Source organism: Melospiza georgiana, chromosome 2 (genome assembly GCF_028018845.1).
Source record: "Melospiza georgiana isolate bMelGeo1 chromosome 2, bMelGeo1.pri, whole genome shotgun sequence".
Lineage (NCBI taxonomy): Eukaryota > Metazoa > Chordata > Aves > Passeriformes > Passerellidae > Melospiza > Melospiza georgiana.
This window is the reverse complement of record NC_080431.1, coordinates 55852619-55996797: the sequence shown is the minus strand read 5'-3', so window position 1 is coordinate 55996797 and position 144179 is coordinate 55852619. Positions and strand designations below refer to the sequence as shown.

Genomic DNA, 144179 nt, shown 5'->3' with positions numbered 1-144179 from the left:
TTCATTCCAGATGTTAAGATGGCAAGCTGAAGCTTGTTTCAATGACCAGGAATTACATTTTTCCAGCAGAGTGAAATCTGTGACAAGGGTGACCACTCAGGAGCTTCAGCAATTCAAACAACCTTCAGGAACATCCAGAAAGGGCAAGCTTAGGCACTTTACTCACACTGACTTCTGCTGGGATTCAATCCTCTCTCCTCACTTGATCCATCTAAAAGCTTAGTACATCTGCTGAGCTCTTTCAACTGCTCATAGGGAGAGACAGATTTCTTCAGGGAACAAAGAGAGCAGATGCCTCTTCCTACCCCCACTAACTACAAAGAGTTGGCTTTTTCCAGATGCCTGGTTGTTAGGCAGCTAAAGAGAGGAACAATAAATCTCCTGCTTGGAGTCAGTGGGCAGTAGGCACTCCATAGGAGTCAATGATCTCAGTACTCTTTCGGGCCTCAGCAGGAGATTTTGATTTGATGATCCATGCAAAGACATGGTGGAGAATGTGAAGAGGAAGTCCAAAGTGCTCTGCACAGCCTGTGCTGCTGCAGAGGCTCTGCTCTGTAGAGGGCTAGAGGCCTCTATTCCCAGACCATCTGAATCGTCACAGTCCATCCAAGGCATTGTGAAATCGTGGATAACTGAATTAAGTTTATTATTAAGGGTAGGATCTGGACTCTGGATCCACCCAAAGCCCATGGGGACTGTTTTTCATGGAATCCTGGAACAGTTTGAGTTGCAAGCAATTTTTAAAGGCCATCTAGACCTTTACTGCCCCTGCAATGAGCAGAGACATCTTCAACCAGATTAGATTGCTTAGACGCCTGACCTGGAATGTTTCCATGGATGAAGCATCTACCGCCTCTTTGGGCAACCTGTTCCAGTGTTCCTGCAGTTATCCACTGATACTGCTTTGAGTAGGCAGGAATTCAAGAGTATTTTTTTAGCTACAGTCCCCCTGCTCACCAATCTTCCTGCTCAAGCTCATTTTCAGCCATTTTGTGGATGAGCCCTTCCAAGACACAAGAGTACCAGGGTGACAGGAAAGGCACTGGTGTAAATCTCTTGTTGCTAGAACCTGGATTAAAATTAATGTAGCCACTCACATTCTGAATATTAAAAAAAGTTAAGGAAAGGAATAGTTCTTGTGGGAATCCACCAACAAAGGGCCTGGTGATAGGGATATAATTTCCCATCATTGCAGCATTCCCTTTACCCAAGGATACCCAACTATTCTGACTGCTTCAAACTTGTGAGCTAAACCAATTATTTCAAATTATATTTTCAAGATAATTTGTTGAACATATGTGGGACATTTTTAAATATTGGCTAGGTTCAAGAATTGCAGAATAAATGGAAAGGTAATTCGGAGACCAAAAAAAGAATTTTTTCAAATTTTTGGAATGTGTCAGTCACACTTAACTGCTTTCTCAGCATGCAGGGGTCACTTTGGCACACCTGGACTGAAATCAGTGACATCCATGGCTTGAGTCAATATTGTTTGAAAAGAGCAGAGGCTACCAACTCAGGCTCTTTGATGTTACTGCTTGGTCATTATCTTGTTGAAATGTCATTCCCTTTGACATTTGAGGCAGATACGCAAATAAATCAAAGGAAGGGCTTATTTATGCTGAGTGCATGAAAATGGCACTTGTGCATTGAAATGGATGTGGAAACTGCATTTACACGAGCATTTTATCTGCAACAGACATCTCCATAACTAGATGCCTGCCATGACACAGGAACAAGCTGCTAAGGCAAAAGGTGTATTTATCTATTCTAATGTGTAATTCCAAAATATAACCTTTCCCTTCAGTTATTATTTGTCTAATTGCACAGCCAGATTCAGTCGGTGCATTTGAAAGCATAATTAATTGCAATGCACTTGGTAATGTTCCATTCTGCACCACCTGTAAGTCAAACTGCTGTAATACAGAATTGACTTTTGGAAGGGTTTTCATCACACTGTGTTCACTGAAAATAATTAGTGATCCAGGAGGGCAGTTCCTTTTATCCTCCTAATTGGATATGCTGGCAGTTCTTATGCCCTTGTGGTCAGATGTTAGCCTCATTTGCACAGTTCCAACCAGTAGGATTACTGCACTTGGGTGGTCATGTGCGTATTAAAGAATATAATTCACACTTTTCAGTTCTGCAGCTGTTGAACTGGTGCAAGCCATGAGTTTGCTCTGAAAAGATCAGAATCTGTGTTGTCTTAATACAGCACTGAAAGACTACCTATGGCTGAGGCTTAGGGGTGGTTCTCACAAGCCCTTGCAGCTACCATCAAGCCTTCAAAAGCATTCTGGTCTGGAGCTGCCTTCTCCACTGATGTTCCCCACTTGCTAATGTTTGGAAGAAAGTGTTTACAGAGTGTGACAGTGTGACAGTTTCACAATACTTTGGTTCTGGCAGCAGAATCAGCTTAAGAAATTCTCTCCTTTCTCCTGCCTTTGCCATGCAGGTCACTGACCTCTCAGTTGTAGTAACACAACTATTTGTAAAACAGTGTGATGCCCAGGATAAATGACATAATTCAGGTTAAACTGCCTTCTTTTCTTTTTCCTTGCTTCTGGCTTTTAGGGACGAAAATGGCAAAAGAAGAGGAAAGCTTTGGTGAAAGAAAGAGTGGCTGTGGAGAGAACTGTCTCCAGAGATTACCACCAAAAACCTCAATATTGTGAAGATACCCTTCTGAACCTCTCTTTTTTGTGTTTGGAGTTTTGTAATGGTTTGGGGTTTTTTTCTAAAGCATACTAAGTAGTAAGAGGAAGCTGGCAAAAACTAAAAACATGAGACTCATGTCTTTTTATCTGCCTCAAGTGCCGATTAGTTGTTCAAGACTAAAATGCCCTCTGTGAAAAATTCTCAGACATATTTGGGGCTTTTCTTGATTCACGGAATATGCTCAGCCAGTAGCTTTCCCATCCCATGTTTAGAGAGCTGCTGCTACGGCAGTTTGAGCACTGAGCTCAGATCTGGATCCACAGAGCACACCTTCAGTGCGCACTGCGTGGATGAAACCCCTGAGAGAAGAAGCAGGACTGAAAAAGAGGAGGAGGACACCACAGGGATTGGGATAGAGAGGATGAACACCAAAAAATCTTCATCTCAAAATAAAAGAGCCACTGGGCTGCTGGGACCTGTTAGGGCATGAGCCTCCTCACAACTGGAGGTCCTGGGAAGGAGTGCAACCATGGGAGGGCCAGGATGGTTGGCAGGTGACTCTGAAGATGAGGAGATCCAGGAGCTTCATGTACTATAAGGCTTCCTACTGGAAGACTGATAAACCTGAGATTTTCCACTGCTTTTGAGAACTTATTTCTTTTGAATGAGCAGGATTACGCTGGTTGTCTGAAATAGCCAAGAGGCAAGATAACGAGGAGGGAAAAAGAAGAGGAATAAGAAGAATACAGAAGAAATATGTGGCTGAGGAAGTTAACACAGTTTCAATTTGCTAGAAAATAGCATTCAGTGTGCACAGCTTAAGAAAAATGGGAAGCAAGATGAGCACCTCTTATAAAATGGTAATACTTATTTTCAAGTACCCACACTAAGAGTCTCTTTTACATTATTTTTCACTGGAATAAAACTTGGCAAGTCCAAGAAAACATATCTGAGAAGATTTTCCTCAAAACCTATCAGATCTTACATGGAAAGTGTACATAATTCCCAAAAAGAAAGTAATGTTGATTGCAAGAAGAATGAGAAAGAGGTTTCAACAGCTCAGAATAAGAATATGCTGGTATTTGGTTTTTGGGGTTTCAATAGCAGTTAAATTTTTTTCAGAAGTCAAGAGACTACACTTTTTTCATGGTTTGGCTTGTTGGTTTGGGGTTTGTTTGGTCACAAGGGAAATGAAATCTCTTTTCTAAACTGATTCAATAGTGATGATTTTAATGTCATTTACAAGCTGAGCTCTCTGTGCATGAACTATTTCCATAATTGTAATAAGAATATAATGAAAACCCAGGTAGATAGTCATTTGAGCTAGTTACAGCAAAGTTCATAAGCAGTGGTGGTGGTTGTAGTAGTGGAAACAGTCATGTTTCCTAGGTGTTCACAGCACTAACATGCATTCAGAAATAATAAAAATTTTATTAATTAATCCTAAATATGGAAGATTTTTTAAATTCCAGCTTGTTTGGGTGATAGAGACAAAAATTTTTTTTAAATGCAATAATCAATTTTTGAGAACAATCTCTGACACAGATTTTGACTCGCTTTGAAATGCAATAAAACAGAATAAACTAAAATAGATTAAAATAAAATGTGCTAATAAAAATACTAGTTGGAGGATTAAGGACAGATGGCTTAGAAGTCAAGGAAATGGTCATCTTTTTCCAGGGACTACTTCAGACAGAATTGAGGTTATCAAGAACAAGAGTGAGGTGAGCCATTTGCATGCTAGCTAACCAAGCTATCCTCTTCTTCTGCCTGAACTGCAATCACTAAAAGAAAATAGATTTTTGGAAAATAGCATGTTATCTGTAACACCCCAGCAAATATTTTCCACAAACAAATGCCAGCCTGCTCTCTGTGGGTAAGGATGTAAGAATTCAGTATGAGCAAATTGCAGAGAGTGACTGGTCTTCAGAGACATACTGAAGAGATGGTCTTCCCACTCCCTGACCTGGATGATAACAATTCCAGAGTTCTTCAGAGTGTAGGACTGAAACCAATTTCTTAGAGACAGCATCGGAGTTTGCAGGCTTCACCACCTGCCAAGCTTTCACCTGCAGTTTGGCAGGGATCACACAAGTACGTGCACCACAATAACACGTTTGCTTGTAAAATATTCTCATATAAAATATTACTTGAAATACTGTTTCAGGAAACCAGATAAAAGGTGTTCTGAAAGCCAAAGCAAGTTTGCAAGTCTTTGTCTTCTTGCAGACGATGGAGAGAAATACTGTAAGAGGGTAGTTCAATCTGTCTCTATTAGACTCCATTTAGGGGATGACGAACCACCCCCTGGAGATACACATATCTCTGGATTGCATAGGGAATACAGATGATTAGTTTGGAGAGCACACTGCTGAGTCAGATTACTGCTGTTAATGAATTACCTTTTTGCCAACTGACACACCTTGGACAGGACTTTCTGGGAGAAATCAATGGCTGTGATCCATGTTGTTGGTGCCAGCCATCATTCTCTTCCATTTGCAGTCACACTCATGGGGTAGCTGAGTGCAGTTCAATTAACACACAAGGCATGACTTGAGAGGGGTTCAGCTGTGGCAACCACCTGCTGACAGGAATGATTATTACACAGCTGAGAGTGCCCCCACGACCGCCTTCCACACTCACCTACAGCAGCCATTTTCAAGGCAGGGCTAAGAGATAATCCAATATCCAGCTGCTAGAAGGACAGCTGCCAAGGTGATGGAGCAAAACTGCTTTTGGTAGTGGCAGATTGTAGCAAGAGAAGTCACAAACAAGAAGCATAGATTGGGAGGTTCGAGTAGGAAGGCTTAATCAACAAGGCAGGGCATGCAGTGCTGGAACAGGTTATTGAGACGAGTTTTGGGGTCTCCATCTTGGACAGACTTCAAGGCTTGACTGAAGAAAGCCAACCAAGCTAACAAAGCACCAGCGACAGTCCTGCTCTAAGCAGGCAGCTGGACTGGATGAGATGAAGAGGTCCCTTCAAACCAGCCTTTCTGTGGGAGGCTGGAAGTGTCTCAGAAAAATTCCCCACTTGAGAGTGCTGTGTGTGCTCCCTTCCTGTTCTTCCCTTCTTCTGCGCTCCACATACGTCAAGCAGCAGCTCCCAGAGGTCATACAGGAAGGATTATTTCCTCAGTATGCCTTCCTCTTCCTCATACTCCTTCTTCTGACCTCTACAGAGCTGCACACATTTGCCTATAGAAAGAATGTGACCTTTTGACAGTAGAGTCATCCAGCAATTTGTTCTAGTTTTAAGCTATTTCCCCCCCATTACCTCTTGGGTTTTTCCTCAGCCTCTTTGCCACCAATTGAAAGATTTGCTATGCCTGGAATGTGAAATTTTGGTTACCACTCACTGCACTGTAGTGCCCAGTTCAACAACATGTACCAGAAACTTGTTTTCACCCAGGAGTTTTTCTCTTCAATCGAACTTCGCAAACATTTTTGAGGAGTTTTAAAGCAGAAATGGTAGAGAAAGGTAAGTATGTTAAAAAATATGCACTGCATCATGGAAAAGCAAGTAAGCAAGGCTGAAGCAATAGTGATGGGATATTACCAATTATGAAGTTCATAATTCAATTCATATTATAGATATGAGTTGTGTGCATTTATAAATAAGTACATATTCATCTCCAATTATAGAGAGATACATGTTTACATGTGTGTGTATATATATGTATGGCAAAACTAAATACAAATATTTGTGTGATTAATTGGTTTCTAAGCATATGTTTTGTGGTTACAGAGGAAAAAAGGCAGATACTGCATAATAATGCAACATGTAGGGAGCCACTTGATTTTGACTGCCTCACCTGCTCTTTCTACAATAGTTGACTTGCATAGCATTAGTACTTAAATTTCATGTCGACAGCCATACAAACACAGAGCAAAATAACTACCTGACAAGATTTTATTTTTCCCATTTCAGTGTCTCACCATGCCATAGAAGTCAGGTGATACAGAATATCCAGTAATCCACCATGCACAAGCTGAAAATTGGCACGCACTTAGAACTTACTCAGAGCTGAGATCAGACATCAGCGAAAGATGCAAATTCTTTACTTTACTGCCCATTTTCCTTCTAGAAATTCCCAAAATACAATGAACATTCTTTAAATTAATTACAAGTCTATTTTGATCAGAAGCAACCTCTCTCTCTCTCACAAACAAGTAATGTGTTTAAGAAAGGAAGACACTTTTCCAGGTAACAGATATAGTGACTTTAAAACCATAATCTTATTATATACATGTAAAGTTTTGATGGATATTTTCAGCTAACATTTTTACTGGCCATAAACTATTATTCCCTGCCAGACTGAGACAGCTAGCCTGAGGGGAAAAACATTTCAGTCTTAGAAAGTAAGGCAAATTAAAAAAAAAAAAAAAGAAGTGGGGAAAGGCTATTTTAAAACAGACTATGAGCATTTCTTTAATAGGTTTTGTGTAAAATATAAAATACATTGTGGTCACTGAGTACATGATGTGTCAGAAAGCTTGGACTGGTGTTCTTTTGGGTTTCTTGCACAATTTGCTCTTGTTTTTTTTTTTCCAATACAGATCACCAAAGTTTCCCAGAAAAGCAAATTACCTCTGTTAAAAAAATGAGAGGGGGTTTTACTGCTATGTTTTCCTTTTTTGCTACAGCAAACATCAAAGGTATAAGTGGTTATAATGGATGGTCAATTCCATCGAGTTTCACTCACCAGAAAACCCAGAACACACAGAATCTCAGAAAAAGCTGAGTTAGAAGGGGCCCTCAACCAGGTGTTGTTGCTAAAACACCTTTTCTGGTTTTCAGCTGTAGGCTTTCCTTGCACCTGACGTGGCACCAAGGAGCTGTGCACTGTCAGAAATTGGCCTGTCCAGCCACATCCAGCACAAAGTGCAGGTATCAGACATCCAACACTACATAGGTTGGGATCCTTTCCTCTATATACTCCTCTGGGTATTGCTGCAGAGCTGCACCATTCTCTTTGTTCAGCTTGTAGAGTCCCTCCCTGAGAGGTGACAGAGAGAAGATGACCCACCAGCTCCAGTGCAGCCCTGTGCCAGTAGTCACTGTCCTTCTGTAGCAGCCCTAAGTCTGTGGAAACCTCTGGTGCTCTTTCAGCATAGGCTAATACACTCATACTGACTGAGCAGAAGCACCAAAATCCATATTCTGGTCTCCAGCACTTTGTCTTCATGCTATACTTCACCATTCTAGGGCATTTTTATGAGAACGAAACAGCACATGTCTTCATCAGTCTTTGAAGACAGTAGAAGGATGTAACAGGTACACACATAACACACATCTTCTAGGACCTAGACACTAAGGTTGCTCCCCCTCTGTGCTACCTGCAGAGTTAAGGGGTAGGTGCCTGTGAGAGACCATGCCAGGTCCTCATCAGGAACAGCTGTGTGCTGTTTTCAACACTGTCGCTGCTTTGCCTGGTGAAGACATACCCTGGAGTGGGCTTGCTGTGACACAAAAATTACTCCAGGCAGAAGCAGACACAAAAGCCACCCACCTTCAAAGTCAGAGCCCTAACCAATTAAGAAAACAACTCCAGAGTCCAGTCGTCATCAGCTGCTTATAATTAGGCTGCATTTCTAAAACATTGCCTTTCCCACCCACAAGCTTGAGACACACAAGCTGTCACAAGGACAGCATAAAGGAAGAGTGGGATATTGATGACCTGTTCTCCCTTGAGAAACCCATAGTACAGCAAATGGGAATAAAACCTCCATAAATATCAGCTAGGGCTGGATTATCATTCACAGACACCCCAAAATCAAATAATTTGTTGACTACTGTTAATTGTTGAAGGGATTTTCCTACAGAGAAGCATGACGTCAAAGGGAAACCCTCCCAGGGGAGAGGACCTTCCCTTATTTGAGAGCTTGTGAGTTTCTGCAGGCCAGTGATCTCAATCATGTTCATTGGTGAAAGCAGTCGGAAGCCAGCAGTGGTTTAGGAACCTTTCAGGAGACAGTTTGATCCCCTGGAGTGTCTGTAAGTAATTTTGACGCTTTAGCTGAAGGTCAGTGCTCTGTGCACACAGCGACACGGACAACCCAGGGCTTGGCTTGACTAGAGGCACCAACAAGAGACCGGAGGAATATGAATCAGCTGTCTGGTTACTGATGTAGCCTCTTTATGCATAATCTCCACCTACTTCTTTACTTCATCAGCATGAGACAAAGGCTATTGTACTAGTTCAAAAGAGCCAATTCCTCCAAGACAGACATCTCTCTCTTGAAGCACAGGGATTCCCAGTTCTGTGCACAACCACAGGCAATTTGTCAAGTTCCCATCTTATCCCATTCCAGTTTTCCTCAGTCCATTTGGCAACAGGTCAGCAAGTAAATCCAAACAGTGGTATTTAAAGCTGAGAACCTCTCGTTTCCTAATCCTCTAGATAATTCAATTCTGTGCACATTTTATGCATTAACATTGAAACAGATATTTCCCTTATTGTGCATTTTTAAACATGTGTTCCAATATCCTGGAGAAAGCTGAACTACAAGCCTCAAGTATGTGTATATTACAATATACCCAAAACAGATTAGAAAGAAAATGTTTTCCATCTATCAGCTTCTTCCTTGGGACAGAGGCAAAGGCAGTTCCATGAAAATCTTTTTACAGCACCCACCATCATTTGCCACCTAATGCCACAGTACCCCAAGGGAAGTCATGTATTTTACTGCTTGCAGTGAACTACTGGGGCCTCTGTCCTTCCAGAGCCTCTGCCAGCCAGCTGGAACATCAGGACCTGCAGACAAAAGGTGCCTATTGGAGGGTCACATTCTGTTGCCATGGGCTGCTGAGGGTCTTCTGCACTCCAACACACAGAGTGCCAGGCATGCCATGGCAGCATCAAAGCTCAGGCCACAGGCTGCTGGCTTTGCTCACCCACTTTCAGGGGTCATTTCACTGTTGTGCAGCAGTTCAGTCATTGTCCCAAATGACTTTAGCCTGGGTTTAGCTTCTAATGAATATCTATTGTCTAGGAAGTGAATTCACTGGGTCAGAGTATGGCAAAAGTGTTGCTCCTGTCTGCTCCAGAGGACAACCCTGGGAGATCTCCCAAGCCCTTCAGACACCAACAACTTTGCTGCCCTTCCTTCCTTGGATTATTATAATCCAAGCCAGATGTTGCTTGAAGATCCTGCCAGAGTTATGAACTGTGGGAATACCTTACTCTTTGGGCTTAATGAGTAAAACAAGACGAGAGATTACTGCAGAGTATAAAATACTGAGTTTAGCCTTGGGTAATGTGACAGTGTGTCCTGGGTTTCCAACAAAGTACTTAGATAACCTAATGACCCAATCTTACGCAGTAAGTATTGCAGATTTGTTAGAGGTAAGACCACACAACCAGGAGGAAAACATCACTTTGCACCTTACATCACAGCCAGAAGAATGTGTGCACAAATTGCACCAATATTCTTATACCTTCTTGTGCAGATGACTCAGAAACATACCTTACAAAATAAGAATAACTTTTCTGTCTTTCAACAGGTCATTAGGGAGAGGCTATACTTGACTTTCATAGGTGGATTACCTTGGTTAGGGACTAACAAGGCTGGGGGTATTTTGAGGCAGCAGCACAAATCTGAAGCCAGAGCAGCTGCCTTCACTCTGGCGATCCTTGTGTGAGTACCACAATTTTGTACCTGGCCTCTGCTTTCTTTACAAATACTCAACGTGTCTTGAAACAAGTTGATTTGTATTAGTTCTGTCAGATTTCAGGCTTTCCTTTTTTTGAGGTTAATTTCTCCCTTTCTCTTCCCACTGAATTACAGAATCATAGAATATCCTGAATTATAAGTGACCCACAGGATCACCGAGTCCAACTCCTGGCCCTGCACAGGACACCCCAAGAGTCACACCAGGTGCCTGAGAGCACTGTCCTAATGCTTCTTGAACTCTGTTGGGTTTGGTGCTGTGATCACTTCCCTGGGGAGCTGCTCCAGTGCCCAAACACTCTCTGGGTGAAGAACCTATAATAAATATCCAACCTAAACCTCCCCTGAGACAACCTCAGGTCTCTCTCTGTTCCTGGCACTGGGCACCACAGAGAAGAGATCAGTGCCTGTCCTTCCTCTTCCCCTAACAAGGAGTTCACAGACTTCAGCGAGCTTTTCCCTCAGACTCTGTTTCTTCAGGCTGAACAGACCAAATGACCTTGGTCGGTCACTTGTGTGACTTCTCCTCAAGGTCCTTCCCCATTTTGGTAGCCTGCAAGTGAGACAGGTGGCAGGTAGAGCAGTGCTCTGGGCAGGAGCTGCTCTGCAGCAGCCTGCCAGCTGCCTGGCAGATACACAGCAAACTGCTGATAACCAGGTGCTGCTGGGGAAGGCACAGGGCGCCTGGCAATCACCCATCAGGTGTTTATTAGACAGGTGCTGTTCTGGCCAGGCAGAGGAAGATTACAGTCAAGCTCAAGACATGCTTATTGAAGCATAAGACAAGCAGCATACAGTTCAATGCAAAAATTTCAATCACAGAACAGTTTCCAAGCAAAAATTGCTTCTTTTGTTATTTTCGTAACTTTTCCTCTCACAGGCATTTGACTGCTGGCCTCCCCTAAAACTAACCACTGAGCTTCAGGCTGGATAATGAAGCAAGTCACTTAAATGCACTTGTAATTAGGAAAATAGCCAGAATCCTCTCTAGCAGAAAATCTCTAGGCTTGCCCAAGAGCTGTGTTCTGTCCAGAACTGTGATTTACCTGTACCCGTAATTTCACAGGGAAGACTTCCAAAGAGCATGTCAGAAGAAGCTACTCTTTGGCCTAAAATGCACTGTCCAAACTTTCTTCACATACTTTCTGGTAAGCCTTTTTATGACATGCCTCAATATACAGGCTGGCTTTTCTTCCTTTCCAGGTGCCAAGGCTCCCAGTGAATTCCTACATAAGCAAAGAAGACACTGCCACATTCAAGGGGGACAAAGAGACTTCACCAGCCCTTCACTTAAGCAACATTTCCAGAGAAAGGGGCAAGACCAATTTACAGCATTCCAGGTGCTGGTGAGGAGACCACAGCCTGACTACAATCCATGGGAAGCCAGATAAGTGTCTGCTCCCCTTCTGAAAAGAAGCCAGAATATAAGAACGTGAAAATTTCTGGGCCTGGTCATGCCCATCATGCTCCATGTACTGAAGCAAGGTACCACCAGTGACCATTTTGGTCATTTGGGGAGGTTTAGGTTAGATAAAAGGAAAAATGTATTCCCTGAAAGGGTGGCCAGGCATTGGAATAGGCTGCCCAAGGAAGTGGCACAATCACCATCCTGGAAGTGTTCAAAAGATGTGTGGATGTGGCATTTAGTGCTATGGTTTACTGGTGAACACAGCCATGCTGTGCTAAAGGTTGGACCTGATGGTCTCAGAGGCCTAGTCCACTGTTAATAATTCTATGATTAGCAAAGCCAAGTCCAGCCTTGATCACAACCATGAACATTGTCCATCTTGCCCCTGTTGTTAGAGTAGCTGGTCTGCTCCAGATAGCTAAAGCAAATGGAAGAGGCATTAGCAGATAGAGAGAGTGCCTCTTGTTGAGCTTCAAACTGTGCTGTAGGTGAGATACAAACCAACATTTTTTGTGTTGCTCTCTTCCTAGTGACCAGCAAGACCAGCATTTTCTGGGTCTAGTTTCAAAGCAGCAATCTAGTATCCTCACTGGGAGCTATCCTGAACTAAATCCTTCCACATGGTTGATCCTCCTCGAAGTCTTGATAAAATCTAAAATTAAATAACATGACCATGCTCCTGCTCTCATCCAAAGTAGGTATGGAGTTTGCTGGAATGTCTTGCCCCATCTGGCCCTACAAACACAGCACCAGCACTGGCCATCTTCATCTGCATGGTCACAACCACTAGAAGGAAGGAGTTGTATTGTGATATAAAGGTAGCAGCTTCTACCCTGGCCCAGAGAAGTATCTGGTGATTCCCCAAGCCCTCCAGGAAAAGGGTGGGGAACTGGGCTTGTACAAGTTCAAGACTTTCAGGTGTATCACAGTGTGGGAATCCTTTTTTCATGGCACTTAATGAGTCAGCTCCCTTTTGCAAGCTTATCAGGTTAAATCACTATTTTTCTGCATCTCAGCAGGCTTTGCTCAATATGAAAACAGACTACACAGGGCATTAACCTGTCTGTCCTGGACCTGCTCCAGCAAAATACAGAATTCACAGCATGTGAGAAAAATTCCCACCAGGAGCATTGCTCTTTGTGAAATTACTATATTGAGTGTTGGTCTCTTGGGGATTTTTGCAGTGAATGTATTTGAGTTCAATACCAAGTTGTTGGCAGTGCATTTTTGCAAAGATCAGACCCTTTGGGAAAACATTTCAGGATACATTGAATTTTACAACTCATTCTGCAACTTCCATGAAGGAACAGTTCTTGGTCCATCCCTACTAACTCAAAACTCGGAAGCAAGTTTTCCCTTGGGCAAGTTTGCGCAAAAATAAAAGAAGCACTGAATTTTCCACATAATATTAGAAAGTGAAAGCTGAGCTGAGGCCCAAATTCAAGTCACCTCCAGTGTGTTATCAGTTAAATTGGCCCCATTGGCCAATGGCACATGCAAAGTCATCTGACTGAATTCTATTTCATAGTGAGCTAAGGTTAGATAATAAAAATACATCGCATTTGTCAAATGCTGACAGTCCACTCATGGACCTTCAATGGCTTGCAGTAACTTGTTATGGCACTGTTGAGTGGGTTTGCATCTGAGCCTTGAGATTTCTTTGTGATTTTCAAATCTTTCAGCTGCTTGTAATGAAACAATTCATATACCATAAAAAGAGAAAAACAATTAGACACTTAACTAATAAAGAGGCCCATATGGGCCCATGTACTCATCAGTGCATTTGAAGCCATGCTGTTTTACAGAATAACAACAATTACTTAACATTCCAGCACCTTGTATTTGAAGTTTCAATGCATTATTGTTGATTGCATTAACCAAGGAAAACTCTTTTGGTTAATAATTGCATATTCTGGTTGTAGATCCACTGGGAGCCCTCCCCATTCTCGATCAGGAAGAGACACCCTGTTGTACCAGAGCTGCTCCAAGCAACACGCAACATGCTGCGTGGCTGCAGAAAAGCAGCCTTTATTTTGGAACTGTTTCCCTCTTCAGCCTGCTTTGCAGTGATGTGTGGTCACCCCACAAGCACTGATCTGCTCCTGGTTGTGTGACCACACTGCCATTAAAGTTTTCTCCTCTCAGGCCGCAGCACTGGGCCAGCCAAAGCAGGGATGCTGGCAGTCTGAATAGCACAGAGACCATCTGGGGAGGGAAAGAAGTACTCTGGCAGCATTGGCAGCTACTGTGGGGTGAGCTAGCCCTGCCCAGCTCTACCCTCACAGCCAGATAGGGACAATGTGCCTTGGCCCATGGGTCTCAATGAACATCAGATCCCATGCTCATCTGGGCATCTTTCATGTCTCACACACTTTTTTTGACTCTTCACCTTTCAACACAAATGAGGACAAATGTGCCCTGGGCAGCAAGTTTCTGGGAGCTTTCTTCCCTACTTAGATGGTGGAAAGCACGCAAGTTTTGGCACCTTGCCCCATTTTCCCCAAGACAGCCAGACCTCTTGTCTCTTATTGTCTTTCTTTTTCCCCACAAGGCATTTCAAAACAAATAAAGACAGGTGCCAAAGTCTATTTGCTCTTGCTTCCTAATCTTTTTGCATTTATCATAACACGGACCAGTGCTTTATTACATGAGTTGCCTATTTCCTCACATAGGCACCCCATATCTGAACCTCAAACTGTCTGCCTAGAAAAACAAATCCAGGGCAAAAGCAGAAAAGGTCTCCCTTTGCTATTTTAAATCCATTGAACAAATACCAACAGCTTCACTTGTCCCAAAGGGACCAAATGAATTCAGTATTTCCTAGGATAAAAGGCCTTTGTTAAGCAGTTCTCCCTCCTTCAAGCCCTGAGCCAGTAAAACCTAGCCTGGCCCAAGTACTCTCTAAAGCAGCCTAAGAGAAAGATCTTTGGGCAACTAGGAAAAGACAGAGCTCAGAAAAAGCCATTGTCTGCCATGCAGGGGGAAGACCAAGGCTGAAGATCCTCCTTTCAAAAAGACAGGAGTCTCCCAAAGATCAAAGTTTACTTCCCAAATATATACAGCTGCTCTTCATGCTGGCTCTGCACAGCAGCTGCTGTGCCTTATTCTGGGCTGTTATTGTAAGTGTTGCTATTGCACTGGTCAGAAGAGCATCTCCCAGACTGTGCCATTCATTGTGTGACCACCCAACAAGGCCACCTGAACCTGCTGGTGTCTGCTGGTGGTGGCACTCCTTTGCAGGTGCCCCAGCCCTGTGCAAGCAGTGCAGTCCCATCTGTAGCCACTGCCACTGCCTTGGCAAATCAGGAATCCCATGAACCCCATAAGGATGTCCTAGCCCTGGAATTCCCCTGCCCTTTTCTCAGGCTATTTCCACTTCATTGTCTGTAAGTAGTCTCTCTGGTTAATTCCTTGCTGGAGGAGAAAGAGATTACCCACATTTCAATCTGCTTGATCCAAGACCATCCCTAGGGGCATCTACTACGACATGTGATGAAAGTATTTCCAAGAAAGAAGGTATTTCCTGGCAGAGAGAGTAGCTCTTCTGTGCTGTGACTACAAGCACCAGAATTTCATGTATCATATAGAAAAACTCACACTGTCATGTAAGGGACCAATCCTGCCTCTTCCATGGCCTCTTATATCTTCTTCTTATGGTTTGGGGTTGGAAAGGACCTCAGAGATAATTAATTCCAACATCCTGCCATGGGCGGGGACACACTTTCTATCTAAACAGGTTGCTCAAAACCTTCTTTGCACTGAAGGTCTTCAGTATAAAACATTTGTGGACACTCACTTCACTGGACCATTTGTCTGGTGAGTGTCAGCCTCTCCACCAGCACAACCTGCTGTTTCAAGGCTGAGAGCTAGATTGGTTTGCCCAAGTACAGGTGAACAAGGCACTGCCAGCTGCCAACAGTATCTGAGGCATTGGCACAGTGACAACTATCACCCTACTAAGTGACAGCCAGAGGCCATACCAAGCACCCAAGAATGCCTCAAATGGCACTACATGTTTGGGTTTAGGCAACTGAATCAGGTCCACAGCAAGTACAAAGCACACTTCTCGCCTTGGGCAAAAGTGCCAGCCTTGTACTCAACCACCTGCAACCTCAGTTCAGTAAACCAAACCAGGGATGTCCACATGCTTGAGAAGGAGCATTTTGGGGCATCCAAGCCATGCCAGTGTGGCAAAAAGAGCTGCATGCTCCAAAGCCTTCATTTGAGAGGACACAGTCTGAAATTTTGTCATGCGTGGAGCACCAAAAGCTACAGGGGCAAATTGCTGAGCTTGGAACTGCAGGCTGATGCAGCAGCCTCCACTTTGGTTTCTCTCAGTAGTAAGTTTGCTTCAATGGCTGATGCCATTTTAGAATGCTGCCTTATATTTATTTCTCTTTTTTATCTGTGCAATAAGTTAAAAAATGCCATATGCCTGTTTTTATATTCCTCGGGCTTCATCCCCACACACACGCCATGCACACACAGTTTCCAGTTGAGTAAGGAATGCGACGCATTTATCTGTGGCTCAGCACAGACACTGGTATACCAATGCATACATCCAGTGTGGGTGTAGGAGAGATATAGGTGCCATATGGAAATCACATCTGACACATACAGCTTGGGACAAATGGGAGAAAAATCTGTGCCGCTCACGTGCACCATGCAAAGAACTTTTTCTGAAAATTGTTGTTAGCTTTGGCTTTATAACTCTCTGATACACCAAAGCACAGATGCCAGCTTGTTATCAGAAAGGAGTTGGAGGGAGAGATGGGACTTGACTGTGGCACAGAAGGAGAATTGGTCACCCTCAGCTTCCTCCCCTCACCCAGATTTGCAAACAGGCTGGACCCAGCCTAAGGAGGCAGCTGTGCTACACCCACCCACCGACTGGCAGCTCCACATCGGCATTCCCATGACTGCCAGGAAAGAGCTGGCTGCCATCCTGCCTCCCAGAGCTCCCTCCCTTCAGGGGACAATAAACACTTCACCTCCTAAAAACTGGATTGCCAGATACTTTATACAGCCAAATGATAACTGATAGGCAAAGAAGAGAAATCAAGCACGGCAAGGAGTTTAAGGTGGGTTGAGAAAAAGATAAGTTAGAAATAGGATTTAATTATACAGATGTTATGGTGATTAGGGTCATCCAAGTAGGTAGATGGATTTGCAAATCCAGGAAGTTTTGCTCTGGTGACAACAATTCCTTCCCCCTCCATCTTGCCTCCCAGACAGCACAGCCCTCAGAGTGCCTAGAGGGAGGCGACCTTGGTAGTATCCCTGCTCCTAATGACAAGAGGGGTTGTACCAGCACTGATGCAACTTGTTTGGATGCTCAGGGCAGGCTCAGCCCCCAGCAGCACTCAGGCAGTCTGAAGGGAGGCTGCTTTTCCAGGGGTGGGGAGTGGGGAGGAGGAAGACGTGATTTATGGAGGAGGCTGGCACGGATCCACCAATCCAGAGGTTTGCAAGTAGAAGGTTCTATCACCCACTCTCTATGCAAAGAGACTCATACCACCATGAGTGAAAGTCTGAACAAAGACCCAAGGGCTGGGCTGGTGGAGGGAACATGTTGTTCTCTAGTATGAAATGAATGTGGAGTTGAAAAAGTTGGGTGTTGGGTGGAGCTGGGGTGGTCATGCTTCCCCGGGGGCTGTGGGTGATGCACGCAGAGGCCTTCCCTCAAGCCCCACAAAGCCAGAACTGCAACACCGGGAGCTGAACTGGGCAAAGTCATTTGTTTAACCCTTAGAATGCAGCTTCTAACTGGCAGCAGTTGCTCATAATTGTCTCAGCTGATGTGAATAATGACAAAATGCCCCAGTTTTTATCTCCCCAGCACCAAACCTGTTTTTATTACTTACAAAGTGCTTTGGGGGGGTGTTGGTATCAGCTGTTGGCATTTTCCATACTAACATTTCCCTCAGCAACCATTATTCTCAGTCAACCCAATCAACCCAAATCCTAGCACTAACACAGTCCTAGAGAGGGCACCAATTCTCATCAGTCCAACAGCAATGGAGGAGGAAAAGGAGGAGGAGGAGGAAAAGGTCAGAAGACAGATGCAGGCCAGGTTACTAAAACAGAAGGGAACCAAAAGAGTTTCACAAAACAAGGGCCAAGGAACGTGCCTGCTCTCCTTCTCCTTCAAGAAACTGCACAGCAAGGTACTGACTGTAAAAACAAACACAGCATTACAATGCAGAGGCAGGAAAAACCAAATCCCAATCACAGAGGCAGAGAAGAAAAAGATTAATCAACTTATGCCAAACCTAATAATAACATAGTCCTAACCATTAGCGTCCCCAAAAGAGAGGAAAGAAAAACAAAGGCACTGAAACATTAAACACAGGAATTAATGGAAAATATCAGGCAAATGTAAGAATAACAAGGAGTGCAAGACTGCACATTGGCCTCCATTTCCCTTTCCCCCATTATGCATACAGAGACAGAAAGAAAAAGAAAGCACCATTCCCAGCCATAGTAATTCTGGAGTTTGTAGTTAGGAAAATTATTTGTAAGCCAATTGAACTAAGATAGCTAAATTTTGTTCTTCCAAATGCTCTTGACTTGGTAGAGTCATTCATACCGAATTAGGTATGAAGTCAATGTGATTGCATTTGAATCCTGCTCTGAGCTCTTGCAGAGACAGAGAGACCTGCATTGCTGGAGCTCAGGAGCTCTCAGGGAAAAGCCTGAAGTGGAGTGTGTTCATCCTTGAATGGCATCGTCCAGCCAGGAATAAGGACAGGCTTCTGCACAGCCAGGCTGTTGGGTCTGCTGTGTTTTATCCCACCCAGCACAGTGCCCAGGCTCAGGGCAACATTTTGCCATGTCTTTGGCAGCTGTCCTGACTGAGGGATGGAATTAATTTCACCCAGCTGTGAATCTCTACAGAGGAGACATTTCCAGATGAAATCGTCACCTGAGGGATGCTCTTGGCAGACAGTGCAGAGAAACAAGCCTTTCTAAGGTGAGATTCACCTCACCTTCAACAAGGTCTAAAGTAAATCAGGTGAGTCAGTCTCAACAAGTGCCAAGTGCCCTCCATTGCATACTAAGGGACTGTGGGTGTCTAGTTCAGGTGAAGGTACATATTTGTATGAGAATAATTCCATGTCTACTTTATTTCCTATGCACATATTCAGGAAATGCATTTATTTATATTGAATTTATTTTCTTGCATAAGAGCAAGAGAATGGAAGTAAGCACATTCTCCTCCAGCAATGAGAACCAAAACTCATATTTGCTTTTCCTTCTAGCTCCTAAGCCTCTTCCTATTATGTTTTTTCCAACCTCAGCCCTTCCCACAGCTCCATCATCCTTTTAGTCATACAGTGATTCCTCCTAAATGGTCCCTTTCCTCTTCAATCTTTCCCACTGGCTATCCAGCCCACCCAGCCCAAGTTTCCCCAACCAGCCCTCTCACTCAGCAAATCCAATCCATTGTCCTTGTTCCTCCTTTGCAAGAGCATTGAGACTGCAAGAGGAGTCCAGTCCAAATGTCCATGTTTAGACATGGATGTGACAGGGGAACCAGCAGTCAGGGTGGAGGAAAATCTCTGTTCATTCACTTGCTCCCCTCAGTTGCTCCTGCCATGCAGGAAGGAGCAGATCTTTTATGGATATAAGTCACAAAGCCAGTCATTTATAAACGGATGAGAGTTTTACAAGCACTGGCAGATTTCCACACAGATACTAAGGTACATCCCTGATGCAAGACCACCATCCTGCCAAATTTTGAATCCATGTCACGGTGTGGGAGATGCAAACATTCTCAGAGAAAAAGCCAACAGAGCTTTTAAATACTGATATTTATTTTCCCCACTGTTCCTCTTGGAACTGGATGAGTCTGGCTGGGTTTTTTTCCTTTCTCCCATTTCTCCACATCAGTGCAAAACACTTGAGACAGGTGAGGAAATTCTGACATGGTTATGAAGACTGTCTCCAGCAACTTAGCAACTTCTGTAACAGTGAGGCTGTTCCCACTGGCTGTTCCCAACTAATAAAACACAGCATAGCATCATTTACTCACAAACTTCATTCAGCTCTGAAGCTCATATGACTGCTTCTAAAACTTTCCATGCCTGCTTTCCAACAGACAAATTCTTCTCTCACAAAGAGATGGACTTTACTGACAACCATGCCAAATCTTACATAAACAAGGTAAAAAATTTGCTCACACCAGATCTTCATCTGGCTTATTCTTGGCCCTGATTCAGTAGATGTAAGTACGCTGAAATACTGAGTCTATATGGAGTCCATACCTTAAGGAAGTTCAGCTCAGTACCCACACATGGTGGTTTGTAACATGCCTTTCTCAAAGAAACCACGGCAATGTTCCCAAAACTTGTTCAGAGTGCAAGGATGACATGTAGAAAAGGGCTTTGAAAAGCTAGGGGGATATCCTAATATACTTTTAAGGAGTTCTTCTTGTATGTGAGCATGCAAATGGGCTCCCTGGGTTCTGGTCCTCCACTCTTGTACAGATTCTGTTCACTTCCTACACCTATAAAAGTATCACATTAGCTATTTTTCTCACATAGAATCATTAAGCTAGTCATTAAGTTTCTCCAAAGCAAAGTCACCCCTGCATACTTGTGAGGGTCCAACGTACCCTAGAAGCTGGGATTCAGCTTCCGCACATAATTTCCAGCAGTATTTCATTCTCCCCACCACTGATCTAACCCTGACTTTCCTTGCTGCTCTTTCAGCTAAACCTGTTTCCCCACCATGGACCTGGAAAGCAGATGGTTTCCTTCCATTTTACAACAATCTTACAGATATCTGAAGGCTGTTACCACACTAATTCCCAGCCCTCTTTTCTTTCCATTAAATCAGACCTGTCATTCAGATTTTCTACACAGCACAGGACTTTCAGATCCTCAAGCACTGGCATGGATCTCTTCTGAATACCTTCCACAGGTTGACTTTTGTCACAAAGCCCAGTCTCCACAACCAGCTATGTCATAGCTGAGGATCCACCAACAGTGGGCAGGATGGACAACTGAGGGAGCATGTCAGGCAAGACTTCTCCATGCACATCATAGACTGGTTTGGGATGGAAGGGATCTTAAAGATCATCTAAAGTTCTAACCCCCCTGCCATGGGCAGGGACACCTTCCGCCAGGTTGCTCAGAACTCCATCTCACCTGGCCTTGAACAGTCTCGGGGATGAAGCACCCACAACTTTTCTGGACAATTTGTTCCAGTGTCTCACCACTTCACAGTAAAGAATTTCCTCCTAATACCTAATCTAAACCAACCCTCTTTCTTGAGCCCATTCCCCCTTGTTGTGTCACTACATACCCTTATAAATCATCTCTCCAAACTTCTTTCTTGTAGGCTCCCCTCAAGTACTGGAAGGCCACACTTGGGTCACAGAGTGTAGTTAATAGCAGGGGCTGTGTGATGAAGCCTGTGCTGTTGCCATGGTCCTTACAGCTCTCTCAAGGTTGTATGGCAGAAATAGAGTTAGAATATCGACTGAGGCTCTTAAATTAGCCTGCCCAGGTGGAAAAAGAGATAAGACATGCCATTCAGGAGGGGGTGAATAAGGATAGGCAGAGTGCACCCTGGAACAATGTGAGAAAGAGCTGACAAAGAGGCCCAAAGGTGTGACTCACGATTGAACAGTTGGAGGACATTCGTTTTTGGTTCATGGCATGTGGAATGAGTGCCCAGCAGACAGGATACCCACCAGACCTCTCCTGGGAGCTGGTAATCCCCACCCAACGGCACCAGTCAGGCTCCTGCATCAGTACCACAAACCGTAGGAGGGCACCTTGCCAAGGGTTTTTTTCAGGGTGTCCATATACTTGGCATGGCTACACTCACCAATTTTCAGCAGGCTTCGAGCCTTTCCTCGCATCATCCTCTCAAACCACAGAGCCTGGAATATCTCTACTTCTGCTTATATAATACTCCCAAATTGGCTTTCACAGTCTCTGTGAACCACACACAAAACCTTTGCCTTAAAGCAAAACACCCTTCTCAAGCAACAAGGAATCATAACAGGCACTGGGATCACAGGACCAGGTTCCCACTTCTCAGTGAAGGGCAGCCCCATTCCACATCATCCCCCATGTGCAGGGCTTGGAGAGGTGTGTGAGAGGAAGCAGCTTTTCCCCAAGCACCTGCTGCTCCCCCAGACTCCCCCGCCTCAACCTCAGCATGCATATAAATTGCTGCAACTGTGTCAGAAGAGCAGGAATGCATCACGGAAACGCTCCCCCTGTAACCATGGCTGGATGTAACGCTTGCAAGTGTGAAAGGCTCATGTTTGTGCAAGAGCATGTCCGTACACCGTGTTCCACCTGGAGCACGGGAAGAGGAGCGCACTGTGACCCTGTCACAGCATCATATTTAGGCACAATCACACTCTGCTGCCATGAAGGAGGTGAGGGAGGGAGCGGGGAGCTGAAAACTCTCGTTTAGTGCCAGCTGAAGCAGTAAGTGACAAAATTCAGGTTTCCACCCACTTCCTTCTAAATTTGACATTTTGCAGCTATCATTTTCCACAAATCTGAGGAAAACGTACTTTTAGGAATAGCAGCACGATTCTAGTCCATAAAACTCTCAGAATTCACGTCACTTTATTGATAAATGTGCCAAACAGCAATGCAGGCAGCTAAGAGAGAACATCAGTAAGAGTACAGAAAAGGTCAGTGCAACAGGACTGCAGGAGGGACAACACAGTGACTGCCATGTCAACAAAAGTACTCAGATGCACCTCGCAGTCTTTGTTAGAGGTTGAATCTGTTATCACTCCAAAAAATATGTGATGAACTCCATTTCAGTGAGGGATAGATGCATCCCTATTTAATCTCCCCTTAAGCAGAGATAAAGAATGCTTTCATTAGCTCAACTGTCTCTTTAGTGTAGCTACTACCTGGCATGTGGCAAAGCAAATGGAGGAGAGACCAGACAGCAAACTAGGCTGGGGATTTACCTGTTGTTTGTCAATTTTGCTATGGATGGTTCTTGAAGAGGTAAAATCCAGTGGCAGAAAGGCAGGTAGCTAATGAAACCAATGAAACTAATGAAAATGCTGCACAGATTGAGTGACCACACACAGGTGGTGTGTGGGGTTTGAGGCTAAGACATGCTCCACTGCCCAAGGGTCCTTGGAGAGCTATGAGGAGCTGTCCCCCAGTCTTCCACTGAACTGTGGAACAGCTCAGTGCTCCCTGGAAGGAAACAGGGTCCAGGGACTGACCATACAGCAGATCATTAAAGCTGGGTCAGAGGGATCCAGACAACATTTCACTGTTACGGTTAATCACTCTGTGCAAAGTGCAACAGCTAATCGGGAGAAATAGGGAAGAAGCCATCTCAAAATGTTCAACCAACTGGCAACTGAAGGACAGAAAGGAGCATTCAGGACCCATAAGAAAGCAAAGAAACACATATCCAAATCTACTAGATGAAGAGTTGCATATTGCTTCCCCATTATTTTGCATATCTTTCTAAGGAAAGTTTTCAATCACATCTGTTCCACTAATTTAAGTTAAATTTAGTTAAATTAAATTGAAGTTAAATTAAATTGAGTCAGCTCAAAACTGTATTTCTCAAAATTATAAAATTATTTTTCACAAAAAAATAATAAAACAGTAAGGTGATGGGAGAGGAAATGTGCAATCCCAAACTGCAGCTCCTGGAAACAGATGGAGCTGAAGATGACTTCAAGGAGAAGAATCAGACTCTTCTGCACCTGGGGAGCTCAGCAAAGCAGAGGCATTGTAGCAGTGTCCTACCACTGCTGCTTCATGTGGCAGCAATTTGTGGTCCCCTGGCTCTGCTGCAGCTCCAGCTGTGAGGGTGGGTGATTCTGTGATGCACATCTGCCAGGGCTCCATCAGTGCTAACACACCTAATGGTTGTATGAAACACTTCCCATCCCTGCCAGAAGCAATTTAACGAGGTGTAGATTGGAGTTTTGTCCTCCACTTGGCATTTATCCTGCCTCAAATGGAGTAAGATGTTTTTTAAAGGAAAATATGTTTCCTCAGTTGAAAAAAACCCACTATAGTCAGAATTTTGTACAAGCTTATAGATGTTGCCAGACAAAGCCTTACCAAGATCACAAGATTTGTGTAGCAGAATTCAAAATTTTCTTTTTGGCTACATACTACTCTTTGTTGCAAGGTCCCAATATATCAGGGACTTCCAGATGCTCTGAAAATAAAATACCATACTTAAAATAGCAATATGCTCCATTAAAGCTACCAGTGTTACTAATTATATTGCTATTCTATCTAACTCTAACTGGGTATTAGTACCATTAATTATGAAAGCAAAGTAATAATAAGCCAAACTGAACTAAAACTGAATTTTTAAAATGGAGATTCCTGAAATCTCTTGCATTTTAAGCAGTTTGCTGAACAAATCAGTGCTAGTCTGTGAAGAAGCAGCTCATTTGCTAACAAGTCATCAGAAAGGCTGACAAAATTCAGTACATGGAGCATTATTGTATTTGTAATAACTCCAAAGGACAGTATCTGGATAAACAGGTTTAAGCCTATCCTTATAGTACCTCTTTCTGAAAAATAGATCAAAACTGTCTCCTTTGGCAGCTAAAAGTAGGAGCTTTCTAGGGTTTGAAAAATGTAGTATTGACCTAGACAGTCCAAATGTAAGTTAAAGTCAACACTGAGAGGGGGCCAAGGCAAAACCTCGGACCTAAATAACTCCAGTTTTAAGAAGTTCTAAGTCTGGTTCACATAAGATGCTTCACATAAGAGGGAGGTGCTCTCTGAGCTTCCTTTGTCCTGAGGACTTCCATAGTCCTGCCAATGGTGACACGCAGGTTGCACCTTTGTATCAGGCAGCCCTCCCCATCACCTGCACCACCAGGAGGGTTTCTGATCTGCTTTTGGCTCTCAGCCACCTCAGGCTGGCCCAAGAGCTGTCTGTGTTGTGGAGGTCCCTGCAAAGGAGAGTGCTGCTCTCAGGTATGACCTTACATGGCAGGCACCTGTGCGTCCCCTGTGTCCCCCAGCTGCCTGTCTCTGCAGAAATGAGCTCCTTGATGTAAAGACCTGCTCAGAGCTTCCCATCACGTGCAGCCCCAGTGGTCACTTCAGCCTCCATCAGCTTCCTGATTTGTTGTTGCTGCTGCTTCTTTGGAGGAGTGTGGGAGAAGTCAGCACTCATGTATGAAAACAGAACTCACTTTATGTTACATCAGTAGCCTATTGACATGGAACAGCACAGTAAGCTTTCTTGCTGATAAATAAAAATGATTAGTTTAACTGATGGTTGTATATTCATCATTCTTGATACCCAGCAAACATTCTGGTTGTCAAGCAGGTAATATCTGACACACCTGCCCTGTTGTTTATCTCTCAGGCTACACTAACTCAAGCACCTCATCCTTGTCTTCATTCTTTGCCCACCCCCTCAAAAGGTCTGATTGATAGTATGGCTATATTTGCATATTTGTTATGTTTGGGTTTTTTAATTCCAACAGTACTAGTCTAATAGTGGACTTCTGAAAACTCCTAAAACCCGCAGCTTACACTTAGTACCATTGTTAATTCCAACCATTTGCTACCTGCTAATATAATAAACACATGCTTAGGGTTATATTCAGACTACCTAAAATAGCCTTAACACTCCAGCTTTGGAGCCAAAGCTCAGGAAGAGAGGAGCAGTTTGGCTTGGCTCCCCGCAGAGCCTTGGGAGACAAATAGTCACAGTGTCCACATTAAGCACTGTGTAAGTACTGGTTAGAGAACACAGCCCCTATATCTCTGTTGGCTGGACGAAAAGCCAGCTCTGTAGCCCTGCAGAACCAGTGGCTTTTTCAGCTCTCTGCTCCCTTGAATTTAGGATTTGTATGTAAGTGCAACTCATGTGAGGCTCTCTAAAAAGCAGACAGGGTACTGCTTGAAGGGTCCCATTCAGAGCGAGTAGAATTTTAGCTAAGTTTGTATCTAGAATCATTAAAGCCTGACAGGCACTTATAAAACCTTTTCAGAGCAATTTAGAGAATTTACTCAAGCTGCTGAGTGCCATCTTGCTACATTATTGGCATAGATTCAGAAGTCAAACAGTTCTTATGTGATCATGACAATTTCTGATTAATTAAACTACGTTCTTTACATCCAAAAGTACATGAAACCTGACTCCAACCTCAGCTTTCACAATCAACAAGTACAAAACTGTGGTTCTTCCCTCTTCCACCAAGATTTAATGAATTTCCTTTTGGGGCTGTTATATACAAGAACAGCAACTGAAATATGAACCTTATAATAAGATTGGTTTATACACTCATTACTTTAGCAAAAACTGGAAGGAACATAGGCAAAAACAGAGAAGATTTTCAGTGCTGGGTCTCACTTGCAATTGGATTTTAGACTCCCAAAACTGATGCAATGCCACATGCTTTGTCCTGGAATCGTTTTTCCCAGCTCTCCCCTCAAAATTGCCACAAGGTATAACATTACCCCAAACTAAACATGGAAAAGAAGAGGCAGAGGAGAACACTGACACTTTTGGGTGATAAGTGGACAACCAGTAGCATCAGTTCAGAAGCAGCAGGGCTGCAGGGCAGAGAGGAATAAAGAAGGATGTAGACCCAAGAGGAGATAGATGGTCCCCACTTCTCCCTGCAGAGGGGAGGCTTTGGATAGCAGTGCAGGAGGAAGAGGATTTTAATTGGCTGAGCTTTTTAATTTAATCAGTAGCAGCTCTTATGCTATGTGATGCTTCACTGACCACGTGGCCCCTGTCTCTGACATGGGTGATTTCTGCAGGTAGAAAATATACAGGTGTGCACACCTTTGGCTGAGCTCACGTCAGGCAGCTGCTCTGCACAAACCTCACACTAGACCAGGACCCTGGGCTCTTGCTTGCAGCTCACCCAGATGGGTTCAGATCCCAAGGAAATCAGGGAGTCTGAGTAGCGTTGGAACCCACGTGTGGTGGGAAGCTTACCCTCTCAAGCAAAGTGGAGGATGGATTTTTTTTAATTCACCTCTTGTTTTCTCCACTATAAACAGTCCTGCTATTTCTTTTCCAAGGTTCTATCAAAAGTTCCCATGTCTTGATAACTGGACAAGATCAACAGACAGTAATTGGAAGGGTGTAGCAAAATAGGAAGGACAACTGGGAATGAGAGAATTACAAAAAAAGCCTGAGTCTGGAGGAAGAGATGGGGAAAGTTCCTCACATCCCATGACTGACTATGAGAGAGATTGCTGAAGGAAAGGCAATGGACAACCTGACAAAGAGCTGTGTTGTGCGTGAGAACTGGGCAGATTCATACTGTGCAAAACTTTGGCATCAGACAAGCTGCCCCAGAAGGAGTTTGGCCCATGGAGCTAATCTGGAGAGATGACCAGGAGCACAACAAAAGATGGGGAATGTCAAAAGGGAAGAAATCCTCAGCAAAGAGAAACAGATGACAAAATAAAAGTGATGCAATGCCAGGTGGGAATCATAAAATCATAGAAAGGTTTGGGTTGGAAGGGACTTCAAAAACAATCTAGTTCCAATCTCTCTGCCGTGAACAGGGATACCTTCCACTAGACCAGGTTAGTTCCAGTCAAAACCAACTGGGGAATTTACATTGGGAGGTCATTAGAGCACCTGCTGAATGAGGAAGTGGGAATTTGACACAGGAGAATTTACAATGAGGAAAGAAAGCTGGCTGGTCATGGAGAGAAAGAATTGGAACAGGCAGCCAAATTTGGCACAGGATGAGGCAGAAGGATGTGTTGATCCTGCACACTGAAGTAAGCAGTGCTTCTGAGCCCTTCATCAGGAAGTTAAAGGCTGTGCCAGGAAATAGACACGAAAATTATTATTAAATTAAAACCCAGAAGGAGCCTTCACACTTGGCCTAATTTGGAAGAGCTGGATTTTGCAGCCTTGGAGTTCCTGTAACATGCTTGGTGCATGTATATGTTTGTACTTTGGGGCACGGGAGGGGTTCTATTCCATGCCAGTAGCCAAGAGTGCGAAACCAGGGCTTTCCTTCTTGGTGATTTACAGCTTCTGAGTCTTCCACTGAAAAGTTCATTGGCCTGTCTTGCTTGTGCTCTACATTACAGTACCTAATCTCACATCTGATCAGTTGTCAGACAAGGTTCATCAGAGCTGTCTCATCTCCATTACCTGCCCCCATCCCAGTTTTTCAAGCTTACTAATCCACCAGTTTCTCATTTCTGTGGGAGGAGACCTTGCATCACCTCTACAGGACTGGCTTATTTTTACCTACATTGAATTTCATTGTGCTGTGTTTTCCACATATTTTGAACACTGATATATCTCTTACTTACTGTTTGTCTTTACTCAGTGAGACTCGGATAATCACTTTAACTTCCTGGGGACATGTCACCATCATTCATGAGTCACCATTCAGCAGAGTCCTTAGCAGGCCACTCCTTGGGGGTGCAGCTCTGGGAGGCCACCAGACAGCCAGGTGCTGCTGAAGTGGCAGGAGAACAGACCTGAGAGCAGTATTGAGAGGAGGGCAACAGCACATACAGCCCCAGCTTTCAGTCCTGCTTCACAAGCAGGACCAAGCTTCTTGTACAGCACCCAGTGGTGTGCAGACACATCCCAGCCTGAGCAGAGCACTTTCCCTAGGGCTCCAAGAAATTCCACACAGATTAGGAGTAGCCAAGAAGACTCATTGTTAACACCAAAAAGCGCATGGTATAACAGCTCTTTCCTCTCTCGTGCCTGTTCTGGTGGAAGCCCTCTTCTTGCCCTTCATCAAAAGGGCAGGAAGCTCCAGCCAGCTTGGCTTGGGCCAGCTCCCCAAGCCAAGACCCATAGCCCATACAGGTAACAGGATTTCTGATTCTCATATTTCCCAAACCCCATACAGCTTCACACACAGCCTCAGTGCCTAAATGTCTGCTTTCCAGCTCTTCCTACAATTACTTCAGAGATGAAGCACTCAGTGCTGACCTCTTTCACACCCCCTTTCCCTTACTTTCTGAGCCCATCCCTCTCCACATCTTCATCTGAAAACATAGACTCCAACATTCTCTAAATTCCTCACTGAAGTGCTCCAGGGATGGCCGCAGAACAGATATCACAGCCAAACTCACCATGTTACACAAGACCAAGTTAGCATCCCTGAGCTGATCCTTGCTCAGCCATAACAGCTCCTTTGCTCACCCACATCATTGCTGCACAGGAATTTCTTCTCTATCACTACCTAAGTGTTCCTTAAGTCCATGCAGTCCTAAGAGACTAGGCAGGAGCAGCTGATATCTTCCAGCCACCTCAGAACTAAGACATATGGAGAGAACTGCTGATGAATTTTGAGACGTACTATGTGACAGGTGCTTTTGGCTCTGGTTATCTCAAATGAGGGGGAAGAGGTGGAAAGGGTCTCAGATGGAGAGTTTTCTAGTGGAGGTTTAAATATGCCTAGCCATGAATCATTCTTGTCTATGCTGACCACAGAGCATCACATCTGTTGTTTTTATGGTCAAGAAAAATAAAAAAGGAAAATGACTAATACATCCTTATATAGACAAGCCACTTGAGTCAAAAGACTCTAAAGCAGAGTCTGCTAATTGGACAAAACCATGGCTCATAATAGCATTTTAACATTTCTCCTACTTACTGTTTGTCTTTCGGTTAGTTACTGAAGGGTGTTAACCTAGAAGTGGTCACCTTGAGGGTTTGAAGTTACAGTAACACCCCATTAAGCAGTACATGGCAAATTTACTTCACACCTGGCTTGTCAGTGGTAGCATTTCACACTCTGAAGGCTGCCAGCCAAGCCAAACAGCAGCACAGGCATCCACGCAGTGACTGGCAGGTTTACAGCCAGGAAAGCAGGAAACATTGTTCCACCCCTAGAAAAAAGCATGGGGGGTTTCAGGCACAGACTGTGAATTGATCACATTTATATCTGAAACTCAGATTTGTCTCCTCTGTCAGCGCTCATTGTACAGAAATATGTACACATGTGCTCCACGGTGGGCAAAACCAGCCAGCGCATGTGACAGGAACAGCATCCGCACTGTCGGGAGCTCAGCACATGGAATCATACCCCAGCAGGGATAAAAGCACATGATAGCAACACACACAACACTGAGCCCTGGAAATAGATCAAGTATTGGCTTGTAGGAGTGAACCTCACCTTCCTTTGCTGTCACTAAGCTGGAGCCTATGAGGTTTCAGCTGTGCTCTGGGTAATACTTCTGTGCACTCCAGAGCAATCCTCATGGCTGGGTCCGTAGCTTTCAGTCCTCTTTGCCCTTATTCCCTACTGAGACACTTAACAGATTACACCACTGTGGCCTCAAATCTCCTCCACCACCATTAGACCAGTAAAATTACAGCAAGGCAAGAAAAATATTTCTGTATTCCTGTAGTTCCCCAGTCTCAGTTCCCAAACATCTTCTGAATTTATGCCAGCTGCTTTACATAGGTGCTATTCATGTTTTTATTTATGTATGAAAATGTATTTAACCTGCAGGGTGGGGTTTGCTTCTTGTCCACCAAACAGTGCTGTCTTCAAACATGCAAATTTGATCTGTTTGCAGCATCCAAAATAGAAACATTGCACTAACAGTAATTAGATCAGAGTTTAAAAGGATCAGATCCTCATTAAGGCTTTTCCTCAAAGACTTTACAAGCTTAGAGCTTGAATCTAATCTTCAGTGTCAGCTGAAAGGGAAGCCAGGGGGGTTGATAGAGGGGAACAACCATATCTGGCATTGGTTGCTGTTGGTGAAAAGAAACAAGGAGTGAGTGCTGCAAATAGTTAAATCCATAACATCTTTGAGGGACAACCACATCCTGGAGGCTCTCCTAAGAATCCCTGCTTTCAACAAGACTTTGGTGTATTGTAAAGAAAAAAGCTGAAGTGTTGAGTGCCCTGGCTTCCTCACCCTTCCTCTCCCTCCAAAGCAGATGTCACTGCAGGCAGCCACATTGAGTATGTGGAACATCTTGGGGGAAAAATTTCAAAATTAAGATGTCAAACCAGCCAGATTTACTCTGGTCTGTCTTAGTTCAGTCTCCCAAAGCTTCATTCTCTCTTGTTTTTTCCTCTCTGTTTCATCTTGGTTGGTTCTTCCCTTCTTCCTTCTTCCACATCCTATTTCTAAATAGCCCAAATGAGTCCCAAAAAACCCTGGTGAATTTGCAATGGTTTTATCATCCATGTTTTACAGATAGAAAAGTGAGGGGCAGAAATATTAGGTGCCTGACCAAATCCATTCTAAGTGTGTGTGTGTCAGGGCTACAAACCACCTTTCCTGCCTCTATCCGTTCATTCACACACAACGCATTTCTTGTTGCAACCAGCTTTCTTGTCTTGCCTCCTGTTGAAATCTTCAGTTCAATTACCCCTCTGCTCCTTAATATTCCTATTCACTTCTTGATCTTTTGTTATTGTCCCCTCTTCCATAGGTCTTTATTGGTACCCCAAAACATCCCCTTATTAGGGTTCAGTAGATTGTGTCAGAGCTCTGCACAAAGGAAAGCTTTGCATTTATTTATAAAGTATGAAAGGCAGCAAGAACTTAATAGACAATGGCAGATTTATTTCAAACTATAGGGGTGGGTTTAAGATACAACTGATTCTTAGAGCCTGGGATTTAATATGGAAGATGAGATGGAAGAAGTAATCCAATTGATCTAAGTCTTAAATATGGCCCAGATCTGCTTGTAAATTAAAAGTAATAATTATGCATTACCTGTAAAAGCATTTGATTTCATTTTAACGGCCTTTGCAAATTGCACTGCTAGATCATTTGTTTACAACAGTAATACACACATTGAATGCAACAAGTTGTACAGGACATAAAACTGAGTAGAAATACATCCACATGTTTGACAATGATGAACTTCAAATTTCCATCACATAAGAATAATTTCCTATTTTAAAACCCAAGATCTTTCTGGTCTAAATCTTACATTTTTAAGAATTGTATTTGTACCAGATGAATGATGTAAAAATGCTGGTACACAAATGAATGGATTATAAAGATTCATGAGGCAAACTGCAATCTCTAGCCAGAGGAAGCTATTCTACTATGAAGTCAGGATCACAACACCATGCTCATGAGCCACTGAGTACATGTGACATTGTCTTACCTCTTAAAACTCCTCAAATAAGAAGGAAGAATCTAAAATATTTTTTCAGCATTGCAACAATGCTTCTTCTGCATTACATTTCACTTCCATTTATTAAGATGGATTATCCACTTCATGCTAAACCCTGACATCCTTTTAGTCACTAATTAGGTAAATTCCCATCAGGCCTGCTGCTACACAGTTCTGAGATTTGTGTAATCAGTTAGGCCTGGCCTAATCAGAGTGGTTTCATTGTACAATCAACCTCAGAGGTATAAAAGTACATGAATGGATAAGAGAGAAAAACCCAGTGTTACCTCATATTGATTTCAGTGACTCAATGGGAGGTCTGAATAAAGACTGAGAAAGAGACAAGGAAATAACCTGATAAAATATTTCTCTTAAGTGTTGGTGGCCCTCTTTTTATTTACTGGAACAGCATTTCTATAAGTTGGCAATGTCATCTGTATTGTGCTAATTTCAGTGCCTCCAACTTGAAGAGAAGCAACAAATAAAAAAATTAAGTATTCTGTACAGAAGGCCAAGGATCTTAGATGTCAAAGCAAAAAACCACAGTGAAGAATTCTCTTGTTCACAGGTCTTCATAATGGAAAAGGAGGAAAAAAGAGCAGACTATCAAGACTTCACCCCTGACCCTTTTTTCTCCTCTTTCTAATAGACCCCTGAGGATCATTCATAGAATCACAGAATGAGCTGGAAGGGGACCCACAAGGATCATTGAAGTCCATCTCTTGGCTCTGCACAGGACCATCCCCAAGAGTCACACTGTGTGCCTGAGCATTGTCCAAATGCTTCTTGAACCCTGTTAGGGCTGGTGCTAACAGGGACCACTTCTATGTGGAGCCTGTTCCAGTCCCTGACAACTCTCTGGGTGAAAAACCTTTTCCTGATACCAAACTTGAGCATCCCCTGACACAGCTTCAGACCAATGCTGAAGGTCCTGTCACTGGTCACCCCAGAGAAGAGATCAGTGCCTGCCCCTCCTCTTCCCCTCACAAGGAAGCTGCAGCCTGGGATGAGCTCTCCCCTCAGTCTCCTCATCTCCAGGCTGAACAGACCAAGTGAGCTCAACTGCTCCTCATACAGCTTCCTCACCATCCTTATTGCCCTTCTTTGGACACTCTCAAATAGCTTAATGTCTTTTTTACATTGTGGTGCATGAATCAGCACTAAAGGTGAGGTAGCCCCAGCTCAGAGCAGAGCAGGACAATCCCCTCCCTTTCCTGGCTGGCCGTGCTGTGCCTGATGCACCCCAGGACAGGGCTGGCCCTCCTGGCTGCCAGGGCACTGATAGCTCTGTTCAGCTTGCCACCAAGCAGCACCCCCAGGTCCCTTTCCTCAGTGCTTCTCTCCAGGCTCTCAATCCCCAGTCTGTCCATACATCCAGGTGTGCCCATTCAGCTGCCGAATCCAGCACTTTTCCTGTTAAAATTTATATGGTTGGTGATTGCTCAGCCCTCTAAATGGTCAGGGTCTCTCTGCAGAACCTTTCTTTGAGGGATTCAACAGCTCCTTCCCAGTTTATTGCCCTTAGGATTAGCTGAGCCTCGGGAAACCAGAGTCAAGCACAGTGTGAATGCTACATCCAGACCATGTACAAGTCCAATGTCCCACCCTTCTGTGGGATCTGGAGCAAGACCCACACAGGAACTTGCCAGGATCACTGCAGCAGAAGGCAGTGTGTACAGACACTGCTGACTGCTGTACTCACAGAAAGGTAGAAAGTTTGGAGGAGGGGTTAGTGAGGCAGAGTAGAGGGTAGGTTTCTGAGAAGACGAGGTCTGGAGGCAGGTAAGAGAAAGAAAGACAAATTATTGAAATGGAAATAATCCAATTAAACTATTAGTGAATTTAAATAAACTTGTGGTTGTTTCATTTTTACAATTGAAAGCTATGGAGAGGAAAAAAGAAAACCTGACTGAGAATTGCTGTCCTGCTTTATAGATGTGCAATTATACCTGCTGAGTGAAACCAAAAGTAATAGGACCACCACCTTATTCAAGACTAAAAATTCACCTGCTAAGTGAAAACAGATGTCCTGTTCACATAGGCCAGCCAGGGCTCTGGGCCCAGATCCAACCAATAACAGAAATAATAACTTCATTTTTGCTTCTACTTCTTATTTCACTTTTAAATTATAAACAAAGTTTTATACCTTTAGTTTGGTAATTAATTGGACCCCTTAAAATTAGGCCTTTTAGATTTAAAAAAATCTGATATTTATACCAAAAAAAGAAAGCAGTGATATGAAAAAGAATAAAGAATCTAGGCAGTGAGACACTATAATCTCAGTGATGCTAAAAGAGAGAATTTTGTCCATGGCAATGAGACCATGCTCCTATCAGAACTAGGATCAGGTACTTTGTTCAAATCTTTTCTGCTTGTCAAAAAAAAAAAAAACCAAAAAAAGTCAACAGCAGCAAGGATGAAAGATGTAGAGAAGTCTCACAGGCCAATATCTGCTGTCTAAAACAAGCAATGGTTCATCTGGACTTCCATCAGATTCCTAAGGGATGCTGTAGCTCAGGCTGTGGCTGCAGGTGAGCAGACATTGTGCTCAACATAAATATATCCTACAGTCAGAACGAGAAAGAAATCTTTCTGCATGCCAAAACATACCTAGTAACTGAACAGAAACATATCATGGACTACCTTGCATTAACCATGCAGATCCCCTCAGTGAACATGTGAAGATACTTGAAAGAAGTCAGACTTTGCCTTTCTCTCCTCATGGAGTTTTGCCATCTTACTTTTCCAGCCGCAGACATTGAATTTCATCCCTATTCTGGTTTGCTTGGCTGCAGCCACCCTGTCACCCATACATCTGTTCAGCATTCTACTGTTGGGTCCTTCACACAAAAACAAGCAACAGCAGCAGCTACCAAAAATTAAAAACCAAACAAAATTTCCTCCTGAACTGTGAAGACACATGTAATACACACACAACACAAACTGTGGTATTTACTAAATGACCGTCCTTCACTTTGTCTTGTCGTTACATTTTTTTACCCATATGTCCCAACCCTGACCTGCCACATAAACAGTCTCTGCTCTATTATCCAAGATCACACTTTTGTGCCTTTAAGTTGTCAGAGCCTGCTGGGATGCAATAAAATGTTTTCTTTCTTTCACATATTTTGAATAAGGGGCTCCTATATAGGAAGATGTGAGATAAATCTCTGTCTCCATCAAGCTCTGCCTTAAATTATGGGTCTAAGGCCGTGGAACACAAAGCCCTCTATATCTGCAAGGTCTGGGTAAGAGGTGAAGGAAAGTTGTAACTTAAATATACTTCAACACACTATCTTAAAACACATTCTCCAATCATACATCTCTCCCTTAAGCCCTATAAATGAAATCTCTTGACAGTAACTGGGCTTTCTCTAGTTGGTTTTTTTGATTGCTTTTTCTGGAATTCCACATTCACACCTAACTTCCTAGGTCTGTATCTTTGCAGATGTCTCTCCAATGATTCAGATTTTTTTTTTAATGGAGCATCATATACAAAGTGTGCTTCTTTATTCTATTTGTTCTTTTAATCCTTACACAAGCAAAATATTGGTTCCAATTCCCTGGTTATAATTTCTTGTTGATTGATTCATTGTTCAGCTATAAGATCAGGGATCAAAATATTTAGAAGGCTTTCAGGAGGTCATCTAGTAGTGCCCAAAGGCAGAATTGACTATACATCAACAGTTCTTGGCAGCTGCTTGTCTAACCGGTTTTTAAAAACCTCCAGTGATGGAGATTTCATCATTTCCCTAGGCAACCTGTGCCAGAGCATAACTACCCTTATCATTAGAAAGTTTTTCTTCCCAGAAAGTAGGGTCATCTACTGGAAGACATATCAGTCACTGAGAAATGCTTTGAGATAACGCTGTGCTGTCATCCAAATCCACCAGGTGCTTACTCAGGCTTAACATTTGGTAAGGAATATGCCATCCTTGAAAGATACAGAAATGTTTTTGAGCCACTCTCAAGACAATAACTGATAGCAACCAATTCAGATTCAATTATCCATTGGCTCCTTAGTGGCAATAAATATCTCAGTGGCTGCTCCTGGATATCTTCCACACAATGAATAAGAATGAACTGGGAACTACACTTCTCCAAAATATTTAATTCTTAAAGAATAGACATTAAGGGGGGAAAAAATTGCTTGGATCAAATACTGAAAACATCCAGCCTGTGATGAGATCCAGATGGCATTGTGAAAGATCAGATTAGGCTGGATTAGGCCAAATATATATTCCAAGTAGTTTTGCCAATGAGCAAAAAGAAGAAGCTTCCAAGAAGGCCCACTGAGTTTGCAATTTAAACTGGCACTCCCTGCAACATAATCAAACCTCTTTAGTTACAGATAGCCTCATGAATGCGTGCTTACTTCATACATGCCTGTTTTAAAGCAAAAAAAAAAAAAAAAAAAAATTAAAAAGAGAAAGAGCAGTTGTTTAATGACACAAGAGAAAGGGCATTTTCAATGGTGTTATGGCTAGCAGCTCTTATTTACTCTCCACATTTCAAGAAGGAAAATGGAGGCCAGGAGAAACCAATCCATTTTGGCTAGTTCAATTTTCCGTGCCTGAGATTCTTGACTTTAAAAAGAAAGAAACAGAGATGAATCTTATTTCTTCATTAAATTTTTTAAGAAAAATATTGAAGCTGTTCTCCTGCTCTATTGAAAAAGCTTTCCATGGTAACCAGATAATGAGAGTTAAAAAAGAAAAAGAAATACAAAAAAAAAGCCAAGCAGAAACTCCAAGTCGCAATCACAAACCCTCCATTAAAATTTTATTCTATTCAGTTCCTATCATTCACTTGGTCCCCATCCAAATGATGGCTGAGCCACCTCCTTTTTTTACTTCCATTATCTGGCAAGAATATCTGCAAGCTCTGTGCTTGTGTGGAGGCTCAAACACGTGCAGAGGCTATGATGTAAAAGAAAATCCTAGAACCCCTAGAATGAAACAGATGGCACATGAAACACTACAGATGTGAGAACAGATGAACACTGGAGTGGTTTTCAGTGGTCCCATTCTGGACTTCCAGGGGATTTGTGCATGAATTCACCCCCTCTGACTCAGGCATGTGATTGAAGAGACTCTTCACCCTTGGTCACCTCATTAGTCAGTGGAAGGAGATAAATATTTCCAGTCCACTCAGGCCCTATGTTGCTCTCAGAGAGCTCATTCTTCCACCATTGCAGAAATTTGGAGCATCCAGATTCCTACATTAGATATTTCCTTTGGTGGAATGCCAACAGGGCAACTTCACGCCTTGTGCAATGTGGGTATCTCAGGGGCTTGTGAACCTATGAAAGAACAGACAGGCCTGTATGTTTTTCTAAGAAATAACCTCTGAGAAAGTTCAGCGCTTGACCCCAGAGCACAGAAAGGGGTTTTCATCCCTTTTAGATTCTCTGTGACAGGGACCACACAGGAATTCTGTCTCCTCTAGGCTCAGTTGAAAAAAGGCAGTGCAAGAAACCAGAGTATTCCCTGCGGACACCAGAACCCCATGCCAAGCCCTCCTCCAGTCTGAGGGCATCTCAGACCACTTCCCCTACAGGACAGCTGTAACCACAAAGGCATGGAGCATCCAGAGGAACCCTGTCTGATTCTGGTCATAGAGTTCCCATCTTGGCAGGCCAAGTGACCAGCTCATTTCTGTAGCTGTGATTAGAATATGTCAGCAAGGTAGGTCCTAGAGCAAAACTGAATATACCAAACTGAATGTCTGCTGTCTGGCTCTCTTTGTGTTTGTGCACACAGGCATGTCTGCATGTGTCTCTCCCTGTGGATTCCTCACCGAGAACCAAGGGCCTAAAAAGCTGAAATCAAGACTGTCCCAAAATAATGCATCCCAGATTTTAAATCAAACCTCTCATTTTCTGGCAGTAGGAACTTAGTCAGTATATTGTTAGTGTTCACACATTGCAGACATGATCATTTAAAAAGGCTTAGGGTTGTCTGCACCCCAGATTCCCTGTCATTTTGCAGCACTGAGGCTTGTGTGCTGGAAAGGCTGTGGCAGCACCCCCTAATCCTTTAAACTCAGCCCTCCCAGCTTACCAACAGCAAGCAGGGTCGATTATGGCTCATCCTGTGGCTTTTCAGTCACATGTCAGGCTACCTCTCTTTCACTGTCCCCAACCTGAGGCTGATATTTTCGGCTGCAGAGTCTCTGGTGTTTACCTCAGGGAGGGGCTGCCAGAAGGACACTGCCCTCCTGCCCTGGGGCAGCATGGACTGGGAAGAAGCAGGAGATCCACTCCATCCTGCAGCCCTGGAGGAGCTGCCCCTGCCTGGCTGGGGAGCAAGCACCTGACTGAGCCAAAGGGCTTTCCCTGCTCAGGCTCCGAGGTCTGGGAGCGCCTCACCTGTCATCTCCAGCCATTATCCCACAACAGCCACCTCTCCAAAGCAGTAAAAGGAGTAGAAACATGTGAAAGTAGGGAAAGCAGAGTGTCCTCTCCTCTCCATGATATATTTGCCCAAACAATTAAGTCTATAAGAAAAAAAAATTATAAGAATTCTTTAATCTTAGTTTGGGCATGACGAGTAATTAAGCTAAGTGTTGTATTACCAATATGTACACTGTAATGAGATTCAGTTTCTCGGTGATGAGCAGAACTAGAAATTATGTTTTAACAGACATGCTTAATTTTATTGATTGAAAAATCCAGCTAAATATAATATTACTAATATATAGCTATCAATTGGTCTGTTTTCCATGTAACGCAAAAATTGCCCTTGTACTGCCTGGCAAAAGAAGAAAAAGAAATTACACAAGTTGTCTGTCTCTCTTTTCCCACCATGAGGTCATGCAGAGACATGCATTTTCCTAATATGGGTTAGCTAATAACTCAATTTAGAAAGAATAAGTATGCACACTTTCATGTCGTGCCATGATTACTTGCTAATGATAAAAATAAATCTGATCAGGCAGGAATTTTGGAGGGTTCAAAGTAGCTAAAAAGTCATAATTTCCCAAAAGGGTATGTTGAACAATTAACATTATTTTCCCAAATTCTTAGTGAAACCATCCCATCTGCAGGTCTGACACTTTGAGGTAGGTCAGGGCTCTATGATCTCTTATGGGTTAAAATATATCCAAATTATAAAAAGTACATCCAAAGGGAAGCCAGACAAGTGGGAACTCAAAGATTAATTCATGGGTCTGGTAACTCTCAGCCTCCAGATTCCTCTCCTGCAGATACCAAATCGGTACAAAGCAAAAATCCACTTCATTATTCCATTCTCCCTTTGCTTCTCAATGAAGGCAGGTTAGATAAACTTGTTCCATGTGAGACTGCTTTGCTGTTTGATGTAAGGGGCTTGTTCTGGTACCCTTGAAGCAGGGATTCATATTAAACATTCATTGCCATCGTAATCTTGGCTCAACCAAAACTGCAGGGGTAGTTTATCATTACCATTGCAATCACAAATAGAGGTGGCTTTATCCTTCTGAAAAGGATCTATCAGCGACGAAATACAAAAAAACCCCCAAATGTTTGATGTGTCAGGATCTTCCACCATTCCCTGCTGAGAAGTTTGAAAGGACAGTAGGTTCCTGGCAAAATGATATTCAAGCTAAGATTGGCTTTTAGGTAACATAAAAATTTTTATTCCTCAGTGATCAAACTGTTGTTGTGATTGGCCAGAATTTGTGTGTTTCCAAAATAAATGACTGACTGCAGGGGATGGTCTAATGGGTGGAGGCTGGTATCCACTCACAAAGGCGTATCCATTTTTAAATAAAATTATATACTTGTAATTGCACTTTGGCTCTCATTCACAATGAACCAAACCACAATAATTCTCAATAAGACAGTCAACCATCAACTACTGAGCCCCAAACAGCTCAGACTGAGTTTGCCCTGAAGGATTAAGGTCAGGAAATCGCTTCTGCTAAGATGCGATGTTATGAAAATGTTTCAAAATACAAGCATTGGGACATAAGGTCAGCTTTGGGGCAATCTGCCAAGCAGGCTTTGCCTTCAAAGCCTTGCTTCCCACTCACCAGGCTAGGGAGGGTCTGATTGGGTGTAGATGTCCCAGTTTATGCAATATCACCCAGCAGAAAACCAAAATGCACGTGTCCCACACTGACTCGGCAGAACAGGGCTACAGGGATGTGGTCCGATGAGGAGGGATCACGCAAAAGCTCAGGTCACTGGTTCCCCTTTCATGGCCTCTCTCCTCCTAGGCAAACAAACAGCCCACAAGCAGCCATGGTATCCTGGCAGCTACTCAGGATGTTCTGTAGCCCACAGACAGGGCAGCACAGCAGATTTGGGAGCACTCAGTCACTACTGACCCCAAAGTGCACCTGTGGATATGGGACCAACAGCCCAGACGCCAGAGACCTCTGTGAGCTCAGGGATGCAGATGCATGGGAACCATATCATCCTCCTTCCCTCTTTCTGGGTTACTTCTTCCCTCTCCCAAACCCACTGTCCCTCTGCCTTTCCCCTGTACCCTGCTCCCACCAGACCCACATCACGAGAGGCATTTCTTAATCTTTTCTCATAGTCCCACTTCCTGCACCTCCTTGCACCTCCTGCACCATTGCAGATATGAGCTGCAATGTGTGAATGCCAACTTTGACATTTCTGGTTTGTTATGAATTCATGCTCTTCTTTTCTTGAACTTGAGCTCAAACTCAGCTGGTGGGAACAGCTGTCCTCTCTTTCTCCTTTTCAGTTACTTGCTGAGGGACTACCCTTCACATCTGACTCACCACCTCACAGGCAGACCCAGGAGTTGACTTCCTTGTCACCCTGCTTTGAGGTTTCCTGCTTTGATACTGCAAAGAAGGAAAAAGAAAAGGCAGAGGGGAAGGAAGCCTCTCCTGTAACACCTGGTCACTATCTGCTTGCATGAATAAAAATTACACTCCTTTTTCTCTTGAGTTGGAGGTGAACAGGATGCTGGATTAGCATCCAGCCAGACTGAGTGGGGAATGAGGAGCTGCAGTTCAGTGTTTGACACACCAGCTGCTATTGGCAGCATCAGCTCTGCCTGCACACTGCAGGTGTGGGATGTGCTGACCAGCCCACATTCACAGTGCTGTGGGGTTATCCCTGGATGGCAGAGGGGCTCTGTTATACAGCTCATGGCCCCAGATCTCTTCCACTGGGGTCCCCTACAACAGCATCAGACTCATATAATCATGAAGTATTTCAGCTTGGAAAGGACCCATAAGGATTGAATTCCTTGATCATCCCAGGACTACCTAAAGCTAAACCATATGACTAAAAGCATTTTCTGGATGGTCCATGAACTCTTCACAGGCTTGGTGCCATGATGACTTCTCTGGGAAGCCTGCTCCAGTGATTATTAATAATTTTCATACATTTCTTAAATGAAAATTTCTAAAGTAGTGAGGATTTGGCTCCAGCCCAGGTATAGTGCTGCGGCACTATGAGAGGGCCCCTGCTGCATACTCCTGGTGTGACAGGAGGTGTGTGGGCACGGCTGAGGACACACAGCCCTCTGGGAGCACAGAGTGACTGTGCAGGGCAAGGGCATGCTGCCCTCCTGGGGGACAACAGGAGCTGCTCCCAGGACTCTGCTGGGACTGTGTCTTGGGCTCACTGACAGATTTCAAAAGAGACCCTGGGAATAAGTCAAGCTGAAGAGTCAATCATGGCCCCAGTGCCCACAATTCTTTCCTGGCCTTTTCTCTTTAAGACTATGGACATACCCTGTGGGGCCAAGGCCATGGAGAGCCATGTGAGCACACAGCCTTTCTGGGAATATCCACAGTGGCCTGCCTGCAAGGCTCCTGTCACTGGGAAACAGGAGCCAGCAAGTGTGCAGGACTCATTTAAGCCAAATGAGCTGATCCATGGCAGCTATGTATGGGTTTCTGTCTGCAGCAAATGCAAAGAGGGCCTGCCCAAACCACAGTAATAGGGGGCTAAGCTGTTCAGATTTCCTCCCATGTGCCAAAGGGTTGGAGCATGCACTCAGTCACTGTGCCCCAGCTGATACTCAATATATTTATTGTGCTACAATATGCTGATCATATGTCTGAGCCTGGAGAAATGATTAACATTTCTGGTTTGATTAAGTGAAGGTCCCTTTTGAAGCTGCAAATGATGCTGCTACAATCTATCAAGCAAATATGTATTTATGAATATTTAAAAATGCTAGTTATGCAAATGTGCACTTAGGGAATTTAAAAATACATGTAATTAATCTCTTTGGGGTTGCTGTGATCTGTTGAGTGAATACATATCCAAGGAGAATAATCAAGTCAATAAGCCAACAATGACTACTGCAGAAGGATACTCAGTTGTATCTCTCTTCTCCACAGGTGATGGTAACACACAGTGGTTCTAGAGTAGACTGTCATCTTGTTCTTCAGTCATTTCTCTGTTAGGCTGCAATAACTCAGGCTGGCTGACAAAGCAATCCCTGCCACAGCCACACTTAATCAGGGTGTTAAGTCTCATAACAAAATCATTGCTACACAAAAGAAAGAGAGTGTGCAGCATCTTTTCTAGGTTAAATGTTTGTGTTTACATCCTTCATTCCACTATTAACTTGGTGAATGTCCTCAAAGATACTCCAAGTCCTCAAAAATACTCAGCTCTTCTTTTTGCAATGTCTGACCCCACAGCACCCCACTCCACAGTGGAATCCTCGTCCCCAAGTGCATGCAATTCCCAGGGAGCATGGATTATCCAAAGAAAGAGATCCTGGAAACCAGCCAGGGTGGGATTCACTAAAGCTAGCAAAGACACAAAGGAAAGAGATGGTGCTTAAAACATACAAGGGTTGTTTTCATTATCTAATAGCTCTGCTTCTGTGCTTACTCTGCATCTTGGTCCTCTTGCATCCACATAGCATTTCTATTTCTTCACATCTGGGATCTCTTTTGTAGAATTCCACAAGATAAAACATCAACACAGTAATAACAGGACAGACATAGCCTAAAAGTCTGAATGGATCAGCAGCATGTGTCTCCTGGCCACTTAGCATTCCCACACTCCAGCTGCCCAGTTGCTCTCTCATGACTAGTACTGAGCCTATCAGTCTGTCCTTGTGCAGCAAACAAATGGCTCTAGGAGCCACACATCATCTCCAGGCTATACAATGTTAAGGACCATTGGAGGAATATGGCATCTTTGAGATTTCTTTCCATTTTCTTCATTTGATTGAAATTAGATAAAGGATTTAAAATTCATTGGGTGGGGAAAAGACAGCAAAAACATGCATCCAGAATATATTCTCATCAGACTGTTGCATAATTTTCTCAGAAGGCAGTAATTTAGAAACTGTATTTGCACATAAATCTCCGTGGTTACTTACCTGGTAACTAAGAAAGAATCTGGAGATTATTCTACCTGATTCATCTCCTCTTAAATTTTCAGATATTCTGGGGTGTGCTTCTGGCTAGAGCTACTTCACTTCTTCCCTTATCCATGTCAAGTGGTAATTGGCTTTATTATCTGCTCAAGAGAGTTTCCATCTGAGGTACAAGAGACTGAGAATCAGATCCTCCTCATAACTCATTTCTGCAGCATTCAAAAACTGAGATTAAGAAAGCCTCACACCATAATTCTCCACAGATTCACTTTGCTAGCAAGGAGAAGAATTTGAACCTGATGGAGGAAGCTTTTGACTGTCAGGGTTCCATTCTTTCTGCAGAGGATTCAGTCTGCAGCAGGCCCCCTGTCTCTGGGGGCCACTGGCATCTACTGCTGGCTTGTCCATGAAGCCATCACCTCTCCTGCCCACGTGCTCCAGCACCTGGGCTCCAACAAAGGCACCCAAGAAACTGTACAACTATTCAATCCTTACACTCAGATGGTAACATTGACTCCCAAGTATTGCACACCAACAGCTCTGTATAAGCAGCATAGCTAATTTTTTATTTATTTCACATCTCAACTAAGACAAACAGTCAATTTCCATCTCCAGACTTGCCACAGTAAAACAGAAAGCATGAAAAACCTTAAATTTTCAGTGACAAAAGTGAGAATGCAGTATAGGTATTTAGAAATAATTGCTTTAAAATCATGGGAGCTGGGTCCATTTTTTCTGGAAGTGAAAATATATCAGGATCCTCCAGAAGGTACTGAAGAGGCCACAGAGCTGGGACAGAGGGAGAGTAAGGGCAGTGTTGACTCTCTGGAGATGTCTACAGTAAATTTGAGCTGCACTGAAGCTCACAGTCCACACAGACCTGCGTACTCTCCATCACACTCACTGAAACACAAGCACTCTGCACTCAGGGCAGCCACCCCACCCAGGAACAGGGCTGGCCCAGAGCAGGCTCAGGAAATGTAAGGGCAGCTGGGTACCAGTGCAGAGCAGCAGATGAGAGTGGGGAGGGTTACCTTCACTTAGAAATTCCTTTCCAAAAGCATTGAAACACAGCACAGACTTCCACAAAACTGATGGTGAAATCTAGACCTGGGCCAGGCTTGTGCAAAGAGGTGAAGCTCATCCTTTAGGGAACAGTGTTAGCTTCACAGACACCTTTATTAGTTACATCTGAATCCATCACTACCACACTTGTGACCACAGGAACAGCACATGTACCTCTAAACCCTGCCTGGGAATCTGATGGTGGGAACAGGACTGATGAACTGCAGGCAGCATAGTTCAGCAGAACTGACTAAAGTTTAGGAAATGGCAGCCTGTTTCTCATTTCAGATGTCTGTGAGAAAAGGCAAAATCAGGACTATCACATTCAGCAGTGCACTGACTGATATTTTCATATGCTAAGTTTCAGTAACAAAACCACATCTCTAGTGGAAATATTGACACAAATATGAACAGTGGCACTAAATGCTTTTAGAAAAGCATTTTATTTCTGAGCTTAGGACTTACTGTTTCAAGCAGCCACAACTAGTAGTTCTCATAAGCAAATTAGGTCCAATTATCTGATGTCTAAATTAGAATCCTCTCCCTCCTCAGCTCCATTTGCAGCAATTTTTAGCACAAGAGCAATAACAGTTAAACACACTTACCTAATTATAGATAATGATCTTTATAAAGAGCTGCTAGAATATGCTAAGCATCTTAGCATAAACATACTCATTCATTCCTACAGGAAGATTATGGTAAAGCCTAGTGATCGTGGCAAATAGTACCCCTGTGGAAGCAACCTGCTCAGTGCAAGATACCATGTTAGTCAAATGACCTGCCTCCTCCCTTTCCTCCACCCCATCAGCTGCAGGTGTTCATTTCCAGCTCAGAAAGGTCTCTGCCCACCCCTCACATCAGCACTTTTGTGGAAAGCATCCTTTATTGCCTCTGATTTGTGACACTGTCTCTTACTGCTGCCATGAGACAGGCCAGCTTGAAGATTCATTTTGTCCCAGACCTCACAGTGCTCCTCACACTGTTAGATAAAAATAATGACCAAATTCTTCTGCCAGGGCAGATTAAAGTCATCACTTGTCACAAAAGGGCCAAGTTTCCTCAGTATGACTGGGACAGTCAACAAAATAAAATTCAAGTTCTGTCCAGTCCTCCTCCTGCCCTTCCTGACACATTGCATCCTAGGAGCTCAGGAGCAGATGCTGCTGGCTCCCAAAAGGGACTGTGCCACACTCTCCACCCCTCCCTGCTTGACAAGACCAGTTTCATCTCACAGAGGGAAGCTACTGGAAATACAAGCTCTCCTCCTGTGACCATGAACTCCCATTGGCATGTCTCTGACAAACACCAGTGCTGCTGAGAGAGAACTACCAGGAGCTGAAATGGCCCTTGCACAGCAGAAGCAGCTGCCAAGGCCCTGGGGTGATCCTTCAGCCAGTTTTGGAGGACCCAGATCCTAACATGCTGTCTGAAGCACACATAATTTTTTTATGTCTGAGGACCAGGTCTGCAAGCTCCGGGGAAGCAGCAGGCAGAGCAGCAAGAGCATTTCCTCCCTTGCTGCCAGCAAACCTGAAAAACCACAAACTGTGGGGCTGGGAGGGACTGTGGGAGCAACCTCTGCACTGCAGACTGCTCTGGCACCTGCACCTGACACAAGAGCCTCCTGAGAGAGGTTGTACTACCCAAAAAGTTTCCTCCAGAGTGGTCTGGGCTCTTGGAGCTTTGATAGCACTGGGCTCACTCCCCTGAGATTTTATTCCTGCTTTGTATCCCTGTGAAATAATAGGAGAGGAAGCCTAGCGCAGACCCTGGTCTGCAGTTCTGTGTTCCTGCCCATCAAATTGCCAGCAGCCACCTCACCATTTTAGGCAATGGCAGTGGCCTGCTGCAGCAAATTAGGCTATCCTGGTCAGAACAGAAACAGCAATTCCTTCACAGAATATTGTGAGAAGCATCATACGGGACACGTAAAAGATGTGTTGCCATCACTTGTTGAGGGTCTGATCTCTTGATCTGTCAGGGGAAACACATGAGGGAAGCACCTTTGCTGCTGTCAGGAACAAATGAAGAGGCAACAATAATAAAAATCAGAAAATGGCCCCATTAAGGCATCAGCCGTTTGATGCTGCTAAATTACAAGGTCTAGTCAGAGAACAGCATGGTACTGAAACAAAACTGCTTTGAGAGGCCAAACCCATGCTTGGGAAAAGCAGTAAAGATGAGCTGGTTACAAAAGGAGTACATCTGGTGAAGGACCTGCTTTTACATGTGGTATACTATCTGTGTGAATATCAGCACATCTGATGCCAGCACCTATGACAAGTTACTGTGCAAAACCTTTCGTAACCCAGAGGTGAGGTTGCAAGACTGCTAAGAACACCATCCCAAACCTCAGTACTCTGGGCCAACTCATCTCAAGGCTGCTGCTTGCAGCCTACAGCCAGACCCTCCCCATGTCCCTGCACTAAACTGCCATAAAAAAATGGTTTTGGGAAAGTCACATACTAATAGCGTGCAGAGCAGATGAGTATGTGGCTGGTGTGTTGGGTTCTGAAGACTTCCTGCCTCTTACCCAGGAAGGGCAGGGTCTGCAGGTGTCATCTGAGGTGAAAAATAAAGTGTGACTTATTCCTAGTTACTGTTTTGGCTTTCAAGGTCTGTGTTAATGAAAGAAACTGAACTGTATTTATATGGAAATACAAATGTCTAGAGAACACATGTGATAGTAGAAAAAAGAAGGACCATATGATTTTGGGCAGGCAGAGTGCAATTCCACCTGCATGCACACAAAACTCCAGTCTTTGCAGTGACAGAAAAATGGACTGGCCTGTTTCCTGCACCTGAAGATGTGTCTGCAGTGCCTTTGCATGACTGACCAGAAAGCAGAGACGCCAGGGTTGAGAGATTTTGCACCTCAGCCATCAGCATCATCACAGGAGCTCTGTGAGAATCCCCCAAGAAGGGCCTCAGCTGGGTGGATTTAACTGAGAAGAAAACAGGCATTTCCTGCTGGTATGAGCACAGCACTGATTCTCTCCTGCACAGAAATCTATTTGTTCCATTTTACATTTAAGAAACAAAGAAACAGAAAAGGGCTGGTTCCCCTAACCTGGAGTCAGGCCTAGGACCCATCTGAACTGGTGAAGAGCTTGCACCATCTGCTCCCAGGATTCAAGGCTTTCTCTTCAAGGGAACACACCAGAAAAATCAATATTAATAGCATCAGCCAGGAGCTATTCGCCTTCAGTACCTGAAACTGCAGATTTTCTGCCAAATGAGCTCTGATAAGTGATCTGAAATACTCCATCAAATACAATCTTGAATAAGATGAACTCTTCCACAAAATACTGCTTCTGTATAACTAGGAAATGTGAAGGGCATGTTCTCTTCTGCATACACAGGCCTCTTGCTGCATAGGTCCAATAGGCATTAACAATCCTAGTGTTGATAACTACTTGCCATAGACCTAATCTGAAACAACAATTCTTGCAACTTCCCTGAACAGTTTCAAATTATTCATTACAAAGCTCATTCATGACTTTCAGTTGCTAATCTTTTTTTCCCCCAGCTAATCCTATACTTTCCAGAAAAGATGGTGTGCCTAATTTGTGTTATTACTGCAAGAATTTATTAAAATGGAGGTTTAATGGGATCAAGGCACAGTGGGTCAGGTTCCTACCTCCAAGGCCAGAGCTCTAGACCTCAATAATGCCTGTTTTATTGTGCAAAATCTAAACTAGCAAGATGCTTTGCCAGCATTGGGAATGGGCATGAAGTGCTTTCTTTCTCTTATCCTGCCTTTTTCAAAAGAAAAGCAAACGCAGCATGTTCTTCTAACTAGCTCAAAGAATAAGGAAGTTGTTCCATAGTGGAACACATCAATGGGCATCATATTTCACCCAGGGACAGATGAGAATTTGGCTTTTTTTACAACACTGTCAGTGGAGAGCATTAAATCCTCTTATCTACTTCTAAGCATAGTTTTCCTCTGGTTCAGACAATTAGATTAAATGGACATAAAGGAGCAGAAGCCACAGTGATTTGCAGACTGATGATGATATCACATGCAATAGTTGAAACAAGAAGGTGGCCCTGGCTGTGTTGTACTTGCCTGTTATGATGCCCTCAGCCTCATTCCCTCAGGAATAATTCCCTGGCAATGACCTGCTCACCCAAGCTCTGGAGATTCCTCAGCCAGGGAGTAAGGAGCAAAATGACCATTTCCATTGCTACACCAAGTGGGAAAGATGGCAAGAGAGGAGAGGAGAGGAGAGGAGAGGAGAGGAGAGGAGAGGAGAGGAGAGGAGAGGAGAGGAGAGGAGAGGAGAGGAGAGGAGAGGAGAGGAGAGGAGAGGAGAGGAGAGGACAGGACAGGACAGGACAGGACAGGACAGGACAGGACAGGACAGGACAGGACAGGACAGGACAGGACAGGACAGGACAGGACAGGACAGGACAGGACAGGACAGGAGCTGGGGCAGCCCTTGAGAACACTTTAACTGGGACAGTTCATGTGTGGGCATTGTTTCTGTGATCAGAGCTCAAGCATGTTGAGAGACTACATGTGTTCCTCAAGTTCTCAATTTATTTCCTAATTGTCTTGATGTGTAAACCTTATGTATTACTTACATGTAAGATTTAGTTTTGTGCCTATGTGCAAAGCTTGTTTCCATTAAATGTTGCTACCCTCTGAGGTGCTGAGCTTCAGCCACTTTAATCCACTCAGGAGCTGAGCTGCAATTCACAATGAGCTGGAGGTGATGGTAACTGCATAAACCTCAGGAAGAGTGTGTTTTCTTTCCAGCACAAATCACTTCACTCCAAGCTAGGTCTTTGCCAGTCTCATTTACAGAGGTGAAAATATTTTGCCTCTTTGGAAATCTACAAACACAAACGCATGAGATAAGTGCTAAGTATTAGCTGAGGGATTGTAACACTTCAAAGAGACATTGCCACCATGATGGAATTTCCTTAGCAATGAGGAAAAGACATTGCTTAGACTAGAGGAAGAAAATATAATTCCCTCTTGTTCACTCACTGAAAGCATAATTGTAAATCAGCCTTGACCAGATGACATGAGAGGAAGAAATGCTGTTTCCAAAGTTGCTTAGAAATCAGTGTCTAGCACTGACTGGCCCAAACAGTTGTTTTCAAACTGGGGACAGTAAAATTACAGTCCCTGTCATGCACACCAGCAGTGACAGATAATGTAACTAAACAGCTTCTATTCTGCAAATTAAATGCAAAATTAAATGCAAGTGCTCTCAAAGGGATGGGTTTATATTCATTCAGTGAACAGCCACAGGCAAGTGATTACTGAGTGTGTACACTAGAAAAATTCCCTTTCTCTGCAAGCAGGTGGTTTCAGCTGTAGATCCTGTACTGCTACTAGGAGGTGCACATCCTGAGACCTGTGGTGTTCAGCACTTTTATGCCAATGGGAAGTCTAGCCAATTATAATCAATGTGCTTATCATTGTTTGAGTCTGTAAAACACACACACACACACACACACAAAAACCACGGGCTGGAGGAAATGACCAGCGAGCCATTATAATGATTAAGTAACCGAGCAACCTCTTGATAGGTTCCAAGTAATTTAGTTTTCCCTGGAGCCACACTGTTGAGTCCATAGAGAGAGCAGTGCCAGCAAGACAGTGAGGGTCTGGCAGGGAGGGAAGCCATCAGGCAGCTCTGCTCATGCATGCAGAGTTTCTGGAACATTCACCTCCTTAATCACTGAGCTATCCTCCTTATCCACTGAGCTCACTTTTTAAAGCTACAATTATGTTACACACTCCTGCCAAAAAAGCACCTGACACATGATGAAATTTTAAAGAATTCCATTTCCTCTCTGACTGCAGCACTTGTCCTGCCCCACATTATTTTTCTTGATAACTTCATAGAAAGGCATTCATTTCCTCTAAATAAAAATCTGAGGAGCAAGCACCTGGATGGCAGATTCCAAGTCTGCCAACTTTCTTCTTTTAGAATGCTGATTTTCAAGAAACAGGCCACTCTCTTCTGAGACAGAGAGGCTGACAGACTTCTTTATATTAAAACTACTTCTTAGTCCAGTCTGGGTAATTAAGAAACCAAGTCTTAAAGATGAATTGCAATTTAGCTAGGAGCAACCCTGCAGGAGAGGAGCATGGATATGAGCTTCCAGAAAAACCTGGCTTAGCATGTGGAAGTATCTACAGTGCAATGTTCCTCTGCCACAAACCCAGACAGGACCAGAGCCCAAGTAGCACTACTCCATATGCACAAAAATAACTGCACAGGACTCACATGCAGACCTCTTAGGCAACTTCAAATGCTAGGCAACTTCAAATGCCTCTCACCATGCCAAGAAATACCCAAAAGGCACAACCAAAAGGTTGGAAGGAAGGAAGGAAGGAAATGGGTATCAAAGCACTGGAGGGGCTCCCTGCTCAGTGAAATTGGTCCTTGGAAGCATCAGCTCCAGTATTCAAGTGCACCTTCAGGCGCCAGATACTTCTGCAACTCTGATCCTAAACGAATTTCTATTGCTGGGAAACGACATTTTCACAAGTGTTGTCCACATCTTCATCTCTAAAATAATCAGAAGCTAGTCACCCTTTTTTTGAGAGTCAAGTGTTTTACTTATAAATACCTCTTAACTTGCAGGAATATAGCAGCGTCCCTGTAACTTGCTTCACATTATATGGAACCATAGCAACGAGAGAGCAAAACCTTCTGGTTTTACCCACAGCCCATCAGTTAATGTTGCATAGGTAAACAGAGTTCAGAGGCAAATCAGTTTTAATCAAAGATGATGAGTGTCACTGTGTCATTTTTCTAAATGGGAGAGACGCAAACACCAAAATCCTAACCTAATGCAATTTTCCATGTTTTCCATGAAAGAAAACATATTTGGCTGTAAAAGTAGATCTGCTCTTTCAAAAAAAGATGTGAGTGGCATTTTTTGCAATCTTATGCTAGCCCACCCACCACCATCACCAAAGCCAAAGGCATGGGGAGACAGCAGCTGATTTCAGTAGCGCAAGGTTAAACCTGTGCTGCCTTCCTTTAAAGACCCAGACCCTGCCCTGAGGGTCCTCTATGTGCAAAGGCTAGGAAAAATCAGGGTCCAAATAGCAGAACTTCAAGCAGGAAGGAAGTAGGTGAAAAAGAGACTGCAGTGAGTTTTGATGAAAGGGGAACTATCAATATGAGGAGAAGCTACTAATAGAAATACTCAGGGAGCAGCCCTGGGTCTGTCGTCTTTAATGTTTTTGCAAGTGACCTCAATATGCAAAGCAAGTGTGCTGCTGGTATTTGCTCATAGCATAAAGGAGACAGGCCCCATTTTTCTAGGAGAGGCTTGCAAAGCCAAGAACTGGAGGAGAAGGTGACAGGAAACACCAAAATGGGATGAAATTCAAAGCTACTCAACACAAGATCATATATCTGTGGAGTAACAGTGAGAACTGCCACCCTGAGCTGAGAGCTCATTAACTGGAGATGACTGAGGAGAAGCAGAGAGCATTAGTTAATTATAGGATGACTTAAGCTACCAGGTGATGCAACTATGAGAAAAAGCAAATGTGATCCTAGGATATGTCAGCCAAGATATTTCCAGAGAAGGCAGGTAGTGGTTGTCAGGACATAAAGCAGTGGTGCAACAAGGAATGGTAATAACATTAAAATGGCTGTACTAGTTCAGGCCAAAGCTTCTCCTAGCCCATTACCCTTTCTTCCACTGTGGCCAGAGTAAGAACAGGAAGAATAAGAATAGGACAAGCACATCTAAGACTTCCTTCTGATACTCTCACAGCCTTGAAACATTTTCAGCTGAGGGGATTTCCTTCGTTAATTGTCGTTTGACTGTTAAGCAACCCACAATGGATTTTTCTTCTAAATTACTTTCTATCTACTCATGAGCAAGTGTAAATTTCTTGAATCCACTTTGTCCTTCTGCAAGGACTTCCTTACATTTACTTATCATATGAATAATCACTCCCTTTTTTAATGTTTTGAGCCCATTTTCAAGTAACTTCATAATGTTTCCCCTAATTCTTCTTCAGGATGTCACACAGAGTAGCCAATCTCCATCAACCTTTTCCCAAATTTTGTAGTCTTCTGTCACAAGTTCCCAAGAGACCTCTGTTTCAGACCAAACAAGTCCCATATATTCAGTCACTTTGTACTCCTGGTCATTCCTGCTGCCCTGCTTTCATTATAAATAGACCCTTTCTAAGCTAAGGAAAGCAGGATAGCTTTCAAGGTTGGTTAAGTCACACATTATGTCATGAAGATGTGTCCTCCTTCTGCTCCTAATAGTTCCTATATTTGATGTGGATGGGAATTTTTATTTTGCTTTCTGATGGGTAAAAATCTAGTGTTTGTATGTCTAATCCAGTCATCCATGCCCAATAAATATTATCTTCACCTTGAAGAGGAACTGAAGTACAAAATCAAACTAAGACAATGAGTGACATGGAGTCCATTTTTTTAGTTGAATTTAAAGGAAAAGTTATGATTCTTCTCTGTACATAATTACTGGGGCTTTTCAGTAATTTTTAAGTCTATTGGGACTGTGCAGGGACAAAAATGTACATTTAGTTTGTGTGTAAATGAGGCTTAGACATAATCAGACTGTCGATTAGAACAAAGACCAGAGACTCTGAAACAACCTTTCAACAGAAAAGAGGGTAAGAAACTAAATTAGTTTCAGGATGGGCCAGAGTCAGTTTGTGAAATGTTGGTTACCTGAGGTACTGGGAGATTCATAACACAGGAAGGCCCCACCTAGGTATGCATTCAATAACAAATAAGGTGCTTCCCACCAGCTCCCTCCCTCTGTGGCTCTATTTAGGCCTTCCCAAGGGCGATGCTGCTTGCTTTCCTTTTAGGACAGAGTACAATTCTTTGCACACAGGCACCCAGAGATCTACCAAAAGCATTCACAGAGAAGTAAAGGCAGAGAAAGCAAGAAAGGCTGTAAAAGGTTGCAAGCCATTACAAGATGAAGAAATATTGAGCAGATAGATGGGAGTAAGAAACCCACATGAATTCTGCTGCAGAGGAATGTGGTGGGAGGAGGAGCAGGCTACATAATCCCTAACCATTTAAATAATTCTATACTTATTAAATAGTTAAATCATTTAAGCAATTATTTATGGATTGACCAATCCCCTCATTTATTGTTCTTTGTGTAGACAATCTTGGAGTAACCATTACTGCAAATACTGGAGCTTATAACAGGCCAGATAACAGAAGCGTGTAACTAGGCACCAGATAGGCAAAAAAAAAAGAACTGATTTGGTTTGGAATAAGAGGCTTTTTGGTAGTTTTTTTGGCTTTTTTTTTTCACCAGTCTCAGCATTTACAAAACGTCTGACTACCACCACACTAAAGAGAAGAGGGGGGAAAAAAAAGAAGACAGAGCTGCCAGAAGTCTTCAGGATCACTGTCTCACTTATCACTGGATTTATAACTAAAACACTAGAAGATACATGCTGGAAAGCTAACTAGCCAAAGGTATTATTCTATATGCTGGCATAACACAGACACATTTCAGAGAAGCATAAAGCAACTTTAAGGCATTTCTCTTGGGAAGTCAGAAAACTGGGAGGACCATTTCCATATGCTCAAAGAGGCCCTGTCTCACAGGCAGAGAAAGTAAAAGTCTTCTTTACTAAATTGCCAGTAGAGGTGACAGCCCTAATTCAAAAGACTAAGACTGGTGCAGTGAAACACTCTTTACCACAGCTGCCAGGCTCTTTAATGTTGATTGTAATGCTGTGTGCCAAAGTCACCCAGGCAAAACCTACCGTCCAGAAGGACAAAGATTAGAAGGTGACTACAGGTAGAGCTTGTTAAATAATCTTACAACATGAAAATACGAAATATGAAAAAAAAAAATCATGTCAATTTTCTATTAGGTGCATGGAAAAATGCGTGTTAAGGTTGTTTAAAATTCTTTTTCCTTTGGCGTATGCAGGTAATGCACAAATCATTATTTTCTCAACAAAAATATACTTTTCCCATCACAGAAGCACACAAAGGTGGGTCTGATAATCACTCTGTAATTTTTCTTTCAAGGCTGATGAGGGGTGTATCACAAAGGCAGCTGCAGAGTTGCAGAGGCAAAGATTCCCACCACCCACCTATAAACACCTCCCAAATGCACAGGCATGGAGATCAGCAGAGCACAATGCAACCTCTCTAAAACACAGTCCAATAAATTAAAATGCTTGAAATCTTGTTTGGAAAAAAACAAAGAACAACAACAACAACAAAAAAAAACCTTCACAATTTCTGTTCTATTCCCCCGGGGTTGTGTCATCTCATCATCAAGAATAACAATAAAATCAATTCATTACATTCCATTGAAGGCAGTCTCAGGAGAGAGATCAAAGAATAAGAGGAAATGAAAGCTGACCAACTTTATCACCTTTGGAGTCAGTCCCAAAGATCTCAAATTAATTTAGATTGGTGGGGCAGTGCATAAAAGCTGGCAAGTTCCTCTGCCAGTGCACAGCCTCTATACAAACCACTGAAGTGCTGTTATCTCTGGGGCATTTCAGTAAGCCAAACGTTTTTGTGAGTACTAAGTACTTTTTCCTTTGGCCATTTCAAGTTTATTATCATACACGGGAGGAATATTTTCATGTTTTCCTCTCGAATCCTGCAGGGAGCCATCTGTCTCTCCTGAAAGACCCAGCTGTGACATTTCTGCATGAAAACTCTTCCCCCATGGGAGGCTGCCGGCCGTCAGCCCTTTCTGCTCCCAGCAGCATCCCTGACATGCCAGCCACCCTGGAGCACCATCCCAAGCAGACAGCAGTGCCCACAGGAGCTGGGAGCTGCCTGCAGCAAACCTGTCTCTCTGCTCAAGAGAGCAATGCAATTCTCCAAAGCTGCAAGTCACAGGGAACTTGCCAAGGTTGCTGCAGCACAGAAACTCTCTGGAAAGGGGCTGTGACCAGAGGGGGCTGCTCACATGGTGAGCGTGGATCCCCCCTCCACTGACTGCAGTGGGCAGCACAAAACCTGGCTCCAGCCTCTGTTCTCTCATCCACAACAGGTCCCGGACATTCCTCACCCGGCCATTTATTTTTGTCTCTTTCCTATGAATTTGATCTCAGATGCTTGAGAGCAGCTTTCTGAGCACTAGTTTTCCCTCTGGAGTTTCCTTGCCATGCCTTATTGTATTTCATTTTCAAACCAGATCACTATTTCCTTTTCAGCCTTTGTTTTAACACCCAGGCCCTAGACAACCAGACATGAGACTGGCTCTGTGCAACTTCTGTCTTATCTCAGGCCAAATTTCACAGCATCTGTGGCACCACATGCCAGAGAGAGAGACATTCTGATAGACACCTTCCCTTCCCTTCCCTTCCGTCACTTCCTTGGCAAATAGCTGTCTCTTGGAAACACCCAGTTAGTCAGTGGATCCCATTAGCCCCAGTGATTCAAAGCTGTGTAATCTGCAGCTGCAGACAGGCACTGCCTTTTTCCTTTCCACTGTGTGCAACTCACCAAATGGCATGAAGTTATTTAGCTTCTCTGCCCTGATTTCTTAGCAGCCAGCAATGTGGAGCCTGAGACTACAAGGCTGCAGCATCTCCTTCGAAAAGGGATGTGCTTGATGCCTTAACACCTCCTGTGTGAGCTGTAGAATGCTTTGAACTGTGTGGTTTAGAGAGGCCTCCAGGTACCTAGGCACTCCTCACTGTGTGATCAAGCCCCACCACTGAAACCAGAGCCCTGTGAAAGAACTCTCTTTTCAGCTACTCACCGAAAATAAAAAAAAAGAATTTTAAAAAAAAGAATTCCTTCATTCAGCCTCAGTTCTACATTCAGTAGGAGGGAAAATCTCACTAAAAAATTGTATTTTATGGAATAGTTCCTAATCTTCCAATTTTACTTCTTAACTTACCACCTGAGGACTCCCACAAGGGAGTCCCACAGTACAAAGTTTACTATATCCTACTATATAGGCCAATTTTGAAAGCTCAGTCATGAAAGAAAGCTGCTCTAAAGAGCTAAGAAAAGATGAATTTACTGCCATCAGAGATCTATACTCTTCATAACTAGTTTGAAAACCAACACTTCCTTTTGCTAGTGCCCCACTGGAGAGCAGCTAATATTTCTGGAGGTTCTCCTTGCCTGTCACTCAGCATGGTGGAAATAGATCATGAATAAGCTTCAGCATGAACTGTGTGCTCCAAAAAGTGAAACTCTGTCTTAAGTCTATCTATTCATCCAATCCACAAGCATTCAAACTTGTATGCAAATTAAAAATAAAATTAAATATGGAATATTTTTTTAACTGTCTGATCAGCTGTTCCTGGACTTGAATGCGAGGAGTCATTTGTCCCAGTGTAGCTGCTGATGGATAGATCCACATGATCAAAACCACTTTCAAAAGCAAAGTGTAGTCAGGCTGCTGGCAAGCTTAGAGGATAGAAGGAAAGAGAGACAGAAGGACTTTTGAGCTGCTTTTCCTGGTGGTCAGTTCAGCTGAGTGTCAAAGAACAGCAATAGTCTAAAGCAGAGATGCTGTCACAGGCGCATGCCAGCCTTGCCTGTAAATAAATAAAAGGCATCATTTTCCTCTGCTATGAACCTGGCACTTTTCACCAACACTAAATTGATTTAAAACCTTCCAGAGGAAAAGCCTCAATGTTAATTTCTCTGGCTAGCCTTAGATTCTTGGCCCTACTTTCATTTTCCATAACATCCAGTTTATTTTTTTTTGACGTTTGTTATCCTTCAAAAATGCTATTGTAATTAGATCATGACACTCTACAACTATCTCCAAACTTAAATATTCCCTTTCATTTAAGAGACTTTATGTGTAAATTTCATGAGGTTTTGAACAATGTTATCTTGAAAGTACACTGTGTTCAGAGCCAAGGTGAAAGGAAAATAAACTCACAGAAAATAAAAACCAATTCAAACTTCTACCCCAAAACTCAAATTAAACTCTTTTGATCCTCCAGAATAACTTACTTGATTTTATTTATTTTCTCATTCTTCTTTGCTTCCTCTGTTCAGACTGGGAGGGAAACACTGAAATATTGCATGAAAAAACCTCCTTTTTACTGTATTTTCAGCTCAGAAAGGACTGGAAAAATAAAGAGAAAGCAGTGTGGCCTGAAAGTAATCTCTGTCCATTCACCTCAGGAAAGTTGTCTGACCAAGGGCTGTTATGTAACAAATTATCTGAAATATGGATCTGTCTGTTTCAAACTGGTGTGATTCCACAGACTCAACCTAAGGTCACTGGTCCTGCCAAACTCATTGCTCCCCAAATTACTTTGAGTTCAGCCTCACATAGCTCACCATCAAGCAGTTCTCTCTTCTCTTTTTTCCAGAGTGGCTGTGGCTTAAACAAGAAGACTGTTTTCTTTACCCAGTGAAACTCATCTGCTGAGGAAACCTCTCCAAAAAGCAAGCAAACTAAATAGCAGTTGGCTTTTAAACATGAAAATTTCATGCTCAGCCCTTGCTTGTCCCCCAGTGCATGTGACTGCTTCAGAGTTTGGCTGGAATCTCCTTCTGGCTGCTGGCTACCAGCCTTGAGGGTCCCTTTCCTCACAAGCACCCAGGGATTCATCCATACATTCCCCCCCAAGTTTATGTATGGGCCAGAAGCAGGTGCAGGCCTTGACTCGGCAAAACTTCATGACCAATTGCATAAACACACCTTCAAAATGCTGAGTACAAGAGCAAATGAATGCCAGGGGAGGAATCTCTGAGCTGCTCTCAAGCAAGCCCAAGGAAAGAAGAAGTAGGGGGGAAAAAATGCAAGAAAAACTATTAGAACCAGATCAAATAAAGTTCACACTGCCTTCGTATACTAATGGCACAAAATTTCTGCAAACCAGTGACCACCAAAGCAGGGAAGTGTTTTACAGAGATCCCAAACATCAAGAAACCGAGTCCCAGAGGTGGTTCCTTTTACCATAAGTCACATTATGGGGTCCAACCACAACCACCCACAGACTATTTGACCTACCTGATCCTGCTGCTACACAATAGCCCACTGAGCTGGATATCACTCAGATTTTATGTTCATGCTGTGGCAATATAATCTCCACCTAATCTGCTCAAAGTGGCATCTAAATCATGCTTGCCTTTTTGGCTTGATTTCCTTGGAGTTTCAGACCACACTCAGGCTTCCAACTCTCCCATCCCCATCTCAACCACCCCCATCTAATAACAAAGCATCAAAAGTCAGCATTTCTAGACGCTAAAAGGACACCAGCCATGTTTCTTAACATGCTGAGGAGAGAAGAGACTCTTTTTACCATTGATGCACTCAACATTAAGGAGCCCAATCCGAGCTCCTGGGACTTGTAAAGCTGCAGAGGGTTTAAGGCACTTGGCTTTGGATCAATTGCTAGACATCTATTAATTTGGTGATATTTTTCATGTTGATTGGTAGATTTCAAAGCAGATGGAAGTAAAGCACCTTTTTGGCACATTTTGTAGGTGAACAGCAGATTTCTTGGTCCTGCCTGTGAATTTGTCCCTCCCATTCCAAAGCCGACTGCCTTTAACATGCAGTCACTGGGGCTCCTTGTCCAAACCATCAGCTCTTCCTCCGAAGCTGCTTCTTCTGCCTGCTTCTGCATTCCCCCAGTCCAACAGGCATGTTCTGGAGAGTAGCCCTGCAATGGGGAGTTAATGAAAGCCCTGGAGGGCTCACAGGATCCACATGAATGCACCCAGTCTCCCCACAGTGAAACACCTACAGAGTCCCAGTGCTCCATACAGTGACCTCCAGCAGCTCTCACACAACACCCTTGTTTTTAGACACGATACCTAGTGCTTATGCTCATGCTTCTTAAACATGTGGGAAATGTAGATTCAGCCTGTACTTAATGTAAAACATCTCAGACTATTTAAAAAAAAAATCCTCAAGAATGTCATCTAATCATTAAGAAAACTACTTGAGGCAATTTTGGGGTCCTTTTCTTGGAGATTTGTGTTGTCCCACAAGGCCAGCTGGCTTCAGAAATGAAGGATCAATTCAGGATCTTTAGGATAAAGCTGTAACTGAAATCCACAGACATTTTTTTCTGAAGGGCCAAAAGCAGTGACCATCAAAAGGCTCTTCTGATGGTCTCCCCTTTAAAATCTCCTTTTCTCAATCCAGTCTAGTCTCTAGAAGCAAACACATGGAAATATCATTAATACCCTTTTATGCCAAACAGGTTTGTTTCCTTCCTCTGCTGATATTCAGTACAACTCACGGCATAAATTCACCACTGGAAGGAAGGCTGTAAATGAGCAGGAGTTCCAGAGGTTTCAGCTCCTGTCACCATTTAGGGCACTGAAATAATCCTTAAAACATGGTTCTACATCTCTCAGTTTGAGGGTCCATTAGAGGGAATCTGATCTCCTCTTGTACTTCTCCTCTTCTGAAAAAAGACTGGGAGGAAATTCATCCAGGCTTAATTCCCCCAGTATAAACTTGCTGACATTTTGGGTGTTCTAGGAGCAGATCAGAGGGACCGGCTGTACACTTTGTACAAGTTAACTGAAGTGCAATTCAGGTTTAAAAAAATGTGTGAAAACAATAGAAGTGCAAAGTTCCTGGGAATGAAACTGACCTCTTTCTTCTGCTGTTGAGGGAATTAAAGGGGATGCTCTTTCCAATTAACGACGGTAGTACAGTCAGCGTGTCCCAGGGTCAAAATGCTCCTCCAGTTTCCGCAAGTACAAGATGGAAAGAATTTCATGAGGCATTATCAGAAAGAATTCACAGTGAGATAAACACTTACTTCTTCCATTTGTTTTCATTCAGGCTTGACTTGTCACTAGTAATTATGACAGAGGATGTGATAAATGTCCGTCCAACATTTGTAAGAACAATATACTTTACCTAAACATGAGAACACACAGGAAAAAAAAGACCAATCACAAGCTAATTACTTCTTTCACTAATTGTTACTGCTCTGAGTCACTGTTTCTACACATTGCCTCACTTTTTTTTTCCTTCAGGAGTGAAGCAAAGGGACATTTCAATCTTGCAATGTTTCTTACCTTGAATCTTTTTCTTTTAATGTTATTTATTTTATTTCTCCTTGACAAAAGTTTGTTGATGTTCCAAAACCTACACTTGAATTTCCCAGCCTTCATAAATCTATTTAATAGCTAAGAAGGGGTAAAACACCAAAATGGTGTGTTTTCTTTCACCAAAAATGTCCCTCCTGTGGAGATACACATTTTTCATGGAGCTGGAAGGAGCCTGAATGACAATTTAGACCTTTAATTTAGATGCTGTACTCCTCTTTCACCTGCTACTTTTCCAGGGGGTGGAAGAGCTCTTTTGACACAGAGATAATACCTGTTCTGCTTTGCTTTCTTACCTTAGAAATGGGTAAAACATCTCAAGCAGGCCACCTCCCTACCATTCCTGAAGGAAAAAATAAATATGATAGTTTCAAAGTCTTGACACTTCCTGCTGCCAGGAGAATAAAAATCACACCAACAGCCCTGGAGAGCAGGTGCCATAGGTAGGTGGTGAGGAAAGTGACACAGGCTCTGTTGGAAGACTACAACTGATGAACCAGATACATTTAGAAAAGTTGACATTTCACTGAGTTGAACACTTCCATCATGAACTGTTGTGGTTCTTTCATCAAAATGTCTGTGAAAATAGCAAAACTGAACGAACATTTTGGAGTCTTGTAATTACCAAGGGAGTTTTACAGATGCAGATACTTGTGCTGCTTCTGAGCACATTCTGTAGAGCCACGTGGGCTCTCAAACCCACCATCACACTGTGCAGAAATGGATCCATGTATCATGCTGGACATCTTCGGGGCTTTGTGCTGCTAAGCATAGCTTCTACTCATCTTATTATTTAATCTTAAATGACTTAAGATTCTGCAAATAACTGTGTAACTCCTATGGTACTGAGTGCTCTTCCATTCTCTTTGGCTTCCTAAAAAGTGCAGGATTCTCAGTGCTTTACAGCAGATTCTCAGCAACCTGCTGGATTTACCCCTTGATAAAAATGTACTATTTCTTAAGTAGGAAACTCAGGTCTGTCATTTACTTAACATTTGAGAATGTGAGAAGTCCAAAAACTCTGGGGAAATGAAGAAAAAACCCCACCAACTACCAACAAATGAGCAGGGGCAAAATAAACAAATTGCTCTTTAGAAGCTGCACAGTCTAACAGTTACACAGCAATTTGGAGTTATTGTCAACAACCCTATCGCCTTGGAGACTGGCTGACGCTGAAGAGAAATATTAGATGGGAAATTAAGGTTAACAAAGGGTTTCCTACTGTTGTTCCTAGTAATATAAGCACTTTACACATCAGTTCTAATTCTATTGAAATGGGAAAAAGGAAATGGGAGAAGAAAATTTAAACACGGACCACCCATTAAAATTGGAGGTACCCTGTCCTCAATAAACTCACTTTCCCACCAGAACTGCTGCAGCCTTACTTCACCTTGGCTGACTTGTTTGGAGACAGATTTTTATTGTAATTGCTTTAAAGTTCGTGATTTTGCCATTAAGCCAAGTTCAGTAGCTGTTTTTCAGCGAGATCTTGCTTCTGTTCAGGTAGAGACATGACATGGCAATGCCCTCAAAGACAGGACAAATTGTTTATCCAGAAGCTAAATGCTGAGAGGCAACGTGTGAGCCTGACAAGCAGGGCCCTTGATGCAGTGCTGTCTCAGCACTGCTCACCCCCGTGCACACCAAATGTTCCAGCTGAATATGAACTCAAGGCTCTTGATAGCAGCTGTGTTGTGCTTTGCTTTCCAGCAAGACTCTGACGTGAATCAAGTGAAAGACAAAAATTCCCAATTCTCTTACATAGATGCATCAGCAGTAATGAAAATATTTCAAGAGGTCTAGAAATTCATTTCCAGTCAAAAGCTGCCTTTTCTGCTCTTTTCCCCAAGTACTGTAATGCTGCCATCTTGCACTGAGAAACCCTCAGGTGTGCATAGATCAAACTGCCAAATCCACATTAATGTGAGTGGTTATGGTTCCCACATGCTTGGGAAAAAGAAGTTGGTCACACTGAAGTAGAAGCAGCACAGTATGGCTGCTTAGGGCATCTTTCATCAGGACCCTGAGAAGGAGCAAACATTTCCCATGTCAGGATCCTGTCCGAAGAGAAAAGCCTCTCACCCTTCTCATTCACAAAGTGAGGAACATACCCAGACTTGGACACTGGAGTCCACTGATTACATTTTTCCCTTTTCACACAGTCCCAGCCTCTCCTTCTCTTCAGCCACAGAGCTGACTCTAGCTGTCTTCCCATGCACCTCCCACTTTGCCAAACTTACACTGAATTTCCTTCATCCACTTACACTGAATTTCTCAGCCTCCATGCCACTGTTTCTCTCTCCTCTTGCCACCATGACCTGCTGAGCTCCATGTAAACCTCCCCACATTTGATAAGACAGCTTTCTCCTCCATACCACTGTGGCATCAGGAAAATCTCACGTACAGGAGAGCTGCCGTCCATTCTATTCTCACTTCCAGCAGCTGTCCAGGGCAGTTCAAGACACTGTCACAGGAGATGCTTTCCAGCCCACCACAAATACAGATGCTTTGGAGGGATGGAGTCTGCACATGAGGACATTGCCAGGGCTGGAAGTTGACCAGTGAGGAAGGTGTCTTCAGGAGATTTGAATTTTAAAAAGACCTGCAAGTTTTTACCGGGCAAATTTGTGCAAAATGCATATTTCTCATTATTTGTAACTTGAATAAGCTTTGAGAGATCTTCAGAGAGATGGAAAAGAGCCATATTTTATTTAAAAGTAACAATTTCCTACAGTATTTTGAATCTCTCCTACAAAGCAGAGGGAAGAATGCAAATGAGACCATTAAAAAAATCATTAGAGTGATAGTAAATTTTAATTTGTTTTTAATTCTACCTTGAACTCTTCTTTGGGGAAAAAAAAACCTTTCTGGCCTCATTCTCTTGTTACACTTGCCTTGTGGCAGCACACTGCATTGAAAATTTCAGCCTGCCTGGTTGAGCCTTGAGAACATGAGTAATAATTAAAAACATAATATTGAGCTGCCAGATATCACAAGATTTTAATGATAACCAAAGCCACCAGTTCCACCTATAATCACATCTTTAAAAGAACAGCAATGAACCAGCCACTTCTAACTTCTTTATGTTCATTATTACTGTGCTTTTCTTTTTTTCCCACCTGCCACTCATGTCCAGCTCCTCCCATCCCAGCCTGAGTATAAAGTGAAAAGAGCAGTCACAGCCTGAGGGCTACGATTGTTTACTAGGACATGTACAGGGAAGATTTCACTACATCTGGCCATTTAATGCTACAGCACATTATACAGTAACATCATAACATTTTCAAGCAGCTGTGTAATGCTCTATTCTTTCTGAATCAGTCAAGAGTTTCATTATCTAAATCCATGTGAGAACACAGGAAGCTGTGTTTCCCCAACTCCTGAAATATCTGCCTCAGGAAGGAAGGTATATTGTCTTTTTGATGCCCCTGTTTTGCTTGTGAGGTGGTTCTGTGTGCCTGTTTTGCAACAGCACTATGAAAGCAAACTAATTCAAATCTTCTATGGAAATGCTATGTTTGCTAGACACAGTTTGCATCCTTTTAACTCAAGGGTGACTAGATCTTGAGCATATCTCTAACGTTATCAAAATCTCTATGATCTGAGGAGCTCCAAAGTATGATTGTTGCAGTGTGAGCTGCAGTAGGAAATTAAAAATATGAAAATGATACCACTGCATTTCAATCACCCCATGTTTTTGTTTTAAGAAAGGGAAATATACTTCCTGAAAATCTTTGGCTAAGCCTAGGACCAAAAAAAAAAAAAAAAAAACCCAACAAAAAACAAGCAAACAAAAAAAAAAAAGCAACCCCAGTTTAATCCTTCCTTTTAGTGTGTGAAAAATAATATCTGTGGCAAGGGATGATTTTTATGACCTCTAAAGGCATGAAAGCAGAGCTGAAATAATAATGATTATTTAGACTTCCATCTTCCTTACTCTTTGGCTACACAAATCCTACTCCAGGCACCAGGATTTTGGTCTAACTAGTAAAAACTAAAGATACAGAGATTCAGCACAATTAGGAAAGCAATACTAAGCAAGTGCAAGTTGCTGACACGATAAATCTCAATTCACAAGCGTAAATCATCATATTTCCGTGAAGTTCAATTTCTTGGACTTAAAAGGAGGCTGGCTTTATAAGGCTTCAAAATAGCTTTTGGAAATTATGCTGTTTTTTCTACTCTCTGCTCTTCCTTCCCTACCAAGAAGAGACACAGTTCACAGAAGCACTTACACGTACGTGTACAACGAGACACCAAGTCCCACTAGAGTCAGCTGGGAACTGAATTTGAATTTACACCACCCTAAGCTACCCCTTTGACTGGGCTCAGACCTGGGAAAAGCATTGACAGCTGGGCAAGGGAGAGGATTGTCCTGCTCTGCTCTGCACTGCACTGGGGCGGCCTCACCTCAAGTGCTGGGGGCAGTTTTGGGCGCCACAATTTAAGAAAGATATTAAACTGTCAGAGAGAGTCCAAAGGAAGGCTACAAGGATGGTGAAGGTCCTTGAGAGGAAGCCATATGAGGACCAGCTGAGGTCACTTGGTGCGTTCAGCCAGGAGAAAAGGAGACTGAGGGGAGAGCTCATCCCAGTCTGCAGCTTCCTTGTGAGGGGAAGAGGAGGGGCAGGCACCGATCTCCACCCTCACAACCAGTGACAGGGCCCGAGGGAGTGGCCTGAAGTTGTGCCAGGGGAGGTTTAGGTTCAGTATCAGGAAAAGGTTCTTCACCCCCAGGGTAGCTCGGGCACTGGAACAGCTCCCCAGGGAAGTGGTCACAGCACCAGCCCGACAGAGTTCAAGAGTGTTTGGACAATTCTGTCAGGCATGTGGGGTGCTTCTTGGGGATGGTGCTGTGTAGGGCCAGGAGTTGGATTTGATGGTCCTTGTGCATCCTTTCCAACCCAGAGTATTCTGTGATACAATTAATTACCATGAGCACAGGCAGAAACAAGTGAACTTTGGGAGAGTTGTCAGCAACTCTCCTTCTGAGCATCTTTTTGTTCACTAGGGAGTAGCAAGGAGGACAGAAAAGTGACCAAGGAGCCATGCAAAGCAGACAACTCAGTCCACCAAGGAGACATCTCCCATGACAAAAGGGATGTGGCCAGAAAAAGTCAATAGGCAGGAGGAATCCTTATAGCAGGAAAAGGAGCCCTGGGGATCCGGAGCCCTGCTGCAGCCTGTGGTGCAGATTGGTTCTTGTTCCTGTGGTAAGAACACAAGAGAGCTGCAAGCAACAGCTTAGCCAAGTGCTCACCAGTAATTCAGGAAATTTTATACTCACCACATCTACTGTTCTCATATTTACTGGTGTGGGAGAGCTGGCATGTTCTAGCAAAGCTAGTGGAAAGGGAAAATGCTTGAAAAAGGTGAAAAGTGGAGTTTTCTTCTTGGGCTCATAAATAAATGTTTTTAGAAAGGCAAGATTTTACTTAAGTTTATAGGATAACTTCTCCCCCTACTACTCATTAGACTGGATAAACATTTCACAGCAACAAAATTAAGTCTAGAAACTGCCCCAGTGGTCTCTGGTAGTCCATATCACTTGTTATTATTTCTCTCTCAACTTAAAAAGACAACTTGATTTTTTTAAAAAGTTCACATATCCATCTTTATACACAGTCAGCATTGGTCTACTGGTATGAAATAGGGAACAAAAACCCTGAAATGTTAAATATAGTGCTTTTGACCCATGTATATGATCAACACAGAAATCCCCAGGAACAATCTATGGTAAGAAATGAAGAACAAAAACACACAAAAAGCTCCTGAATAGGACAGAACAGTTGTTCAGGATTTCTTAATGTATTCTCCCATGGATATATTTGTACTTTATAATTCAGTTTCTCTGCTGTCTAATTATCTACAGACAATTTAGTCTTGGGTGGATTATAATAGCTTCTGCTTCAGTTCAGCCAAGACAGAATCATAGATGGTTGGTACAAAGCCAGCAGCAAAGGAGTAGAAGATTGCTGAGCTATTTTCAGGGACACTTCTTTTTCTAACCTTCCTACAGTGTGTCCAAACATAAAGTAATCCTACCTTTTTATGTTCAGCACATATCCAGGTCTGAGATGGAAGTTTTTACTTTCCTCCTTAATTCAAACATCATTGAGATGTCAATAATTACCAGCTCACCACTCATGCAGGGTCCACATATAGCTGCCTTCCCACTCTCTGTCCTCCTAATACCACTGGTTCTGTCCAAGATCAGATGCTACAGACAATGCTTTCTACTGACCAAGTTATCTTACGTACAATTAAGCACAAGAGCTTGGCTTTCACTACTTTGCTTCAGCCTCTTTACTTAGGAGGACTGGAACTTGGGGGAAAATTCTCTTTAAGTGCTCTTGAAAATGACCAGTCTACACTCCACAGTTCAACCAGTGTGATACTGCTTGTGCCTGGGAATATACTGAAAGAGGAATAAACTGAATGCTAGTAGACCTCCATTATTACAGTGCATTAATACCACAGACTTTAACTTCTCTGTAATTCTTACATGCAGCTTCCTGTAATGTTATAAAGTCCCTATTGTCTTGAACAGAACAGAGACTGGTACTTTCCTCCTTTTTATACCATACTTGACATTTATAATACCATCAAAAGCTTTGAGGTTTTCTGACAGAAGCTCTCAAAGCCTTGCTTCCTGTTCTGATCTACAGGCACATATAAAATTCACAGCAGAGCAATATGTGTACCAGCAAGCTCTCCATTTCAAAAGTGTTCCTGTGCTTTAGGGTTGTATTTTTTTCACTTTGCCTCTCCCAATACTGCACTGTTGGCTGACACTCTGAAAATCAGCATCAAGGTGGTCTTAAGCTCCTCTTTGGGCAAAGGTAAACTTTCAAAGTATTATCAGCCAGACATCAACTCACACTTCAAAGAAGATTTTTGGAGGCCCTGTATAACCTTTCCATTGCCTGGTTTGCTTTTTCAATCACCTCTTCACCAGAGCTAAAATCTGCTTTAGGGTGTTGATGTGGCAATCAACATTCTACATTGTGAGCTGGAAGGGACCCAGGTGGTGCAAGTTCTCACTCTAAACACAAAGGCTCTCCCTGATCCCTCAGTCTTTCTGCCAAACCATGGGAAGAGTCTACCTGATTCACGTACACAGCACAAGTCCAACTTCAGTGGCTCACTCCAGACTTGGAGCCCCTGGCTGGCAAGAACATCCTGCTGCGTAGGTGTTCAGGGTGACATGAGCTGCAGCTCCTGCCAGCAGAGACACGCCTGGATCCTCCCACAGAGAGCACCCAAGCTGTTCACAAACAACTATCCTGGAGAGCAAATGTTTCATTCCCTCTACAGGTTTCTCGACATTTTTGAATTTCCTATTGTTCCCAGAGAAGTAACTCCTGGATTTATAGCCCTGCTTGGAGGAGCACCTTTCCCTAGAGCTAGGAATATGTTGATTGTGTGAATAATAGAAGGACCTTGGCAATAGCTTCCACCGGATAATATCCATTTCCTCCCACTAAACAACTCCATTTCCATCAAAAAATATCCTTAGAAGGATATTTTTTATTTAGATAGTTGTGCTGTCTCCAAGATCAACCAGTCAGACAGGTCTATAAGTTTATGCCTTTCTCTAATTTTTTTTTTTAGCTGGATACATCCTTATAACCCAAAGGCACGACTAAAAAGCCAATATCCTCAACATCATTAAATCCTTTGCAAAGGATTTAAATTTAAGACAATAAACTAATGTAGTCAGTGGGCTAACATAAGCTAGGTTGGTTTTTGCTATCTAGCTTCTTGCAGAGACTCTGCCAAATTTACTTGGACTGTTTACATTGTAGATGGCCCCTTAATTACCTCTACAAAAATCTAGCAGCACATCTTGGTCCACACCCTTTTTTTGCAGCAAACAGCAATGCCTTTCAATGCCTCTGAGTGAGTGCTCTGCAATTAAGCCTGTTTTGCAGGAGTCTCTGGGCTGCAAAGAACTAAGGACACTCAATTCATTCCAGTTCATCCGTAGGTCCTGAGCTGAGGCAACCTCCAAGCAAATCTAGGTGCCTGGATGTCTTTTTTTCCATGAAATATTTCAGAGTCATGAGGAGTGTAGCAGCAGACTACATAATATCTGGTGGTCTGAGAAGTATTTCAGAGAAAAGATTAGTCTGCTGTGATCCTGTTCCCAAGGGAAGATGGGAGATTGTAGTCAGAGGCTGAAGAAAGTGATCTACTCCCAGTTCACAGAAGGGAAGAGCTCACATTGCAAGTGGCAAAACTGATGTGCCAGTGAAACACCAAGGGTACTTGCCATGGACTCAGAGATCATTAGGATCCACAAACTGCAATTTAAGCATCACCAGCTTAGGCTTTAATAATAAAGACAGTCCATATACAGCCTAATTTTTTTTTGTCTAAACTTTCAACTTTTGTGTCTCTGCAAACAACAACTTTTCTCACAATCACTGCTCACATCTTAAAGCCAAGTTTCCAAGCTTCCCACCCAGCATTTTCAGATTTCCAAAGGAGGAAAACCTCTAACACTACAAATGTTTTTTGAGTAGGATAATCAAGACAGTCCAAATGTTTATATTCCTGATTCATTTGTAGCATAACTTCTGTGTGACTACATTCAGAACATTAGTGCTGTGCTAGGCAAGGTATGAGGCAAGCTAAAGACAGACATGCATCAGGACTTGAAAAACCCTCAGCACTCAAGGGTGAAAGAAAGTTGCAAAAGAGGAAGAGCACAGAGAAATTGTAATGTCAAATTAGTACCCCAGGCTATTGAATAAATAAATAGGTCAACCCCTTTCTGTCAGTCTGACATTGATCCTAGTAAAACGTCAACACGATTGACAAAAGGATTGAGAACTATGTAGAACTATATATACATAATGATAATCAACATATTTGTGGAAAATAACTCCTATCAAATAAATCAATGTCTTATAATGTTTTTTATAGCAGTAATAGGAGTGGTAGAACAGCTTAAATACATATAAAGGATTTTGATGAGCACCAACATTTGCACTGTAAAGAGAGAAGATGAAGAAATCAGTGAAGTATGTGATAAGTTTAATCAAAACTGTATTGTCAAAATATCAATTTCTATTGGCAATGACCATTAAGCAACAGTCTTAAGGGATGCTCCATAGGCATCCCTCAGGCATCCATGGCTCTGAGCAATCATGGGTCATGATTTGATAGCAAACTTTCAGTGATGCACTTTGGCCAAAACACAAATGCAAACTTTGGATCTTTGAACATATCTGTACTAAATCCAGTATGGAAATCATAGGAATAATGCTGCTTCAGTGCATCTACTTCTGCTGTCAAGGGAAACACTGGAAATCATACAGAACCCCATAACAGAATGGCCGAGGGGTTTTAAAGATGTGCCTTATGAAGATTACAACCCATCACTCCATTTTTGTCCCCAAAAAGATAAAGGAAGAAAACTTTACCAAGGAGCAGCAATTCATCCCCACCATCAAAAATACAAGGACAAGATTCACAGGTTGAAGGCAGAGGCAACTGATGCAGCACCTTCAGGAGGGTTTGTTACTTTGGATTCCCTTGATAGTCCATATAAAAAAAAAGGGTTCTTGCAGGATGCAGTTTATCTATCTGAGAAACCTGGTATAGTGAAGTTATCCCTGCCACGTCAGAGGGGTCGGAACCTGACGATCTTTGAGGTCCTTTCCTACCCAAATCGTTCCCTGATTTGGTGATTCTATGACTCACCAAGTAGACCCTTACTTTGGGCACAGCAGCAGTTTACATCCAGACACTTAGAGTGGTGAAGAGTTACCAGTTTGTTGACATAGTGTTAAAAAAATCAGCAGAGCTAGTTGATACTGTTCATTGATCCCCTGTGAAGCAATGACAATCTTCCTCAATCTAGAGGGACAGGGGCAACTGCAGAAATATATCCAAAAGGACCATTTAAACTGTTTTGCTCAGTAACTAGATATAAGGTGTGGCCACCAGTTCTTCTTGGTTTGTCCATGCTCTGAGCAAAAATTGAGATTTTTTAAGAAGATACCTACAAATGCTGGCCTAGCATCTCTAATAAAAACATTCACAACTGCTGATTGTTTTTGTGCTCTTCAGGCGCTGCCTTGGTGAGAAGCAGAGGCCGAAGGAAAGGCAGGAGTTACCTGGGCCAGTTCACATCTTGTGTTGCAACTTTGTGGGAGGGAATGCTTGCTCTTGCTATTGTAAATTAGGGAGAATAATTCCTTCATCTCTGTCTGGGGTGGAGCTGCCCCTGAACTGCCTTTGGTTTCTGAAATCCAGCCAAGGGCTATTACAGTCCTATGTGTGGCTAAGAAGCAGACAATCAGCTTAACTTGTCCATGCTAGTTTGGTTCTGGTACTCTCACTGTCCTGGCAGCCCTAGGAACAAAGATAATAGAGCAATGGGTAGAGAAATAGAAAGTGACATGGCTATTTTCAGACTATCAAGTGAAATCTGTTCTCCAGTCCAGCAGAAAACTCAGATTTGTTGGGTCACTGTTAAACCAAATAAGAACAGCTGCCTAGCAAGAACCCAATCCACTGACAAATGATCGAGCTGACACATGGAGGGAGGATAGTGTTACTAAGAAAAGTTGCTTAGAGTAGAGGACGTCTGGTCACTTTTTGTAGTGCCAGGTGACAAAACAAAACCAAAAGAAAAGGATTGCAATAGGAGTTTTTAGGCACTTTTTAAACCATGTGTTTGCTTTGAGTCCAAAACTAGAAATTAGCTTAAGCTCCTGTTGTGTTTGCCAGCCCCGTTCTTCAAAAGTATCAGGGGATGGCCAAAAGGCTTCTCCAGTTTTCCTGTTTGTACATACAGATCTCCATTTTATGGCGTGCACAAAGGTGAGGGGGAAGCTCTAGCCTAAGTAAACAGCCCCTGTAGGAACAACGTTCAGGCATTCCTATGTAATTTCATCTGAAGAACTCAAAATATTTATAAACTGTCATTAACTTCCCAACATTTCCTGTAAAATACATTTAGGGACATGGCATAGAAGCTCTGGAGTAATTGTTTTTTTGGTTTTTTGGGTTTTTTTTTAATTTTACCAGCCCATTTCAGTTAAAAGTGAGATGGCTGGAAGCTAAACAAATGCTGAAGCTGGGACCTTAAAACTGGAACACATTTCTGGATTTAGCAGCTTAAATTTTCCAACAAATGCAGTTTTATAGCATGAAGCCTCCAAAGCTGAACATCTCAGACTTAAAGACATCAGGCTTAACTTATGCTTAAAGGTCCCTCAGCACCTGATAGTCCTCGCAGCTGCTGAGTTTTATTGCTAGAACCAGACAGTTCAAACTGGGGACATCAGCCAGTTTAATAAAAGCACAGCAAAACATCTCAACTGTGACCTATTTCAAGTATCATGTGTTATGGGCATGCTCATGCCTTATCACAAAGCCATGAAAGCCAAAGTTTGGGCAGAATGCTGGGCTGGAAACAGCAGCTTGCTACACCTGGTTGTGGAGCACTTGTCCATTACAAGGAGAAGCCCAACTCTCTGACGGTGGAATCCACGCTTACACCAAGCACAGGCTCAGAAAATTCTAACAACACTGCTCAGACCAAAACCAAAGGAAAGTAGTGGCACAAGAAAAAAGTCTCAACCTTCTCTTCCAAACAGAGTTTTTTCTTCAAAATTATTATGAGGCGCTAGGAGTAAATTTGAGCATCAGACTATGGTACAGACAGTCTTACTTTGCACAGATCCATCCATGTCTAAAAGTAAAGGGCCTCCTAGGAATCTTTCTATACTACAAATAAAGCAGATTGTTGGTTTCTGCTAGTTTCTGTAGGGGCCTGAACTGCAGAGCAGAGCTACCAGAGGGTGAGAAAATGGCTAGAGAGGATATGTCAATCGTCATGAACTCTTTCAAATAAATGGGAATGTGGTGGCTAGCATCATAAATGGGGCTAGACCTCTCAGACCAGAATTGAAAAAAGAGACACTGGGGACTTTCCATGCCAGGAATAAGTTTAGACCCCAAGTCAGACATGCCTTACTGCATTTGTTGGAAAATTTAAGGTGCTACATCCACAGCCATGTTCCAATTTTAAGATTTTGTCTTCAGCATTTGCTTAGTTGCAGCCAGGTCACTCTCAACTGAAATCAACAGGATAAAAATACGAAATTATTCCAAATTTTCTAGACCAGAAGCACTGTTTGTAGTTCTATAAATCAAATGGACCTGGCTTTGCAGAGAAAAAAAAATTGAACCGACCGGGAAGAAGTAATATTTAAAGTATGATCCTTCAGGGCTTTCACAAAAGTGAAAGCTTTCTTGCTTGGCCAGTGCTCACTATCACTTAGGTTCACAGGCACAGTCAGTGGTGTAGGTTTCTACACCTGCCTTTTAGGTGGAGGGTAATGCCTGGGTTTCCCTACACCCTTCTTTGGAAGGAGTGCTGGCCTAGCACAGCTCCATCTCTTAGCCACAGCTGCTAACTCCACAATCTCCACAACCTCTTTTCTGGCCTGTTATACCTGGGCTAAATCAGCTCCCTGAGCCGCTCCCTGAGCCGGTTCCTGAGCAGCTCCCCTGCATGGTCAGCAGAAGGGGCAGGACAAGTACCCAGAGTCTCTGAGGCTCTGTAGTCACCAGCGTGTGGAGCCACGGATGATGCTGGGTTTGGCTGGAGCTGAAAGGTGTGTCCCAGCTGTTTGTTTGTACAGGTGACTGCTGGTGAGCACACAACTAACAGCCTCATCCCAAAACTCAGCACTTGGCTAGATGAATCCCATTTCCAGTTTCCTAAAGAAAACCAGCCTTGAAAATAGGTCTTTGAGGTGCATGTGCACCCATCATTTTCTTGAGACTGTCTACCTACACATCACAAATTCATCTGCTTCACCTCAGCCCTGGGAATAAATAGGTGATAGATATAGAAGCTGATATAGTAAGCAAAGATATATTTAGCAAAAACTGAGAACAGATTTGATGTCTTGGAAACTAAACCCAGGGTATGTCCCTGCTTGTAGCCCTAGTGATTGAGGAAACATTTTGTTTTTTGAAGACTGCTTTCAGTTCTGAAAAACTTCCATTTCCATTGCCATCTGCCTCATTTTGATTCCACTGGTTCCAAGTCTGCACTGACAACATCTCTACCTGACGTCTGAAGTGACTGAAAATGTGCTCACATTTATGCTCACACCTGACCAGCTACACAAATTCCATTAATGGCCTCTCAAGGAGCTGTTTCTCAGCAGCCTGGTGGCCAAATTATCTCCATATGTAGTCCAGACAATTAATTTTATACAAGACTGTAAATAGGCTCCATGCTATGACATAGTTATTCATTTAGCTATGAATACCTCCTCCAAGTTCATTGCTTTGGCTTACTTTACCAGCCTTGGCAGGAAGACCACACACTGTCACATTGCACAAACAGGCTGAGAAGCTGCTTTGCCTGCATGTGTGACTGAGAAGATGCTCTCCCAGCAATTTTGGCTGGCTCTCTGCACTATAGTGACTCTCAGACCAGGTACATCTTGCCCAGCCACTGGTTCAAAGGACTGGTAACTCTCCCTCTCTGTTCTGCACTGACCAGCAGCTGGGCCTGTCCTTCGCCATTTCTTTCTCCACATAGCCTTAACCTCTCCCAGTCTCCTTCCATTCACCTTCCTTCCTTTCTGCAACTCATATCCTTTTGGTTTTCCTTCGCCTTAGCTTCTTTCTTCCTAAACTTACGAGACTTGGATCATAACAATGACTGCCAGCATTTTATTTCATCCATTTATTTGTTTCCCCTTTTTCCAGCATGTTTCCTTTTTCACAACAAAGACCAGAGACTGCAAAGCAGAAATTACTTCCTGGAGAAGGTTTTCCAACACTCAGGCAGGTGGGACCCCATTCTGCCACATACAATGCTGATAAGTAGGAGTATAAAACTCTTCAAAGAGTGGAGAACCATAGGAATGTAATAAAAACAGGTACCCAGAAGCCCATTGCTCCTTGATTTCCATCATCTTTCAAAGAGTATGTTTATATCTATGCTCCACAACATTGGATTTCTTTAGGACTGTGTCATATTAAAAGCAAGTTGATTATTTCTCCACACAAACCTAGGAACTAAGATGTGCCTTGTTCAAATGTATAGATAGATGTGTTTCGGAGTTTTCTATAAGCTAAAAGAGCATGAAGAAATAGATTTTTTTTTTAATTTAAATTCACTGATCAGGGCTGTATTTTTTTTTTGCCTTGGAAAAAATTCAAAATAAGTCATTAAATATCAGAATCCTTTCTCAAGTGAGAAATAAGTAAATAATTTTCAAATGTGGTTAGATATATCTTGACCTTAAAAGAAATCACGTATGAATTTTTTTTAATGCTACTGGTGTAAAAAACATAACAGTCCCCTAGAGAACTGGATCATCTTTTCAACAGATAGAGAACACCCCTAGTAAACACAGATGCTGTTTAACTATGGTTATCAGTGCCACTGAAGTTAGAGGCTGCTCTTGCAGCTGCTGAGTACAATTTATTATGTCTGCACCACTAAAACCTCTAAGAACCTGAACATGCAGAATCAGAGATCATCCTCCCTACACCCTCCCTTTCATTTTTCCAACTGGGTAAACCAAACCCCTAACAAACCCCATAAAACCAGTGCCACTGTGAGCCCCACATGCAGCCACAGCAGGAGGGGCTCAGGGCTCTCCGTGGGCAGCTCACAGGTGCTTGTGAAGCAGCAGTGAATACCTAAAGCACAGCAGCCTTTGGAGCTGGGGACAGCCATGGCTTTGGCAAAGGGATGGGCAAGCCTTGGCTGGCCAGGGCTCATGCTCCCCCCTTGCACCGTGGGTAGGAGGCACATTCCAGCAATTAGCACGGCAGCCCCAGGAACGCAGAGCGTGCAGGGCTGGCTGGCTGAGACCCGGCTCCAGCAGATCTGCCAGCTGGATCTCATCCCCTTGGCTGCCAGAAACAGCTTTGTATCATCAATCAGTTAACTAACACGCAGAAGGCAACTGTGGTGTTGGTATGCAATTGCCTCTTAAATTATGGAATTATGAGGCCTTCCTCAGTCAAATTATGAGGATGCACAGTAAGAGTGAATAAGGGAGCCATCAGGGTCAGCTGTGTTCTGGGTTCCCTTTACCCTGCCAAAGGTAAAAGTCATAACTTCTCCACAAAGCTGCAGTAACTGATTGAGTAAACACCAGCAGGCCATTGCACATGAGAGGAAAAAAAGCAATTAAAAAATAAATTTTAAAAAATAGTTAAAACACATCACCTCCAAATTAACTTTATTCAGCGGGATTAGGCTCACATATTTCACTTTGCATCTGCAATAGCCTGAGAGTACCTGCACAGCTTCTGGAGTGGGTGGTAGAGAACTTCCTGAAGTTCTCATAATGACCTCAATGCATCTTAACATTGCTAATGGCCAATGGAGTCAAAATAGGGCTCAGGACAAACTAGGAAAATTTTAGGAGAGATATAGAAGCTTCAGAACCAGTGATGCAAAACTATTGCTTACTACAAACTGTCAGTTGCATGCTTCTTAAGAAATAGGACTATTTTCATCCTGTTTGGAAAGTGCTCAATACCTTGTGAACACTGCTAATCAAAGCACACAAAAGAAGAGCTGCTAAGTAACAGCTGATGCCAATACAAACGGGAAGGAACTCTGGATGCCCAGATGCTGACATTGCACCCATGATTTGAGTGTCCCTAAAACACTGCCAAACCTCTTACCAAGGAGAAGGTGGGGGAGAAAAGACAGGGAAGAGAGAATAGATCTGCTTGACAATAAAGTCTAACAGTGCTTTATAAAATGCATGGTTCTCTGTTATTTAATTTGATATACATTAAAAAGTCCAGATTTCAGTCAGGTGAGGTACCAAACATTAAGTTAATTTAAACACTTACCAGTTTGCATTAATGGAGGTTTAGGTACCTCCCTTTTCTTTTAAAAGTGGAAATTTAGAGAAAATAACCACTCAGTCATGAAGAGGAACATACAGAGGTGACAGCTTTCTTAGAAATTCTTTTTGAATGTTTTGAGAACAGTCAGCATTGATCAGACTTCACATTTCAAAGCTTCACAGAGGAAGCAGCTTTGGACCCAGATCTAAGGAAAGAAAGGTACGTTTGCAATGCATGTGGTAGTCCATTAGCATTATATTTTCAACACTTGAGTGAAGTCTGTGATTTCCTGCATGTTGACTGGTGAGCTACAGTATAAACTCACTCTCACACAGTATTTATAGCTGCTGGCATTCAAGACTCAGCTGCAATGTCTACTCAGCGTCTCTTCACATGAAGTCCTATAATGGGCTGCTTTAGCTTCGGGCAGGGTAAGACTTACCTTTCCTTCATCTTTAGGTCAGTGCTTCTTAATCACTTGCTGAGAGTTAACAAGCCTGCTGTCATTCTGTTAACATCCAAAGGAAAGAGCTCTAACTATAGATCTGACAAGAAAATGCTGTTCTATCCTCCACTGGAACTCCATTCTGCATCATTATGACCTTTAAAAAGCAGTAGAACTGCACATTTCACACACATTTCTCTTCTGGCTGACCTTGGCTATCAGCACTGAAGAAGCCCCTGCTACTGACAGACCACAGCTTCTAGACCAGTACTGCTACGCTCACTGTCCAGCAATGCTGCTGAGTATCCCTGAAAGGCTTTCAAATGCCCACACTTGAAAGGACTTTAACTCCTTACTGGTCAAAAAAGTAAAAAAAAAAAAAAAAAAAATAGCGCTTTAGTCATGAGTGTGGGAGGGAGGATGGATTTATAACACTGTCTTATCCCTGCCCTTAGCACAGCCTCCACAGACCTGCTAGGGAAGAGCTGCTTGGGATGAAGAGATTTTGTTTCTCTCTGCTCTGTCTTCCTCTTTACAAATATCAGTGCATTTTTTTCTGGCCTAAAAGTTTAAAAATCTAACCAGGTATTTCGCATCTGTTACATCACAGCGTTTTGAGTTGAGAGCATCATCTCAGTTGATGCCTCCCAGCAAGATGTACCAAGCAAGACACTCAACGCAATGTCCATGACCACTGACAGAGAATTGGAAAGGGACTTGTGGAGATTTGAAACCTCCTCACAGAAGGGTGTCCAACATCTGTTTCTGGCTGAAACAGCATTTTTCCCAGCATAATTAAGACTCTGAAGACAACCCTTGGAAGGTCAGATCAAAAGGCTCGCTTACAACAGTGTCCAGTCAGTAACACTGGCCAGCAGCAGATGCAGAGGAGAAAACAGCATAAGGGACAGGCCACAGACTGAGTAATCCCTTCCCTGGTACACGCTCCAAACTTCCAGGACTGGCCATTTAGAGACTTCCTGAGCTAAAGGCCACATCCGGACCATTGTATTTAGTAGCCACTGATGGATGTATCTTTTATTAATTTGTATAATCTTTTTTGAATCCATTTATACTTTTGGCCTCCACCACATCCCATGGCAATGAGTTCCAAATTTTAATAATATAGTGTGTAAAGAAATACTTCCTCTTGTTTTAAACCTGCTGCCTGATCATTTCATTGGGTGCCTCCAGTTGTGACATAAGAAACACTGATTAATCACTTCCTATTCACCTTCTCCACAGCACTCAGTTTTACAAACCCCTATAACCTCACTCAACTATACCCACCCTCACTCATCCTTTCTGCTATTTAATCTCTGCTATGGACTCTGCCAGTTTCATTATTTCTATTATTAGAAATAATTATTTCTATTATTTTATTAATATTATTTTATTTCTATTGCTCTACTATTACTTCTCCTGTGGGGTTTTTTCATCCACAGTTAATTTTAAGCTGAAGCTTGCAAGAAACCCTTTCAATTACTCTGAGATGCTTCTCATGGTGGTGACACCTCATCCACAGTTCATTATGAGTCCACATGTGCTAGACTCACTTTCCCCTTCTCCCTGTGCATTATTCCACATTTATCAATAATTGTATCTGCTGGTTTATCAGCTAGTCACAAAATATGTTGAAAACTCTTGCAGTGACCATCATCATAATTTTTTTAACTTAATATACGTGGACCAATTTAAACAACAGGACCTCAGCAGCTGGAGTCCAGCATATTCAATATAATTAGTCACTACTATCCCTGTTTGCCTCGCATTCTCAGTTACCAGCAGGCTCCTGCCTTTCTGTACCAACCACACCAGGACCATGGAGATGCAGACAGTCAGCAGTTCAAGGAGCCTGTAGGAAAGAGTGCTATGCTGCTTATTTTATGTTGAAAATAAACTTCCAGGCAGATGTGCTTACACCAGAAGGGTGTACAAGGCAGAACAAGACGTGGAAACCTGAATTCAGAAAACCCCCTTGTGAAAGCCTTGCCTTGCAGACCTACAGGGGTCAGTGAGAGAGTTACAGGACGCTGAGGCTGGGTGAGAGAGGGCCAGCAGTGGAGCAGATGCATGACGCCAAGACAAGCCCCCTTCCTAGGGACTCCCTTGTCAGCTCCAGGCTATTTTCAATTTAGAAGCCCCCCCAAGCAGGAGAGCCACGAGCAGACAAAACTTCCCACTTCAAAGGGCTCCTGGAGTCTTCCAAGAATGGATGAAGGCTCCTGGGAATGAACTTTGGCTTCGGGGGTCAGCTGGGCATTGAATAGAGAGATCTGTTTTAGGAGCTGGGAGAGGAGGAGGAAAAGAACTTCCTTAAGCAGGGCTCAGCCATCACTGTGGGGAAGGGAAAGAAGGACACAGAGTCTTGCATAGTCCAGTTTCTCTGAGCAGGGTGAATTTTAAAACCCCAACCAAACAGGAACATTTCTGCTAGAAATTGGTGGCGGGGGGTGGGGAAAGGAGGAAGAAAGGGAGGAGCAGGAAGTGGTAACTTATTTGGACTCCTGAAATGAAACTCCAGTACTCACAGGGTTTCACAGCTTACCACTTGTTTTCACCTGGTCAAAAAAACTGAAGCAGCAATTCAGGCCAGGTTTTTGTGCTGTCTGTGGTTGCTCTTGGACACAACTTCAAAATCCAACAAAAAGAAAGCTCTTTTATTCGCAACATTAGCCCTTTCCCTAGAGAAAATCCGGTCTTCTTTGGTCTTTAAAGTAACCACTTAACAAACTTTCTCATCCCAGAATCTCTCATCTCTCCCCCTTCTTTCCAATGCATATACACTTTTATAATGGGCTTTTCCATTAACTCTGCTGACTTTACTGAAGTTCATTGAGTATTTCAGAAACAATTTAGACATTCCTGCCAAACATAGTTCCCTAGAAACCCAGCAAGGCTCTTATAGAAGGTCTGGGCTGTTGCCTGTTCAGGTGGCGTCACTCTAGGATGCTGAGAAAGAAACATAACCATAGAATCATAGAATCATTTAGGTTGGAAAAGAGCTTTAAGATCATCCAGCCCAACCATTAACTCAGCACTGCCAAGTCCACCACTAAACCATGCCCCTAAGTGACTCATCTACACGGCTTTTTCAATACCTCCAGGGATGGTGACTCAACCACTTCCCTGGACAGCCTGTTCCAATGGTTGACAACCTTATGGTGAAGAAATTTTTCCTAATATCCAAACTAAATCTCCCCTGGGGCAACTTGAGGCCATTCCCTCTTTTTTCTTGTTACTTAGGAGAAGAGACCAACACTCAACTCATCTTTCTTGGAAAAGCCCCTTCTTATAAGGATGGCATGAGCAACCAAAGATGAGCAGAGAGGAAGGATGTAAAATGTTGAGGTTCCAAGTTATGAATGAGCTCTTTGTCTGATTCTTCCCTCCACAGCCCTATTATACCCATCAGAAGCTTCCTGCAATGCTCTTCCAGTTGTACTGCACGAAGCTCTCATCCCTTTTCCCATCAGCTCAATGATAAACATCCCCACAAGAAGTTTACTCGTAAAAAATATATGCAAAATTTCTGCATGCCCCAGGGTCCAACATCAAGTATAAGAACATAAAGTAAGATGGGGCGCTGTCCCTGCCTCCTCATTTTAGCTATCATTTTGGCACATGCCAGAACATTACCCCAAGCAAAACATAATCAGGTAATGAACAGGGATTTGCATGCAATTCCAGCAGTGGGCATGACCACAGGCACTGATCACTGCAAGTTATTCCTTCCAAGGATCTTCACAAATCCCATCTTTGCACACCAGCTGCACAGTAAATGGCTGCAAGACCTTTTGTCATTTGTAGTTTTAACTGGATTATCAACCGAGGTGACATAGTAGTTGACGTTTCTACTCAAAAACATGTTTATTACAATGATGTAGAACTGACTCAGAGCAAAAAGATGCTTTGAGGTTTTCCTGCTTGATCAGCAGATTCAAATCCCTTGTTGCCAGATTGGCATAAATTGCTAGCCAGTCCCTTCCCAAGAGACAAGCTTTGACTATCTCTCCTGACAACAGTAACTAGTCATGTACCAATTAGATGTGCATCTTTTCCAAAAACAGCGTCACGAACACCCAAATAGAGTATCTTTGGATCTTACAACCCTCTCATTCCAGAAGTCAGGCTTTTGAAAATGTCAGGGAAGATATCCTCAGCTTCCCCTAACATGCAAAAGCCCTTCCAAAATGTACACTGAAGGAAAAAGGTTGAAGTTAAAATAAAGATGGAACTGCAAGGAACAAGCAGAAATTATTCTTTAGCTATCTTTAAATATTTCTATTTTTACATGCAATTAGTTCTTTCATGTTCTTTACGTCTACCTCTGCTCATTTTAAGATCAAACTGCCAGCAATTTTATTTTTGCCAGCGCTTCACTTAGAGGCTGCTCTCTGCCACCCCTTCCCTCCCCACCTGCAGGCAAGCAGGGATATGGGCCTCACAAGACAACTGTGGCGTGGGTGTTATTGGCTGTCTGTTTTGGCAGCCTCTCATCCTTTCTTCCAGCTCTATTTTGAAACACAATCTAAATTAAAAAAAAATAAAATTGAAAAAAAAATTTAGACATTCCTGTTCTCCCTACTCAGTCGCATCAGCAGCGCTCCCATCACCACAGCCTGAAGCATGGCTGCAAAAGGAGCAGCACCAGGAAGGCTGGCAAATGTTCAGCCAGGAAAAAACTTATTCTGAGAAAAGGTACAGACTTCTGGAGGGGCAGAGGGAAAAACCAGGGGGTAGTGGACCAAGAGGATTTGGGCCCGCTCTCTTCCACATTTAATAGCATTAGGTTCTAACATGTAATTTGGACTAAAAGACTAATTCTTTCCTGTGGTTTGATGGATGTTAACATCCCCTTTTTTTATTACTCTTTAATAATGTGTTACATAACGTTCTGATACACTAATTACCATCTCATGTCATAGCAATTTTATTAAGAGCTTATACTTACAAATACCCATTCTGAAACGATTTCAGGACTTTTTGCCATTTTCTCTGAACTATGCTTGTTGAAGCACTGGCACCGCTCCGTGCACCTTCCAGTAACAACACACCTCTACACAAAGCTGTCTCCTGAGCTCTGGGAGTCAGGCATGGATTCTTCTTGCGTTTAGTCTCAAAGACTTGTAAACAAATTACTTTTAGCACACTAGGTTGTGATTAAACACTGGTAACTCAGCCCTATTAGGTTCCTGTACCTGCTACAGTTCCAAATGCAGAAGCAATGCGAAGAGAGAAAAATTCCTTTATACCAAGTAATGGAAAATTTGTTAACTATTCTGCAGTTAGTGTTTGCTCATCAATATGTTATCATCTCACCAGGCAAACTTGGTACCATGAGGTATTTTTCTGTATAAAATTGCTAATGCCATCAGGATTGTCCAAATGGGATCATCATCATTAAAAAGATTACACGGTGAGGAAAGTGATTATGACAACATCTCAGTAGAAGGACTACTAATCACAAGTAGAATCCTGGTACAAATCTCATTCTCTGTATACAAGAAAGGACACAAAATCTTTTTAACATAATTTATATACATTTATGGCTTTATACAACAAACTGTCAGGGATTGTTCTCATGTGTCTGTAGAAGTACATCAGGCACTTTTTCTGAAAATATCCACGTATGAATTTTAATTTTGCAATGTGACTAAGTCAGAGCAGTGAAGCGTTGAAGAGCTGTCACACCACTCGCAAATAGAACTAGCAGTATGTACATGCCAATCTCTCAGATATTGCTGGTTTGTGGAACACCTTCAAAAAAGAGGCCAGTTTTCATGTTGAATAATTTGCTTTTTGCTTGCATAAACCATGCTGCATCTTATATTATGATTACCAAAATAATAATAATAATAATAATGAGAATACCTTATTTAAAATCAGTCATAAATTAAGAATCCTAGCAATTTCATAATGAAAATAGGAATTTCAAATCAGTAAAAAAATAAAAAAGTACTAACATACATCCAGTGGTTTAACAAGTGCAAATTTTATACTGTTTTATAATTGGTCCAATTTTAACTTCTCAGGGATGCTCTGTTGACCTAAGCCAATAATAAGCAATATGATTTTTGCTTATAAGTGTAGGCAAACTGTCAGTTTATCAAAGCAGAGCTTTCCAATTAATGCATCTACTACCTAAACATATATCATATAGCTATATTATGGAAACAATACATCTTTATATTTAAAATATTTCAACAGCTCTATAATACAATAAACTTTTAATAACAGTACAAACCAGAGAAAAGTCAAAAACAAGGCTGCATAGGTAAGATCATCTGCACAATTCACAAACCAATCATTTACAACAATTCTGACAAACTAAGTTACTCCAGAAACTTGGTACTTTTACTGAAAAAGGATTTATAACTAGAGGTCACATAATGTTTGTTTTCAAGGCAGACAACATGCTCCTTCACCAACTTCACAGTATTCCAGAATTACAATTGCAAAACATTAGAATGGCACCACAAAAAAACCACCCAAAAACAGAACCAAAAAACCCCAAACAAATGAACAAAACCCCCCCTCAAAATTAAAATAAAACCCAAACCCCAAAAAAAGCCAAACAGACCATGCAGCCCAAATCTCTGATTACGTACAACCGTTTCCTCACAATAATTAAAAGGGCTTTCTATAGACTGTTGTATTTAAGGGTAAGGCTATATTTATGTTATTCATAGGTATAAAAGGAAAGGAATAAAATAGCTGTTTGCAAGAAGTTATACAGTAGCAGTAAATAATAAACAGGAGGTATATTGTTAAATGTAGCAAGTTCAGCTGCATCCCCATGGAGCATAGCATTGATTACTGCTTTCTTTACATGCAGAGGTGGATTTTATGACAACTCTGGCCTATGTGTATCAGTGCCTATTTGGGAGCAAACATTTTTGCACATGCATCAGACAGCATGATCTTCAGAAACTCCTGTATGAGCCCTCCACTTGCTCCACTCTCAGGATTTACTACCATGTTTCAGAGACTAGGCATTTGATGGGGAAGATGCTACTGGAGATATCTGCCTGTAAAAGCAGGTGGCTTCATTCAGGCTTTGGCACTAAGAACATTTGATTTTGCTCAAAACAAGTTCAAAGACCAGCTTCACACTGGGGAAGATCCTGTATCACATCAGGCTCTGGAACTGCCTGACAACCGTAATAGCGTATCTAAAAAAGTAGGACCGGCTGTAATTAGTAGTGATTTAAGCCCAACAGGGAGCTAAATGCTAGCACATCAATAAATACATTGCAGAGCCTTAGGAAAGTCGTAACAGGATCATTAAATATATGGCTTGTTACTAAACTTCATTTACTTGGCACGTCCTGTCTCCTTCTCCACCATACACCATCACTACAGGAAAGATGAGTTTCAATTTGGACATTTTCTGGTTGTGAGCTGTTTACACAAAAGAAAAATCAGTGTAAAAATATTTGTTACTCCCCTTATTCATAACAGGCAGCCCTAGCAAAAAAACCCCCAAAGTGTTAATTCTGTCAGTGCATTAAAAAAAAGCTCCAAGGATTTCTGTAACACAAATGTTGTGTAGCAACCAGTGAAAAGACAGGGGAGGCCTCTTATTCACACATCCATGAAAACTGCATCATGCAATTACAAAAAATCAGAAATCAATTCTTCTAAGACCTAATCCTGAAAAAGCTCAAATAGCTGTCAGTGTGCTTATTCCAGCAAGACCAGGTTTTTCCACAGAAATAAGATCTCTGTTATTAATGCTCTCCCCTATCCTAAACCTCATGCATTTGTATAACTTTGCCACTTACTTTATCTTTCTTTTTGAAAAAATGTAATGTTTTGTCCTGCAATAAGGTCAAAGTTTTAGCCTCCCACTCAAAAGTAGCATTTTTGCCTCTTCAAATCTACTGCTTTAAAAGAGAAACACTGAGGAACCCTACAATAGTACTAATTAAGACAAATGACAATTTTGTCCTTAATTTTACTACCATTACACATTTTCCACAAAAGGCCCTGCTCTTGAGTGCACAAACATTATGAGACCTCCATGAAATAAATATAAATGTGAAGCATTGTACAAGCATCTTAACAATGAATACTTAACACTTCGTGGTAGTTAAAATGGTAATAGAAGCAGATGACATTTCTAAAAATGCATATATAAAACTGATTAAATATTTCTAAACATAAAGTTGTCTATATTTATACATCACACAACAAAAAAAGGGACAGAAATGTTTTGTATTCAAGATCCTTAATAAGCTTTTCTGTTATTAGCACTCCCAAGTGCTAGGGAAATTTATAAAAACATGTACTTAATCCAGTTAAAATACTGTACAAAATGAAGAGGTTATGAATGCTGCCAGATCTCAGATTTATTTTTTTTAAAGTTGCCTATGTAACAAAAGTAGATTTTAATTATAAGAAAAATAACTTGCAAAGTATTCCAAAAATTATCTTAAGCCCAACAATAAAGTGATTAATCTGACAACGAAATCCAGATATATTCTTGCATAAATTTACACAAATACAGGTAAATTATCAAATGGCATTTAACCTACTGGTTGCTTTGAATAGTCAGTGAGTTTAGTAGGATCATATTCAACAGGCTATTCTATTCCCATATGAAATGTGTGGCAATTTTGAGTAAAATAAAGCAGTTCGTACTGCTGCAAGGCAAGTCCACAGTTATCTCAATTCATCAAAACACAGGTAATATCAACGAAGGTTAAACTTACTTAGGGCATGAGATCATCACAGTATTCTTACAAAAGTTTATAAACTTTTCTTAGACCTAAACAGATAGTCTTAAAAAACAATTCTTCTTCTACAGATCATACTGTACAAAACCGAAAGCACAACATGATGCAAGTAAGAGTCTTTGCTGTGATTATATGGTGTAGTGAATTTGGCACTTCAGAGTAACGAAATTTCCAATGGCACAGTTCTTATCTACAGCAGCACATAACCTGCAAACCTTGGGCAAACATCCTGTACAAGAAAATACTCTCTCTGCTGCCAACTCTGACGAAAGGAAGGCAAAAGGAAAAAAAGACCAAAAAACCAAAAAAAGTTAGTGCATGTGCACAGCTTTATCAAGAAAATTAAAAAGAAAGGTGAAGGACATCTTTGTACTGCTTTTCTCAGTTCCTGCTGTCAGACAAGTCTGGAGAATTTAATCATAGCCTAGGAAGAAAGAAAAAAAAACAAAAAAGAACAAATTAACATTCACAACAGATGAATAAATCTATTAAAATATGCTCAAGCTAGCTTTAAGATATTTAAATGGGGGGAAAAAAATATTCATTACTGGCTAGTAACCAGCAAGTTTTTTGTTTAGAACACCGATGACAAAACATTAGCGCTCCACATGAAGTAAGAGAAGTTGGTACTTGACAGTCCTAATGCACCAGTGCAAACCTGACTCTCAAACTAACAAAGGACTGGAAAGTGACTGACTGTTACCGAGGGAGTTCACATGCCAACACAGAAGAACTCCCAGATTTTAAGCATCTTGACATTTCTTTCTTTTCCCTTTAGCTGTTTTGCAGACTTATTATGAAAAGCACAGCTTACCTCCTACTACATCCTAGCCTGACACCCAACTGTGTGTGGTTGTCTTTACGCTGTGCTGAAAACTTTGGTTAGGCAATACACTGTCAAAGTTAAAATCTAACGTTTCTCCATCCATAAGGTCATTACGGATAATCGACTCCATGTCACAGTCCAACCGTTCAATTAACATGTCATCTAAGTCACTGGGAAGCTTCTCCTGGTGGAGGGAAACAATTCCCACCCTCCCGTAGCCATTGCAACTGTTAACAGGGGCATACGGATTCATGGCATTCATCTGCATCGGGTGACTCATAGGCACTTGTAGCGAAGTCTTCACTGTCGACAGGCGGTTTAGCCCCGACGTGTGCGACATGGTGTTCACTGTGTGTGACAAGGCACGGCCATTGACTGCTGGCTGGTTATGTCCCTGGTGAGGGCGGGCGTTGGGGTTCATCATTTTGTTGTGGGGCGGCTGGCTGCCATAGTTGGGCACCACCGAGTTGGCGACCATCAGCACGCTCTGGCCCAGCGCCCTGCCGCCAGCCTGGGAAACACCAGTGTCCACCGATGCCAGGATATCGTTGTGCGGCGGAGAGTCGGAGGTCAGCAACTCCTTCAGAAGTCCCGCAGGACAGTTGTATTGGCTCATTGATCCGTAGCTTGGCTTACTGTCTTGGAGAGTCTGCATAGGAATCTGGGACAAGGAGCTCATGCTAGCTTGAGCGTAAGTGAATTTCCTGTAGTCAGGATTTGGTGAGCCTATACTTGTGGTCGAGGATGCGAATGAGTAACCTGGTGTTTGCTGCATCAGGGTGGCAGATGAAGACTGGGTTGACACAGTCATTGATGTATTAGGTGATAAGAGATTGAGATTATCCAAAAGATTTTCCATGTTCTCAGAATTACTCATTTCTGAAAGGCTTGGTAGAGTAGAAGTCATTTTGGTGGTTGATGATGGGTATACCATGGAGTGCACATCCCCATCTCCAAGGTCATCTTGCTCTGGCAAAATAGGAGAAAGTCTTCCACTAATTGTGCTCGCATTAGAGCTCGTTCTAGGTCGAAATGTACTCCAGTTATCAAAGTCGTCGTTACTGTGAGAGCTGGGACTTGCAGGCCACTTTGAGAACTGTGATCCGGGGCTGTCACCATTTCCCTCTTGACCAGACTGAAGGGATGCTTTTTTCTTGGCAGCTCTGCCTCTGCTTTTGGCAAACTTGCTGTTGTTATCCATGGATGCTGCTCGCCTCCTAGGAGATTTGCCACTCTTCCCTCCTTCAGGATTGAGCATCCACCAGGAACTCTTCCCTGTTCCTTCATTCTGCACTCTGATGAACTTGCTGTGCAGAGACAGGTTGTGACGGATTGAATTCTGAAAAACAGAATAGCATGTAAGAAATGGAGAAGACATGCATCTTTTATGGCATACTAACACCTGCTTTTGTAAGCATACTCTCATTTTGTTAGAAAACACAGGGGTAATCATTAAATAAGAAAACATGCCAGCCTGGAAACCTCTTTTATCTCCTCATCGCTCTGAACTGGCTGAAACAAGCTTGCAAAGAGTCACCATGTCAATTTGTCTGTCATCTGCCTCCATCACATCTGACATTATAAAAAGTTCAATAAAACTGCAGGAACCGTTCTGAAATAAAAATTCCACATAAAGGAGAAAAAATAAGCCAGAAGATCAAGAAGATGACTGAAGTGAGTCATCTAATGAGTGAACTTTACTGTATTTATGGATTTTTTAATTATTATTTTATGCAAAGTTCAGAAACGTTAGATTCTGTTCTATGGTCCTTGTAATGGATTTTCATCCTGCACATCCCGAAACCCTACAGACATGCAACACACAAACTGTCACTATTGCCACTGAGCATTAGTGAGGTTTATATTGCTTGTGTTATATGAGAAAACACATATAGAAAACTAGTGGAGGATTAAGTTATAATTTTTATAAGTAAACATCATAAATTGCCTAAGAAATCATAGAAGATAAAGGCATGTGAGAACATAGACAAGCTTGTAATGAAACCCTTAGTCTTAAAATCATCGTTCTCTTTCAAAATCAACATTGTAATATGGAAAATTGACTCTTCAAATACCTGAGGGCACCAGATATCTTGCGCCAAGAATGGCTGGAAGTACTGGATCTTTTTTGACCTCCTCAGCCATGAGTAATATTTCATGTTTTGTTCTTAAATACAGACAAATAAAATTTTAAAAAATCCAAAATGGAAGGCCACAGGCTGACCTGTTAATAAGAGACTAATCTTTGCACTTCCAAGCTGTAAAAAACCCTATTTTGCTCCTATAATTTTCTGCTGAGCACATGTAAAAAACATTGTATCAACAGAAAAGTTTTCCTGCATCTTGACACAATTGCTAACAAAAGGCCACAAGTTCAAAGAGTGCTGAAACAGGCAGCCATAGATGTTAATAGAAGGGTAAAACAGTACCATGGTCTATGCTAGGACTCCAATTCATGTAGAACAAGGAGAAGGGAACCACAGAACAACACATGAAATAAATGTTTAAAACCAGAATAGTCCTCAATGGCAGAGAAATCAGTAATTCACTATCTGCCTTCCATTCAGAGTAATTTTCAGCAACCTGTCTAAAGATCTTAAGTAGGCATTCCAGGCATGAACAGTCATCTCATGGCTTAAACCAGAGACAACAGACTCAAATTCCCTGCAAGAGCCATGATATGCTTTGGACCACGGAAAGCAGAACAGACAAAGCAGGACTGGCCCTCTGCTGAGCTCAACAGAGGTGGTTACTCTGGGATCACAGAGGAGACTTTCAGTAGATGAGGGCAGCAAGGAGGTGTTACAGTCCCGCAACACCTTACAGGTGCTACTGACTTGAGACTATGCCCCCAGAAGCACAGCTTCACCCCAAAGAGGGGCACAAGACGCTCCTTAACATCAGAAGATGGCAGAGCATGGCCTCAAGGCACTGACTGTTCAACCAGCACAGCACTGAGTCAAACCATGCGCCTGAACTGAGAAGCCTTTCCAACCTCTCCTCTGAAGAACCATCTTTACAAGTTATTCCAGTTAAACAGACACCATCAAACATTCCCCATCCCTGGAAGTGTTCAAGGCCAGGCTGGATGGAGCTTGGAGCCACCTGGTCTAGTGGAAGGTAACCCTGCCCATGGCAGGAGGGTTGGAATTAGATGGTCTTTAAAGTCTCCTTCAACCCAAAGCATTCTATGACAACTCTGATTTGAGTGTTTCCTTACTCAATTTCAAAAGGAAGCCATTCTAGAAACTAAAAGTAAGACCACATTTCTTCGCTTCAAGTAATCTTACAACCAAAACACTATCTCTCATCTAGCAACAGGGTGCTAGGGAAGGCCTTGGAGTTTTATTTGTACCAGGTGCAGCTAACCCATAGGGAGGGAAAGCCTGGAAGTCCATCTTTGGACTTGCCGCACCCCAGGGGCTGCCTGGGAAGCCTTGTGAGGCCGGCCTGGCGCAGCCCCTTGTTTTCACTCAAGGGCCACAGACGAATCTGTGCCTGACACAGGTCCAGCTCTACAAATGTCGCAAGAAAGTTGCTCTGTTGATTAAAAAACCTCCTGCGCCAGTTCATTTTTTTACTGTATTTTGTAAACATACCCGGTTGGCTCAGGATCACTGTTTACTATCAAAATAGTCATACCAAACACACAAAACATCGGGCAGGGAAAACACCGTGATGAGGCTCAGCTCCCTCCTCTCTGCTACACAAGTGTTAAATATTTAAGAAATCGCTGCTATTCCTTAGTCATCAAAAACGTTATAATCTGGTATTATTGTACCGAGGACATTTGAGGTCGCTCTTTGAGTAACAGAGCTGTCTCCTAACTCTGCCAGCAATGAAAAAAAAATTTTCCTAACAGGAAAAGGTTTGCGGCCCAGAGCTTGTTACATAAATTCCTGTTTTTCACGCAGCCAGCAGGACATTAAAGAAGCTATGATTTACTAACTTGGAAAAAGTGTTGAAGAGGTAAATCTTGTGAAAATATGCACTGCTGTTAATGATGTTGTGTCTACAAACCCTTGCCAGATGCAAACATGACCTGATAAAAAAGTATAGTTTCAGCAGTGGATCTTGGCAGCTGGAGGAATGGCGCAGCTGTTAGTGGCTGGGGCGTGTGGCGGCACCACCAGCGCCAGCATGCTGGGGAAATGCCTTCAGCCATGGGCTTCACCTGGACTTTGAAGCAAAGCCTCCCAAAACCTGGCCTGAATGACTCCAAAAGCAAGAGTCTGCATTTTGAAGCGGGTCTTTGCACAGCAGCAGTTCACGCCAGATCGCACTGGGCGTAACTGCTCTGGAATTTTATCAAAATCTGGGTCGGGATGGCAGCAGGGCTGCTGCCACCTGTGGAGAGCTTCCTGGGATTGAGCTTTTGCCTCTAAGATAAACTTACTTCAGCATTCAGACCAGGAACTGTGGACATGCTTACTGCTACTTGCTGATTTAAGACTCAAAATACACAAGACCAGTATCAGCTACATGCCATGTGAAGAGCACATCCCAGCTAATAAAACTCATGAAGCTAAGATAATTATTCCCTTGAATCTACATATTTATATAATTCAGCTGTACTTCTGACATTTCCAACAGCGGTACCGATATCCAATACTGCATTTAAACCGAAGATATAAATAGCAAAACACGCAACTCAAGCTAAACTTGACTAATTGCTGAGAAAAATTATATCCCTATCCCAACTGAAGTTGAGGTATTTAATTAATTTTTTTAGTAAATTTTGTTGGTGTTTCACTAAATACCTGAAAACTCAGTTGCTCAGTTAAACTTGACAACATTGTGCTTACTGAAGTGAGACCATACAGTGACACTTGACCATCTTTCTTCCACCCCAGACACTGGAACACCAAAGGCAGAGGGAAGCAGAGCTCCTCTTTAACCCAACTGCAAACCTCTCCAAGCAGGACCTAGCTGTGAATTTGTGCTTATCTGGGGTGCTGCAAGACCCCAAATTTGTAAAAGCACCTACAAGTGCTCATGGTCTCTCCCGCCCTCATACTTTCATCCATGGGCACAGGCAGCTCTCATCCCACCAGAGTGCCAGAAGAGCGACCAAAAGGGAGAGTGGGGAATGGATGTGAGAGTCAATACACTTTCCATAAATAAGTGCATTTGTTATCATGGTGCATATGCTGACAGCATTGCGGTAAGACCTACCATGGCATCTCAGGGAGATCAAACAAGTAACAAAAGAAAGAAGGAGTTGGCCTCTGGAAGAAGATGCAGTCATAACAAACTGGGAGGCCACAGGAGCAGCACTGCTTCTATCACACATAGATCTAGGATTTCCATTAAAATTAACAGTCTAATGACTGCCCACTAAGTTTTCATTCAGACAACATCCCAGGAGTCCACTGCTTTCTACACCTCTTCCAAGGGGATGGCCTGCACCAGTTGCCAGCTTGTTCTACCATCACCTGTGGTAGCACATCCTATTAATGACAGCTTACAGCAGCTTTCTGAGCCAGCACCATCTCCTTGTGGTGACAACATCAGAGCAAAAGTTTTGCAGCAGAGAAGTGGAGATTCCATCCCCCAGGATTTCCATATGCTTTTACAGAAGACTTTCAACCTGTCTCTCTAGGTCTTTGTATAGGAGCTCTACAGCAGTTCCAGATGTTCACATCACCCTCCTCCTGGAGCCTCAGTGGCAAGCACCACTCTAAGACGAAGTCATTAACACTCCTAGGAAAGTGTGCAGAGGCCAGGAAGTTCTCCAGCACTCTTGCTCCACAGCTCCTCCAGCACAGACAGCCGGACAGCAGCAGCAGGGGCTGACCATGGCAAGTGGCACCATGTGGCACCTCTCCAAGGCTAAGTTAGATCATGCCTGGCAAAACAGGCAGGTCTGCCTGCAATAGCTGCACTGCCTGTGCCCATTTTGCTGTGGTTTCCAACCGCGCTGCCAGGTTTATGGCACTTGGATGAAGAGCCCAAGGAGGAAAGAAAACATTGGTAACTCCAGACCTACCAGAATTTCCTTTGGTACAACAGTCTGGTGTAAGGCAATCGTGTTTGTCTTACCTAGTAACTATGAGATACAAAAAGGTCAGATGTTGATGCTGCACACGGAGCTTGGATTTGCCTCAGAGCTAGTGCTGGACAGTCATAAGCACTTGGTCTACAGACAGCACACATTTTCTGACACAACAATGTTCACCAACACAGCCACACTGCAGTGCCAGAGGCCTCAAATGCTAATGAAACAGCTAATTTTGCCACCCAGTTGTGGTATTTTTTTATTACAGCTCAGAAACCTTCCCTGTTGTCCAATAAGAGTATGGACAGAAAGCATGCCACTCAGCCTCAGGTCAAAGAGTCATATTTAGAAGATGCTGGAAACTTGCCACCTGCAGCTGCATGAAGGTGGAAAGGCAGGATTTCCTCCCAAACAGGTCATGCTTTTTTGGGTCCTTTGTTCTTGGGGAGGTGCTTTTGTTTGACTTCATTTTTCCTCCTGCACTGTTAAGCAGTTAAGAAGTATCAGCTGGAAAAAGTGAGGAAATACTTCTCTCTTCCTAGGGGGACCTTGCACTGTTTCTCTGTGCTTCCATTACATGTGGTCACATAGTGAGAGTCCTTCCCAGACCACTACCTATGAAACACCACCTCCAAACATGGAGACACTTCCATAAACTGTTCCATGTGGTAAGATTTCAGCAATGCATCCCTTTTTCCATGTGTGAATGTACAAGAACAGGAGGGAGTGTGTGTTACTGCTATATGGTTGTTATCCATGTGTCCTGAACACAAAGGGGCTTCCTGTGGCCACATGTGAGTGGCATTAATTTAAGTCCTGTACTTTCTGCATTCAAGCTCACAGATTTATACTATCCTGTGATTCCTTCTCATAGCTGTCAAAGACTAAAGAGCTTTGAACACTGAAAGTGGTGGCATCCTGCTGCCACCGGGGACTGGAGGGGATTTCTCAACCACTGGAGTGGATCATGGTAACATGTAGGAACAGAAAATGCATACCCAGCTTCAGACATTGATGTTTAAGACTCGGCTGTCCATGCCTACATGTCAGAGCAGGCAACTCTGTTGACAAGTATTTGAGTATTTCCCAACACACCCTATATCCTCTTCCTCATCCTAGGTAGACTCCTTGAAAGCACTTTACCATAATGGCAGCTTGGACATTTCTAATGAGATGATAACACTGCCTACTCTCCCTACACAGGCATTTAGGAAGAATGAAAGTAAAAACCACAAGCAAGGTTCACAGTATGCCAAGTGTGCACGCAGGGCAAGCACATACTTGGATACTGTTCCACACATGATGACCCCAACCAAAACTTTTAATCACTCCTATGTTTTCTGTACCTCCAAGAGAGAGAAAAGTACAGAAAATGAGATTTTTAAATGAATTCTGTTGAATACACCTTCATCCCTCTGGTAAAATCATCTGGGGAACCAAGACAGCCAACAGGTTTGTCTAAAATCTATCCACTTTCAAAGATGAAAGAAAGGCAACAATAAGAAGGCACCACAGTGTCATTACAAAAAAAGAAAAGCAAACAGCCATCAGGATAAATGATGGCTTCATTTATCGATTTCATTTATCATAGCATTAAAAGTTGTGAAGTGTAGAAAAATAAATATCAGATTAAAGAATTCAAAGATTGCAGGGATAATAACTATTTTTGGTGATCCAGACAAATTCTAATACCGCCTTTACAAAACTGATGCTGCAAGCTTTCTATTCCAACAGATGGAAAACAAGTGTTTGACAAATATAAGGGTTCCATATTTATAAATAAGCATTTCTGTTTCCCACAAATATGAAACATATATATGGATATATGCAGCTCGTGATGAAGTGAGTTCACCAGTGAGAGAGGAGGCCAACAAGGAGACCTCACTGAAGAGGAATATTTCAAAGTCAGAATGCCCTTCAAACGAGGGCTTCTCTGCTCTCCTTAAGCACTCTCAGACCTCTGGCCTTACAAGCAGCCTGTGCAATTACGTCAGTAACACAAAACCAGCAAAGCAGGAGGACTTGTGAATAACCTGAGAGACCAGGCGCTATCACACAAAAGCTGGTAAAGGACTCAATTAATAAAACATCAGAGGTCACGGAAATAATCAGTCTTTCAAATCAGTCCCACAAAATACTGCCATTGCATGTACAACAGCCTGCATCTTTTGTTCAGGAAGGGTGAGGGAACACCTGCATTATGCCAACACCAGATGGAATGAACAACAGCGCAGTCTAGGTGAGCACCGTGCGCCACTGCTAAGGTGTGCCCTGCCCTTCAAAGGAGTTAAAAGCACTGGAATCACCTGTAGTCCATCAAGCCCTGAGGAAGGCTGCTGTGACCCGTGGTGGGCAGATAGCCCTTTCACAAATATTCACTGTGGGCTCTAATGCAGTGACCAGGAATGCAGGGACACAGGGAGCACACAGCCATAGCGGTCTGAGGAAAAGCTGTCCTCAAATGCAGAGCAAAAGCAGGTTATTGAAAGGAAAACAGGAATCAAAGTTATAGGCAAAGTTCACTGAACTGAAAAAAAAAAATTAAGTAATAAAGTAGCAGTTCATGCATACAATGTCAGAATGACTAATAGCTCAAAATTTTAATCTGCAGCTATAGTAAAGAGAGACTAAGCGGTGTTTATTTTTTTTTCAGCCAGTGGGAATAATTATGATCAGTAGGACAAAAAATGTTAATCACTCATTTCCTGTTTAACAGACAGCCTGTTTCACCTCTGCCACTCTCCACTGTTACACCCAATTCATCACAAAGACTACAGCACTCTTTATAGAAATCTTTCCCCCCAGCTCTTTTTCTTTCTCAAACTAAACTGCCTCTTATTGACATTTGTTAGCTCTAATGAAGAGGTACAAAAGTGTATACATGCTAAATATATCAATGCTAATTAGACTAGCAGATCATCTTAAAAGCAACACTGGAAATATGCTCTTACCAATTAGAAGCAATAAGGTCAGAAGTAGGCCAAGGTCTTAAATGCAAACTACAGAGGTGAAAACACGTTGTAGTAGAAAATAGGGTTGATTTTTTGCATTGGCCTTTGAGAGCACACAGAGAATTTCCAAGAAAAAAAGCACAGTCAAAAACCCCAGATAGGATTACTCAAAAAGCTTTAACTGGTTAAGTGAAACAACTGTAAAGATCCCTGCTTGAGAAGCCACGTAAGTTTTACAGACTGAAATCCCTGCATTATTAAAGCAGATCTCTGTCACTTGTCTAGGTAAAGGCACAAGCAAACCTAGACCTGTATGTTTGGTTTCAGCTGGATACTTTGCTAGGGAGCCACAGATCTCCATTTTCATGAATTAAGGCTATTTGCTCCCACAAAACCCCTGACAGCCTAAAAGGCTAGAATGATTGTGAAGACGTGATGGATTTACAAGCAAACATTTGAAAATGAGTTAAAACTGAGGCAAGTAAAGCAAAGCAGGATGTACTGGAGACACAGGCTAAGTTCAGGACACTTGCCCCATCCACTGTGCTGCCCATGGGCTGGCCATGCCTGGAGAAGCTCGAGGGCTGTCTGTATTTCTTACCTTGAGAAGCAACATATCAAAGGAGATGTACAGATTCAACATTATTAAAAGTTCTGTTTACCAAGCCTTTGTGTAGAATACAAAAAAATTAAATATATCTCCTTATTACACTTGCATTAGCATAGCAGAGGCAGTCTTTTCATTTAGCAAGCAAAGGACTACAGGAGTCACATTCTGTGGTCATGGATGTCACTGAGTATCAGTTTTTCAGAAACAAAGAGTCAATGAAAGCAGCAAGCTTCCTCTGCAGCAGGGTTAGCTGTGCCCCACAGGAAATCCCTGGCTTGAGGAAGCTGCAAGGCTTGTGAAAAGAAGGGCAAAACCTTTTATTTACAGGCTGAATGGTATCTTAGGATACATCTCACCATGTATTTGATCTTTTTTTTGACTATAACAAGTGCAAGGATATACTAGCAAAATTTTATACAGCCCCCCAAACTACTAAAAGAAAACTAAAACAAAGTTAAGTGGATTTTTTTTGTTTGGCTTAGGTCATCTTTAGAAACTATTTCTTGCATCTAATGGGTAATTAGAATTTGTAAGGGGACAGTGTCAGCTTAAAAACAGCAACCACAGCATGAATTTCACCTAGTGCTGTAAATATCTGATGTTGAGGTAGTAAACAGGAGAAACTGAGGAAAGAAGAAACTGACATTTATCTTTCCCTTAGTTTCTTTTGCGTCTGAATGCAGTCCAGTACATAGTCACTGTTTTACTATTTATGTTTCCTCTAGCCAATTTACCCTTTATCTGTCTTATACATGAAAAGGAAATATAGTACAATTTTCCTGATAACAAAGCAGTAGCAGAAAAGAATTGATTTCTTACATTTTTGTTAAAATAGCTAAATAGGATCATATTTAAGTTCTCGTTAAACTCCAGCATATCTGCAAGTATGTAAAGGATATTGCTTTATACAGTCAATATTTGTTAATTTCTCTTTGTGTTTTTATACTTCAAGTTCACAAGAAGCAATTATATATCTTCAACTACTCCTCTTTGTACATCCCAAAGAGGCACCACATAAACTAGGTATTATGTTTCTCCCCAGCTTCTTAGAACACAGTTTGCCTTGGTACTTATTTTCCCCCACCACAGAAGCAGGTCAGACCACCAGCACACTCTCTACAGGAGAGCTCTTTCCAACTGAAGTTTGCTCCCACAGCCTAGCAGATTTTATATAACACAATTTACTACTCCAAAGCCAGCAAAACACCCTCATCCAAATTTCAGGACAGCCTCTGGCTATAATCCAGCGTGCACTGCCCCTCTCCACCGTCTGCACACTTGCAGCCACCCTGTTGCAAAAGGTGAGGTTAATACTTCAAACGTATTTTAGCTGATTTCCTTGGGACACAGAGGACTCCTGTTGTGTGGCTGCACTGCTCATGCCAGTGTCTTCCCTTCAGATGCTGCTCTCTGTGATGTTCTTCGGGCTGCAGTTCAAGAATCGCTGGCACTCCTCACTGGGTTTTATGACATCTGCTCAGTATTATAAAGCCAGAGTCGTCCAATCTTGCAAAACATGTACCACCAACTCTGAACAGTTACCCCCAGACAGGCTCAAAATTTTCACTGGGCTATGGGAGGCAGAGCAGTATTTCTCAGAACAAGATGGGCACTCAGAGGAGGGAAATCTAAAGGCCAATTTCTTCCCTCACACCCATTTTGGAAGCATTCCTAGTCCCTCACTACTGTAGGCTGTGCTCTGTACTTAAGAGACCCTTATTAAATCAAAGAACTATTTACAATCTACATACTGGCAAGTCCACATTCCCATAGAATGTCATCTGGCAATAGTGACTTAAGTCATCAGCTCTGTATTTATTTGCCTTCCTCCTTCACAAACAAGAAAAGTAAAAAGGATAAGAAAAAGCCATGTTTTTAATGACAAGAATGGAATTAACAGAGTAAAGCCCAAGAGCTCTGAAGCACCAGCATTTATCACTATACCCAAGTCCTTTTTTTTTAAGCAGTAAAATATTACAGTAAGGACAATGAAAAGGAAGATCAGCAGCACCATTGTGGCTTGAGATCTTCTACGTACACACCTGCTGCTAGAGGTGCAGAACCCCAAATAAGAGGTGGACACAAAATAAGACAGCTTCCAGAGTGGGACACTTGTGCAAAAATGAGCTTTGTTAGACATTTTGGGTGCTAGAATTCTCCTACCAACTAGGTCTAATAAATTACCCCTCATTACTCTATCTTTCCATTTGAAATACACAAGGAAACTGGCCTTACCATGACTGCTCGGAGATCAGACCTCATTCAGTCTCCATTCCCCTGGGCAGAGCCTGACACTGGGAAGCTCTGGGCACAAGGTGCCTTTTACCAGGTGGAACAGGAGATGTCCCAGGGAGGACACTGTATCACTCTTATCAGTTCAGAAAAGAAAACATTAAGCCTCCTCTGCTCTGTGGTAATCCCTCAAACCCAAAAAGCTCTAATCAACTTCCAGATTAGGCTTCCTCCTCCTAGAGGTCACAGTCTTCACATGGTGTAAGTTCCACCATCATCACCACAATCCCCCTCAAAGAGAAGCCCATGTGTAACTGGGCAGCCTGAGCGTGCCAGCCTCGATATTCAGATTTAAGGACTGCAACAGTCACATTCCAAATCACAAAGCCTGCCAGGGGCCTCCCATCCTTTTGCCCAAAGATGAAGAAAGGAGTGGAGCTTCCCTCCAGCTTTCCCCACACATGCATTAAAGCATATTAAGGCAAAAGCACAGCTGACCCTGGGAGCTAAAATGCCGTGAATCAATTCAAAGGGGTGCAAGAAAGAAGTTTTAAGTTACTCTAGAGGAACTTGCTCAGTATTTGTCTCCTGACAGCTTTTGCTTCTTTCAAGTACTTCTGCCTCTTGCAGACAGCCAGAGAAGCAACACAGCCCCTGCGCAGCTCCAAAGATGTGCAAACTCTTTAACTGAGCTGGCCAGAATGAGGCACTTGTTTCAAATAAATAAATAAATAAAATTTACAGGACATTAACTTACATCTGATTAAAAATAGCAGGAATGTCAGCAGTAGGAGCTGTCATTTCTAATAGCTATCAAGACACAGGAAGTTATTTATTCTGTGGGTCACAAAAAGCCCTCCTTAAAAACAAGGATGAAACAAGAAAAAAAGAAAGCATGTTTACTGAAGCCTGTTTTCCAATATTAGCCAGCCAACTTTGTTTATGAAATTTTATAATGATTTGTCATTGATATATATTTGGGTTTATGTCCACAGATCTGTTAAACTGCTGGCCACTGCAGGAAACACTGAAGCCCTTGCTGCTCGTGCTTAATTTTTTGATTTTTTTCAGTTTTGAAGATATCGCAGGGAATTTTTGCACATTTTCATTTGGTTTAAAAAAAAATTAAGGTCTTCCCCCAGAAAGTCAGGTGTTATCATGTATTCTGTTTGTTGATTATTCATGCAATCATAAATTACGCAGAGTATTTGGCAGGCCATGCCTTTCTCTGTTAAAACATTTGTTTTTACTTTTTCAGTTATTGTTTAGATCCCAGTCATAACATGCTCCAGGTTGTTTTGAACAGCAAAGAGGAAATAAGCAATATTTTAACTTATATCACACTGTAACAACATTAAATGCCTACGCAGCAATATACTGCCTATTCAGTATTTTCCACTTTCTTCCTGTCCGCTGCTGGCCTTACAACAGCAAGATAATTCACAATTTTACAGTTTTGCAACCCATAAAACACATGCTCACAAGCATGCTCAGAACAAAACACAAAAAGGAGCAAGAAATAGGACGTAAAGAAAAAAAAAGAAAAAGAAAAAAAGAGGGACAGAATATAAAGTAAACATATTTGCTGAAGGCTGGTTTTGAAATCACAGGAAAGCCAACAAAGCTCTTCTGAAGTCAGCTCACATGCACCCAGGTGACACAGTTGGACAAGGCAGAGCCCCAGCAAGGCACTGTTTGCCTACATTCACCCTGACACCACGGCAGAGAGTTGGGAAAGAGACTTTGAACTACGTGCCATCCCTGCTGCTCAGCAGGATCACGGCCTGCAGTGGATGTGATTACTAAACCCATCGTGACCCCTAGAAAATGCCCTATGGATTGGAAAAAAGAGAGGCAATGTTCCAAACACCACGCAGTTCACACAAAACAGTCTATGTCACAAAGTAGAAATAACAGAGCTACATATCAAAAGTTTCTCAAGGATTTTTTTCTATGGGTTTAAGTTGAACATTGTATTTTAAGTAGTAAGTTATCACGGAGAAGATTTCTATCTCTTCTCTGTCAGCTAAGTCTTAAGAATTTGTCGTTTACCTAAGAAGGAGAGGGAGATGAAGAAAAGAAGAACATTTCTTCCAAGACTGGCTTTGTAAAAAATACTTTGAAACTCAGTTTTGGAGCAATGAGTGAAGGATCTGGATATAGTACCTTGAAGATATCTACATACCAACTGCAATTTTAAGAAAGTTTATCAGCTCTTGGACACTCTTTTTAATACAATTCTCAAGGCATCAGAGAAGTTTAGGACCTACCACTTCAAAACACATTCCTCAAATAATGGAAACCGGCAAAGCAGCCATGGGCTTAATCCTCCTTTTTCCTCCTCTGTCAATTATTCAAGGACCCCACATTCACTCATCCACTGCTGTCTACTTCCTTCAATGCCAAGCATTTCTGGGGCATCTGATAAGAAAGTGCAGCATTATCTTGCTCAAAGTTTTCGTAACAACAGCAGCTATCCCACACACGTACATGCATATATTCAACATATTTGACTCATTTTCCAAGGAGAGTAGTAGTTAATTTTGACAAGAAAAAATAAAAATATCTGTGTTCCACAGCTCTTTAAAAAAAGTAGTATTTTAAACTTGAAGGATTGGGGCTTTTCCTAATTCTTACCTATTTCTATTTTTGTGTTAAGTTTTTAAGCATGAAAACGTTCAAGAAAAAACATTATCAAGCAAAATATTAAGATACATATTCACCTCTAAGGAGAACTGAAAAGAAGCCTGTGATTTGTACAAATCCCCTGGCTGCAGTGATTTCTGTGCAGTATAGCTGGCTAACAAACACCAGAGAAACCTGTTAAAAGCAGATTTAAAGGCCTTTTTACCTTAAGAAAGAACTTGCCAGAGAGCAGCAGTGAGTGACAAGGCACTTGCTTCCTGGCACAGCTAAAGGCACACCACAACTTTTGAATCAGCTTGCTTGATTCCTCTACACTGCCACAGAGGCTGCCCACAACTCAAATAGCCCTAACCATGCGGATTTCTAATTTTTTTAATCAAAGTCTATTGATAAACTCACACCCTTTCTATTGCAGCTGTTCTCAGCTTGTAGCCCACATACTCTTAGGGGCTCCAAAATACTTCTAAAATCCCTCAGAAGGCAGCCAGGGGATGTAGTGGCAGTCAAATGTCCTCTGTCTGTTTGCACTGGGCTTTCCTGTAATCCTGGCTTAAACACACGTGCACCACAGGAAGAAAACAGACAATTTTAAGTTGCTGACTCTAGAAAAAAGAGCAAGAACCATCTAAGATTAAACCTGGCCCCCAGACTTCGTCGAAAGGCTGACTTAAAGGATAAGGCTAAAGAAGATTAACTCAAGTACGATGTCAAAGTACACTCAAACAGCAACAACTTCTTGACAAACACTGAGGGGTTGTAAAAACCAGAACGTTTAAGAGGAGGATTCATAACCCTGCAGTCCGTGCCTGAAGGAAAGCTCTCCCAGTCCAAGTTCTGGCTCCTGGTAAACTCCAGCAAATGGTTCTGGCTGTAATGATGCAGCACAACTCACTGAGTCCATAACCAGAAATACAGACAACCCAGATGACTTCAGAGTACAAAAACCCTCTGAGAGAGACACACTGTCCAAGGGAGAAGGTGGCACTGGCATTATTCCCTGCCCTGTGGGACCAGCCAGTTTTCCTTTCATCTGACAGCAGTCAGTGAGAGATGCAGAAGCAAAGAAGTGCACAGTTCTTCCATTAGCAATGTTAGCAAGGTACAGGGAAAGAGACAGATGCTTTGGCTGCCTCCTCTCACTCCTGCTATGAGGGGCAAAAGGCTTTTGGAATTACTTCTATAAAAAACCTATCAGCTCCTCACACTGAGGGACAAAACAAGAACAGCTCACAGGTCAAGAAGCTCTACCAGTTTGTGGCTGTCTTGCCAAAAGACTGAAAAGACACTATGGAAATAGTCCCCACTAACACTGTCAACAGAGAAGACCAGGGCTTTAAAGACCATGGCTTGTGTTGTGCAGCAGTTCCACCACAGCTGCTTGAGAAGCCACAGCAAATACCAGTCACTCTTGGTGGGAAGGAGTATTGGCTGCCCGACCTGGAAATGCTTCCCTGACCCCTCTGGGCCATCCAGCTCCTCTGAGGCAGTCAGAGGCTTACAGGGTGATAGGAGCACTTGTCCCTGGTAGGGGTCTGATGCTCAAGTCAAGCTGGTTTTGCTCCAGATGCAATCAGGAACTTGTAACCTCAGGAGTCGCTTGAAAACAGGAAAGCTGCAGCTTCCAACAGATGACCAGAGAGTAGCCCATGAGTACTTCAGCCCAACACAACCCCAATTCCCAAGCACCACCCACTAAGGAACTCAGCCAATGCAAGGACAGCTTCCCCATGCAGAAGATACTGCCTCACACCTCAGAGGCCATTCCCTGAATCTGCACACTGCTGGACTCAAACTCATCACTGACAAAAATTTTCCTCCTCTTTCTCCTCCTGCTTCTTCCTCCTCTTTTTCCTCCTGACCAAATTTACCTTATTTCTACTAGAATGATGTCAGCCCCAACATGAAGAGTGAAAACTGGCACTTTCCTCAGTGAAAGAACAAATTTCCCCACACCAAAAAGCTAGCAGTAAACAGGTTTCAATGACCCAATATACAGACAAAACTTACCCGACTCAAGTCAAAAGAAACTTAACACTTCTCTATGTTTGACACACATTTTTCTATTGATGGCATTAAAATAGTAAAATTACATTGCTAGTTAGAAAAGGCTCTAGGGAGGCCTCACTGAAGCCTTTCAGTACTTAAAGGGAGCTTTTAAAAAAAGGTGGAGAGTGACATTCTATGCAAGCAGATAGTGGTAAAACAAGGGGGAACAGTTTTAAACTAAGAGGAGAGATTCAGACTAGATGTTAGGAAGAAATTCTTTACCCAGAGGGTGGTGAGGCTCTAGAACAGGTAGCTCGGGAAAATTGTGGATGCCCACCCCTGAAGTGTTCAAGGCAAGACTGAAAGGTGTCCTGGGCAACCTGACACAGTGAGAAGCACTGCTGCTGATGGCAGGGGTGGCTGGAACTATAGGATCATTAATGTCCCTGCCAGCCATTCTATGTAGCTCTTCCATATGAAGATCTTTCTGCTTTGGCGCAATTTTTCCTTTGTCTACATTATGTTTGTATCTTCTTGTTTCCTTTTTTTTTGCCTCCTGAAAATTAGTTTATTATCCATTCTACAAACCCCAAGGTAAGAGAAAAGGCAGTAAAAGCAATATAAAGAGTACCTGTGAAGATTAAAGACCACAATGACAATGGGAAGTCACACACACAGAGGAGGCTGACACCCTCACTGGTGTTTTGGTTTCCCTCCCAGCTGCAGCTCACCACGACGAGTCGAAACACAAAAACCTGTGAGACAAAGTAAGCCGCCCTCCCTTATCTAGAGCACCACTAGAAACAGGCAGTCCCAGCAGCCTGGTGCCTGCTGGAGGCTGGGAAGCTTGAAGGAGAAGAGGAGGGAGACAAAGGTGCATGGCACCTTTGTTTGAGGTTGGGAAAGCCCCGTTTTCTCTGGGGCAGAGAAGGAAGCAAACAGCAAGCGCCATCCCTCAGCCATGGCAGCACGCACGCACATGCACACGCATTTCCTGCGGCTTGGCGAAAACAATGAAGTGTGGGGAGCCTGGCTCTCATATGAAGAACACACTGGCTATATATAAAGTAAGGAAAGCAGCTGCTTCAAAAGCTCAGTCACGCTTTTATCAACAGGGCTTTAATTAGTACCCATCTGCTTCCTGTTTTATACTACAGAACTGACTTTCACCTGTTTCAGCAAAACACCCCTTCCCCCAAATGGAAGTGTGCACACAGACACACACATGGACACACACAAAAAGTTCACAAACACCTTATGCTTAAGTAGTTAACATCTGAAATCCTTGTTCTGAGTGTGTGGGCTACGTAATTGCTTTTTAAAAAAAATTAGGCTTTGTCAGAGCTATCAGATTTCACAGTCAACACCTTTAAATCACACACCTTACCAATGTTTCGCCATTGATTTTAACTCACGGGCACTTGGGGAACCATAGAACTCTGGAGCCCGGTTGCACTGGCACTGCACTACAGAGAGGCTGCCCAGAGGGCTCGCAGTGGAAGTGTGGGCTTTTCCTGAGGTCCGTCACACACATGAAAGGCTTTAAATAAACAATGGCAAGGCTGATAGTTTGAATCCATTCTTAACTCACCCCATTGTTTGAAGAGAAGAAACAACACGTAGAAGAAAAATATTACTGAGGGAGGAAATAGCTTCACCTTTGAATTTCCTGACATTTTTCCTCCCACGCTTTTCCCGTTCACTCGTCAATTATTTATTTCTTTTGCAAGGAGAAGACAAGTGAAAGTTAAGCACACCAGCAGAGCTACGTGCGGCCAGACCTGCCCACCTCTCCTGCACAAAGGAGCTACGAGCACTTGAAAGCTCGCCAGGAGCAAGGTATCCAGAGAGCAAAACAAGAGGAAGCAAAGCACTAGGAGAATTAATTCCTTGCCAGTGACTGAGAAAGGAGCACCACTTGCCTGCTCCTAGGCAGAGTTAGAGGAATGGGAAGAGGGGCAAGTGCCAAAAGGAGAAGTGTTTATAAGGTCTCTATGTGAATTTTTTTGGTTATGTAAAGCCTTCTCAAGCTCAAAGTTGCTCATCACAGAAAAGTGCTTTTCTTAACACACCTTTAGCATCAGCCACCACCTACAATGCTTATTTTGCCAAAATAAACCTGGCAACCACACGACTCATGCTCCAGTTTTGGAGTGGGAGGAGATTATTCTCTCTTTACAGTTAGAAGCCTCATCTGCAACAGCTTTCCTAGGTGCACAAAACTGAACCTAACTCAATTAAAGTTTTCTCCCATAGTAAATTCCAGTAAACGAAATTACAGCAGTTACCCCCTTGATGTAGTTATTCATGGTGGTAGCAAGAGCAACCAGTCTACAGCATCCTCCTATATCATCACCCACAGAGATATCACAGTGCTGGCAACACAAGAAGGGGCAAATACCAACACAACATCAAACACTTGACTGTAAGACTCAGTATTCATGGGAGCCTACAAGAAAGATGGGGAAAGATGATTAACAAGGCTATGTAGTGACAGGACAAAGGGGAACAGCTTCAAATTGACTAAAAGTAGGTTTAGATCAGTCATTAGGAAGAAATTCCTTACTGTGATGGTGGTGTGGCACTGGAACACGTTGCTCAGAGAAGCTGTAGAAGCCTCATCCCCGGCAGTGCTCAAGGCCAGGTTGGATGGGGCTCTCAGCAACTTGGTCTTGTGGAAAGTGTCCCTGACCATGGCAAGTGCTTTGGAACTGGATGATCTTTATGGTCCTTCCAACCCAAACCATTCTATATTTCTGAATGGGTAACCTAGGAAACATATGTGTAGCATACTGCCATTTCTTATTGACACAGCACACCAAAGTACTATCTATCTCAGTATACATTAAGAGATTTGTGCAGCATCACACAAATCTGATAAAGAGTAAGAACTGCCATTAAAAAGTAAAGATCAAACTTTGTTTTCAAATCTCCAACTTCTAGAAGTTCCAGCAACTCTTCTGCTACCTCACTGTCTAGCAAAAAGCAGGATTTTGTACACACACTAAAGGAGGTATTAGTGAAGGGAAGGAGCTCTGCTGCTAGAGGAAAAAAATCAAATGAAAACACACAGGCATCCAAGCACAATGAATGCTCTGAGTATGCGAAATAGGTGAGAAGGGATGGAGCCAAATGAGCATCAAATGTGAGAACTCCAAATATTTCTCAGAAAAGTAAAGATGGCTCACTTCTAACTCAATCACTTCATAGACAGAAAAAATAGATTCACTAATCTCTTGGGTTGTGTTTTATTTTGTTGCTTCATTTATGGACTTTATGAATTGATAAACCTGAATAATCAATTTTTTTCCTTAAAAAAAGGAAAAAGCTCTTAACCTTGTGTTTTCACCTAGAAGATTACACCACCACTTAGATATTTTTCCATGGTATCTCGAGCAACATATTACAAAACTTCATCCAGGACTGAAACAACAGATTGTCTCAAGAGCAAATGACAAAATATTTGTACCAGAAATCCTGGCAACGTTGCATGCAGATGGGTTTCTGAAAAATGGGGTTCCAAGAATAAGTCACCCATGGTTCCAAAAATAAGAGTTAAATTCAAACAAAAACTGGATGTTCACTTTGCAGGGTACTGCAGGCCCTCTGCAGGGTCCCACCCTTGCCACACACACAAGACACTTGTTAACCAAAAGCCTCTGAAGTCTGAACTTCAGCTAAACACACGAGGCTGGGGAAACGCAACCAAGGCCAACGTCCTGGATGCACAACCCAGAAATTACACGGTCAGCCAGCCCACTGCCAATGGACTCTGACCAAAGTATTGGGGCAGCCCTGAAATCCACGGCCACCATCCGTGGGTGTCCGAGCTGCAGCGGCAGAGGGATCATCCGATCGTGCAGGGCCAGGACCATCTCTGCCTGCAGCTGGAATGTGGGCACGCTGGCTGGGCCTCTCGGGCTGCCAAGGCACAGCTCAGGCGTGACCCTCCCGGGGGGAGCCCATGTGTGCCGAGGCACAGAGACGCGTCAAGCTCCAGCGGGGGGCACCGGAGCGTGACCACGCCGCGGCAGAAACAGATGTCTGACACTGCTCCCATAAACAGCCACGGGGAAACTTGAGACCTGCACGCTATTGCTCCACCTCGCCTTTCATAAGGGGAATCAAAAGCAAAGTTCATTGGACGGTAGTGACCTTTTTTGAAGTGATTCCTGGGCTTGGGACACACTGCTTCCACACTGCTTTTTTTTTTTATTTTGATAATCTTACTCGGCTAGACATCCATGTTTACTGTATTTTTTTGTTGTTTTTATGGTCAATACATACTGACCTGACAGGGAATCCTAGGATATTCTGCACTAAGAGAAAGAAAACAGGTCCTTGATTTAAAAGACATATTTAGTCAATATATTTCCAACCCCTGCAATCTAGAGCCTTCAACAAACTTTTCAACATAACTCATCTTCCCTAGCAATGGCCAACTTCATACTGATTAACTGCTGTTCACAAAGGCTATGCAAAACTAGTGGTGTTTGGCAGGAGACAGGCACACATTACAGTTCTAGCCTGAGAAGAAAAAGCTAATATAATTTTTTTGAAATTCGGCACCCATCTGAGACCAAACTTTTCCGTTAAGATGACTAAATAACTGGTTTGAAGTGATTTGCATAAAAGGCTTAAAAAAATGTAATATGGATATGGGGGAAGGAGAAGTGAAACAAGAATGGGATAATGACATTTCATGATAACAGAGAGCATTACAGTCCGGTGCATGTAAGAAAACAGTGTCCTTCCTTTCCTTTCTTCCCTTCCACATTTCTCTCTATGTATGAAATTAACAAAACTTTCTTTAAGCATAAAAATCAGAGCTTAAACTTAAAGCTGAGTCAATCACAATAGTCCAAAGGAATATGATAAGGGGAATAGAAAACAAACTCAGAACTTCATAACGTCAGCAGATACAGTACACATATATATTTTTGGTTATAATAATTACAAAGCCACACAGTGAAGTTTGTTCATTCTTTGACATAGCATAAACTTCCAACATACAATCTTGAGTTTTCCAGAAAAATCAAAGCTGCTGGTGTTACCAGAGCAGCTATGTAGAGCATACACATTTCTCAACACATAATTAGTTGAAATGGCAATTACACCAAAACGTGTTTGCTTTCTGGGGCTCAGAAAGTAAGCCATCAAGCTGATGACTTTCGAAATTCAATCACTTTCCCGCATTTTACTTGCTCTCCATCACATTCGTGTTACTTCAACCAAATACGTTTACATGCGTTGGACAGTCATGTGCCATTTTTGTTGCTTCAACACATTTAAGACTTTTCTAAGCCATGGTGAAAATGTATCTTAAAAAAGACACACACAAGAAGGCTTGAATTAATGCTCATCCAATATATATTTGTTTTGAGTAGGCCAAATCATGGGGCACCTAGGCATTGTAATAAGAATAAAAAAGAATAAGAACAAACCCAGTTCTCAGAAATTCCAGCTTTTTAAAAATACTAAGTATATTAAAACTGGAATTTCAGAGTCATCAGTGTAACGGTAATCTCAATGATGAAACACTACTAATTTTCAGTTCAGTTATTCCATTTCGGAGAACACCCCTTTAAAAGGTCTCAGATATTCAAAGCCAGCATTTAACTGTCGCTGTGTCCCTATGACTGCTAATGTATCCCTAAGTTTGATTTACTGCTTGTAAAAAATCAAGCACAGCTGTGATGAGACAACTTTCTGCATCCAATTATAAAGATAATCTTGTTTTTAAATGGATTCATTTAACTTTGGTGTCATTTACTTCCGTACTATCTCAATCGTGGCAAAAACATGCTTCTGCTTTAGGCCACAGACAGATGTCACATTATAAGAATGAAAAGTAATTTTCTGTATTAATGCATCAAAAGGTCTCACTTTTTTCTATGTAGTGATGCTACCTATATAACATCTCAAAAGGGGAAAAAAGCATGTTCTAGAAACTTTATAACAGCAGTCACTGGACTTACAGCCACCAAATCTTGCCCACTGGTGGCTTCTTTGTATTACAACCACAACCAGGACAGGGTAACACCAGTGGTGCCCAGATTAGGCTGGTCATGTCACCAAAGCCAACAGGACCCACCAGCAACTACATCACTTTTCCCTGCCTCCAACCCACCCAGCAGCAGCTTCTTGCAACCACAAGCACAAGGATGATTTGGGCAGTGTATTGCCCAAAAGCCAGGGATGGAGTACACTGGGGTACAGACACGGGGAGTTACGCCAAAATTCTCGGGAACCAAACTTGTTCCAGTTTATTTTCTTTGGGCTTCATCTGGCTGATCTTTCTCAATAACCCTGCCTAAACTGATGCACAGCAGCTTTGCAAAAAAGAAACTGCCACACAGCCATTACCCCCCCACACAAACTAAGCCCAGGCTATTTAAGAGTTCAGACCTCTTCATCTAACAAAGCTCATCTTACAAGACTACTTAAGATTTTTCTGTTATCTCCTTTTAAATGTTTTCATTTTAGTACTTAAACCTGACTGCACCCTTTGGACCACAGGGTTTCCTGTACAAGGGAGCTGCTCATCCAAGTTCACCTACATAACAAATCAGATCTCAGTCTCATAGATCCACCATCATTTTCTTGTGTGTGGATTATCCTGTCAACCCAGGGACTGCATCCCATTCTAGCAGGCCTTCTGCAGAGGGGGAAAACCAGCAGCCTCTCAGTCATGATGCTACAATCCAACAGAGCAGAATAAAGGAACAGACAAGCAGTGATATGGGAGAAGTATAACACTGAACCAATAAGGGAACATTCATCTGCAATGGAATAGCTTGAGCACATAAGCAGCACTGCCCATCACCAGGGTCTTTAAAACACTACAAAGAGCTGAAATAAGCTTTTGAATGAGGATAATGAAGCACTGTTGTAGAAGGTTTCTCTCCAACAGGAGACCACTGAAATAGGTTTTGTACAGGTGCATCAAGTAGGCAATGGAAACAGATACTGCAGGCACACTAGAGGTTGGTGTGAACATCACAGGATCATGAGTAAAAGTGGAAAGGAAAACAACAGTAGGTTTAATGAGGCCCTGAAAGTGAATGCGAGCCACTGAGATCAGATGTGGCAAGGGAGGGTGGAGGAGGTGGTTACGAAGGATGCGGCATGGCCCAGTTAAGGATATGGGGTGTTAACTCTGCAACCACACTGCGAATGGACACAAGCATGGTGCTTTTCTCATGGTCACAGGCAGAGTTCGTACAAAAACCAGCTTCTTACCTCTCAACAGTGATCTCCAATTTGACTGAAATATGCTTCATATCGCTTAGCAAAATAGGAAGCAGTCATCTGCTTTCATAACAGCACCTCACCAGGTCTCCAGCAGTATCTCCAATTTTCCCTAGGGGATCATCATTTCTATGTCATAAGAAATATCTTTACTGTGATGGTAGTCAAGCAGTGGCAAAAGTTGCTCAGACAGGCTGGGGAGCCTCCACCCTTGGAGATATTCAGAACCCAGCTGGATCTGGTCCTGAGCACAGCCTTGGCAGATCCAGCGGTGGACAAGGGCCTGAACTAGACAATCTTCCAGAGGTACCTTCCTGCCTCCACTACCCTTTAATTCTGCGCTCTCTCTCTTAGCCTGTTTCCACTGCTAGTCATCTTATACAGCCTGGAGACCCTACACTGCCACAGGAGGGAGGGCCATTTCCCCTGTCTTAAACATCACTTTGATCCACACTGCCTTTCTGCTCTTTTGACAACTTGGTACACAGCAATTCCTAAGGAGTTGCACTCTCTGTATTTTACAAAAAGCATAAAATATTTTCAGATATTAAATGGAAGATTACAAGCAGCCTCATGTTCCCAAATCACCTTGGACATTGACTCATCACTGCCGGAGGTTTCCAAAACCCTGTCACTGCTGCTCCAATGTACCCTATCCACCTCTTGAAACAGAGCTGGCACAGCAAAACTTTGGTTTACACTGCTCTGGAGCAGTGAAGATTTTGGTGAGACAGTGGAATTTCCCTGTAGAATATAGTACAGAAATAATGATTTCGCTTCATTATAGAAATAAAGAAATAGAAATAATGAATGTCTCACTAGAGAACAGGATGGATGGAAGAACAGATGGGTTAAGGAGATGTTAGTGCTTCTCTGCTTTGGAAAACAAAGTTCAGACGCAGTCACTGCAAGCTGTATTTCAGCTGCTGTATGTTTAAATCACCCTTAGCATGCCCAGAGCACGCATCTGAGGAGCTCTGCTCCAAGCAGCAGCAAGCCTCTCCTGGCTCCCTTGGTGCCCCAGGGACAGCCATCAGCTGTAAGGCAGCTCTGAAAGGATCTGTGGCGTCCAACTCTTCCAGCTTCAGCCTGCAAGGATAGTGTTGGGAGGTGTCTGGAGGCTGGGTGACAATGCTGATGGTACTCTGGAGCTGCAGGGCAGCTTTATGGTCAGTGGCTCTCATTCTGGCAAAAAAAGGGCTGCAGAGAAAGGAATACACAGGTCAAAGAGATTTTTAAGTCACTGGCAAAGCAACTAGTGCTTTGAGTAAGAGAAGGTGACCTTAAACTGTATCAAAGATTGCAAGTATTAATTTTCTTGATATTTATACTTTTAAACTTCTACTGGCCTGTGAAATTCTCTCTCCTGAAGAAATTACACAGGCAGAACAAACACAATTATTACAAAGTAATATCCATCAATAAAGACAGCTAAGCAGTTTCCTTGAAATTAATTTGCATTAAGCATTCCAAAAGCATTTCTTCTACTGAAGAAAATGTTCAGTATAAATTCTAATTCATTTTCAGCTCATTACCTCCTGATGCATCCAAATGCCATCGACAAATAAAGACATAAGAGAAGAAATATCATCTCTCTCTTCTCTCATTTATCATTATGGAAGTTTGGTACAAAGTCTGTCCTTACAGAAATAAAAAAATTAAAAAAGGAGGGGGGAAGACAAAAGGGGAATCAAACTCCACAAGCTGTAGCAGTCCCCCAGAACATAATACAATTCTTAATGAAAAGAATACAAATAGCTGTGCTAGTGGACAGCTTTCACAAGGGACTAATTTATTAATTTATTCTTAAAACAAGAGCATAGGAGAGGAAAAAAATTCAGCCGTGAAATGAATCTATATATCATTTTGATGAACCACAGCTAAGACTGTGCAGTATTGCTGCAGATATTCTGAAATAAAATTCCAAGCATGTACACAAAAATCAGACTATTTTGATTTTTTGCCAAACAGGCTACCTTCCAAGAATAAAAGTCTGGGAAAAAATGCTAGTGCAGTGACAGAACAACATCCTTACTTCTCACTCCCAAAAAAGAGACAATCTGAAGACAAAATGAAAAGGTTGACAACTACTTGGTGGATCTTAAAGCTCAAGTATTCCAGGAACCAAGGTGTAAGTGATGTCATCCAGAGAAAGGGGATGAAAAGATGAAAAAAAAATGCCTAAAAAAGCCCCAGGATTTTCCTGAGCGTCTATGAGTGGCAAATACTAGAAGTAGTCAAATTTACTGTTAAAGGCATTTTTCTGTTAATTACTGAGAGAAAAAAGTACTGATAAACTTTAAACCATTGTTTTGATGCCAAGCATTTTTTTTCTTGTGGGGAGGCTCTGATAAGTTTACTTGTCCCATATTGCTTTTTCCCCATGGTCAATGCAGCGACATCTTTAATACGCAAACTATGCAGCTTCCACCGACCTACACTAGACGTTTTTAAGTGTAATCAAATTAACGCGGTCTCAAGCCTATCAACGCCATAAATTTTGATTCTGCTATAAAGCAAGAGGCACTTAATGCACGTTTCTGTTTGTAAGGAACCGGGCAGTACTCGATGGTGCAAACACGGCCACCTGTCTCTCCCCAGAGCCTTCACGCACCGCGCAAGAGCCAGCGCGAACATTTGTTCGCCTAAAACGCTCGGCATATGGTTGAGCTGACAATTTAATAATATCTTGATAAGGACGCTGCCAGATTTTTGGCGGGAGATAAGCATGTTTTATCATTAAATATTTGTACTGCAGTAGCACCCAGAGACCTTGAGCAGAAAGGGCCTCACTGTGCCAGGAGCAGAGGGTAACCGAGTCAGTGACCCACAGAGCTGACAAGCCAGCACAACCAGGCTGCAAAAAGGGACTGAGCAGAGCATGTGCCACATGCACTGCGCTGGAAACAAGTCTTCTCCCAAATTCACCAACACCTACCTGCTAAGGCTTCTCCCACAAGTCACAGTTGATCCTCCTCAAATTGGGAAGACCTACTCCGCAGCAACTTCCCACGATGCTGGGAAACCACAGTGACATTCATGGGGGAGAGGACTTGTTTATTTGCGAAAACCATGATTTTGAGGCAAAATCCAAGTGTGCATTAGTTTTCTGGACATAACAGCTAAAGGATTGATTAACAGCACCGCACACGGAAGTTTTGCTCCTGAAATAGTTTCCTTCAAAGAGCTGCATGTAAACATTGCTCTCCCATTGCAGATGTATCCATCTGCAAAATTTATAGCTTACTCTTACCCATCATCCAGCTAAAATCCTCTTCCTACCTGCAATTCCATGTATGCTTTTTTTGTTGTTTTCAGAATATCTTCTATCCTTAACAACCAAGTGAATAGAGGAAATGGATTATGCACAAAATCAGGTCTTGGGGTACCTTCATTCCATTCACTGCTAAAGTTGAGATAGTTATGTAGACATTACCCAAAGAAGTTTCCCCAGGGTGCACATTAAACCTAGTGGCAAAAACAGAGAGAAATCCCCTGCATGCCACAGCTGTCTGAATCTTATCCTTCAACCAATAATTCCTACGCAGTTACTTCCTATACTAAATGGGCTGTATGTGCTGGGAGAATCAAAATAACTATGACCCGTAGTACAGAGAAAATGAGAGAAACAGAAGTTTCTTTTAAAAAATAAACTGTATATATAGAAACCAAGCTGTAAGACTACAACAATGGGAGACCTCATTACAAGGAGAAATGTCTCATGTCTGAGTCACCTTAATCTTTGGACAATGGCACAACACATTTGTTACAGCTTCCAAACCACCTCAAGAAAACTGCTGCAGAAATAGGATTTGAGCACATAGGTGCATCTCCCTCTGCAGCAGCACCATTATTTGTGTTTTGGCCATTTTACACAGTTCTGGTTTTTTAAATATAGACACATCAGACATAAATCAGCAACAGAAACACTACTTTTTAAATAGTTAATTTTATAGGTAGGTATAATATATATATTCGTATATTTATAATCCTTACATGTTAAGATGAGGCAACCCTCATGTAAATGTAATGTAAGATGAGGCAGTCTTACATTGCACAACAGCTGGTAACACCTCCTTTTCCACAGCTCCACTCCCAAAGGAATAAGCGAGGCAGGCTCACATAACTTTCATTCAAGGCTCATACCAACACACAAATTCTTGAATATTTTTGCTGGGCATGTGTTTTCAATTGCTTTTTGTATATCACATTTGCCCTGACTTCAGATTTAACCAGAGGTTTAACTTAAATAACCCCTAGTATTTTAATGTGTCTTTACAAGCCCCATTCACAGCTGACAGCGAACTCTGTCCTTACTGCTATTTTCAGACATGTCTGTACATGCCAGGCAGCCTCACTCTGCCTTCTTACTTCTAGGACTTGAGGTAGTATGCAAAAGACATTTCCAAGAAGGCTCACAATGATTTTAATGAAAGTTGTTCAAAAAGACCAGAGAGCCTCACTACGTTTTTCTAGGGCAGTCAATAGGATTCATATTTTTATTTAATAACTTTTTTGTTTCTGTCTCCTAGCACAGAATATGACCAAAAACTTCAACAGTAAGTACCTTCTTGATGACAATTCTGAGCTTGCAAAATTTAACAAGTATTTTATGCACACAATTAACAGTAATACTACATCATATTTTAGGAGCTGATGCGACAACAACAGCATTATTTCTTTATAATTTAACACGACAAATTAAAAAATAAAAATGCAGTATTTATGAAGACATATGCACAACTTGAAAATTCAGTGTTCCAGTTATCAATCTACTTTAAGTCACAGCTACATGCTTTCAACAAAATAAATTCAAAACCCTTGCTTGAGCTGGATGGGTACATGCCTTCCTGCACTTCCATCAGAATAGATCCCAGGCAGAAAAAAGACTGGAGCAGGAGGATCTTGGGCCTTACTCCCAAAAGGCCACTTTTATATTCTGAAATTCACTTTTAAAACATCATTTGACTGCAGCCAGGTAATGAAAAGAGCCTGCAGGCAGTGCTAAGCACATTCAAATTTATTGGTTTTAATCCTGACATTAGGCCTGATAAGTCAAATGTCCCCTGTTCTTGCCAGCTACATCTCATGGATCCCCTGCCATGGAGTACTGCCTGCTTCCTCCCAGTCCATCCTCCTTCCCCAGAGGGTAAGAATGCACAGATTTCCCTGGACAGATAGCAACACTAAGGGGGGGGAGAGATCCTTTTACAACTGGAGCTCCTCCCCACTCCTTCCTCCCTGCCTTCACTATCATTGTGCTGTAAAACAAACTGGAAGGGAGATGTCGGGATAACAATCACAGGAAGAGGGTTTGTGACAGCCGGGCCGCAGAGTTATGGTGCCGCGAGACGGGAGGGCAAAGGTTCACGCAGGAAACGATGCCGAGAGCAGGACCCTGCCCCGGCTGCCAACAGGCCTCCCAGGGCCAGCTCTGGGAGAAGGAAATGTGTTTTACTCTTTACCATTTTAAAGTGCCACTGTACAGTGCAGGCTGCAGGATGTTTGCATTTACAGAAGATCCCAAGGATCTGCACTCAGGGAAGGCCGCTCTGCACTGCAGCACACGCCGCAGCATTTGAGCGCCATGCAAGGGATTCAAGCATCTCTCTCACTGAGTTGGGAAAAATTTCACCATCTCCTCCCAGAGAAGAAGGACTTCTCTGGATCCCAGGATGCCTTCCAACAGCAGCAACAAGTTAGTCTGTTAAAGAAAAGCATCTGCCAAACCAAAGCACAGACTTGAGGCTTCCAAGGGACTCGGGTGCATTTGAGAGCTACTGCAGCTTCCATTAAACACTGACTACAACAGAAATCATGTGTTAAGGAGCTGTAACATCTTTTAAAAATAAATACGTTTATTTTAGATGATTCAGAGTACTGCGTGCTCTAAGTTAAAAAACTCCCCGTGAAAGGACTTCAGATTACACTAAACCAAGTTATACTCCCTTCTTTCTAGTGGCTCCCCCCTCACCTTCTGCTGGAGTGGAAACAACATCACATGCTGGACTGCAGGTCTGGGACAGGATAGATGTTCATAAACACTCGGTCATGTGTCTATCCTGTTTTCCATGTTTGTAACTTCATGCCATTTATTTATGTTTTGAAATTCCAATATAAACACAAGTTTAAGATCCCCTTAAAGCTGCCTGTTCTGGCAATAGCTAAATTTTCTAATTTGTTTACCTAGATATATATACTGAATAAAAATAAAACTTCCACTTGTGTTTCTCTACCCCATTTCAGTCAAAATTCCCATTTGGCCATTCAAAGCAGAAACACTGGGCTTTGGCAGTGCATATTCTCATACAGCTTCCCTTATATTTCACAGCCCCACTAGTGTGTTACTGCAGCCAGTGACTCCAGGGCTGTTTTTTGAACTCAGCCTCCCCACATAAATGCCTCTTTTAGAAGCTCTAGCCTGGCACCAGCTTCATGCTGATGCATGTGATAGAGGCCAAAGTCTCAGAGCTATAAAACCCGGCAAGTTCAATCACCCACGGGAGCATGAGGCACAGCATTCTGCCCACACACTGCTGGAGAAAAAAGTATACCCAGACATCCTGATCCGATTAGCAATTCTGGCACCAAATCCTCACCCAGACAAAATACGTGTGACTGATACTTGCCTAGGACCAGCTCAAGGTTTCTCAACAGCGTAGGCAAAACTGAATCTGGTGGCATTACCAGGTTTGTAAGTGGGAAGCTGAGAACAGCCCCAAAAAGTTGTTTCCCACTCCCTGCAGCGTGACCTCCTCCATCCATCTACCTCATACACACTCCCACTGCAGCACACCCATCCTCTATCTTCTCAAACTCAGACTCAACTAACCAGATCCATCCGAGCCTCATTCCTTCTACAAAAGCTATTAATCCTCCACCTTTGTTGTGCTGCAATCCTTAATCATGGTCAGGCAAATTCCAGGCTGCTGCAAAAGGGAAGAAACCAGGTAGGGGGTTTCTTTGCATTGGGGAGAGGCTGTGGAATGGGGCAAAAGTACACAGACTGAGAGTTGGGCTTTCTTCTTTCACCACAGTCCTACAAAGCTGGAGTGATGACTGATGCTGCTTAAGGGGCTTCCCTCCCACAAAAATGTGGACTGCTCCTCCCAGTGCAGCAGAGAGCTGTGTGAAGGGGAAGCCATGTGGGTACCACATCAGTCCTCGCAGCCTCTGGTCCAAGCAGCACTGGCAGCCATCACCCTGACAGCTTTACACACGCCATAAAATTCCTCAACACCTTCACATGACTTGCACAAAGGCTGGAGCTCAAGGATGCAGGGAGGTGTGCTCACTCCAGCTCTGCAGAAGCCATCCTCAGAAGGTCTGTTCCCCATAGGTGTAAAGAAAAAGCCACTAGACGCCACGCAGAACACCTTTCTGGGAGCAGCTATTTTGCAATACAGGGAACTGTAAAAAGGAAGAATAAACCATTTTAAAATGTAAAAACCAAAAGGGATGGGACGCAGTTGCACAAACAAATAGAGAGCAAGAAAAACTGTGTGCGCAGGTAATGCACTTTAAAAACATTGTTTCCATCTCTCAGACACGAAAAAGACTCAAAACCACACCTAAATACTTCGGACAATGCAATAGCTTAAAACTTCTTTGTTGCCTTCTCTGATTTTCCATGGTTATTACCTTGGGACACAGGGGTTTCTTGGCCAGATACTTAGTGGTAGGTTCACAAAGGCAGCAATGGCTCAAAGAAATGAGATGAGCAGAGACCCAAAGGCACTAAGGATCACACCATGGTTTCTGACATGCTATGGAATGGGTTTTCTCTGCACTGTGAGCTTACTATCCTCTTTTAAATGAAATAACATGCTTCCTAGAAAGACCCCTGCTATTAAATATTTGGGGTAACTACCACAAATAGGCTGTAGCAGAATACTTCTCACAAAAGTTTTTTAGTGTCTATGTAGAGCAAATTTAGAAGTTGTCTAATTATAAGTACTTGCTCTTCAAGGAAAAACTCAAATTTTTACTAGTGCATGTTCTTAATTTTTTCTCAGAAATTTAGAATAAAATATACACATATATCTAGGTGCAGTTTTTCAACAAAAATTCTCATTGTAGAGCAAATGATGAGGGAGGCACACATACTTAAGCTTAATATAAATCCAGCTTGATAAATTGATGGAAATAGGGGGTTAGTAGGATTTAATTCGTTCTTAGCCTTAAACCATTCTTTGATAATAAGTGTGAAGCTAATAATACTAAATAACTGTAGCAGAAAGATGCTTGGCATGTGTAGAATCAATCACCTGTACATTCCTGGTTTATGATTACAAAGATGCTCATTATCCAGCATTGTGCATCTAAAGGGACATGCAACCACTCTATGTCTCTTTACTAACTTGGATGTAAGTACCTAGAATTTAGTCCTGCAACTCTCACTTTTATTTCATCACTTTTTCTCCCATGTGCAGTTACATCTTTTCTATTCCATAAATAATTATTTGCCCGAGTCTTTTTAAGTTTAAAGGAAAGGAAGAAGCAGAAAACTCTCTCAGCTGGAGACCTGGCTTGCCTAGAAAAAGGCTTGTGTTAACTCAACCTAATGCAGTGCTACCACCAGAGCAAGTAACAACAGCAGAGAAAATACATAGTACTTTGACAACACAAAAATTTCACTTTAAAAAGCCACCTTCTAACTCCCAAGGAACAGCTACTTACACCTTCTCTGTCCATAGACATAAAAAGGCAATTTTTACTTTAAATTACCAGGCAGCTTTTCCTACTTACACAGTCACATGGCCCCGCTGAAAGCAGTGATCGACTACAATCCTACCTCCAAACCTGCTACCCATCTCTCCCCAGGAGCACCAGGGCCATTCACACGTTAAGCCTGCTCTGGGAGAAGCTCTCTGGTTCTGCAAACAGCATAGTCAAAGTCTGTTCAAACCTGTGCCTTCCAGTTTTCCTTTGAACACAAGTTCAGGCCAGATTGAAAACAAAAACAAAACAAAAACCAGTCACTAAAGGAACATGGTCTATATGATAAATAAGGGGTTCATAATACAAATTTACCCTTGGACTTACATTGTCTTCTAATTTCTATATTTTGCACAACTTTTTTACCTACTATTACTTTTCAGATTAGATATGTCTGTATTTTAGCCCAAAATATTTTATTTCCTCTGCATCTTGGAAGAGCTGTGCAGACCTGTGAGAGCTGACAAGCCTACAGAAAACCAGGTACAATTTTGAATCCTTGAATGATTTAAGGAGAACTACACTGGTTGAATACTTTAGTTTTTTCTAAATGCAAATATGCAAAGATTTATGAAGATGCAGCTTAACACATAGACAGCAAGTTACGAAGTCTGGCATTAACATTTACTTACTAACAAAACTGCATGTTCACCATCAGGTTTTTTTTTCCCAGAAGGTCTATGCCTTCAGCCATCATACATTCTTTGCACACCCTGGAGCTTCAGCACAGCTGGTGAAGTTCCTGGGCTCCTACAATGAGCTGCTTGTAAGCCAAATTTTGCCATTTCTAAGGAGCCTGAAGCCATGAGACTCTCTCTACTAAGTGTTAAACCATGTGCTTTCTTACATCCTGACTATGACAACACATTAAGCAACACACACTCCCTAAAGGTGATCTAGAAAAAAAAACCACCAAGCAAAATTTGCTATGCAAACAGTTTTTAGAAACAGTTTTTGTGATCCCTTGCTCAAATGACTCTGCACAGCTAAGTCAGCAACCTGCACTGGGGTAAAGAAACCGATTATTCCAACTCTTATCAAGTATCAGATTTTGAAAAGATGCAATATTGCAAGACAGAAATGACACAACACTGGTGTACTTTCTGAGCTACCAGGGAGAAATGAAAACAATGAAATGTATGTTGAATAGAGGAGCAGGCTTCAAGAACACAATGATGAGTAGTCCCCTTAGCAAGAAGAGGTGGACATATGAATCTGAAGGGCAGTTTAAGAGTGGATCACGCTAACTTCTTTGGGAGTATAAATGGCAAAAAGCTAGCTCTTATATGAATAGGAAGAGTAATGGAATCTTGACTTAGTATTTGTACTTAAATATGTACTCAGTATCTGGTAACAAAAAGATTATATATATTATACAAAATATTAACTCAACAGCAAACCTCAGCATAAGCTTAACTGTGAGGTTAACTTCTCCATCTTCCTCACAAAAAAGCAATTCAACTCTTTTGCACCCCACAGAAAATCAAGAGGCCAAGATCTTCAGCCATTCTGCCTTTGATTCTTGCAAGTAACTTTTGCAAGTGTTAAATGTGAAAGGGCACATCTGAATCACACTCCATTTGTCACCCTCTGATAAAAATCAAGTCAACACGAGGGTCTATCAGCTATGCAGCTGACAGATAAGAGCTGTGCAGCTCTACTTAGCCAGATTTCAGATTAAACCAAATCACCAGCACAAACCAACCTACAGAAGCACCAGTGACCTCAACTCTCAGGAGCACAAGACCTCTGCAGTTGGAGGAAAGAGCAATGAAATACTGTCAGAGCTCCTGTGTGTGGAAGGAGCTGCAGTCCTCACCTGCAAGCAGGACTGGCCCCTCTCACTGAGTAAGCCAGCCTTTCTCCCAGCATGAGGAGATAAGGCCATCTGAACACCCATGCCCAGAGAGCAGGGCACTGCCTATGCTCCTATTTTTGAAGGCTGTCAAAGCAGACACGATTTTCTGACCTAGCTTCCTGCTTCTCTGATTTACTCTGTACATTTGTGGGTCTGAGCAGACTAGAGACATCCAGCCATGGGTTGCCTCCTGTGTTGCTTATCAAAGAGCAAGAGACCATTGTGCTTAAACAGCTACATTGGAGGAGTCTCAGCTCATCCACTACAGAGGATCTCAATATTTCCTTCCCAGTCATCTTTCAACACCTTACATGGCTCTGAATTTCACAGATGCCCTCATTTATCAGTAAATGCAATAAATAGGCTCTTACTGAAAAAGTAGAGTACAAGATGAAGTCAGACATCATAGTAAAAGGAGCATTGTAGGAGTTGGCTTGACCAATCAAACACCTAAATTCTGGTTGTTTTTATTCCCAGGCCATACACAAGCATCAAAGACAATGGGTAGATGCTTTTACAAATGCAAAGAATGAAAGCCAGGACTTACCACCCAAAAATGAACCCAATTATTTCTCAGGCTATGCACCAGTGCAAAGTTAAAGCCACTCACCCCATGGCAAAACACAGTTACCTCTAAGGTGCGATGAAGCAGTGACTTCGCTTCAACACCCCAAGATTGTTTACAAGAAGGGAAATGAACCTCAACTTCTCCAGGTGAAGCTGCAGAGGAATTCAAGGCAGCCAGAAAGTAATTATTCAGCTGGAGTTTGGCCAGGACGGTGGAGTTAGCATTGCTGCTCTCAAAGACTGTGTCAGGGGACTGTGCAGTGACCACCAGCACTGGCTATTGTCATCAATGCTGCTTCCCACAGAACCCAGGTTCTCCTTGGAAAGCTCCCATTTCTGGATTGAACGAGCCCATCCCTAGTCAGTTTGGGAACAACGTAGGACAAGGAGGAAGGGTGAGAAGTATAACTATTAGTGTCACTTTCAAGAGCAGTAAATTTTACATGGATTAAAGGGATGAAATCTTTATATATAGCAAAAAGGATAATTATAATGAAGGCATCTGTCTAGCTGGCACCACCCACAGCAAGACCTGCAAGCAGTAATTGTACAATAACAACGTGATGTTTAGTGTGAGGTTTAGGACATTCTGCCAGAAAACTTAAAGTATCCAGGTTGTAAAACAGTGTAATAAGTAGGTAATCCCCAGCCTGGCGTCCAAGTTACTGCCCTAACCTGTTCCTTATGATTATAAAACGTCTCGGTGTCAGCAGGTTCACTGTGAGTCAGAGCTGAAATAATAAATGGCTTATTCTCCATCCTGATGGAGGAAATACATCATGGCTCATTGTGGCTCACTAACTGAGCATTTTTTTTTCAAACAGGAAAATGTAAAAATAACCAACTCATTCTGCCTTATTGCACTTATTTTTGATTAACAAGGCCCTTATTACAATCAAATTAGAAAAGAAAAAACAGCATGTTTTCAATACGGCCTGCAAAAACAATACCTTAGGAAAAAATACTGATGAAAAACACTGCACAAACAGCTGAAGAACACAAAATTTGTGACAAATAGTCTCTTTGCCAAAGTGATTCCAGCACTTGGCTCCTGTAAACAACATGTTGCCTGAGCTGAGGTGAAGGTCTAGGCTGTAACCCTGAGGCACTTCTGCTCCCAAAAAGCTGTCTTATTCAGGTCCCTGTGTTCACAACACGATGACAACTCAAGTGGTGTGTCTGCACACTCAGGACCTCTAGCTGTGAGCTCCAGAAGAAAGGTGCCATCTCTTGCTTCGCACATTGCTGGCAAGCAAATAGTGCCCTACTTCTGTCACGTCTGCCCCAACACTACACATAAACCACACAAAATGCCCCCCTTGAAAGCTCTTAAGAGACCCATAAAACCCCAGCAACTCAAAAAAACTCATCCTTTACTTAGCACAGATATATATAACAGAAGGATCATTGTAAGCAAGGTGCAGTGAATCCACACTGTTTGCAAACTGAAAGAACAGTAACAAGTGGAAGAAAATAAGCATCATTATTTTATGGACTTAGACAAAAAGTACAGATATATTAAGATGATTATTTCAAGCTCAAATTTGGAGGACATGTATTTTTATACACACACAGAGTGGCCTAAATTTGTAGAATACTTAAAACAATAGAATAATATATAAAATCCAGAACAATACAGAAAAATGTATAAGCAAATTTTTAAATTTTTAATAACATCCATTCTTAAAAAAAGAAATGAAAGTACCTAAAACAGTAGAAAATACAAATAGAGAGCATTTTCAGAAATAATTAAGGAAAAAAAAAAAGTGAGTAAATATCACAAAGACAGCCCCAGTTGTTTTCAGAGAAATATCTGTCCAAAAGGATTGCAAGTTCTATGACCATGCATATTTGAAAGACATAATAATTTATATTAGACTTACAAAGAATACAAAATTCTTTGAATTAAAATAACATGCACTAAGAAAATAAAAATTCTCCAATATTTTATTGTAGTAAAAAAAGTATCCTCACATTTTTCTGTATTATATGTTGAATAAAAAATTATAAATTAATAATTTGGACTGGAGTATGAAAAAAAATGTTAATTCCCAAAGTAGTACTGCTAATAAGCTGGTAATCGATAACTAAGTTATTTACGACCAACAAATAAGTACGTTATTTATTGATATGTTTTATGATATCCATTTATTTATATGGTTTATGATATCCATAATATACCAAAAATGCAAATTAAAGTACAAAATTAATGTTAGAGTTGTGTCCCTTTACTGAAAGTTTTTTGAATTTACAGTTTAAATGTATAGATGAACTATTTCCATTTCTTGCATATCCTTTCTGCAGCTTCTTCTGGACACTTTGGCAACTCAGTTTTATGATGACCCTTAAAACATCAGCATCCTATGGGCAGTAGCAGTGGCCAGGGCTCAGAGCTATGACTGCAGCAGGGCAGGCACTTTCACCCTGTGCACGTTTTGCCATGCCAGAGCTCGCCTGTGAGCCACTGCCATGCTGGGTTCCACCCCACGCTGTTTTCTAGCTGAAAACCCCGAATAATTTGAGTTCTGTTCTGGAGCTATCCATCAGCCCTAATTCTTGGCAGCTACTTAAAAGGGCTAATGATCTTGCAGCGGAGTCATGGGACTTTGAGTCATGGTCCCAGCCCCAGCTCCAGGTTCCACCACCAGCCCCCACAGGGCTCCAGGCCCGTGCTCCTCCTCAGCTGCCCCACCATGGCCGGCGAGCATGCCAGAACCCCTCTTTCTCTTCCTGGGCCTGTCTCTAGGCTCCACAGGATTTTGTGACAGCTTCTGATACATTCAAGGTTGTGTCCCTTGCACCCTCTCCTCTCCACTGCCCTCAACAGAAATGCATTCCAAAGTGAGCGAAATACTGGCGTGTGAAAGGTGGATACACTGAAGCTAGGCAAGCACAAGAAACCATGTCACACTCTCCTGCACATTAACCCACACCATCACCTCCCCTACCACATATCCCACAGCTTCCCATGGGCATAACCTTAATCCCACAATCTGCACCCCCTCTCCAACTTCACTACTTTCACTCCTTTATCTTCAGCAGCCCCCAAATACCACAAGCCCCAGTGAAAGGCCTTCAAACTCCACAGCATCCTTCAGCTCCTCCTAAACAACCCTCCCTGGAGTATCCACCACATCCATAAAAAGGCTTGGACTGGCCAGCAAGCTGCTACTCACCAGGAAGAAAATGGCAGTCCCAAGCATGATTACTTAACTCTTGAACTGAACCTTTTTTTTAACAATGTTTTATGATATCCATAATAATGAATATCCCAGTGATGAGCTGGAGTCATTATTGCCTTGTGACTCATTAAGCGTTTTTTTTCTAAACTGAGCAAAGTTTCCATAGTTTTTGGGCCACATCTCACATCAGAGCTACACTACAAGGAAGTGTTACAAATCAAAACAACTTCGATGACAACACTACAAAGAAGAACAAAACACTCAGGACTTGGAATGGCAAGAAATTGGGATTTTTATATTTCCCCAGATACATTTAGAATTTTTACTCTCTTTCACCCTTTGGAATTCAACCCTTTAAAATGCAGGAAGAATGGTTCATTTTAAGCTTCTGGACTTTTTTCCTTTAATTTCATTTCCATTTTGGCTTGTGATGTGAACAGATCTGTTCAGTGACATTATACAGCACTGCTTCAGAAAGCAAAAGTCTGCTCTTTTCTATCCTACATCAGTAAGAGAAAAAAAATTCTCTCCTTCTGACCCAAAGATCACAGAAAAGAATATATTTGCCTAAAGAAAGATTTGCAGACAGTTGTCATACCTTGTACTGAACAGCAAAGTTGGACAAAGCCCACAAGGTTTGTATTGTTAAAGCTCTTCCTTTAACTCTTTTTATTAATTTTTTGAATTGTTCTATTTATTTCCTAACATACAACTCATAGCACATTATCTTCCTTATTAATTGCGGCTTCTTTTTGACGCTCATTTAATTCTGTATCTTTTTCTTTTATTCTCATCTGTATTTCAATGTTAATGAAGAGCTCATGCTTCCAGGTAAAGACTGTTTTTTTTAACTGATAGGAAACCCTGTAAGATCTTACGGTTGCAGTTTTTCTCCATAACAAACCCTTCCATTACGTTGGAGATTTCATACCTTCAAGATATTCCTTTTCTTTGTGACACATATTGTCTTCTCTTTAGAAAGTAAAACTTTCCTAACTAAGCCTCAATGACAAAAAGCGGGATTTTACAGAGAAAAAAAACATAAAAACACAACAACTCATTGTACTCGCAATTTAACTCACATTTCAAAGACTTTCTCATTTCCTCTCTTGCCTTTTCTTACAAACACCACAACCAAAACAATTTGTTTGCTTTGATTTTCAAAACTCTACTGTTTCCAAAGACAAGAAAATTTCTCTGCAACCCGCTGAGCGGGTTACAGCTTTTGTTCCTATATGAAGACGATGCAGCCTTTGCAGACTTTCTAGAAAGCACAGAAGAACTCGTAGTTCAAACATGCCCCACATCTTTCCTAGGAGGGGGCAAGCCCAAGACTGATAGATATCGTGGCCATCTCTGGCTCAAAGAACGTATCTCAACATATGCAACCCAGACACATCACACTGCTGAGTAGCCCTGGTCTTTTTCAAAAGGGAAAAGGGTGACAATCCTCTTGGACTGCATATGAATGGAAGTCATGCTGTTTATCTGAAAAGAGATACCTCTTCTGTGTGTAAATTGTGTGGTTGTGCTCAGTATTTAGGAGACCAGAGTTAAGACTTCCCCGCGCTGGAGGGCAGGGAGTTAGGTGTGGGTTAAACCCATGTATGGCTGTCACCTTTCTACCTCCTTGGAGGAGCAGGTAGTTACTACCACAAGTGAAATCTGTGATTTCTCTACAGACTTGAAAATACTTGCTTGTTTTACTCCTTCTTATAGAACCTTTTTTCCAGTCCTTTAGTGGCCACTGTGGTATGGGCAAGAAGATACTCAGATCTTGGTGTCCAAATCAGTTGGCCAAACTATAGCCTGTACAGAAAAAACCTCAGAGGTTTCTGAACTCTCAATGTCTGGAAAACATGGCAAATTGGGCCAGTCCCCTGTGGAGTCAAAATGCAGTCTTCACATGAGGTAGAAACACCGTGGTCCAAGATTATCATCTTAGTTCCATGCACTTGGAACTACAGGCCTGAATTTGATGAGGTGATTTTGTCAACACTTGAAGCTGTCCCTTGGCCTCTCCCCTAAACTAATAATTTGAGTCTAAAAAGACCTCTATGGGAGGTCACAAAGGCTGCCTCCTTTCTCAGGAATTACTGTGCAGATGAAGTTCTTCCTTCTGAACTGATGAAGTTCTTCCTTGTGAACATTTAGAACAGGAACCTATTCCCCTCCACCCACTACCAATCTCATACAGACCAGCCTTCTAAGCTAAAAGCACACTATGTAACCCTCTTCACATCTAACTATCTTCTTTCCCTTCAACAGCTACCCAAGGGCTTTCCCTGCAACACCAACAGGTTCTTTGAATCACAAAAGTCAACAAACACATAGGAGCCACCAGGCTTGAATAAAGGTTCCTCTGAGGTAGGAAGGAACCTGTAGGAAACCTCACACAATTTCAGGAGAACTGTGCTTCCCACACCAGCTAATCAGCCAGGGAAGCTTTGCTGCTGCAGCGGAACTTCAGAACCTTACTGGACTCTCTCACAACTGGTTTGCACCAGCAGTTACACACCTGACCTTTAGGTTACTAGTATGAGATGAAGTAAAACATTAAACAGTAAGCAAGATCTATTTTTCTTATTGGTGTTGGCTGTGTGAACATTAACACATGATTTACATGGCAGAGGAAAACAGGTGTTAATGAGGAGAGGGAATATTAAGTAGAGATATTCTTTGCTACTCTATTCCTATTCCTCATGTAATAAAATTTGGCATAAGTGGTACTCAAGCAAACCATCAGCGTTAGCAATAAACCTGGTCAGAACTTCCTCACTATAAAAGCATTCCAGCCTTTACGTTTTTTCCTTAAATTTGGAAGGTTCAATATTTCAGTATAATTCAGTCCATGTTCAAGACATTTCTAGGAAAAGGCACATATCCTACAGCAAAGCTCATTTAACAATCACTTACCAGCAACAAACTTAAAACCTTTATTGGCAATTTCTCAGCTTCTGCTCTGCATGATTCATTTATCCCTGGGATAAGCCTGAGCAAGGGATTCCCCCAGCAAAAGACAGACTAATCAAATTATTTCAAGTCAGTCAGGTATTCACTTTATGCCATCCGGCCCCGATGGCAAAATTGCTTGCAATAGCAGATCTCCCAACCTTAGAGGAAAAAATACTTTCACAGGCTAAACACTGGCCTAATCAGAGCCAAAAGACAAAGCTCCTACAGTCAGAAACACATAAATGTTACCACTGTCTCCTTCTCACTCACAACCTTTCACGCTGTGCTGGGAAGTGGCTTCTACACAGATACATAAAGGTCTTTTCCAGCCGAACAATTCTGTGTTTCTACAGCACGCACCCTCGTTTCAGACGTGCACTAGACAGAGCACGGAATTACCCTCACGCACAAGGCAGCACTGCTACATTGCAGCCCAGCGGCTGGCATAGAGAGGACAGATCTTTCCAAGACGCTGAAAGATCCCAGTACTGAGCAACAAACTTGAAAAGGCTTGAGACTTTCCATCCCTCTTTCTGGGGGAGTTGTGTGCCATGCATCCATCAGGTGCTGGTACTTTCACACATCATGCCTAGCTAAAGATGCCTAACCTGGTAAGATTTTTGGTGTCAGTTGTTTCTTACCTCTGTCTCACCCTGGATGATAACTTGATAATTAAGAGGTCTGGCGCACTTCCATTCCAGCCTGGTTACTGAAGGACAGGCTGCAGCACCTACACAGCACAGCATGGCAGCTAGCTGGCAATGGAAAGTACAGGAAATACCAGCTCTTGTCCCAGGATTAGACAGGAAACACGGGTAAAAGATAAGCAATTATACCAGTAACTATGCAGGTTTTTCTTTTCCTCTGCTTCTGCCAACCTCTCTAAACTCCAACAGCTTTCATCCTTCTCACTTAGGAGAGCCATTCAGGCTCCTACCCCCCTGGTGCCCCGGCTCTACACCTGCCAATGATGTTCCTGCTCTCATCATCTTTGAAAATGGAACTATTTCTTCTCAACCATACAATTTTTGATGTTGACAGCTTTTATTTCACACAGGAAGAACTTCCTGCACACCTGAAAGTTTGCCAGCCTTTTTCCCATGGCTCTAAGAAAAGGCACTGCCTCCTTTAAGAGCATCATCAGGCCACCAGCACCACCCCTATTCCCTATGTTCTCAAATCCAACGCAGAGGGCAGTCACATGCTCCTGTTTATACATCCCATAATACAAGGCTGCTATTTATCAATAAATGCCTTGAGGTGCAGAGCAAAGCCCAAGCTAATAAAAATCTGCTGGGATTATCTGCTGGTGTTTCACATCAGCAACACAGGGGCCAGGGAAAACTGAAGGGGAATTAAGGATGTGACAGAGAGCATACAAAGAGCAAAAGAAAGGGGATGCTGCAGGTATTTGAAGAGTTGGGGATTAAAGATGCAAGAAAGGCAACAGAAGTAGAGGCCCAACATTTTTTATTTTTCTTTTCCTTTTTTATTTTAAACTCAAATCGAAGGCATTCAAGAATTACTTAAGTATACAGGCAAACACATACTCACTGTGTTTTGCTCAATAAATAACTAACCATTGGAACCCATGCCTGCAGGATAACTGCTGGAAAAATGACTAGCAGTGATTAAAAAAGGATTAAATGGGTTTTATAAGCAACAGTATCTGTTGTTAAACATGCTAAAATAAAATTACAAGAGTTAATAATCTGTTTGCTTCAGGGCACAAACTAATCCTCATCTAAGGGCAGCAGAGATCTGCTTGCATGTCAGCTCGATATCTGGTGCAACAACTCCTCTCCACTGGCAAGCAGTCCTTGCTTTTGATTCCTGGCATTTTAAAATTGTCTTTCTTGCCTGAAAAAGATAGCATGCTATTGCTCAAGCCTTCAACTGACCTCACATAATTAAGTGGAGTTTACCAGACGTATCATTCCCTTGAGGAGCGGGGGTGAAATGTTTGAAAAGGGAAGAAAACAGTTTAATTGCTCCACATTTCAATATTCTGCTCTCAGTTTCTTTAAATACAGCTGTCAGGGCACTAATACCAAGCACATGAGTTGAAACTGTTGGAAAAAGCTTAAAGACATGAACAAAGCACGCAATCTATTAGTCCTTTGCAAATGGTTCATCAGCCAAATCATTTTATGAGAAAACAAGATCTTTGGGACTGCCAGCAAGGGAAGATTTTTAACATATTAGAACAGAAAAATTTACTCTGCCTGGTAATAGTTAAGGCATTATCTAATATCACAGCCTGGTTCTCAAAGATGGAATAGAGTTGACATACAAACTCCTCAAGATTATGATCCCAGCCCTCTCCAAACCCAAACCCATGAACCTTACTAACAGATTGGCTAGTCTCGCAAATAATTGCTTCTGGACAAAACACAACACAGAACACAGTGACGCATCCAATGTGGTTATGAACTTTTAGTTTCAAGCACCAGTTTGCACATTCTCACAGGTAGGACAGCTGCATGCTGCAGACAATCCTTCCCTGGCTCAGGACAGCTCCTACAGAAGAAATCTTGAACACAAGCCATACAGAACTCATTCCACAAGTAACCTTTCCTTCCAAACTCTCAGGCTAAACCCCCCCCCCCAGTTCTACTGCTCTACAAATTTTATATTATCTTTTATTTTTAGAGGGGTGCCAATTCCAGCTGGTCCAGTTTGGCAACCCAAATGCTCAACATTTGAGCCATGTTTTCAGAGAAGGACTTTGCAATAGTCCACATCAACTCACTAGCAATTCAGATCATGTCCAGAGTGCTTCTGCAAAGTTTAGCAGAGACCACCCAACAGATGAGTATCAGTGCTAGAGCCCAATGTTAAACTCATAGACAAAGCAATAAATACAGAATGCCTGGGGGGGGGGAATAAAAAACCACAACCAAAAAATCCAAATAAATAATTTAAAAGAAAGAAAAAAAAACAAGCAAAAATCTCTGAAACTTAAATGAGTTTTACAGAGAATACAAACATACTGTTTCAAACCACTGTATGTATGTATTCCCTCTCCTCCCCTACTGCTGAAACAGCAAAGTATGCATGGCAGATGGCATGATTCATCTGAAAATTACTCTAGCAGCACTCTATTAGCCTCTAAGGAGTAAACTAGGATAAAAATATTCTGAATGTTAACTAAAAGTAAGCAGTTGTCATGAGGAGTCGTCAGGTCAGTCTACTTGCTTAGTTTGCAGAATTTTCCTTTCAATCAGCAAGAAGCACTACACATGAAGATAACATCACTTACTTGTTCTACCTACAAGGAATTATTGCAGAAGAGAAGCAACTGGGACACAAAAAGGTTTATTTTCCCACACCTAAGTAAAAATGTACCAGCCAGTCAGGCCAAGAGCGACAGGACTTCACATTAACCATGGCCTCAGTTGTTTTGGGTGAGATGGGAGAGATTCAGCTTCTCAGAGACTGCACATCTTAGCTGGGAGAACAACCTTCCACATGCCCAGTAGCTGAATGCAAATTGCTCAGTGGAAAACACGGAAGAAGGGACCTCAGGAAGTCTGTCCTTGCCCCAAGGTATCAGTAATTACACCCATCAGCCCACATGGCACACAGAGTAACTTTGCCAGGGAAGTGACAAAACAAATGCCTGCATCACATTCAGTGTTAGGGCAGCCTTACCAAGCAGCCTGACTCCAAAATGCAGTAAAAGGATCATGCCATGAGTCCCCCTGCTTCACGCAAAAGACAGGAGTCAGCAGTGCTGCATGTCTTCTTCCAGAGAAATTAAAAACTATAGGAAGCAAGGAATTGGGTTGCCAGATGTAAGCAATGCTGAGCACTCACTGAGTGACCTCTTGGATGGCACAAGATGCCTCCAAGCGAAACACCATCACTCATCTGAAAATAAGAAACAAAACACACTCTTAGGTGGCTCAGATTATGCTGACAGTAAAAAACTCACTACAGTGCAGCCCACTGCCCCAGGCCCAAGTAGTCTAATTGTCTGGGTTCTGGGCCCCAAGCTAAAAAACTCCTTCCCAAATAAACAGCCCACAAGAACTGATTTATTTTTCTGCTCCATCAACAATAATCGTCAGTCAACAGAAGCTGAGTATTTGGTGTGTGTTATATATGCAGGCTAACCAGGTGAAGGCAGTAATGCAGTTGCCCTCATCTTTGGGGAGAAGGTGGTTAAACTGTGCTCAATGGAGTATCTTCAAAAAGGCATTTTCTGCATATGTATACGCTACCACGTCAGCCTCGTTGCAAAACAAGGTTGTGCAATCATTGCAAATTCATTTACATCTTCTGTTCCAGCGCTCCAGAAGTGGGAAGGAGGGATTGCTGTCAAGGGAAAATGTTGATTTTGCAGGAGTGGTCTCCTTGGCCCCAGGAGGATGGTCTGAAGAGAGGTCAGAGGCAGTGGGGAGGGCAGCAGGACTCCATCCCTAATGCCTCTACTGCTCACCCAGAGCAGATATTTGGAACAGACTTTTAGTTAGAAACCTCAAAGCAAAGAATGACTTCATAGCATCAGGAGATGACTAGTGTTGGCTTGGGCTGCAAGCAGAGAAGATTATGGTTTCTCCTTTAAATGCTTGTGACTATGTCATTGCCACAGAACTGTAAAGAAGTAATCGGCAAGAGTGCAGTATCAGGTTTTCATAGACTGTACAAACTGGATTATTCAAGAGTGACTCAAGTTCCTAACAAGCATGGAGAAGTCTGCATTGAGATAGCATCTCTTGATTTTTCCCAAAATCAATTGCAACATGCTACACTTTAAAATACGGCTTTAAACTCCCATCCTCGTTTGTATTTCAAGGCAGCGTTTAGTGGATTTACTACATTTCTGCATAAGGAGGGCACAAAACACAAACAGTACTGGGGACTGGACATTAGACCAGCACTGAAACCCCACCAGCCAGAATATACACTCACACAATGTCAGGAGTGATGCTTAGCTCTTGCCACAAAGGTAAACCCTCAGCCATTAAAACCTACACCATAGTTCTACTCAGAGGCTGCACATATTGATCAAGGAAAAAGAAGAAAAAGGCAATAAAATTAATCTCCCAATTTAAGCCAAAAGAGAAAGCTCCTGGTTCAGCCCTCTTCATCCATCCCTGAGACTTACAAGCATTTAAAACATGGAACTGTCTTCCAGGTCTGCCTTAATACCATCCCAATGACAGCAGGACCAAGATAACATAAAAACTATGAAAAAATAAAGCTGCTCTAAGTTAAACATGCAGCCACACTCTAGGTTTTCACATCTAAAAAGAAAAAAAAATGTAGGGTTTTTTTGTTCTTTTTCTCCACTATAGATTTATATATATTAATAAAAATCTAAATATATCTAGCTAGATAGAAGTGTGTAGAGCATTTTTATTTATGCTTAATTTATGTACTGTAATTTGATCAGATCACCCATGAGGCTGCATCCTCATGCTGAATTTCAAATTCTGGTTTGAGCTGCAGATCCATCAGCTCATCTCAAAGAAGCAGGGGTGAAGCAGGACAAGAGTAGCAGCAACTGCAAATATCTGAGCCTGACCTGATTCTGGTATCTTAACCTTCCTTAACACCACACCATTTAAAAATATCAGTAGTAGTAATAATCAATCTAAAAAAAAATTGGCAGTAATAATAATGAATCTTATCAAAAAACATTATTTACCTTGAAACAACATCTCATAGATTCATAAAATGGTTTGGGTTGGAAGAGACCTTAAAAATAATCAGGTTCCAACCCCACCACCGCAAGCAGGGACATTTTCCACTAGACCAGGCTGCTCAAAGTCCCTGAACACTTCCAGGGATGGAGCACCCACAACTTCTCTTGACAAACTGTGCCAGGTGCCTCACCATCCTCACAGTAAAAAATTTCTTCCCAGTTATCTGATCTAAATGTACTCTCTTTCAGTTAAAATCTTCCAAGTTAGCACAGGCATGGCTTCCCTCCCCTGAACCTCCAGAGACTCTGAAAGATCTTACTGAGGAGCACAGGCAGCAGCATGGTATGCTCTGGAGAGGGCAAGGGATGTACCTTAACTGATCTAATTAGTGAGAAATCTACTCAGTGAATCACTGCAGACTTCTCTGGGAACTGCACAGAGGAGAGAGGGTTACTTTCCCTGACCTCTCTGCACACCTGAGCAGCAGGCAGCAGCGTACCCACCCAGGGGCAGATGAATTATTTTGGCAGGACTGTGCCAGGGGGCTCTGCTCCTGCGCCAGGCAGCTGCCAGGTCACGGCTGGAACACACCCTAAATGTGCACAGCAGCACCCTGCCAGCACCGGGGCAAAGCCAGGCTCCAGGCTGTCCCACGCAGCCCTGTGCTCACACCTCCCCACAGCCAGGGGCACTGGGAGCAGCCCTCAGCCCCGCAGAGCTGGGATGCTGGAGCCTGGCAGGGCAGTCCTGCAGGGGAACGGCGCCAAGGGGCGAGGAAAGAGAGGGTCCAACCAAACAGGTATGAATTACACCTGCTTACTGCACTTTCCCACGTGTAGACAACAACAGCACGCATAATCTGTCTTGCCCCAGAGCACCACCACCATGCCTTCAGAGAGCCAGGTTTTCTGGGAGAAGGGGTTGGGGGCTGGCAAATAATTACATTTAATCTGAAGGTTCAGATTTGAGGAGCATATTTTTGGAAAGAGAAATCAACACGTTTAACAGTGAGCAGGAGCACAGAGCACATAATCCCTTCACATCCTGACAGGGTAGAACTGCGGAGGCCTGCTATGAAACATGTCTGAATAACAGCATCTTCATTTTTTGAATATCTAATTAGGAGTTTCTATATATTGCAAAGCATTGCTATAAGATATAATTTAGTTGGCAAACACTAAAGATCTCAGTCTGTAAGTATGCTTTTGGCAATCAAAATTCAAATCTGGATATATATCCAAGATATGTATGGCACCGGTACCTTTATTCTTAATTCTAACAATTACAATCAAATTAGCAGATTAACTCATATCAGTTTTAACCAAATGCAAGCTGCAAGCAAATGAGCCTACACCACCACCACCACAACAGTGTATTTTTGGATTGCTAGTATCCTCACTGCCATTAGCGACTTCACATATATTTAACACATATTAAAGGGCAGTAAAAAACTAAGAAGGCTACGGATGCCAGAACTTAGCACCGACTTAGAACTCACATATGCCAAAACAACATTTGCAACTGTGCTAATTCCCACTGTGGGAACTGAAAGGCAGATTCATATAACACGATGGGCAACAAATCCATTCCTTTAATTTCAGTCGCCAAATTTTAATTAATTTCCATCCAGGCAAACACCAAGCATTTCTGCTGATCTTGCAGGATGTAAGCTCATTTGCACAATAAATGCGGTTTAACAAGTCACCACATTTATAGCAAGTTGCTTCAGTCTTATCTAACTGCACAGTTTGAAAAGTCAGTGATGGTAAGTGAAACCCCACCCACGTCACAGTTTCTGGAGTTAAGCACAAGAAAACTGAAGAAGTTGCCACCTTGCCATTGCAAGTGAGACTGCCAACAGTAAATTGACAGTTAGAGTCCACATTCTGAATTATGTGTATACCCCTTATTCAGGAAGGGAAAAATTAATAGCCATACTCCAGTGCTCCAGAGTTCCCCTTCCAAAAAAGTGCAAAGACCTTCTCTGCTGCGTAAATTTGAACAGGACACATAAACAAATCCTGGGAGGTACAAAGCACTGCAGCACTAAAGCAGCATTATGCACTTTTAACTTTCTCCAGAACCGCAGTTCCCATGGACAGCACAAAGGCTGCTCACACGCATCACTCCTGCATGTATACACACTGCTCATTTCATTAAAAAAAGGTTTTAATTTCCTGATTTCTGCATGTGATGAAAATTTCGTTCTGGTAGCAACTAAATTAAAGGAGGGGCATTTCTAACATTTTCTAAGAGAGACACCAACATGCAAGAAGCAGAGGCCAGCCCAATTCATCATTTTACATCATGGTGCAGAAGCACCATGGAGGCCTGGCACTAAGTGGCCTCTGAGAAAGAGACACCAAAAAATTAAGATGCTAATAAAATAAGAATTCTCACATACTACAGAGCACAGCCAGAAGATATAATTTAGTCAGCAAATATTATGGTTAAGGGCACCCCTCCTTGCAAGCACTTTTCTGGTAATCAGTCCAAATTTAAATCTGAAGCTATACTATTTCAGAGACCAAGTTCCCGGCACATTCTCTCAACTACACATGTGCCAGGCCCCAGAAGCTACACCCCATGGACCTACACAGCAATAGCCCCGACAAAACTAAAAAGGAGTCCCACATGCTCACACCAACGTGAGCCTACATTGTACACACCAGTGAAGCACTTAGAGAAACACAGGCTGCTTAGAAATGCAATCACAGCCATCCCTGGCACGCTCTCTTGAAGCGGCAACAGAACTGAACACACTTCCAACTGCATGGATTCTCAGAATTCCCAAAAACTAGGTTTCTAAGACTAGAACAAGAGAAGATGTGTAACTTTAAGTTTAATTAACTCTAGAATAGGACATATGTTCAAACAGAACTAGAGTATCATTGATACTGTGCAGCGATGCAAGGTGCCTTTAACAGCTCAGTAAGTCCTCTGAGCAAACTGAGTGCTGCCCTCTACTCCTCCAGCAACTCCTAATCTCTGTCTGATGCAGAAGCTGTCGGAGTCCCAGGAGGTTTTGAGTGACTACATTCATAAAGATAGAGCCACTTCTGGTCCCATCTACCACAAACCAAACCATTGCTAAGCCTTCACAATTCATTACAGAAGTGCTTCAAAACTTAACACGTGCCTCTTCAGGCATCATTTTAAGCAATCTACTAAAGACCAGTGTCCACTATCGAAATCTGGAACAAGCATGAGGCTTAATGAAGAAGGTTAATAACCAATCCTGTAAAAGCACTTTAATTCTTTTTATTCCTCCTCCATTAGGAATGGAGATCTACCAGGAAACCTTATGATGCTGCACTGATCACTTAAGACATCTGCATATCACAAATGACGGTGCAGGAATGATGCACCTTTGTTTGATAAACACACATGATTAATGTTTACTAAGTATATTTAGAAATAATACTTAAATGTGAATAGCATTTATCTTCACAGATCAATTCAACTCGTGCTGAAGCTCACTATGGAGCAGCAGAGATGCTGTTCTTCAAAATGTGACTCTTTGCAATGTACTTAATTTCTGAAGCACAACCTATCACCACCAAGAGCAGTGTTTCACCAATATTTAAAACCCATTTCAGCAACCAGACTGACAAACAAAATGCTACAAAATTCATTAAAATATTAGTATGCACTACCATATGCTTAACTATAACTGTCTGCAGCCAGCATCAGCGAATTTGAAGTTCCTTTCTCACAAGAGTTGACAATGAAGTAAATATAGCCATCTTTTGCATATTTCTGAAAGAGGAAAACAATAAACTATATTTCAGGTTATTTTCACTATGTCTTAGTTTATTATTCATTACTCAAGGTTTTAAAGTAATTTCCATCAGAAATCCTTGTTTCACATATGAACTTCTTCCCAAAACAGAAGGGGCTGAGAGTTGAATTTCTGTAGCCACAGCCCTACATATTTCACAAAACTGCGGCTGCAAAATATATCTGCATTTTTATTCCAGAAGCCAAGCACTTATTTTACAGAATGATTCACCAGTTGAGTAAACAGAGACGTGCGTATTTAGGCAGCATCATGCTTTGGAAACCAAAAAGATATGAGCAGACATCTCAGGACTACACAATTCCTGGTGCCTTACTGAAAAACCCAACCACCAAAAGTATTGCCTATTTGATTAAAAAGAAATAAGAAAAAAGAAAAACAACCTCACATACCTCACCTAAAAATCTTTATCTCCTTGCACCACACTGCTTCCCCTTTCCATCACAAGCAGCAAAGGCTCCAGTTCCCCAAACAAACAACTTCACCAACTACTTGTAAAACCATGTGATACAAAAATAATGATAATAAGGAAGCAGCTGAGCATGTCATAAAAAATACAGTGGCAGAGAGCTGTTACTTTGTCTTTGTATTGAAGTTCTTTAAAGGCATTTAGGGAAAATCTAGTTCATTATGTCACTACACAAAGCCACTCACACATTTCATTTTGGTGTTTAGTCTTACCTATAATCATACAAGTAACTGAACAGATACCACAGCAAACAGAAAACGGGCAAAGAAAATTAAGAGAAAATTAAAGCATTATTCAAGGCCCTGATGGGAAGCTCAAAAGCACTGACACAGCTCACCTATGAATTATCCAGACACGGGTGAGGAGAGCACCTTGCACCTGCAAAAATGAAGCTGAACTTTCACACCTGGAACTAAGCAAAATGCAAGCTGGTGACTGACAGACAACATAGGCTGCTACAAGAGGCATTTTGGTGGCAGTGAGCAGGGATGCAAGACACCAAAGAGTTTTCTCACAACAGGGTGGGCTGAGGCCAGGTGTCATGGCAGAGCAGACCCAACTGCAGCTGCCAGCTCTTGAGGCTATCTGCCACATGTATAGTAAAAGGTGTGACTGTATAGCACTGACCTCGACAGAATCCACAAACAGCAAGCCAAACATACACAAACATACACAAACATACCTGCATATACCTGTGTGTGCTGTATGAATGTATAATACATCATGCTGGGGGGGCCACAGATCACCATCTTAAGGGACAGAGGTAAATGCCCACAGTACCGAGGGAATACACAGCCTGAGTTAAAGGCAATCTTCAATTATGATTTTTCCACAAAAAAAAAATCATAAGAAAAACCACACAAAAATGATCTTTAAGGTGCCTTCCAATCCAAACTATTCCGTGACACTCTGATTCTATGTACTCGATTTAAATAAATCATCTAAATGTCCACAATTTAAACTGTCTCTTGATCTAGGTTCAAAAACTTTGAAAAAATCAGTGAAAATTATTCTTGATTTTTCAGTCTTTCTAATTTTTTTTTACTCCCTGTGATTTCCAAACCAAATACAACAGAACCAGAGCAACCCAGAATTCATTTTGCACGGAGCCCAAATCACTACAGAATAGTGCTGACCATAGAGAGCTCCTATGATAAGGCCACCCAAAGCACCTGTCCCAAAAGCCTGTTTTGTCCTCAGGCTTTCAGGCTTACAACCATTCATCCCTCTGCAGCTAGATATTCCATCCTCATTCCTTCAACAATGGCAGCAAATAAATTTAGGTGAATAAGCTCCCTTGGGACTAAAGTCAAGGAGGTGTATATGCCCATGGGACCTTAAAACTTGCCACCAAGAAAAATCAACAACACACCTGCCTCCAGATGAGTGACACCAAAATTCCATGTCTCCTGTTCAAAAACATTACAGGGTTTTATTTGAAAAAGCAGACTGAAGGGATGAGACCATTCAAGGAAGCTTAACTGTGACAGCTCCTTTACAATAAATCTCAACACTTGCCATAAAGCAAAGGCATGAAATATGCACATCACGGAGATTTTTTATACTTTATGTATGATGATTAGCCAAAAAGCTATCACATTTATGTCAAAAAATAATTATCTACAGCTGCAGTAGAATTCTTGCCTCTTCTGTTTTAAGCCTTGTGTCTCCCACTATCACAGGCAAGGGAAAATGTTGCTTTTACTTAAGCACTACACTAGGAGAAAAGTCTCCTTCTTCCATGTAACTTTCACAACAATTTCTTTGTTATCTCTGCAGCAGATCTTGTTCTTGCTTCGCTTTCCCTGAGCAACACAGGTCACTATCAGCACTCATTCACAACCAACAATGCAGCAGGTCTGGCAGAGCACATCCCAAGGGCTTCATTCACGGCAGCCACCCCAAGGGGGTCATGGAGACTTTGCTCCCTTAGAGCTCAAGAGGGGATTTGTTTATAAAGCAGAGTTTATGACAAGAAAATCGGGAATAAACTACTGTGTATGTATAACGGAGAACAATTTACTTACTTAAATAATTTTAATGTTACTGATAATTTTATGTTAACATAACATACTTTGGTATATACCCCCTTATTTAAGAAGGCATTTTTTATTTTAATGTTTTTATTCAGAAAAGCCTGGATGCTGTTTTGAGCTGCTACCAGATAATGGTGACACCTCTGAACTTTCTTCAGTGAAAAAATGAAAAAGAAGCTTGATATCATGTATTAAATCAGGGCAGTACATATTCACAAGCACTAGAGCAGTCAGCGCTCAACTTCTGCCTGAGAAACACTGCCTTGCCACTATGCAGAAAGTGCACATTCTTTTCCCGTTCTTGAGTGTTCGTACGTTTCGTGAAGAATTTGAAAGGTACCTCAGTGCACTCACAAACATGCAGACCCCAACAAGACAAAGCATCTCGAAGTTTTATTTAAGGGGGAAAAATAAATACTCCCCGTTTCCCAGCCTGCGTCAGCAGCGCACAATGCACTCCCAGCCCTCAGTCAGTGCCAGGCTCTGAGGGAACCCGCGCTCCCTCTGTCAGCAGAAAAGTCAGCGGCTAATCTGCGCTCATCTCTGGCGCGATGCTCCTCCTCTGCAGGGCCCTCGGCTGAGTCAGGCTCCGCTCCCAGCCCCACGCCTACCGCAGCTCCCCAGACCGCGGGCAAACCAACGGCTCCCAAAGTGGGAAAAAAATAAAAGTAATCCTCGGTCACGCTGAGCCGTGGAGAATTGGTGATAAACAAGGCAAACGAGCTGCACGCCTCAGCCAGGCCAGTCACAGAGTTGACACCCAGTGGCTGCTGGTAACTCAACTTGAAAGTGTGCTTGAGAAACTGTGCACTTCCTCAGCTGAAGTGGTAAAACCTGCAAGCGTGCAATTTTCCGAGCAGCCGGGCAGTTATGCAGCCAAAGGGATGGGGGCAACACGTGTCCCAAGCATAACACGGTGATTAGTTAATTATGGAAGGAGAGCCCATGTGTATTTACCCACCAGCAGTGGCAGGCTATGCACTGCCCTCTACCAGAGGGTATTGCAGCCAAAATTCCTACCAGGAGCAGCTTTCCCGGCCACAGCGGAGGTCTGTGGGCATAGGATGTGCTCAGTCTGTTAGAGGGAGGTGTGCGAGACTTCTTCCCTGCTGGAGCACCACGGGACGAGCAGCAATAAAATAGGAAGCGCCGAGTAAGTTACGCAGCTATCAGTGTTTCTTACTTGCTCGCTATTTGGTTTTATTTTGGTTTGTTTGGCTTTTAGTTCTCTTCTACTCAATTCTGACAAGTCACTTAAGGAGATTATACCACTGGAAAAAAAAGGCAGCACTTTCAAGTGACAAGTTACCTTATTTAAAAGCTGTCAACTATTAATCTCTTCACTCCTATTAAAGTTTTTTATGACAGATGTCTTCAGACAATTATCTTTTAAACTTTTTAGTCAAACACATCAATAGAAACTAACAAGCTACTTTCAAAAGCCCTAAAAACTTTCAGCTAAAACTGAGTTACAGATTAATCTGCATTTCCTTAGCAGGAAACTTACTTCTAAAAACTAGAAATTTACGAAAAGCTTACTTCTAAAAAAATAGAAATTTACGAAAAGCCGACGTAACAAACATTCCTAGCAGCGCAATTAAAAATACATAAATGCAGGATTTGAGTTGACGCTTTTTTTAAAATAAGAGATAGATAATACAAATAGTAGAAAGTGAAGCAGAGAGCTTGATTGGCACTAAGTGGAACTAAGTCCCGAGCACACGAGAGTGCGCTGATGCCGTGCTAGGTGCTCGCACCTCACACATACATTTTCTGCCATCATTTAACCCCTCCAGGGCGGAGGAGGCTCTGCCCGCACGCAGACGGCACAAACTCGTCCTGACAACGCTCCCACCTCGACAGTGTCACAAAACTCGGCGCTGCCTCCGCCGCGCACGGGGACACACGGGTGGGTGACACTTTCTCCACGGAGGCCCCGGAGAAGGAGGACTCACTGGCAGCAGCGCTAAGCCTCTCTCACCCACGGGGATGCACAGCTGGAGGGTACCGTGCGCCCGGCGCTGCCACCGGGGCCCCGCAGCCCCAAGCGCAGCTTCGCCCGCCTCGCCCCGCAGCTGTCGGGGGGCAGCCCGTGCCCGAGGGTCCCCGGGCCCTGGCGAGCGGGTCCCTCGGAGATGCCACCCCGGGATCCGGGCAGCACTGGCTGCGGCTCCGGCCGGCGCGGGGCTGAGCACAAATCCCAACAGGTGGTTGCTCCCAGCGCTCCGCTCAGACGGCAGGGACTGCGCTGCGGGAGAGAGGGAAGGAGGGAGCTCCGTCCCACCACGTAACACAAGAAAGGCGCTCCCGCAACTCAAGTTTAACAAAGCTATCAGGTCAAATACTGCGGCTTACTCATTAAACGCACGGTATTTCTGCAACCCTTGTTCTGCCTCCGCTCTTTCCCCATCCCTGTTTGCCTCTGTCCCCGCTCCACCGCCCGACGGCAAAGCCCTGCAGCGCCAGGCTGCAGGAGCGACCGCGTCCCGGGGCCGGGCAGCGCCGGAGCTCCCGCGGCACCCCCGGCACACGGGGGCTCACCCCGGGCAGCAGGAGGCGGCGCCGCTCCTGCCGGCTGTGCCCGGGGACGGCGCCGTGACACCGCGTGAACTTTTGCTTTCGGCGGGGCAGGGCTGGGGGAGGCGGAGAGCGGGGGGGCGGCCCCGGTCCCTCCAGCGCCCGCGTTCTAGCGGCAGGGCTGGAACGCTTTTCTCCCGTAGGAGTTCTCCCTCAGGAAAGGTGAATAAAAGTAGGAATGAGAGGTCAAACTGAAAGCGCGGAGCCGGAGCACTGCAGGCTGCGCAGCGGGCACCGTGCAGCCGGGGAGGGCGGCGTGCCCGGCCGCCTGCAGCGCCCCGGCTGTGCCCGAGGGCGGCGGAGCCTCCCGGGACCCCCCTCCGACGGGGCGTCCCCCACCACCCGCCGCTTACCTTCCAGCCGGCCGAGCTGTTGCTGTCGCCCTTATCCTTGAAGTAGGGGACGCTCTTGACCATCCACTCGTAGATCTGGGAGAGGGTGAGCCGCTTCTCGGGGGAGCTCTCGATGGCCTTGGTGATGAGGTCTGCGTAGGACAGGTTGCCCCACGCGTTGCGCCGCGACGAGCTGCTCTTGCGGGGCTGCCCGGGCACGGGGCCCGGTGACAGACCGGCCACGGGCGGGGGCACCGGCGGCACCGGCGGCGGTCCCGGCGGGTGGAGGCGGCAGCCGGCCTCGGGCGCCGGGAAGTCCCCGCAGCGGCAGGCGGCAGCCTCCGGGGGGGCGGCGGCGGGGGGCAGCGGCGCGAAGTCCTCGCTCTCCTCAAGCAGGCTGAGGTTGCTGATGAAGTCGGCGCTCAGCGCTCCCGAGGCGGCGGCCCCGGCCCCGGCCGCGGCTCCGGCCGCCCCATCGGGCTGCCCGCCGCACGACGGCGCCGGGCTGGAAGTGGCCGAGCTGGGGGGGTTGAACTCCGGCCGCGGCAGAGGCCAGGTGCAGGAGCGGGGCCGCGGCAGCGGCTCGAAGTCGGGGTCGATGTCCACCAGCTGCGGTGCTTCGGCCATGGCGGGAGCGCGGCGGGAGCGGGGCGGCTTGGGCTCAGCGCCGCCGCCCCATGCAGGCTCCGGGCGCGGATCGGCGCGGCACCGACGGCGCGACCGCCAACTCTCCTGGCCCCGCCGCCCTAGACCTCCGGCCTGACCTCCCGGCCCCGCCGCCCTAAACCCTGCCCCTGCCCGGCTCCGGATCCCTGCCCTCCGCCGCAACTGCAACAGCAGCGACCCGGCCGCCCGGCGCGCACCGACTGGAGCGACCGCCCCGCGCGGGCCCGCCTCCAGCCTCCCTCCTCCTCCTCCTCCTCCCGGCGGGGAGGGACAGCCCCGCCGCGCCAATGGCAGCGCCGCGCCGCCGCCCGCCTCCCGCCGCGGGGCTGCTCCGCCTGGAGGGTGCCGGTGCCCCCCGTGCTGCTTCTGGGTGGTTTTTGTTTCCCGGCGGCGCAGCGGGGAGAGAAGCGGCGAGCGGGCAGGCGGCGGTGCCCCCGCGGCCAGGGCTGCCCGAAGGCAGTGAGTGCTCGCACGGCGAGCCGCGGCGGGGTGGCCACGCAAAATTCCCCCGCGAGTGTCTCTGCTCCAGTCGCTGCCGGCGGGGTCCTGCCTCCCGCATCGACGGGCGCGGTGCGTGTCGCCGCCGGGGATGAGCGGGGAGCTGGGAGCATCCCTCGGGGGGCGTCTCGCCGCTCCCAGCGGCGCCCCGGCAGCGCTGGCTCCGTGCGGGGCCCTGGCAGCCCCGCAAGCCGGACCGCGGGTGCGACAGCTGCCCTGCCCCGCTCCCCCCGCCCTCCTCCTTCCCTGGCCGGCTCCTCGCCAAAGAGTGTCTGCGCCTCCCGAAGTGATGAATCTCCCCTTCGGCTGAGCATGTTTTCATACCGTGAGCGTGTGTTTTATTCCGTGAGCAGGCACGGAGCACGGGATAATTTCATCCTAAATCAACTATTAAACATACTTTATATTTTTCCCGGCAAACCCCAGGGCTACTCAATTCATTAAGGTTTATATTCTCCCCTTTCGATGAGGCAACAGTCGCAGGACGCGTCGCCTCTGCCTCCCCTGCCCATCAACATACAAAGATACATACATATATATATATACACACACACGCACACACACATATATATATATATATATGTTTGATTTAACACAGAAGTGTTATTCTGTTTAAATTTTAAAAGAGGACATTTGCCTAAGCTAGGGAAATAATCCCAAGAATGAGACACGACTCAACACTCAATTGCTCAAACTGGCAAACTCTACATTTTAGAAAATCTGTTTTGTTTTCGGTAGGAGGAGTGCTTTTAAAAAACATTCTTCAGACATGGCTTCGTAAGTCACAAAATTCACAACCAGCCACGGCATTTGACGTTGCATGTCAATGAACCAGCAGAGCTGGGTAATTGTCAAAGCTGAGCCAGAAAACCTGTTACCCTTTCCTCCTCTCTGCATCAAGGCAGAAAGTGTTAATGTTATTTAAATGTAGTTCATTGTTCCTATAAAAATATTTTCTGAAAATGTGTAACAAAAATGAAGGGGAGAGAATACAAGGTTGGATTTAGGCCATGGTAATTTATTGTCAGCTCATACATCTAGATACTCACGCTGTCTATTATCAAAACGCTTTTAAAAATATGTGGTGACACCTAACTATAGAG

The 144179-nt window shown here is 42.9% G+C and overlaps 1 protein-coding gene across 1 annotated transcript; it reads right to left on the bottom strand.

The window, feature by feature from the left end:
- Positions 1–81351: 81351 nt before the first annotated feature.
- Positions 81352–142715, bottom strand: FOXO1 (forkhead box O1). Its single transcript, XM_058018372.1, has 3 exons — positions 141934–142715; positions 86080–87430; positions 81352–85689 (listed from the first exon to the last, which is right to left on the bottom strand). Exons 1-2 carry the CDS (start codon positions 142537–142539, stop codon positions 86093–86095), a joined length of 1944 nt encoding a protein of 647 aa, XP_057874355.1. The 5' UTR covers positions 142540–142715; the 3' UTR covers positions 81352–85689; positions 86080–86092.
- Positions 142716–144179: the final 1464 nt, after the last annotated feature.

Excerpts from the sequence above, each read along its gene's own strand:
- FOXO1 (XM_058018372.1), bottom strand. The coding sequence starts at position 142,539 with ATGGCCGAAGCACCGCAGCTGGTGGACATCGACCCCGACTTCGAGCCG. Across the intron at positions 87,431-141,933 it reads ACAGCTCGGCCGGCTGGAAG|AATTCAATCCGTCACAACCT; the intron begins GTAAGCGGCGGG and ends TCTGTTTTTCAG.